Genomic DNA, 142,085 nt, shown 5'->3' on the forward strand with positions numbered 1-142,085 from the left:
ATATCTTAAAATGTGAGAACTCTCTTAAAGCAATGCAATTTTGTGTTAATACGTATGAATTTATTCTGGTCCAATTTCTAACATCTTAAATGGTTCATAACACCTCAAGATTATGGAAAGAAAGGCTGTTAAATGAGAGGTTTCCCACCTTTACAGAGTTCATTGAATTTTTTAATTCTAGACAACAACTTTTAGAAAATATTAATACATCCACCTCAAACACGCAAGTGAATACAGATACCAAGGAACAACATCATAAAATACAACCAGATCTTTAATCGAATGTTTTAATTTAAATTCTAATAAACAATACAAAAGACATAATGTCAGTTATTATGCAAAATCCAATTTGTATCAATGTTCATTTTGTAAATCAAATCAAATTATTACTTATATTAATGTAAGGAATTTTAAAATTTGCCCCTAGGTAATTGTAAAACCTTTTTGGTAAATAATTGTTGTTTATTGTTTTTGTAAAGGCCATTGTATTATTGATTGTTGTTCAAAGAGTCTATGTAAGATTTGCAGTAAGAAACACAATACACTTGTTTATATGGACAAAATTAATCATTCTAAGGTAGATGGCAAGAAAGTATAACCTATTGTTTGTTTAAAAAATCGGTCAAATGAAAATATAATTCTGCAACAGCTATATGTAATATTACTGATATACATGGTAATATGTATTCATCTTAAATTACTGTTAGATTCTGGTTCACAAGCAAATTTTTGTACATCTAGTTTTGCCTGCAAATTAGGCCTTAAACTCAATAAAAATAATCTACCCTTTTCAGGCATAAATAACTCATTATTTCAATCCAAATACAGTGTAACACTGTATGTTGTTTTACCAGATATTACTAACAGCCTCCCTTCATCTGCATTTGACATTTCTCACATCAAATTGCCTCATAATATTTTTCTGGCCGATCCCAATTTCAAAATAGCAAATAACATTGACGTACTAATTGGAGCTCAATTCTATGGCTTAAGTAAACTGCTGCCCTTGGCCGAAAGATATTAATATTACCTTTAATAACTGTAGTATAAGTGCTGAATGTCTAATAGAAAAACGTAAACATATTGTATCATCATTTGTATCTACTGTTGTCTTAATAATAAGTCCCAGAATAATATTGTTTTTTAATAGATTTTTAAAAAACGAGTCAAAAATGTCGGCAGTTTAAGATTGTTTTCTACTTCTCTTAAGCAACGAGAGAATGCGTGAAATACAAACGTGATTGTATACTGTCGGCGGCTTTCCTTCTGATCGTACTGTTAACTGCTATTATTCAATTTAACGATGTAGATTAATTTGTTAGTTCATATAATCCTACCTGAATGCTTGTAAGAGTAATAATTTGATAAGTGTACTGACTGGTTTTTGCGAATAATGAAATACTATTTTGCGCAGTGGTCCTTTACTACAAATAAGTAATGACGTATTATTTTCTTAATTGTACAAATGTGAATGTGAGTTTTTGAACCCCATTACTTATTTACAGCTGTAATTCATACTAATTGTGTTATCTAAATAATATAAAACTGTAAGTAAGTTTTAAGACGTTATGTTTTTTTGTTAATTTAGATCTTATCTTTTTGGTGTATATTTTATCTCAAAATTTTTTACTGTTTTAATTTTTTTTATGTTCGTAAACAAAGAGTTACGTTTCGTTATTCGTGTTTGTTCTAATTTTCATGTCAATAATTATTTTTAATATTAAGGCATACAGGTTATTGCCGCTAAATAAGTATCAAATGATTATCCAACCTAGCTACATGTTTAGTGGTTAATATTGTGCTTAAAGAAATGAGTGATATATATAAAGAAAGATATTAATATTACCTTCAATAACTGTAATATAAGTGCTGAATGTCTAATAGAAAAACGCAAACATATTGTATCATCATTTGTATCTACTGTTGTCTTCGATTACACAGAACGATTTTCATTGCTACATACTTTCATTCACACTTTTAGTTTTTGTTTCAGATTTATTTATAATGCCAAATCAAGACAATCCGAAATAATTTGTGATCCTTTAACTACTCAGGAACTAAACCGCACTCTTACCTTTTTTATTCGACAATCACAACACATACATTTTTGTGATGAATTAAATAACCTTAAAATCAGTCAAACTAAAACAACGCAAACTTTTTTCACGTGATCCATTTCTGGATAATTCAGGCTTACTACGTGTAGGTGGCAGACTGCAACACTCTCTGTTACATTACCAAGCGGAACATCCTATTGCTTTACATCCTAATATTGACATCACAAAAGTAATCATTAATGCTGAACACTTGCAACTCTAGCATGTGTTCAACTTATTCATCATTCTTTATGACAGAAATATTGTACAATAAATGGCAAGAAAAGCTGTTTCCTCCATCATTCGTAAATGTATGATATGCTTTCAATATAATGCAAAAACCTACGTACAACAGCTTGATCAGCTGTCATATTCCACAGTTATTTCTTCCCAACCATTTTCTACTTGTGCAGTTGACTATGGTGGTCCAATTATGATTCGTCTTGGCGAGCAGAGGTCTAAAACATTCAGCAATTCTTATACAGCACTTTTTATATGTCTCACCAGTAAGGCTATTCATTTAGAGTTAGTTTCTGATCTAAATTCACAGTCATTCATTTACAGAAACGCCATTTATTACACAAGCATTTTCCACCACGTAATCTTTGTGTTGGAGACTTAGTATTAGTTACTAATGAAAATTCTCTACCTCTCTATTGGAAAAATGGAATTATCACCCAGGTTAATCCTAGCTCTGACAATCTTGTAAGAGTTGTTGATTTGAAAACAGGTAACGGCCCGTTAAGAAGATATATTCATAAATTATGCTTGTGACCAAGCACAGATGATTAATTCTTATAATATATATATATATATATTGTTACATTTTTGATCAATTTAACTATTTCATACACTTGTTTTCTTTAATTTCATTTGGTGGAATTTTTATAAAATTTCTGTGAACATTCTTATAAATATTGTTTTTAATTACATATTTGCATTAGTTGAATTATGATTATGTAAAAAGCAAATTACTAATTGTATTATTATTTTAATAATATGTTAATGTTGTTATTGTCCATATATACAACTAAACGTTTTGTTATTCGTTCAAATAATCAGGATTGTCATTATTTTGTACTTGAGCTGTTGAATTAGTAAGGATTTATATTCTAGATTTTAGAAGTTCAGGTTTACCAGACAGATACCTCAGTCTGGTTTTGTTTGCAACAGTAAATAATTAATGTGTGGTTCAAAACCTCATTAATTATTTACTGTTGTATTGTATGATAATAACAACAACAATAATCTAAACTGTGATTGTGAATAAATAATGCAAGTATTGTATTTTAATTTAATCTATCTTCTTTATTAGGTTTTGATAAGTCCCAGAATAATATTGTTTTTTAATATATTTTTAAAAAGCGGGTCAAAAATGTCGGCAGTTTAAGATTGTTTTCTACTTCTCTTAAGCAACGAGACAATGCGTTAAATACACATGTGTTGTGGTTGTATACTGTCGACGGTGTCCCTTCTAATCGTACCGTTAACTGCTATTATTAAATTTAAACACAACACAATCTGACACAAAATCTTCTACCCTCAATCAGCAGAACCATTTGGTTCACATTAATCATATTCTGTACATAGTCATAGCCTGTTAGATTTGATCTTTCATAAGTTTCTTTGTGTTTTTTCCACATATTCCAATAGTACACTTTTGTAGAATTGAAAATAAAGACACAGTAGAAGGTTTTGAAACCCATAAACTCATATTTAGATTAAGAATATTTTTTACGAATGAAAAAAATATTTTAATGATTATCAAAACACTATAATTTTGTGAAAAATTATTGTACGGAGCGATTAAAAACAAACATTTTTAAGCTTGAAGTTTCTAGTAGAGATTCCGTTCAGAAGCTTAAATTCTTAGTTGCTTTCAACCCTTTAACTGTTTCTTTCTTTTTTTTTAATTTTGAAGCAAAACAGTAAACCTATTCTAAAAAACTTTACAATGCAGTGCATTCACAGCATCAACATGCTTATTCTGACTGGTTAGCAGCAATCCCAAAATAGTGTAAGCACAACTTTACAGGCTGAAGATAGTTTATAAAATATATTTATATATATAAAACATATTACCATCACAATGAATTCTTTGAACTTTGATTATTTAATGATGCTTGTATGATTCATACTCAAAAGCAGTGTCGAGAGAGATATTATATAAGCATAGTCCTATACAATTCAATTCATCCTGTGTGCTGTGAACATTCACACACAAAATATCTCTGAAAGGAATCATTTTCTTATGTATGCTCTTCTCTGAAAATTTTTAGTTATAAATACAAACAATATAAAATAACTTATACACAAAATCTTATTATATTTTCACCATTCTACTCCTACTAAAATTTTTATTAAATTAAACTTCCGCTCAGCAACCGCAAAGAAAAGATGATCAGTAGAAGGGAACTATGAAAAGAGTAGAGAGATTAGATCTTTTATTACAATTGGTACATAATAAATTTGTCTAGCGCTCAGCCCAATGTTATTTTTTTCATTTACATGTGTTGATAAAAATGATGCTGTAAATTAGCTTTTCAAAGATATAATGCAGCTCCTTCATCAGAGAATAATACTTTTTTTAGTTTACATTTTTTTTGTTTCACATTTCATCATGCTGATTAAGTTGGCTCTCACTTAGTTCATCAAATCTATTATCCATTATTCACTCGTTACAAATATTTGATTTACTTTTTTTCAAGAAGGCCCCATATCCCTGGACAAATATACATTGAGGACTTACTATGAAATATTTTTATAGCTTTCTACTTAAGAATTATTTATCCATTGCGTTTCTGTATGCACCATCTTGCTGAACACAAAGAAATATGCATTTCCACCCTCCTTGAAATAATGTGAATCATCTCTGGAGTAAAGGTTCAAAAGGCTTCCTACACAATCGCAATTTTTCATTTCATGTATAATTATGTTGATATAGATTAGTATTTCCCACAATGAGTAATCAGATATGGTAAGGTCAATTCTTGGTGGTAGTAATTGCAATTAGGCTGAATTTGCTTCTGAACCACAGCGGGTTTACTAGCATAAAAATTATTCATTTAGGAAATTATGCACTCAAGCAAAATGAGGTGAAGCTTCATCTTCCTGAATCCAGAGATGTTCCACGATTCCCTTGTTTAAAAGTTGATACATTAACCGCCTTTCCATAATTTTCAGATAAGAATCACCATTCATGTATTCTTTAAAATAATATTACCCAAACAAATACTATGATGTCATCCCAGCTCCTACCATGAGAAGTGGTACATTTCTTTCCAGCTCTGGATGCATAATGCGAATTCTGCATAGTCCAGAAAATTACATTCCTGCCTCATGAACTGCAATAAATTGCACATTCAGAAAAGAACAATCTTGTTCAGGACTCCACATTTAAAATCATGCTAATATGTCTTCTTTAATCCATTATACAGCCTGTATTTAATAGTATCAGAAGCAAATGCAAGTTTCATTTGTTTCAAATTTAATATTAAACTTAATTAATGTTGCTATGTTGATAAATGTATGTCATAGAAACATTTGTAATTCATAATGGTATGGCTTTCTCAAACTTCTGCAATACCTTTACCATGAACTCTTTATTTTGCTTGTAAAATTAAGCATTATAACATAAACAAAGATGGGTAAATACAGTACTAATGTTGATTATAAAGCTTTTATTATAGATGTTATTATAAAGCAAAATTTTCAAAATCAGTTACAATTATATTCCTGTAGAGGTAAACTGATCATGCACCACTCTGTACATAAATCGACATATCTGTACACGTGTTCAAAAACTAGTCATTCAACCTTATGTATTTTTTTATTAAATCAACATTTTTACAATATTTTACTGTAAACTGGCAGTTTCCAAAATGAGTCATAGAGAATAATTTGTGCTTTGTGAAAATTTAAATAAACTGTTATAAGATTTTTAAAAAAAATTAAATTACTAATAGTTCTAGAAATATCAACTGTTTAATACACTCAACGCCATTTACAATAACTGACCTCCAATAAGTCAAATTTATGAACTATCGTAAAATGTGTAAGAATATATTGTAGAATTTAGTAAGCAATAAAAAATGTTCCACAGAGTGTAGAAAGAAGATTATTGGGGTTTTAAAGCTATTTAATATCTCAACATTGACTTACTGTAATAAATCACAAAATGAAACAGTAACTCTTACTGTCTTTCCTTATTAATATTTGATGTAAGCATCTTTTATCACACCATACACAACCGACAGGAGAATTCATCCCATCCTTTAATGAGCGTGCAGGAGTAATGAAGATGGTAATTTCTTCAATCCTATGCCTCAAATTGGATAGATAAGTAGGTAGCAGAGGTGCATACTCAATGTCCTTTATAAAACCTCAAAGTAGAAAATCACATGGACTCAGATCAAGTGGCCGAGTAGATCACGATAATCAAGATCTTTCATTGCAACATTTTTAATGTTGAAGTAAGCACGCACAGCATATCTGGTAGGCTTCATAATCTGTAACAGTTTTTAACAGTATGGACACGTATGTAAAGTTTCCTTAAAACATTCCACACTGATATTGCACACGGATATTTTAGGTACTACAGTAAAGACTCCCTGGCACATTCAAAATTTTCTTCAGTCACCCTCGGTCGTCTCATACATTTTCCTTTACTCAGACATCCAGTTGTCTAGATAATATGGAAAAGCATGATTAACAGCATGATTAGTTTCTCTGTACAGGAATATATTGTACTTGATTTTGAAATTTTGGATTTTGGGAACTGCTGGTATAAATATGTATTTCAATCTCTCCTTTGAATGGTTAATCTCTCTCTATACAAACTTAGATTAACAGCATTTCTTTGTTCAGAATGTATTAAATGAAATGGGCAAAATTAATATCCATAAAGTTTTGTCAAAAATATTTTGAGACTTTACCTCGCAATGTGAGTACTTTGCAATACACTCAATGTGAAGCAATGACTTTTTTTTATTATAAAAACTGATAAAAATTGGAACAATTTTTTTGATGGTCATAAATGACTGTGTCATTTATGACCATCAACTTAATGAACTTAATAAACGCAGCCATAATTGCAGAATTGCAGCTGTACATCATTCAATTTGTTTACATTTATGCACCACACAGTTCTTTAACTACATTCATTTTTTAGTCAAAAGGTTTTTCTCAGGGTCTCCATGGTTAGCAAAATTTTTCCTTTAAAAATCTATCAATATCTTTATCTGGAACAGTACACGTCTTAAAACTTTCATTGTATAAAAAAACCTTTTCCAAACATTAAAATTCATGACTTTCTTTTTAAATAACATGGATATAAATCTTTTAGAAGAAAAACGAAAAGTGTTTGGCATAATTTTCTTGCTCAGATGAATTTTAATGAATTATAATCAATACTTTTTGTTCAAAACAATATTTTAAAAGTTTAACTGGAAACACAGCTATTTATAATTTTCTGTTTCTTTATAAATGTTTTTAAAAGGTTGATAAACAGAATACATATTTTTAGCAACAAAAATAATAAAATTGTACAACATACAACAGACTGTGCGACTAATTAGAAGTCATTTTTCGATGTTTAACATTTCCTGTACAATACAAATCAGATTTTAAAATATAAAATTTATTGTAACATGTGTTAAGTAAACATAATTTTAAAATTTTCGATAACAATAACATTTTTTCATAATTGAAAAGAATTATGCACAAACAATTTCGGTCTGCTAACTAATTAGCAGCTAACTATTTTGTACATATATTCTTCATTCGTTATAAAATCTATCTATACAAAAAATAAATGATTAAGCTCACAGATTCTTCAAATCATTTTTTTTATATACCAAAAAAAAGGATAAGAAATGCCACAAGTAGAATTCTATATTATAATCAAAATAGCAAATTTTTTCTTACTGATGGCAGGATGTTATAATGGTAATATAAATGTGAATATAAGAAAAGTAAACAATTTAGTATAATTTTATTACACTATATATGTAAAATGAGACAGAAAGTACATTTTAAATAAATTAAAAATGATGGTACACAATAACCCAATATATTAAGAAACTTAATCTAATAAGCATAAGATTATAAGAAATCTGATGTGGACACCACATCACTTACTTGTATGTCTATTAATGTACATATTAGATTTTTCCTGCACTTCATTTAAACTTATTTCATTTGTAAGTGAGATACAATCCTCCAATTCTTTAATAAAAGTGGATAGTTACACAATTGCTAAAATATTAGTTTTTATTTGGTGTTGTCCATGAGGTCCTTTTGGGAGACAGCGGCACTGATAGTGTGTCGAGCTTCGATATGGAGTTGAGCGATAATTATTATAGTGAAAGTTACATTGAGGCCGCCTCCACCGCTGGCTTCTTTTGTTGGGAGAATTGGAGACCCATCCACAGGAATATTATCTAAACGCAGGTTGTGGCCCTTCCCCCCGACGGTGGAGGAGTATAAGAAGCCTCGTGCTGGGAAGTCTGTTCAGGATGTTGATGGGCCGGCTGTGACGGGGGAGCCGGGTACGTTGGGAGGAGGAGGAATGTTTTTTTTACAATCTTTGTGGTCTTTTTCAAGACCACGAAGAAGAATAGACACTTTTGGGGTCTGTGATCTGAGTGTGTTAGTGCGTAATCAAACTAACACCAAGAAGAAAATCAAAGACTGTTCTTTTGAAATGGACGGTCTTGTGTTAATGGGTAAACGGTTTTGGAATGTCCTGGAAGAAGTACCCTCGGCGGGTACGAGAATGCCAATGGAAGCTGTGACGGTGGCCACCCAAACGCCAGTGGCGATGGAATCGATGGCCGTCCAGATGGAAGAGAGTGGCTCAATACTTTGAGCCACTCATGAGGGATCATGACTTCGAATGGACGTACGGCAAGCACTGGACAAGGGGATGGATGATGGAGATCTTCTTCGGTTGATTCTTCATCGATGGCCCAAGGAGGCATTTTTAGCTACTGAAGTTCTTGAGAATGTTGCTGGTGCTGGCCTTCAAGTATGTTGGAGGAGATGCCATGTGTGGGGCCGATACTCCGGTCGGACCCCTTGCGGGCGAGCCAGGTAGTCACTGGTAGTACTTGGGCTGAGGATCTGCCTGGTGGGGTGGTACCAGTGGGTAGAATGAATACCGTGATAGCAGTAGATTCTTCCGACGGTGAGGAGCGGTTGGTCTCACGTGTCGTGGAGTCCGCCAGGTTTGTGTTGGCCACAAATCCTGGAGTTTGTTTTTGTGGACCTCAGAGGAACCTGTGGCAATACATTCATAAGGTGGCTGAATACTTGCCCAGGAGGAGGAGATACATGCAGGCTTAAGGGAGTCGACTCCAGACGAAGAAGTCAGTGAGGCAAGAAGGTCAGTGTGGTGGTGATGGCGGCGGGACGATCATACGCGGACCTTTTCGGAACGGTTCGAGACACTGTGTCGACGTATGAGTGAACATCTTGTAGGCGCGCAGAGATCACATCTCTTGTCCACAAATTGTCCAAGAAACAAGAGATGTGGCTACCATGTCAAGGCAACAAATATTGGATAAGTACTGTTGGTGATTCGGTTATTATTATGATATAACTGACATGGAAACACCTAAAATTTACAGCTCGATAACTTCAGCTGCAAGATCTGCAGTAGTAAGAGTGAGTTCTTTAAACAGTATTGTCTGTACCTGTTATTGAAACATAAACTTATATACAATAAAATTTGATCATGTTTATTTCAAGAGAAAACATAATTTGAACCACTAGTGCTGCTAAAATTGTAAGTTTTTCTATACAATTCAAGTGAAAAATTTTTTAAACAACATGTCTACATAGGCGATTTAAAATTCGTTCACTGTTTTTCTTCATCACTACTTAAGCATATATTATGACACATAGCCTATGCTATTCCAATATTCAAACGACTTTACACAAAAATTAAAGAAACTGTAAAAGAAAACGTAATATAATTTGTCTGCATTCCTTTTTAATTTATTCTTATCAAGACAGTAAAAAATAATTCATATTCTTACATTCCAGTCTTAAGTTGTGCATGAAAATGTGTCCCTTCAGATCATTTTTTTACATTACTTTTCTTATTTTTATCAAAATATAGGTTTATTCCCTTTGTTTATTGCCAGCAGAATTTTTTCACTGACAATGTTTTTTCTATAACTACCAAATTCTAAAAACCAATAAAATTGATGTATAAAATTTACTTTAAAAGTTAAAAAAAAATATAGTTTCTCAATTCTTTAAATCTGTACTTCTTTATGTTGATGTAAAATTAAGGAATAATTAATTGTTGGTCGTTTATTTTTAATTTGTCACTAACTTTTAAAAAGTTAATATTTAAAGAATTGTAAAATATACCTTAGTAGTCTAACGTAAGGTATAGTTTAACATATTTTTAAAAAGCTTATTTTATTTAGTTTTCATATAAGGTAAACATAAATTTGAATTCAAACTGCAAGACCCTTTTTATCTGTGATATTTTTCATTCTGATGGGTAGTGACTTGCCCTAAGGATTGCATTAAATAGTTTCCGTGTGTAAGAAATAGCTCTAGATGGTAGTGCAGATATCATTCTATGCGTAATGCAGTGAAACACTGGAGCTTTTTATATGTTCTCAACCCTCTTCCTTTCCTGAGTAATCTTCACCTATGAGGAGTGTCTCAAAGGGAGACATAAAGCAATCTGCCTATTTAAGAAATCGCTAATCTTCTTCTTGATACCTCCTTATACCACCTTCTAGCTACATCCACATCATCAGTGCACTTCAGCAATATATTGAAAGGCAGCTTCTCCTCAATCCAACTATAATATGACTCCCAGTCTGTTCTATTGTTGTAAAGAATCAGGCATCCTTTTATCTCTTTCTCAATGTACTAACTGACAGAAGTATATGTGAGTGATCCAATATGAAATTGCAGTTGTTTTGCAAATTAGTATAAAAAGACAATACTCCCAAACTGACATAAAAATCCTGCAAGTCAAAAATCTTTGTTAAATTTGAAGGCGAATAGATTGGTTGAAGCCCAGAGATAACATGATGGGAAATCACCATGGGCTAGATTGTAGGATTTGTCTCTCAGACCCTGGGATCTCATAAGAGTGTTCATCAAAACATAACTCATCCTAATTTTTTCCTACAATGTCTTTGTAAATCGTGCCACCTTTATAGTTTGAAGATTACTTCACACAGCAGCATGGTCTTATTCAGTTATTTCTAGTGTAACTGCACTGTTGACACCTCATATATTGTACCGATCATGAACCTCTTTTTAGAGTTTCAAATCTAACACAACAGTTAGCTATATACTTTATTCCAAATACAACTCTATTATTATCCTTAAGTTCCAAGTTCACGGAAAAAGTAGCCATTGGCTCTTTTATTAATTGGTGGCGAGCATTTACAATACTCCATACTTTGTGCCACAGACTTTCAATCTCCTGCTGTATTAGGAGGAGTTCCTTTTAAGTAGGATGAAATGGTGAAGATTCTTTAAAACCATCTGAAATGCCCTCAACATGTCTTGTAAAGGTATGCCCAATTAGGTGGTTTTCTTGAACCACACAAATTATTTTCTTGTAGTTCTCAATATCCTTTGACAGCAATCGAAGTTGTTTATTATTTATTATTTGTACATTGTATTCTGTCTTGTCTGCCACCGATTCCAACAACCAATATAGCTTTGTAATATCCGAAATAACATATAATATTATTACTGGAGGAGGTTTAACTACTTCATTTTGTGGAACAGTTTGGTTAGTCTCCTCCATCGGTAAATGATTAATTATTAAAACAATTTGAAAGAGATATGTCATTTTCAGGAATACTGTTAATCAAATTTGGTGTGCATAATACTGATACCATTTGCCACGGCGAATTGACCATAATGGAGTGTAATATCAGAATCACTCCTACTCCCCAAGGAACCACTCATATTTTCTATGTTCTAGTCTCTTACCAGCTACCTTCACAGTGGCTTAGCGTAGGTCTAACACTCTAAACAACTAAAAAAATAAAATAAAATTCAAAAAACATAAATCTTACACTTTAAATGATACAATCTCCGAGTTAAAAATCACAATCTGTACAATAAATCACAAAATTTCAAGAATCACACAACCACTTATATTTCAACTTGCTCTTACAATAACAACTGAGACACTAGAATGAAATTTTGGCCTATCTGAAGTGGAATTCTGAAAAGTAGCAAATTATACTGAGTAAGCAGATGGATATGAAAAATTATTTTCACTTTATAACAGCATAGTTAATTTTTTAAAAATTGGCGAATATATTATATTTAATTTCTTGACAAAATAAACTTAGAATAAACTTTCAATGCCTAAGTATCACCTTTTCAATGGCTTTCCATATTCTACAAGTTAAGTTAAATTTTCGTCCATATAAAATTCAGGTTTTTCACGGATTAAGATAGGTAAAGAGATAAAAAAACAAGTTATATATTACGAAGAATTTTTGGAATCGATGAATAAAAATCCCAACATGCTTAATTTCATTACAATGTCTGATGAAGCTCATTTTCATCTGAACAGTTTTGAAAACAAGCAGAACTGCCACTATCATGCAGAATAATCCCCTCGAGACTTACACCAAAAGCCCCTATACAGCAGCTGTTGCTGTATAGGGGCTTTTGGTGTAACAACTGCCGCTGTGTTACACTGTGGTGTAACGCTGTGTTAGTCACAACTGCCACAGCGGCAGTTGTGACTACTTATTGGGTTATGGGATCTTTCTTTTTTAAACAGACGAGAGTGTTCCTATAACTTTGAACGCTACTGTATAATTTTATTGAATCAGTTTCTCGATTAAATTTTGTTTCGTGAAAGGCATAGACTATGATTGCCACAAGATGGAGCTGCCACTTCCATACCGTTTAAAGCATGTTCACATTAACAAAAATGTTTCGTAGAAGCCTTATTTCTTAGTAACATGACATGAACAGGCACCCACACAGTCATCAGTCTTTCAGCAGCACATTTCTTCTTCCTCTCCACCTCAGAGGTAGACTAAGCATCTTTTTCTGACACCTACTTCATCAGAGGTTTATCTCTTCTTTCATCTGTTCTATATTTCATAATTTTAGCTGGCAGGCGCCTTTCTGACATTCTGTCAATGTTGAACACAGTTGGATTTATACCGTTTAACGGTTACTAATAGAGGAAGTACCCTCCCTCATTTTTTTCATTTGTTCCTGTCTAACATAGCGTATCCAGCTATTAATTGTACACATTTGTTTAAGAGCCTCAAGAAAATCTGCTGACTATTAAAGAAGTCCTCTTCCTTATGACCCAGATGATCTAACTACCATATAATACAGATGTAGCAAGTCTTTTCTAGAATTTCATCCTAGTTTAAAGTTCGATGAACAGTTCCAGATAATTTTTAAAACTTGAGCTCGTTTAAAAAATGGCATCTTTGAAAAACAACATGTCACATCCATTCAAGGTAATTAAAAAGTGAAACTTGTAGTAATACTGTGTTGTTTACAACAATATTTGTCTTAATCGGATACTTCACTATAAAGGTCATTTGTCTGATTTTAAAGTCACTCATTTCCTTCAGGACTATTTTAAAGCCAAGACCTGTGAGATATAGCCGGCCTGCCAATATCTTTGGCTTGAAGGAGCACATTCAAGCGACTATAGGTGACTCCCACAGGACCTTTTACAAAGTTATGTATTCCCTTCAAAATGAATTAAAACAATGTTTAATGGATAATTTAATTTAAATTGCATCGACTTAATCGCTATTAAATTCTGTATATTTCGTAGTAATAAATTTTAAGTTTCTGCAAACACAGTATTATAGTAATATTTCTAAAACCATCAGCTACTTACGCCCCACTCTGTTCATTGAATATCGCCAAAAATCATAAGCACAAAAATACTACATACCAACTTCTGTATAATACGGTAATACTGCACATTTTGTATTTATTTCTTCAAAAATTATTTTTTACATTTTTCTATAAAATACGCTATACATTATTTGCTTACAAAACAGCTAAAACTTTCATCTAAGTTTCTCTATTTACTTTACTGTGTTGTGAAGCGAATAGATAAATTTTATCATTTAAAGCATAAATTTATTAAATTTCTAATAGGAATAAACAGAAAACATAGAAAAAGTTTTACATCCAGAATAGGTTGACTAACCCATCGCAGCAGATATCCATATCAGTGTATACTGTATTACCAGTGCTGTTTTACACGGTTAATATCGTGTATATAAACAAGTTTTTTCATTTCTCTCTTAAAGTAGTTTTGATTTATCGATACACTAATACGTCAAATTGTCTAAGAATTTGGAATTAAAAATATAGAGTAGTAAGTAATTAAGTAAAACAGGGACAGTTAAAAATTACAAGATACTGTGTAATAGAAAGCAAGACAAATCCATTAAAGATTTGACCGAAAAATTCCACGCAGTAAAATATTCAAAAGCAAAAAGATTCTGATAGGTTTTAATAACTTTTGATAGTTATAAGTATAATGTGTTTAAGGCGAATGACTGGATTAGTCACTTTTTAAGTTACTGGGAAAGATAAAAAAAATCGACGTTCTTGCTTACAACACTCCTTTTGTAATTACCAAGAAATTTCCATAAATGAGTTGGAGATAGTTGTTACTAGGACTCAAAGTAATAAAGCTCCAGGATTTTATAGAATTCTATAAGAAACCATCGATGAATATTTACATATTCTAGTAAATTGTTTAATACTGGATACTGCCCTTGAGTTGTACATCAAAGCCATCACCATTTAATCTACAAGAAAGGTTTCTCTTAATTACAGAGGAATTTATTTTTTGTACCGTATCAAATCTCTTCTCTGGAATCCTGCCTCCAATGTTAGCGGATTGAGTTTCAAGGAATATCATTTCAAATGAGTACCAAACTGGTTTTCACAGACTATATTCTTTGGTGGATAACAACTGCAATTTGTGTATTATAGCTCACTTTAAAGTAGGCGAGGGAGGCAAAAGATTAAACTCCTTTGTAGTTACCGACTTCAAGTATTTGTGAATCCAACTCTTGTGCTGCTTATCATTCATAGGCAGTTTTACAAAAAAAAATCAGCTGCAATGAAAATCACCGTAAATATCCTACGAAATAACCTCTCTCTTAGAAAAAGTCCCATATCCGCGAACAATCTGTCCCGGTATCAGAAACTGATGATAATTTTATACTGAGCCCTACTTTGGGGATATAAAAATTTGCAAATTTCAACTTATATACATGCAAAAATTGGAAATTAGAATTTAAGTATGTATTTAATATTTGTCCCTTCAAAATAACAGGTTACTCAAAAGATTAACAGAAATTGAAAAAGATAAGAGATGTGCGATAGCACAAAGAGTGGACTGTTATTGTTAGGAATTTAGGGTTTAATATAGTGTACGGTACAAATAACAGAGAGAGATGGAAAGATCAGTTTAATTTTATTCTAAAGAAAATTAACGAGAAATGTAAAGTGCGGTTTTAGAGGACAAGTTAGAAGCAATACCACGATAAATCATAAATTATATTTAAATTTGGGTGAAGGGACTATGTAAATGATTTAAATAACAGAAACTTTATTAATATTGAACTGTAATTGGAACTGTACGGAAAAGGACTAACGCCTGGATAGGGTTTTTGTGGGTAGGTCGGTTTAGCCAGCCCTCTGCTGGTACGTAAAGCAATTCCCCTCTTAAAAAAAGATTATACTCCAATGTTCACCTTAATAAAAAGTTTAAATTATTATAGAACGGTATTTAAATTGCATTATTTCTATCGATTTTATTTCACGACAACGTTCCAGGAAATATTTCTATCTCTTTTCGAGTAATAACTTTTAATAATAAAAAATCTCATCAAATCTTTCATTTACGTATCGACAGACGAATTATCTTTTAATGAGGGCACAATGAATTTTTATTTGTGTAATTTGAGTTTGGAATAATACATTCTAAAGAAAGAGAGTTAAATTATATTTTATGTTTTTTTCTATTCAGCTTTAGAAGGGAAAGTATTGCAATCGATTTAATTTAGCATATGAGGTTTTCACTGGATCTTGACGTTTTGACCCCTAAGGAAACCAAAGAACTAAAAAACCGGATGGAAATTTTCCGGATGTTAATGTTCGTATGTACGTGTGTGTGGACGGTATCACATTCTAAACCACCTTATATCTCTAGAACTATCGGATCGATATTGACGAAATCTGGTCAGATTATTTCTGCATTTGGGGCAGTGATTCCATTAATTTTCAACTTAAAAGGCCAAGAGGGTGAGGCTGTAGAACAAGGTCCCTCTGTATTTTGAGATTTTGCCTAATTAAGATAGTATTTTTCTTAGGCATATTTGTAAAATAATTAAAAAATAACAATATCTGCAATAAAAACTTTTGCAACTCAGAATTTTGCAATGCTATGCTGTGACGTCACAGGTGAGCGATAAAATTAAATAAATGAGTAATATTTAAAATGTAAATAAGTAGCTGTGTGTACATATATTATATATATATATATATACAGTTACTTATTTACATATATATATTTATATATAGTAAGAAATACATAGATGAAAAAGGTTGATATGGACACCACATGACTTAGTTGTACGCCTATTAAATTACACGTACACAATTTTTTGAAATGAAAAGTACATAAAAATTTATTTCATTAATAACTTCTGATATTTTTTTAATGTTTATTATTGAATAATTATTTACATAATATTTTTTTTTTTACAGTCACAGGTTAATAGTTAATAATACATCAATAGTTAAAAAAAAGGATATTAAGTCTGATTCGAACCGATTAGCCTTCCTGTTAAGTCTAAATATTTCATTGATTAAAATTTCATTTGGCTACAACACTGGAACCAATGAAAATAAGTACCACTTATGATGCGTCGTTGAAAAGCTCTGAATGAGGACTTATTACTGCAATTAAGAAAAAGTTCATAATCCAAATTTTGTGATTTTTTGGCTTTTCTGGATACTTTTGGTTCAGTCGATTACAGCCAAAAGGGATAGTGCACAAGTAGATCTTACAACAGTTCTAAATCCAAAATTTCAACATCCTACGGCTAATAGTTTTTGAGTTATGCGAAATAAATACGTATACAGACGTACTTCCGTTACTTCGTATGAGGAAGTAAAAACAGGCATTAAGAAAACACAAATGGATGTAACTACTGTACTTACGCATCAGCCCGTCGACCAACAAACTGCAAAATTTATGTTATTCTTAATATCTAAATAAATAAATGATATATAAATAGGTAAATAAGCTAATAAATAAATGTAATCTAAAAAGAAACATTTTGTTTCCTTTAATTTTTTCAGGTCATTTTAGAAAGGGTTCATTTGCTCATTACTTTCATTTTTAAAATATACAAATGTGGGATTCATCGAAGCGAAAAGTTTAAGATATAAAAGGAAAACAAAATAAGACTTAAATTTTACGTGTTATATGTAATTTACTTATTTTTATGAAACAAATTCAGTTATTGCAGGATGAATGTAACTGGGGTACAACAGACTGAGACTACAATTTTTTATTCGAGTTATTTAGAAGGGTAAACCATTAGAATGAGAAAATGTTTACAAAAATATTTTATTTTGTATTTAGTTAAATTCAACATTTAGTTACTGAAACTATTATATACCTTATCCTAATTCTTACATTTTCTTCTGACGGTAGGACGTCCGACAACCCCATCCGTGGCATCATCGCCTGTCACTGCCTAAATGGGACGTCTAGACAACACAAGATTTCAGCGGCTCGCATCGGACTTTTCCGCTACCAAATTTTCAAATAAGAAGGGAACTCTCAGTATTCATTCACAACCTACAAGGTAGAACAAAATAAAAAATAAAAATTAAGAAAATCATAATAGAAATAGATATTTTGTTAACAGATTACCCGGATGGTAAGTAAATGTTGAATAAGAAAACAATATAGTAAAATAAAAATCATGAACTGCATTTCAGTTCACCCTAGTCGGAATCGGTAAAGAAAACGGCTCGGCACACGTGATGATTCATGAAACCACACATGTATTCAAACCTTTGAAACAATAACAACTCGGCTATTTATTAACCGTTTTTTAAAAATAAAAGGCTTTATGTTTTAGTAATAACATACATTTTGGTAAAACTAATATTTATGGAGATATAATGGATTGAAAATGAAAAATGGCCGACATTTTGTAACTTTCAAAGGTATTTAAGTCTTGATTTTTGCCAATTTTAAAACTTTATTACCAACACGCTTACCAAATATTAATGTGATTCGACCATCTGAACCACAAATATACATTTTTATATAAAATTAACAAAATGGCGGACGGTGGGAGAACGAAGGAAAAATTGCCATTTTTCGTAAGGATATTTTTTGTTTAATTTTACAAGTAGAATCCGAAAAGTATAGCCAGCCCACCCTTTTAGAAATGCTCTGTAGACTTTTTTTTTTGCTTTTTTCTTTACTGAGTAGACGCGAATTATACAATACACTTGGTAGGAATTCTTTTTTTTTTTGCTGCTTTTTACTACCGATCGCAGTTTTTCTCATGGCTGTGACGCATGTAAACAATCTGAGTTATTAGAAACACTATTAGAGTTATTCAATTAAGAATAATACTTCACACGCAACCAGCCTCTGTGAAGAAAAGAATGCAGTTGATGATTAGAGGACTACATCTGCATTTTGGTAGGCTAAGCATGGCATACCGAAGTACAGCATTAAGTTTATCTGAATGAAGAAGACGACGGGAAAAGTGACTTTTTTTGTCACTTTTCATAGGACGATTTTAGAAACGATTTTTATTTGATGTCAGGTATCTAACATGTTTTGCACGTCGGTTCAAAATACACGAGATTCAATTAGCAGGGTCTAAGTACAAAGATTACGTAATTACTCTGTATGTAATGAAGAACTTTTTTGGGGTTCCGATCGATAAAATTTTTTTATGTGTGTTACATCCTCAAATTGTTCACAATCTAGATAAAAGTTATATAAATTGGCAGATTAGATTAATCAAATGTCTTTGTCAATTTCGTAAGCATTTTATTATATTTAAAAAGAGTCATAATATGTTGTTTTTAAAACTTTTCATAATTAATTAAAATCTTGCGGTTTTTATTCTAAAACATGCTCCGAAAGGTACAGAAATTAATATTTTTCTTTCATGCCGTTTGTGATAAATAAGATGCTGCATGGAATATAATACTGTTACGGACTCGCATAGAATTGAAATCTCTTCATTATTAATATTACTTGTTCGTTATTGTTTTCCTTAATTTTTTTTCTTTGTAATTTAGTTGAATATTTATTCCAAATTTTTTTTTTAGTACGTAATATTAAATATAATTTTTGGTTAACTATAGTGACCAAGATATTTCAATGTTTTTCTTCCCGTCATGCAGTTTTCGGCAATTAAATTTAGCCAGTAAATTACAAGTCTTAAAACGTAATTCTTCTATTACCAGAAAGAAATTACAAATTTATTTAATATATAAAATTAAATACTTGCGATACTTAGAATTCTGAGGGAAAACTTAACGGGATCACAGGAAATGTATTTCTAAGGAGGATATATTACATCAGAATCTTTAAGAACTGACAATTTTTTCTGATATACGCAAATTATTTTCTGGTTTATTGAAGCCAAGTAATTTGTCCTAGACATTGAAAGAGCTGATATAATATTTAAAGAAGCCCGCACTTTGTTAACGTTTAACGATTGTGTTATCTGTTCTGATTAAATATATAATGTGGAAAAGTTATCCTGGAAGTTCTCGACAGGTGCGGACACTGGCCTTTCTGTCTGCAAAGCTTGACGGCTAGAGCCGTTTCGCTGGTCGATATAGAATTTTCTCGATGAAATTGCCTTGTTCAAATAAAATAAAGTTCAGCTCTTGCAGAACCGTTAGTAAATTTTTATTCAAATTACTTCTAACGGTATTAATGCTGTAAACGTTCGTCATCTGAAAGATGGATCGGAAATTGCAAATCGGCCGAGCCATCTAACGAAGCGAGTTCGTCCCCGTGTAATTTTAATTTTATAACTTTATACTTTTGTTACTATACCCCCAACTTTTTAGTTCAGATAAGAATGAAAGTAGGGATGTACTCTTGATTAGGACCGAGAAAGACATATACAGTCTCTAATTTTATTTTCTAATCTGTTTAATATAAATTAAATAATCCATAATTAATTTTCATTTTGTAAGGGTTCCTAACAGACTCTGGGTCAGAGCTCTAAAGTGACCCGGAGGGTGGTTGGCGGGGAGAAATTTCAATTATTCGGTTATCGATTACTAAACCGATTGGCTAAGCCTTTCTAAAAGTAATTTTTGATAATGGAGCAAAAAAAAATTGTTTGGATTTACGCAATAAGTTATTATATATTTTTTATAATTTAATAAAGTTATAATTTAATAAATAAGTCGTATGTAAAAAAATATAAAAATCCATGTTCATAAAACAGTATCACCCCAGTAAAAAATTACCGATGTAAATTTTTATTTCATATTTATGAGATAATCTCTGTGAATTTATATGTATACCAATAATAATGTTTTTATAAAATCAAATAGGTTTTTATAAAAATTCATGTTACTTTTTTTGTTGAGTTAATATCGTTACTTTTTAACTAGAGAATTTGTTTAAACGTTTTGAGAAATTTGACGCTAAAAAAATTTGTTATAAGTTTTCACTTGTCTTGCTTCTATTTAATAACTACAACGGTTATAATAGCTATTTGAAAGCCATAGAACTAGGCATAAATAAAGGTTATTTTATGTTTATCTGAAAAAAAAAATATATATATATATATATATTTATAATAAATCAATATTTCTAACTGTATATAATATTTTATAATTACAAATAAAAAATTGAAGAAGAGAATTATTCTTATAAATTTGTAAATATAAAATATATTTTATTTTATTTTTATATAGGATCAGTTTATCTGGTGGTCCCGTTATGCGATTAATTTTTTAAAGAAATTGTCTCTCCCGCCAATATGAAATTTTCTTTCAATTTTCGTCACCTTCGACGACTTATACTTTTCAGTATAGCGTAATGTTATAATATATAATATATACCTTGTTCTCGTTTGGGTATTTCAATACTATTTTCGAAAACTAAAGAAAGTTGAAGTAAACTTAAGGTAAAATATTGTGAATATTTCAAAGAAACTTTACTCATGTTATTTTTACACGTTGGTTTTCATATTTACATAGAGATACAAATGTATCGTATTTGCTTTGATGTTATTAGTTTTCCCGCGTAAATTTAGCTCTATTCATAAAAATAAAAACTTTTTTTTTTTTTTTGTCTTCAGTCATTTGACTGGTTTGATGCAGCTCTCCAAGATTCCCTATCTAGTGCTAGTCGTTTCATTTCAGTATACCCTCTACATCCTACATCCCCAACAATTTGTTTTACATACTCCAAACGTGGCCTGCCTACACAATTTTTCCCTTCTACCTGTCCTTCCAATATTAAAGCGACTATTCCAGGATGCCTTAGTATGTGGCCTATAAGTCTGTCTCTTCTTTTAACTATATTTTTCCAAATGCTTTTTTCTTCATCTATTTGCCGTAATACCTCTTCATTTGTCACTTTATCCAACCATCTGATTTTTAACATTCTCCTATAGCACCGCATTTCAAAAGCTTCTAATCTTTTCTTCTCAGATACTCCGATCGTCCAAGTTTCACTTCCATATAAAGCGACACTCCAAACATACACTTTCAAAAATCTTTTCCTGACATTTAAATTAATTTTTGATGTAAACAAATTATATTTCTTACTGAAGGCTCGTTTAGCTTGTGCTATTCGGCATTTTATATCGCTCCTGCTTCGTCCATCTTTAGTAATTTTACTTCCCAAATAACAAAATTCTTCTACCTCCATAATCTTTTCTCCTCCTATTTTCACATTCAGCGGTCCATCTTTGTTATTTCTACTAAATTTCATTACTTTTGTTTTGTTCTTGTTTATTTTCATGCGATAGTTCTTGCGTAGGACTTCATCTATGCCGTTCATTGTTTCTTCTAAATCCTTTTTACTCTCGGCTAGAATTACTATATCATCAGCAAATCGTAGCATCTTTATCTTTTCACCTTGTACTGTTACTCCGAATCGAAATTGTTCTTTAACATCATTAACTGCTAGTTCCATGTAAAGATTAAAAAGTAACGGAGATAGAGAACATCCTTGTCGGACTCCCTTTCTTATTATGGCTTCTTTCTTATGTTCTTCAATTGTTATTGTTGCTGTTTGGTTCCTGTACATGTTAGCAATTGTTCTTCTATCTCTGTATTTGAACCCTAATTTTTTTAAAATGCTGAACATTTTATTCCAGTCTACGTTATCGAAAGCCTTTTCTAGGTCTATAAACGCCAAGTATGTTGGTTTGTTTTTCTTTAATCTTCCTTCTACTATTAATCTGAGGCCTAAAATTGCTTCCCTTGTCCCTATACTTTTCCTGAAACCAAATTGGTCTTCTCCTAACACTTCTTCCACTCTCCTCTCAATTCTTCTGTATAAAATTCTAGTTAAGATTTTTGATGCGTGACTAGTTAAACTAATTGTTCTGTATTCTTCACATTTATCTGCCCCTGCTTTCTTTGGTATCATAACTATAACACTTTTTTTGAAGTCTGATGGAAATTCCCCATTTTCATAAATATTACACACCAGTTTGTATAATCTATCAATCGCTTCCTCACCTGCACTGCGCAGTAATTCTACAGGTATTCCGTCTATTCCAGGTATTCCGTCTATTCCGTCTATAAAAATAAAAACATTAATAAAATATTTCAAATACAGAAAAAAACATGTATTTATTCTTATTTACATATTCTAATTTATATTATTCTTAAACAGTTTTTTTATTTATTTATTTTTTTGTGAATTATTTTAAATTATTTAAATTCGTTTTTTTTAGAAGTCTGTCTTTTTTTTTGTTTTTCTGTTTACACTTCGAGAATCACGGTCAGGTATTACTTCAGAGGTTGAATGAGGATGATATGTATGAGTGTAAATAAAGTGTAGTCTTGTACGGCCTCAGGTCGACCATGTCGGAGATGTGTAGTTAATTGAAACCCGACCACCAAAGAACACCGGTATTCACGATCTAGTGTTCAAATCCGTATAAAATAACTGCCTTTACTAGGATTTGAACGTTGGAACTCTCGACTTCGAAATCAACTGATTTGCGAAGACACCTTCACAACTAGACCAACCCGATGGATTTGTAGAAACCTATCTAGTTTAGAAAAATGTTTATTTATTGTTTAATTTAAAGATCGGGGACGTGGAAGATAGAAAAATATGAGAGTAAAGAATATATTTGTCTCCACCTTACATTTTTTTTTTTAATTTTCCATTTATTTAAAACGCGTATTGAAAAATAAAATTAATATACGTTGCATAAAGTAGGGTGGGGGTATCCTGTTTTGTGTACTTGCCAAGTGTATCTCTTCTATTCGTCAGCGATATATTCAATCGAATGACGTCAAAGTATGAGAATATATATATAAGAGCATTAACAACGTATGTATTGAGTATTGTAGTTAGGAGTATCGATCTATCTTGTATTCTGAATAGATAAGGTTATAAAATTTATACAATTATTCATATTCTACGAAAAAGTTAAGAGTTTTGAACATGCGAATCATAATCTACGTTATGAGCTTTTTTATGATCAGTGCGGCGAAAGTTCGTAATGAAAAAGAGTAAGTACTTTAAAGATCTGTGTATTTGTGTCTGTGTGTTTAGAATTATTGAACTGAATATATTCTTATAATATAAGAAGTATTTAAAAATTACGTTAAAAAAATTTAATTCTAAATACCTGGCCTGTGTATTTTAGTTAATCAGAAAGAGAAAACAGAATACTCAAGATTTATCAAAAGATTATTTTGATCTGAATGTAGTTTAAATAGGATAGTCTTAATAGATTTAATATATATGAAAAAAGTTTTTAATAAAATAAATTAAAAGAAAAAAAAAACTTTTTGAATTCTAATTTAAATTTTGACTATTATTTAAGTTTTCACCAGTAATTAATTTTTTGGTAGTTATTATTTATTCGGCGCACTCTTTAAGAAAAAACAAAAAAAATAAAGAAGAATTAAAAAAGTATTTTTAATAAAAAAAGGCATTTGCAAAAAAAAATACTTTTTTTAATAATTGCTTATTTGAAACCTGTCTAATTTAATTTAAAGATGTTATTCTAATTACTTATTTTACTTACTTTCTACTTAAAATTCGAGTAGGTCTGTAAAAGTTTAACAAAAGTCCTTCGCATGAATCTGATAAGAAATAATTTTTACATTTCCGGCTGTTGTGAATAACAGACGGAAAATATTTTTTTCTGTAAAAAACCTCTATTCGCTTCTTTTTTTACTTTTATGCGAATCCAAAATTTCTGGAACGATAGTTAAAAAAATTTATGAGCATATATATTTGTGTGTTGGCGCTATTTCAATTAATGTTTCATGTACTGTTTAATGTACGATAATTATATTACCATAATCTGTAACTATGATGCTAAGATTAACAGAATTTAAATCGGTGTGTGAAAAATACCTTGCTTCAGCTGGATTTTACTTCAGCTTTAACATTAATTTATACAATTGTATTAATACTAACGGTGGCAAATGCTTAGTTAAACAACCTAAAATAGTCGCCGTTCCAAACATGGATTTTTTAATCGCGTAATCAATATTCTTATGAATCATTCCTGATGATAAAAAAAGTACTTTTAAGTATGTTTATTTATCAAGTCTTTCAATTTCTCCATTTTTATAGGCTTCATTTGTTTAGATTTCCCTCCCTGTCAAAAGATAATTGCCTTCGTCTTCACAGTATTCACTTACAATTATTATTAATATAAAAGCACTGTGCTAACATTGCCACTTAAATGTGTTTCAATTTTTATGAGTTAGAAAGGATGACAAGATAATCTGCAAATAACAAAATATTAATTTAATTTGCCTGATTTATTCTTACTTCTCTAACACCATTCTGTTCAAACAATTACGCTAATCTTATGGAAATAACAAGGGCGGAATATAGCCGTCCTGAAAAATACCTTTTTTAGCTGAATTTAATCGCTATTTAAGGTTTTTTTGAGTTAGAATAAGTAGTCTTTTTTTAAATATTTACCATTTTGTAATTTGCACCGATGCTGGATAATTTTTAAAATAACTTATTCTTATTTCCGGTATTAAATGCGATTTTAAAATGAAACAAATACAGCGATTAACATTTTTGTCATTTATTTAAGTTTAGTATTAATCAGGAGACTAAAAAGCAAAATATTATCTATGTATTTTTTATCATACCTAAATCCACTCTGCTTCTACGGCAAAATTTTCCTGTTTTCCACCACCGCGTCTGTCTCCTGATTAGAACAAATGTAAAGTACTTGACAATAGTTTTTATTAAGAGCGATCCCTCTCTAGTTAATAGGATCGGTTTTATCTCTTTCCTTGATCAGCTCATCCAGAAAAATCTGATTTTGACACCGCATGACTTCCATGTACGCTTATTAAATTACATATACACACTTTTTACTGCACTTGGTTTAAACTTATTTAATTTGAAAGTGTGATACGATCCTGCAATTCTTTAATAAAGTGAATAGTAACATAATCGCTGAAATATTAATTGTTATTATCAACAAATATTTATACAATTATTAATTCAACAATCTTACATGAAATATTAGAATAGAGTAAAAGTCCCTTTATTACTGATATTACTAGATCAGTATTATTCGTATCTTCGTGAGTTACCGATTAACAAACGTTTCAGATTTCTGGTGTGTCGTATAAATAATAGTTAATAATAATTAAACTATTCCGATTAGTGAACTCCTGTATACTGGTTGCAAATGTTAATTTCGATCTTATTGTGTAAAATATTCCGTCTGTATTATTGGATTGTTTGATGAATAATGAAAAATGAAAATGAAAGATAACATGAAGAAATATATCTCAAAAAAACTACAAGATGACTATGAAGAAGAAAACGTTAAGAACCAAGGAAGAATAAAAGATTAAGGGAGGATGATGAATATAAAGTGAGAAAAAATTTGAAAACAATGAGAAAGTGAACACAAATTAAGATCGGAAATATTATATCAAACCAAACAGCGATTAAATGATTTGCAACAAAAACAAATAAACGAAATGATGATCAACTCCGACCTAGGGAGAATATTGTCTGACAATATCAGAGGAGTAATGAACTAAAAGATGAGAATCTTTTCCAGTTTATTAAAGATCGGGCATGTGTGCCTCAGTGTGTGTGTGTGTGTGTTGTTCTTATGAAGATCTATTTTTCATTCACTCTGTAGTTAACTTTATGTAGATAAAATTAAACTAGAAAATCCAAAAATAATACGATTCTAAATTATAATTTTCAATTAATATTAAATAATCAAATGTTTCACCAAATCTATTACATATAAACATATGTAATACCTATTAAGTTACATATACACATTTTTAAAAGTACAAAAAATTTTATTTTACTAATAACTTTTAAATTTTCATTTTTTTTTTAATTGTTATTATTGAATAATTATTTATTGTTTTTTTTTTTACAAACACGGGTTAATAATTATTAATATATTTAAATTAAAAAAATAATTAAAGAAATAAATTTAAAAAAAATACTTATAAAAAGGAGATGAAGTCTGATTCAATTCAATGTGCCTTCCCCATATAAGATCCAAATATGTCATTAATTAAAAATTTATTTGGCTATAAATATATATATATATATATATATATATAATTGAAAAGATCTCAATGGGCCTCAAATTCTTTTTGGATTTTGGGATTTTTTGGACACTTTTGGTTCAGTCGATTGCAATAACTAGATGTTACAACAGTCCTAAATCCATAATTTCAGCATCCTGCGGCTAATCGTTTTTGAGTTATGCGAGATATATACGTGCAGACGTCACGCCGAAACTACACAAAATGGATTCCGGAACGGTCAAAATGGTAATTTCCGTTGAAATCTGAAAACCGAAATTTTTCGCGATCAAAATACTACCTTTACTTCGTACAAGGAGTAAAAACACGCAGCCGATTACAGTATTAAACAAATTTAAGACATATCGTCCTAAACCGGCATAATATTATAAATTTCACAGGGTATTTGTTTTGTAGGTAGGGCCTACCTCGTTTGCACCATACAAGCACACTTTGGAATTCCTCTACCTTAATTAATTTTTAAAACATTAAGTAGTTAATATAATCCGAAGCCAAGATGCTAACAGGTATATAGACTATTCAGCCGGTATTTTTTTCTGTATTTTTCGGGGGAAAATATTATAATTTTTGTACAATATTAAAATTAGTTGCAAAATTACTTTATCGCACATTGTAAACGTGAAAGGTAAATAATTTTTTTTACAGATTTAACTTTTAAAATATGTTTTATTTACACCTTTTTTTGTTTACAATATTCTTTATTGTTTTCTCCATCCAGTGATTTTTATGGTTTTTATATATATATATATATATATAGAAGTAGTTGAAGATAGTTTCGTTAGCTTTCCTCCATCCATTCTGTATAAGTGTAAGAAGTAGTTTTGCCTCCTTTTTCTCATTACATCTTCCATTTTGTACATTCCTTCACTTTGGGTCCAAGAACTCGTCTTAATATTCTCCCCCCCACAATCTTAATCCATTTCATATGTCCAATACCGTTCAGACAATGGAATTCAATTGCACGCAGTACTTCTGGTCTCACTCCTGTGCAATAATTACTTTTTTATTTCTTTTTTAAAATTTATTTTTTGTTTTCTGTTATATGCTAGTCATAGTTACAGTTATATGTTAGTCTTCTTCCTAATTTCTTATTCTGCAGTGACCCTTTATTTTAGTTACTTAGCAAGGCACATTTTCCCAAGTACTGTACTTGAGTCCTTTCTTCGCTGTATTTATCAGGGACAAATTCTCCGAGTATTTAAATTTTGGAAATGTTTTTGTTAATGTATCCTTAATTTTCTTCGGTAGTTTACTACCTATTCCAACTTCTAATAATTTAAATAGCGATTCACGATTGCTTATCTCCGAAAAGATATATTGGCTTAATCGATAAGCAAACTTTGCAGTGGAGCGGCATGAATAAGTATTGACTTAGTAAGAAGTACGTATTTATGGTAAAATGTTTATTTTAATTATTGTAATTAGACAAACATTGTTTATCACAGAATCAAAAACTTTTGGAGAGTTTATTTTAGCGCTCTGATTCTGAAGGCCTTACATCTATTAAATGTCTAAACTTATTCTCCGATGAATAACATTCAGAGGGTAAGATAGATTAAGTTTGGCTATATTTCCTTTTCTTGATTTTTCGTTATTTCCACACTTCTTTCATCCTTTGAGAGTGTTGTTCGTTCTTTTCATATGTTCAGTTACTTCCATGGGTTGATTGACAAAAATCAAAAAGCTCCATCATTATACGTTTTTTTTTCAATTAAAAAATAAAATTAACATATAAAAATTTGTACAGCTTTAGAAAGATTTGTTCGGGTTTTTCTTTGTTAGCTAATTATTATTATTTAACATACGCAGAAATAACGAAAAAAATTATTAATGCAAATAAAAAAATTAACATTAATATTGCTATAAAAGCTAAAGTAGAAGTTCTACGATTCTCTTAATAAATCTCATAACATGAAAACAATTACAATTAAACCATGGAAAATATTTCCTTGATTATGGGATAGTTTCCGATATATTTATCTTGACATCGTTAATTTAAGTTAATAAATAATATGTAGTAAATATCGATTTAAGGAATAATACATTATTTACCTGTTTAAATTTCAGCATATTTACATCTATAGCGTATATTCACCATGAAAAGTACCCAAATCTTCAAGCGAGGTATTTATAATATATATGTGATATATATAAATCCATCTGTTCATTGTTATCTATATTTTTATAAATTATTGTTTATATTATAGCATCGCCAGTAGACCATGAAATCGAATAGTACTTTTTTAATTTCAAGGTATGCCCGCTGCTATTTAAATGTAAAAAAAAATTTTGTTAGTACGTGTGTTTACTTCCAGTCTGTTTAATTTAATTATGATTTTGAATTACATAGTATAAATGAATTATACGAGGGAGATCTCTAAAGTAAAGACCGCTGGTAATTTATTTCCCTAAGGGTGGTTACATCGTGCATGGCCACGCTAATAATGTACACACTGCATTGTTATTTGTAAGTTGTTGCGTTGTAGATCTTTGATTAAGTGTGAGTTATTACGTTATAAAATGAAAATCGATGTTGCCGCCGACTGTAAAATAGGTGGTCATACGTTTTTTAAGCCATCAAAAGGTTAAGCCGGTTGAAATTCATAGACACTTGGTTGCTGTGTTCTTTGATAATGTAATAAATGAAAGAAATGCCCGAAGATGGTTTAAAAATAACAGAATTAATGTGCATGATGATTAACGTTCGGGAAGCCCCTCATTAATAACCGAAGACTTGTTGAAACGGGTCGATGATGAAATCGCAAAACATCATCGCTCAACGATTTCCGACCTCGCCCTTCTTTTTCCTGATGTTTCAAGAGCTGTTACCGGTCGAGATCGTTTAGGCTTCAAAAAGAATTTTACTCGTCGGTTGCCGCACGACTTAACGGAACGTCACAAAAAAATCCGAATGGGATCTGCTTTGGAATTTTTGATACGCTATATAGATAAAAGGGATGAGTCCCATAATTCAATTGTTACCGGCGATGAAACGTGGATTTCGTATTACACGCCAGAGAGAAAACGGCAGTCAAGTGAATGGCGTCATCCTCAATCACCATCCAGACAGACAAAGGTCAAGCCACAGCCGCTTAGACGAAAACTGATGTCTTTTGGGATCGGTTTGGCATACTGCTGATCGATTTCGTGCCGCGTGGTACGACTATAAATGCAGAAGCCTACTGCAAAATTCTACGTAAGTTACGGCGCGCTATGAAAAATCGGCGTCGTGGACGGCTGACAGACGACGTCATCCTGCTGCATGATAATGCACGTCCCCATATTGCACATGTCCACATCCAGAATAATTGGATGGGAAAAAAATACTATTAATCAATGGCTAAATAGGCTGGCGGCAGAAGAATACGATGCGGATGTACTGAAGCTGGTGTATTGCTACGATAAATGTCTTAATTAATATGGCGATTATATAGAGAAGTAGTATAAGGTATGTAGTTTAAGATAAATAAATAAAAAATTGTTTTCAGAATAGAATTAGTTTTTAGAATATTTTTTTTTACAATGAAACGGTTTTTACTTTAGAGATAACCTCTTGTTTAATTAAAATATTACAATAATATAAAATACATGCGTAAAACTTTTAATGTATATTTTGCTTACTTAAATATCATGTTTTGATGTTTTAAATAACTTTCAATTTTTAAAAAATGGATAAGTGACAGAAAAATTAAGTTCAGAGATTACATTACTTAAGACGCCTTCATGATCCTAAATTTTCTTGCAAAACGTGTTTAAAAGTAAATTTTTGCAAGAAAAGCAAAAGTGAAAATTACGTGTCTTCATTAAAATAATAAAGGAAAGCAAAGAAACGCTGTAAAGAGACCTTTACTGCACAGGTGATCCTGATTCCTTTACCAAGAGCTAATCATCTCTGACTTAAAGAATTTGCTTCAGTTTAATTCTTAAGTTTTCTTAATTACTATTTTTCTTGAATTTTCATTAAAAAAAAGTGTTTAAATATTTTTATATCATTATATCATACTAATATATATAAGCAGAGCCATACTTAACCTTGTATACGTAGAGTATATCATACTATGCTTCTGGAGGTGCATCATTATTATGTAAAATTTCATAAATAAAAAATTAAAATGAGGAAAATAAAAGAAAAGAAATCATTTTTTTACAATATTATGAAAAAAGTAATAGATAAATTATATTAAAAAAATTATGCACCCATGAATGGATATGACCTGTCAGATTATACAAGTTTGTTCATCCTGTATTCGATTTTTCCCCGTTTATGGAAGAAATATTCGGTAATTATTTAGCAAATAAAATTGCATTTATTAATGATTTATGTTAACGATATTTAGCTATGAGAATTTCTATATTCCCAAATAATATTTGATATGCCGTTTTTATATTTATTAAATAAAAATTACAAATCTTTTAAACGACATATACTCTTTGTGTAAATTATCAGTTTCCACAGATCCAGTCAAGTATACAATTTGAACGAAATATATTTAGCTTTGATTCACATTCCCTCCGGTATCAGTTTGTTTGTGTTGTTTTATGATTTGCTGTACACAACATATCAGAAATTTGTAGGCATTTCATTTTAGTTATAGTAAGATACTGAGTGAGCAACATAAAACCGAACCTGTAACGTAACCGCTGCAGAATCGGTAGGTTATGTTAGAATGAAATTTTATGCATGATACGAACAAATTAAATAAGAAAAACATAAAATGTAATTTAAATGTTGCATTTATTTACCTTATTGCAACAAAAGATGTGCACAATGAACATCCTGGGCATCGATGCACTTTTGTGCTCGACTGATCATATCGAGAGTCGTCTGACGCAAATGTTGTTAGTTGCGTTGATTTCTCGTTGAATTTTCAACTTCACTTCATTAATATTATGGGAATTATATGAATAAACTCTCTCCTTTAAGTAGCCCGAAGGTAAAAAAAATCGCAAGTAGAGACCTCTGTCCACCAACAATGTTTTCGAGAAGCCTGTTGCTATAATCAAGTCGTTTCGGTTTGTCTGTCTCCTTCGGTTGTTGCACAGTTGTAAAGCGGTACTGTTTCAATTTTAATTCGTGAAGAATTTATCGACAAAATGTGTATTTAACACCAGATTATTTGGATAACTTGCGTAGCGATTTTTTGGACCGGCAGTAATTCTCCTTTCAGCATCGGCAATGGCCTGTGGAGTCCTAACGGCAAGTTGCCTATTTGTTTTTTCATTTGAAAGTGAACTTTCAATGTACGCCATTTTTTAACTAAATGGTGTTTGCTATTCTTCGCTGGGATTCGGAAATTATTCTACAAATACTTGTGATTCTTCAAACGATCCAGAACGATTATTGGCCTCAACTATAGCTACCCTCTCCTGGATTGACTAAGGCATTTTACACAAACACAAATTAAATTTTCTCTAGTTTTTTTTACTGTTCAGCCTCCGTTAATTACTTTACAGATAATACTTCAGAGGATGAATGAGGATGATATGTATGAGTGTAAATGAAGTGTAGTCTTGTACAGTCTCAGTTCGACCATTCCTGAGATGTGCGGTAAATTGAAACCCAACCATCAAACAACACCGCTATCCATTATCTAGTAACCAAATCCGTGTAAAAATAACTGACTTTACACACAAACACAACTGCAATAAACAATACCGCACTGCACAAAAATACTGTACTGACACGTAACATTCTGAGAAACGGCAGCAACAATCAGTAGTAACATATACATCCACTAGCCGCGCGAGTTGTGTGAGAGTCTTTCATAAGTAGTGCTCGGTAGCGGTTTCATTATGGGTTCGGTTTTATGTTGCTCATTTTGTATATTATTTTGAAAAATTATGAAAATGTGAAAATTAGCGATTATGTTTTAAACAATAGAGGAAAATTTAGTAAAATCTTATAATATAATGATAAAAAAGTTATTGTAAGAAATTCGGAAGCTTTTAAATAACGAAAATAAACGCAAATTGTAAACTACAAATAATGCCGATTTCAATGAATTTATAGTTGTTAGTGTACAAATATTACATCACAAAAGTAACACCACATTACAGCGTAGATAGATTTGATTTCCTTTTGACAGAAAATCTATGATCTCAGCGGGAATAGATGTAAAACAAATTTTATTATTCTGCCCCGGGACGATCTAGTGATAGCAAAATTGTAGACAGTGTTATTAAAATATTTATGTTGCCAGTTGTACATTTCCAGTAGTACTTGTAATGCTTTACAGTGATTGACACTTTCGAGGTCCCCTTATAGAGAAACCTATAAATTTCTTCAGTTAAATTGTTATAGACAAATGTTCTACTTGATTATTAACGGACTCTGACCTCGAGCTCACTGAAAATAGTTAGTGCTTCTTTCGGCAGATAGAGTATGAATTTTGTTTACGTAATATAATTTTTTATTGGCCTGCGCATTATTTTATATTATGTATTTTATCACTTTTTTTATTTAAGTAAACTGACTTCAATTTTAAAATATGAAGAATCTCAATTTATTACAAAATAAGCTAATAAAATATACTTATTATGTAGTCGGAGCAACGTAGTGGGAGTTTTATTTTAATAATAAAAATTCTTTCTTCTTTTCAAAGAGATGTTAAAAAATAGCAAAAATATGTTTATTATTATGATTATTTTGTAATTAATCATTTTATATATATATATAGTATATTTAAGATAACCTTTTTTAGATTACTTTCTATCTTTAATTAATTAAATATTCAATTTCTATCACAGTTGTCAAACATTTGAAAAGAAATCACGACTTGAAAAGTAAGTATTCAATGAGAAGTAGTTAATTTTATTTAATTTTTAAAGATGCATGTACAAATAAGTATTTAAATCTATTATTTACTTAATAAAATGTTAACGGTTAGATACACATTTAAACCATGAAATCCATCTCTGTATAGAAACGGTGATATGTGGTATTTTATCGTGACTAACATTCAGCTCAAAATCAATTACATAAATGAGAGAGCGATTTAAAGCACCTGTTCTTAAATTTCAATCACCAACCCTCATTTATTTATTCATTACTTTTCCGCAAACTAAAATTAAATATTGCTTATTGTCAAACTATTTAAATTTGATAAAACTGCCGTAAATTTGTCTTCATAATTTATAATATTTTGAAGTAAATTTAATAAATTTCTCCTTCGAAAATTTTTCTCATTAAAATATTAATATCTTCCGGAAAATATTTTAAAACGTCAGTATAGATAACGGTTATTAGCTGTCTCAAGGATCATTAATCGGGTTTCCTTGCCGCTGAATAGATTAATGTATTCTGATTGATTCCCCAACCTATAGCTCGATTTAGAGAAACGATCCAGAAATAACACTCGTTTGAAAATATCGATTTTAGTTTGTCCAATGCTCTACGTAATTATACCCGACAAGAAAACATTATAGTAGGTATGGCAATAGCCCCAAGCAGGCGATTCCTACTAACCCAGATTAGCTTTAACCTTTTCCCGTTACACGTAATATTTCACCGATTACAACTTTTGTTTTACCGATAAGTAAAACATATTTCAATAATGCGGTTTGGCGTATTAAACTGTAAACGGAGAAATGGATAATTCTTGCAAAAAACAATATTTTTATGTTATAATAAAATGTTTTTAATCGTTTAGATCGGTTCTTATGGGACAATCTTTTTTTCGCATTCATTTCGCATTTTTTCAATTTTTTTCATAAATTTTTTCTTATTGATTCCACAGAAAACTTTATCTCCAATCGTTGTACTCGTGGATGAAGTTGGTTGATTCTTTACCTTTCACTAGTTTTTGAACTACCATTGATTCAAAGTCCCGCAAACAATGGTAGTCCAAAAAATCTCAACATCTGATATATATAGGTTTAACATGATTTTAAACAGATCTCAACATCTGATATATATAGGTTTAACATGATTTTAAACAGTCTCGTTCGAAATCACCCCAGATTATTTTTACTGTTTCGGTTTCACTACCCTCAATTTTTATTAAAAGTTTGGCCTGATGGTATAACTAACGATAACGTTTGTCATATTAAGCTCACGCCTAATTAAATAATTTTTCCTGTAATTTTTTATGAGCTATCGAATCGAAAGTGAGTTTAAATACAACAAAGAGGCTAATTAATTGTTGTTTTTAACTCTCATACGTGAACTTACGTGCACTTTTGTACACTTACGAACAACTTTTATCGATATTGCATCTTCGATTTTTTCTGACATCCGCCTGCAACTCCGGTTTTATGTTACACTTCTCGTCTGGCATAAGTAATCTATTAGACGAATGGTTGTAAAAAGATTTTTATTTGATTTATCGAGGCAAAACCTGACAATAATTCAGATTTATTTTACGGTATTTATTATTTAATAGAATCATTTCTATTTTTACCTATTCATAAATAATTTAATTAAATAATATATTAATATTTAGTAAATAAATGAATACTGAGATCTGAATTTAAGAGAGCGTTAAAAGATTTGAATGGCAGGAAGGCTCCTGGAATAGAAGGAATACCTGTAGAATTACTGCGCAGTGCAGGTGAGAAAGCGATTGATAGATTACACAAACTGGTGTGTAATATTTACGAAAATGGGGGAGTTCTGTCAAACTTAAAAAAGAGTGTTGTAGTCGTTATACCAAAGGAAGCAGGAGCAGATAAATGTGAAGAATACAAAAAAATTAGCTTAACTACTCATGCATAAAAAATCTTAACTAGAATTCTGTACAGGTGAATTGGGAGGAGAGTGGAAGAAGTGTTAGCACAAGACCAATTTGGTTTCAGGAAAAGTATAGTGACAAGGGTAGCAAATTTAGGCCTCAGATTAATAGTAGAAGGAAGATTACAGAAAAACAAACCATCATACTTGGGATTTATAGACATAGAAAAGGCATTCGATAATGTACAATGGAATAAAATTTTCAACATTTAAAAAAAATTAGGGTTCAAATTCAGAGATAGAAGAACAATTGCCAACATTTACAAGAATCAAACAGCAACAGTAATAATTGAAGAACATAAGAAAGAAGCCGTACTAAGAAAGGGAGTCCGACAAGGATCTTCCCTATCCCCGTTACTTTTTAATCTTTACATGGCCTAGCAGTTAATGATGTTAAAGAACAATTTAGATTCGGAGTAACAGTACAAGGTGAAAAGATAAAGATGCTACAATTTGCTGATGATATAGTAATTATAGTCGACAGTGAAAAGGATTTAGAAGAAACAATAAATGGCATAGATGAAGTCCTACACAAGAACTATCGCATGAAAATAAATAAGCACAAAACAAAAGTAATGAAATGTATTACAAATTACAAAGATGGACCACTGAATGTGAAAATAGCAGGAGAAAAGATTATGGAGGTAAACGAATTTTGTTATTTGGGAAGTAGAATTACTAAAGATGGACTAAGCAGGAGCGATATAAAATGCCGAATAGCAAAGGCGAAACGAGCCTTCAGTCAGAAATATAATTTGTTTACATCAAAAATTAATTTAAATATCAGGAAAAGATTTTAGAAAGTATATGTTTGGATCGTCGTTTTATATGGAAGTGAAACTTAGATGATCGGAGTACCTGAGGAGAAAAGGTTAGAAGCTTTTGAAATGTGGTGCTATAGGAAAATGTTAAAAATCAAAAGGGTGGATAAAGTGATAAATTAAGAGGTGTTGCGGCAAATAAATGAAAAAAAAGCATTTTGCAAAATATAGCTAAAAAAGAGACACACATATTAAGCATCCACATATAGCCACATATTAAGGCATCCTGGAATAGTCGTTTTAATATTGGAGGGACAGGTAGAAGGAAAAAATTGTTCAAGCAGGCAACGTTTGGAATATGTAAAACGGTTAGGGATGTAGGATTTGCGAGGTATACCAAAATGAAACGACTACCACTAGGTAGAGAATCTTGAAGGGCAGCATTAAACAAGTCAAATGACTGAAGACAAAAAAAAATTAATTAATAAAATAACGTCGTTGAAAATGCATTAAAAAATTCAATCCTTTCGACAATGTAACACAACATATGTACGGACTAGTTTAATGACGAGCTGATGAGCAACCCCAATTGAGAAAAATAATTAAAATGCGTTGTCTTTGTAGAAAAATTATTTTAAGTAATTTAAAATAAACAAATAAAAAAAATTAAATCAATAAGTAAATTGTAATTTAAAATAAAAGCATTCTTACGAAATTTTATATAATGGATAGAATTGTAATGAGTCAAATAACAACTGTTTTTAAAAAGTCATTACACCTTTTAGCAACTGCCATCTAAATTCAATATTAGGATTTTTATTTACGTTTGTCTACTTACTGCAATGTAATAATGATTTTACCTGATTCTTACATATATTTTTACAAACATGAACTAGTAAGTTTTTAAAGATTTCTTGCTGAAATAGCAGCTAATTTTTCAAAGCCGACAGTTAAAAACCTAATAGCGTCATACAGTTAGCCTCTCTTGCACCTGAAATTAAGCAGATTAATAAATTTACCCTTCTTAAATTGATAATCATAAATTTCAATAACCGAAAATTTATTTTTCAAAATACATTGTGGCTTGCTTCAGACATTTCCCGGATATAAGAAAGGGCTCTCAGAGCATTGTTCGGTGCCCATGAATGCGAATGTTGTAGACTGATATTTAGTATTGTAACAAGACCGGTATAACGGAACTAAACAACGGATTCCTATCAATTATGAAGAAAGTAGTAGAAAATATAATAATGGGAGAATCCAAAAAGGAGGTAAAAGAAATCCTTTCACTAAAGGTAACATTTTGTTTAACAACCGTCTTTTGTAATACTGCCCATCGATACACCTAAATAGATGTTCCATTAGAAGAGTTACCGGACTCAGGTTATGAATTCATGGGAACGAAAGGGCTCGGGTGATCATTCTCACGCTTCGATGTGGGTCCGGTCCGGTAGGTAAAGAGGGTAGGAGTATAAATACTCCGGGGAAGGCGTTGAAGTCAGTCTAAGCGAGATGCTATGATATCAGTCTGCGAGATGAAGTTCTGCGAAATCAATCTAAGCGAAACTACAATGTCCGTCTGCGAGATGCGAGTCGCGAGGAGAGTGCTACGATAGAGGAGTTATTATCCGTGTTCGACGCGATTAAGGTGACGTCACAAGTAACTCCAGCACAGGAAAACTAGAGATGGTTCGATGAGATACTGAAAGACTATAAGTGAAAGAGATAATATATTAAATTTCATTCACAAATTGTTAGGGTAGTTTTATAGGTGAGCAGCAAAGGTATTTGCAGTGAAAAAACTTATCTATTGTTCCATTGTTGTTAATACAAAACTAATGGTTAAAAAAGTTAAGACTAGCGGTCATGCTAATGTTAATTTGTCAACGGGACTAAATTCTGCTTTTAATTATTTATGTACCTGTAAATAAATCCTGACAATTACTTGTGATTACATATAAAATTCTATTTTATATGTAATCACTGCCTATTAATATAATAATAATAAATTATTATTATTATTATTGTTGTTGTTGTGGTTTGTGATTACTACAATTATAATTTGTTTATTATTTATATTTATTATTATTGTTTACCTATGCCATTGTTGTCATAATAAATAAATTGTCACAATAAATTGTAATTATATAAATATTTTCAACTGTCAATCTCTCAGTATCCTGATCAAGGGCGAACTAGCCCTTTAATATACCAGTATATTAAAAATGTTAACTTATTTGTATGTTCACATGTATATAAATAAGTCTTTATTCAGCCACTTCTATTAAACCGGGCAACAAACATGTTTTCATATAACTCAACACTATATATAAGATTACGATAAAATGCCTCATTATCCTTCTATGGCAATTTGTAAAAAACACTACACAACCGTTTAAAACATCTTCTCACCGATTTATCTAAAACATAATTAAAAGATTTTTTTTACAGGAACAACATTACTCTTTCGAAAATACGCTAAATTTTCTCATCTCAGTATAACATGTACATAAATATGTGTTCAAATAAATTTAGTTGTAATTTTATTAATATTTTATATATTTAGTATCCCACCTATTTAATTTAAAATTATTTCATTAGTTTATATTTAACAATACTAATGTTTACTGTAAGTACATACATTTTTATTTTGAAATTAATTTGCATTTTATGACGCGGTTCTGATCAAGATTTTATCACGTTATACTTTGAGCGACCCAGGCAGATGCTGATTCAGTTCCTTTTGTATTTATTGAGTAGCACATGAATCTGTTCCTTACATACATAGGTGTACGTAATAGCGTTATATTATAAAACTGTCAGAATAAAAGATTTATTTATTTCATTTAGAAATGAACAAGGCGACCGGAAGCGTCACAAGGCGGTTGTCTTCCCCGACGTGGTTGGTATGTTCCCCCATTACTGGAGCTGAGTCTGAGTAGAAGGTCTGTCCGCTTCTGCCTGGTAGACCAGACCAAAGTCCATAATGAAACAAAGTCAAGAGTTTGAACTGAAGGAAACTAGGAAACTAGTTCACTAAGGAAACTAGAAATAAATTTCGTTGATGCAAACAACATATTTGGTGGTATGTTATTATTCATTTGCCTCGAAATTAATGGAACTTTTACTCTCGAATTGGCTCTATAAGATGTAGATCTAGGTGCGGGGTTCGTGCTTCTGCGAACTCGGTTAACTGCGTCACAGGGCAACGATGTAGGACATTCAAGATGTCCGGATGAGGCAAAACCTGAGTTTATAAAACGCTGATGTAAATGTATACCGAGGCATTTACATCGGTGGGATCCCAACGAGGCCTGGCTTATTACTATGATATATAAAAGACGGGCAAAAGACGACTCCCGTTAAAGCCCATCAGAGCTATAAATGTGGGGGGGGGTGGCGACTGGAAGCGTCATAAGCCGGGTGTCTTCCCCTGTGGAGTTTGGATGTTCCCTGACTCCAGAAGACGGGACTCAGTCTTTATGCCTTCGCCTCTAGAGCAGACACCCCAGGAGGGGGTTTCCTCACCGGGACTGCGGTCTTTTAGTGCTGGGGGGCTCTGGAGTACCCGTGCCTAATAGCCGCTGCCCATTTAGTCTATTTTTTTATTGATGATTGATGGCTTTATTTTCATTACTGTTTAAAATTTATCAACACTAAAATTTTAGAGCGTAATATTTTAATAAATTTAAATAATAATAATTTAAATTTAAATAATATTTTAATAATTTAAAGCTCTCTAAGCTTAAATGAATTCTACTGCATGCTCTATTACTTCCTTAATGAATGTCAAAGTGTACTCAAAACCATATTAAATTTAAATTATTGATAATTAGGTTATTGGATTAAAGTTTTATTAATAATGATTGTCAATTAATTACAGTTATATAAAGCGCATCTATAAAGACATTATGGCATCTTATTTACCAGAGTGAGTATATATACTTAAACTAGTATTTACACTGTTTTAAAGTAATTGTTGTTTACCTTTTATTATTTAATTGTTATTCTAAAAGATAGTTAATTAGGAATTTTATTGATTTGTCTTTTCTTAAAATTTTAAATGGCCAAGGTAGTCAGTTTTTGAACAAGTAAGATTCAAATATCAATAAAAACTTTCATGTTCTGATACTAAAATAAGTTTAATATATATATATATTTGACTATATCACTTGAATCAACAATACAAATAGGAATAATATATTTTTTTGCATAAAAGTAGTCCCATTTGATATTTATACAAGACTAGAAAATCAAATCGAAGATGATCAATCATGTATTTCCGTCCAGAAAATATTATTAACAATGCAAGTCATTCAGCGACAACAGAATGAAGTAGAAGAGCTTCTTCAGAAATGTCAGCAAATGATTATTAGAAATTTCTGACAATTTTAAATAATGGGAGAGTAGAAAAAGAAATCAGTTCTCTGGTTTTTGAAGCCTCAACGTAAAAAAAAAGAAGAAATCTATTACTATTCTTACTATAACAGAATAATTTCTGCAGAAGTAAAGCATACATTTAGGTCATTAAGTTTGTATAGTAACTTGCAATGAAAAACAATAGTGACATTCAAGCTTTATCCATCCATCGTAGATGTGGATGAAGCACATTTTCATTTTGAAAAATAATGGTAATCATTCTACATTCATGGATAATATGATATCTTGCCTTTCGAACTAAAAACAGTCACTCCTCAATAGTATGCCATAATTTTAAAAAATACACTAGATGTTTGCAAGAACAGAATCACCCAATTCACAGTTAACTTCCTGTCACAACAATGTTTACATTTACATACTGAAACAGTACAAAAACTCGAGAAGCTATACTACCTGCACTCCATAATAATCAACATTTAATACCATATAATTATAATCTCTTTGGCCAAATTAAAAAATTGTTGAACAAGCAACTCATTGATGCTATGTGAGGGCAAGTCAACATTCACCAGACAGACCTCCCCTTATGGAATCAATAACCTTCTTAAGTACTCAATCATGTGCATTGCAGTCTCAGGAGTTTGCACTGATTGGTAGATTTTAGAGCGAGGTTGGACTGCATTTTCATAGGTGATGAATGAAGAAAACGCCTTGTTGCAAATTGAACAATGGTTTAATGAATTGTCGTCTTGACAGTTAATGAAATGAATTGTAACGTAACGTATAACTTCACATATAAAAATAAAAAATATAAAATTAATTACAACATTAAATCTAACGTTCATCCGAACAAAGAATAGAGTCCATCCGGACTAAGAGTATGACGTGACAGCCTTGGATCTGATTCGAGCGCCGAATACTAGTAACTATGACAATGGTTGTCCATTCGGACGAAATGAAAAATGCGACCGCACAGCGCGAGATTCTAACGTAGAATGCTAGTACGGCTTAACTTTCCGGCTAGCGCTAGCATCCACTAGGTCGCAGGACCGGACGGCTCGACGTGGAACGGAACACTGATAAAATAGTAGTTCACCTCATTTTACTCAAATTTTAGCCATGTAATTATTCGTTTAAATTATAAATATCACCCTATTATTAATTTCGATATGAAGTACTATACTTTCCTCATGAGCAAGTCAGCCTTGAGTTGGGTTTTGTGCCGATACCAGATACAATAAATTTTTTGGATGACATGTTGCTGATTTTTTTTTTGTTTTCTTTTGAATGCTATTGATATTATGCAATCACACGATTCAAACGTTTTAAATACGTTAAACAAAACCGCTTAAATTTTAAATGCAGGTTCATTTTATATTCTGGTATGTGAGAGGATATAAAAATATTTATACAGTAGTCAGGGATATAGTTTTTGTAACGTTCTCTAAGATCTCTTAGTTTTAATGAAAATAGTTCAAATTTTTCATACAATTAAAATAATTAAAACAGGTAACAGAAAAAGATTATGGAAAGTTTAAAAAATAAAGAAGGAACGTTGAATTAAAAATAGGTTTTATAAATTATTATTATTTAAGGGAAGAAGAATAATAACAATGAACACAGAGCCTAAATATTAACTTAATTTTAATGAAATTTCTGCATTTTATTGTTGTTTTTATTTTTAAATTTCTTTTATTAACTTATTAAAATGGCCATTTGTTTATAATTTACAGAAATTTTAGAAAAACTGAAGTTTATGAATTAATAGAACAGTAAGTCTTTATAAACAATTTTATTTAAAGTTGGCTAGTTTATAATATGATGCATATTTCTCCTTCAACAGAATTATCTTTTAATAGGAGGAAACTGGTTCTTTGCATTTCTCATCTTCCCCTTCTCGGTCATCTCATAAATACAGTTGAGTTCCATTTCAAGCTGTTATTACTTTTCTGTTTCCTTTTATATTATTCTTAAAAAAATTCCTTCTTGAATACAGATACATCCAAAAAACACTCAATACATAATTTTCATCTTTTAATTTTATGATTAAAACGAAGATTTACTTTCCTTTTCTCTCAAGACTTCCATCATAGTATATTTTAACACTTTTCTATTTCCTCCTTATTTCTGTGTTACTTGATTTAAACAACTTGTCTCGTTTTACTTTCTTTTCTTTTTTTTTTGGTTTGTTTTTTATAAATTTTATAGCTTATTCGTTTATGTTTTTTGTATTTTAGTTGTATTTTTATATATATTCGTTTATAAATGAATTTTTATGTTATATACTGCAACTTATTTTCGTTGTATTAGTCAAAAAAAGGACAACCAAAAATATACCTTCATAATATTGCTAAGATTATAGCTCAATTTTATAACTATACTGAATGTACTTTTACAATTATTTCCGTGCATATCAAGGGCTTAACCAATGAATTGTGCAGTTGTCGGTTGGGTAAATAATGAAGTGAACAAAATATTTATTGTTTAGATTAAATTATTTAAATTAGTTTATAATGTTTTATAATTTTTTTTAGTTTTATTTTAATATTTTAGAGTCTGTGCACCATATAAATTCATACTAGTAAAGATTTGATACATCATTGAAAACTTTAGATAGGTTGACTTTTAAGATCCTAAAAAGACGAGACGTGTGAATAGTTTGATAAACCGTTCTAGACTGAAGAAACAAAGAACAAACGATTAAGAATAATAAGAAATTATATGAACACAGGACTCTTAACAAGACAAAAAAGAACTTGATTTCATATCTGAACGGAGTGCCCGCCTAAAAATCGGAATTTTTTTATGAATGTTTATCGGTACTTGTATAATGAAATAAGAAATAATAACTCTCATATAGATAATCTTGAATAGAATAAGCACTTTAAACGCGTAAATTATTAAGCAAATAGAAACTTGTGTTGAATAAGTTCTTTGAATTAATAAACCTTGAATTAATTAAGTGCGTAGAATAAGTTGATACCTTGAAGAAGCAAATCACTTGAATAAGTAGAATCGTCGAATAAGTGATTAAATAAATAATTTCTGTGTTTGAAAATACACCTTGGATATAAGCACTTGTTGAATTCTTTAAGACTGGTAACAAATATAGTTTGTGTATTGGTCTACGAAGTATTCCAAAAGACTTTATCACCATCGCAACACGTACTAAATTGTCTGATCCTGTAAATATTTCTGCTATTAAGCCATGTTTCCACTGCAAAGAGAAGTATTTTCATTTGATATTAATATATCTTTGACAGATGTTCCTCTTAGGAGTTTTCAATTTGTTACGTTGTTGCAATTGATTTAAATAATCTTTCGATCATTAATTCCCAATGGACTGCGTAAATTTTTGCGTTAGTTGCCAACGGTCTAAACGATTAATAGAAATCTCAGTGAAATCGGGGATAGGAATCGAGGTGAGAGGTGATTCAGTAAGAACGTGTCCAAGTGGTAACGGTTGTGGATTCCTCGAATCTGAAGATACGGCATATAATGGAGGTAAATTTAAATAATTTTAAATTGGGTAAATTGCGGTGTATAACTTTTGAAAATTAATAATAGGATGTCCTGTGACAATCTAAGTGTTAAGATGAAAGTTAAACCGTTTTATGCCGAATTCTCACACTCATCGAAATGCGGAGATAAAAGAAGGGATGAACGGCCAATTTATATCTTGTGATGTGGAAAGGAATGAATATTACAGTGGTTTGATTGGAAGTTCTTTGATTTAAATATTGTAAACAATACCCATGGAAAATATTGTTTCCAGCCTTGAAAGTTTGTTCGTTATCGGAAAATATTTGATTTGGTATACTCTACGAGAAATAAAGCGCTTTAATTCGGCAATGAATGCTTCCGATATTAATTCTAAATGTAGAGCCTTAGTTGAAAGACATATGAACAGCCATGAATAGGTTTTCGGTACAGCTGTTGATCTCTGTCCACCGAATCATTAATTCACCACTATAATCGACAGCGCAAAAAAGAACGGTTTAGATAAATTAATAGGATAATTGGGAATTGACCAAGTTGCTGATCTAATTTTTTAGCAGCGGAACGAAAGCATTTTATACATTTTTGAATAATAGATCTTGCAACGATCTTACCAGTGACAATTCAGAATTTTAAATTAATTGAATGAAGCTATGCAAAAGTCACAAATATCCACTTTGGATTCTTATATTTGTTAAATGTTCATTAGGAGGTAAGATAAATTTATGTTTATTAATTGATGATAGTTTGAATTTTGAAGGCGACCCCATACACGAAACATGCCTGATAAAACGACGAATGGATCGAGGGAGAATAATCTACTTTGTTTTGAAATCTGTCTCCACATTGAATGTCATTGAGTTCTGAAGGACAATATTTTAACTGTGATATTCGTACAGAGATAGAATTAATCTAAATAATGATGAAAAATCTTCAGTAATATTTCTGAGTAAAGTAGAAGCAAACGAAAATTGAATCCCTTTACGTTCCTCATCTAATCACTCAGGTGAAAGAGTAAAATTATTACAGAAAAAGTTATTGTTGGCCCAGTGTATTAACTCTTGTAAAAACTAAATAGGACCGTGCCACCATAAATTATATTTTTGAAGCTTTTCAGAAAACGATCTCGAGATACTATATCAGGTGAATTGATGCGATGCCATTTGGGATTTTGAGTTGAATTGTTGGATTTTAAAAATTCTATTATTTTATATTCAACGAATATATTCAAACTTAATGATTCACTGTTAATTCAGTAAAGTGCAATCATGAAGTCAGAACACAAGTGAATTTCATCGATGTGAGTATTAAAGATGCAACCAACTGATTAGTTAAACGAGTTAATACTAAAAAAGCAAGTAATTTAAATCTGGTACAGAGATCTGTGAGTGGTGCAACCCCAGACAACCCTTGAACTGATTGGATGAAATATTTCAATGAGAATAAATGGTTCTTACATATCGACATCTCGCATTACCTTATACGTTACTTTATGCGTTGGTAAATCCAATAATTTAAAATGATTTAGTAGAATTATTATTAATTAATCTCTTAATGATAACATTGACAACTAACCTAAACTTATTGTATAGATATTTCCACTGGGACAATAAATTATCACTTAAGCTGTCAATCGCAATGACATTTAATTTGCCGCAGTTGTTGAGTGGAATGTGCATAAGAATACCATCAGCCCAATCAAGCCCAATGGATCGTAAATTCCAGCAATCATAGATAATTTTTACATTTAGAACGTTATTTTTCTCTTTAGTAAATTAAAAACATCCATTTATCTGAATCACTGTTCCATAATGTACCTAATTATCGTTTAATTGAATTATGCTTGAATTAATTGTTAACAATTTACGTATTGGAGATCCTCGTTTAACAAATATCTTATATCTGCCTTGTACTTCTTTAATACATGTAGGTTACTTTTTCCGTAACTTAATGTTTAATGAGTAGCTGCCATTAATTTAAGGGTAAATTTTTCTGGATTTCTGATGGATCAATCACCATCAGATGCGTTTTTTTTTTTTTTCAATTAAAAATATAACAAAATAGTTTCTAGTCAATTAAATTAAAATTATTTTCAACTAATAATCATAAGTTTGACTGAAACATTTGATTCATAAAATATAATGTAACTTAAAATTCTGATTTATGAATCACATCTGTAGATATAAATACAATGAAAATGCATTAATGTAATATTTTAGCAACTTTATACAAATTTTTGAATTTTATTTTAAGTTTATAGATGAATTTGTAACAATTTGAAAATGTAACATTATATGATGAATTTAAGAGAAGCTATTTTTATATTTGCTGTACATTAGGAGTATTTTAAGTTCAGAATATGTTTTTTTTTAAATCTCCATAATTTAATACGATTATTGTAAGTTATCCATTTGAGCAATTGAAGAATGTAGATTACAACTACATGATACCACTTTCATTCCTATGACTTTGTGACGGTGCTGATGTAGAAGATTCGAAAACATTGTATTCCCGTATTAGTGTGAATATAAGTACATCAGTTTTTTATTAAAAAAAGAGTGGAATTAACCAAGAGGATTTTCAGAAAATATTAATTATAGATATACTCTGAGTATATCTATAATTAATATTTTCTATGTTATTGATTTTTTATGTTATTGAGGCTTAGATCATTTTTTATGTATTTATTTTTGTCAGGTATTTGTTTTTATATATTTTATTTGTTTTACAGTAAATATTTTAAGAATAATCTGTAAGTACCGACACAATTTATTTTTCTAAAATATAGACCTTAAGAACTCCTTAGGTTTACAAATATTATACCATTTGTTATTTAATAAATTTGTCCAATCTGTAATTTAACAAAGATTAGTATTTAGGTAGATTCATAAAAAAGCTAACTATTATAATGGGTACCATGATTCGACTTCCGGAAAATTTCAACTTATATTCGCGTTTCCCATTCCCCAGACCCCTAAACCATCGTCAGTTCAAAAGTTTATATATAAATATAAATTTCACTTTCTTGTGGACACGATATTTGCAGTAATTTTAGCCAATCACTTTCAAATTGTTACATAAAATATAACGATCAAAATCTCGAACAAGTTCATTAATGGGTAAGATCGGATCTTGGAAATGGGGGAGCTTTTTCTAAAAAACAAAATATCTCTACAACTTTCTTATTAAGTAAAATATTAATTCGTTTAAAGTACCTACTATAAGGATTCTATTCTTTGGATGAAGGCCTAAAACTTATATAAGTAAAGTTTTTTGATAGTACCAACCATTGGCCCAGGATGTAAAAAAAAATGGGGTTTCGAAGACAAAAAAATCATACCTAACTTAATAGGTACAGTATCGAATCGGTTTAAAGTGGTCGTTAGTCTTCTAAACAATACCTAAAACTTAAGTCTGAAACAATTTTTGATATGACCAACCCTCACGACAAGGGATGACCAAAATATTGCTGGGATTGAAAGAAGACGGGGCTTGTATTCTAAATATGTGAAACTTTTTCACTTGCAACAATTGTCGTCTTGAGTAATTTTTTTAGTTTTTCTTAACTAAGGTGGAAATATTTTTTGTCACTTACTTAGCACCGGTGAAATATACCTCCGCCTTCCGGCGTTCCGAATGGTATTTTTTTACTTATCTCTTTTATTTCATTAAAAAAAAACAAAACAGGTTTAAAGTTGTAAGTAAACTCAGTAATTCGTACGGAAACAGTCATAAGTCGATCAGACATTGTGTGTTACAGGACAACAAAACATTATGTGCAAGGATACACGTCAAATCAAAATATAAAGCAGTTTGATACGTATTTAGTGCATATGAATGTGCAGTGCATATGTGGAACAGCTCACGTTAACATTTCATTATTCTGAAAAGCTATCGATATTATGTAATGAGGCTACAGTTCTCGTTTTATTCCAGTTTCACTAAAACTACTGACTGTCCACTGAAGTTCAGATAGCTGAGTCCGTGGTTATGGATTATCAGTTAACTTGTATTTCTCTCGCTACACATTCTCTGGGTCCCTAATGACAACCTGGTTTCTGTTTCTCGGGACTTAACTCATTATAATATTAGTTAGTTTTAATTTTATTTTGATAAACTTAGAATCTCTACTATGTTAAAATATAAAATATGCTGGAATATGGACAGTCTGGTAAGAATTATTTGACCAATACGCACCGTGTTGCTATTCTAACACCTACAATTATAGGCGATAGATTGACATCTTATTTACTGCTCCCAAGAGCAGTGCAGTCACATTAGATGTTTATTTGAATGGACAATTCCTTGACAGGCACAAGATCCTTCAGTCGCTGGGCCAAACCTAATAAATGAGCAAAATTTCGACGGTTGGTCATACCATTGTGTAGACTTGTTTCATACAATCCTTCCCAGTCTGGTGTGAAATAATTCACAAAAATTCCCTTATTAAAGCACGTTATCAAATCATATTGATCCTTTTACAAATTAAATATATAAGGAATCAAATGAATTATGTAAGACTATTCTAAAATTTGGCCTTTAAAAAGATGTTTATAACGGCCTATCTCTGATTGTTTCCTTTTTCAAAAAGTTATTTTTGTACAAAATAAAAGCTAATATCAAGATTGGCCTATTTTTTCACAAAAATAAAAACACATGCATAACTTAAGAAAGGGCATATCCTGATTTATATCAGAGACAACAAGATTACGACTTGTTACCCCCTTAAAAATATAGCTAAAAACAAGCGCAATAAGACAGTAAAACAAAAAATGGTGTAAAAAGTCCTTTTAGCATGAAGGTGAAATTATTTTAAAAAAATTAGTTATTAATAATTATATATATATATATATGATTTTCTTAACGAATCACGATTTTATTTTTTTGCATTTAATATGTTTTAATTATAATTACTAATTAATTATTACTATTTAATATTCCTTTAGTTTAAATCATTTAGCGTAACCTGATTATTATTTAATAAACGTAAATGTTATCTTGGTGAGTTCTACAAAGAGTCTAACAAGAAATATTACACAAAGACCAAGGTTCTAGTACAATAATAATTCTTAGAAACAAATGATTACTAGGAACACATTCCATTATTAACGCTTATATCTAGTAAACATCATAATCTAACTCCATATGTTTAAATATGACGTCCTTAAAGTTTTTCCATGATTACAAAAATGTGTTACTGTTGTAGCTGTGTGGGTTGCGGAAAAAACGCAAAAATTATCGATTTTTTTAATATTGGTTTGTTTTAGATAGTGGAAGGGTAGAGGGCACTGTGATCAATTTTTTTATATGATGGCGTCAATCCAGGAGGAAACGCAGTGTATTTCACGAGTAGAAATCACCGATAACTATGCAGCGAAATTTTAAAAGGGAATAGGTACGACTATCACGTGATAGTAAGAGTATCGTTGCGTGGTATGCAAAGTTTAAGGAAAATGGAAGTGTAGTTGATCTTCCCGTACAGGGCGGCTATCTGTTATGTTTTTCAGACGAGGCTACTTTCCGCACCTCAGGGAAAGTAACCAGGCATTATGTAAGAATAAGGGTTCAGAAAATTCCATACTTTACCACGGAAATCATGAGAGATTCTCCTACAGTGAATGTGTGGTGCGGTTTGAACAGAATCATTAGTCCCTACTTTTTCATCGAGCGATCAATAACAAACTAACATTTTCCTGGATAGCCGCAACATATAACCCTTCTGGGGTTATGTTAAGGACAGAGTCTATGCGATACCTACACCTGATCTGGACACATTAAGGAGAGTACTGAAGCTGTTGCTAGGGTTACCGAAGAAATGTTGACCAAGTCATTGCGTGAAATTGATTATCGGTTGGGCATTCTACGAGCGACAAAAGGCGCGTATGTTGTACTTTCTTTACTGACATGGTAAAAAAACCTCGATAATTTTTTATTTTTTCCGCTAACCGCACAGCTGTAACTCTAATAGTTTTTTTTTGTAATAAATTTTTCTAATCATGGAAGGACTTCATGAACACCCTGCTTTAATTTTTATTTGCTTTTGTTTTTATAATTTCATTAATTGAGTTTTAATTTCTACTGAGTTTACAAAAAAATAAATAAATAAAAAAAAAATAGAAAATAGAAATTAAAAGAAATATTTAACTCTTATTTTGCCTTAAATTCTGGAAGTAGGAAATTGAACTGCTGGGTTGCTGGAAAGAAAATGAAAGAGGAAGTGCATATCAAATTAAAAAATAGAATAGAAAGTGTATTATTATAAAGGTTAACTTTTCTAAAACTGCTACAGTTGGACGATCTATTTGCAACCAGTGATGACACAAATTTTGGGAAAATCTCAAAATTTCTATCGTCGGTTAAAATTCATTCTTTCAATTTTAATTAAATCTTTCATCAAATTTTAATTATTATTAATAATAAGAGTACAAATGCATAATAAAATATTTAATTTGTCTTATTAACATTTTTTTTAAAAAAACATTTCTTATCATTTTGATTTATTATATTACGAAACCTAAGAAAACATATCGCTAGAATTTTATAAAATATCAGCAAATTTGCTTATTGCATTATTTGTATAGATTAGAAAGAAATGTTAATAACAACTTTTTTTGTAATTTTACTATCTAATGAAAAACAAATTGAACATAATTTTTTTTTTTTTTAATGATTTTCTTTGTTTTCATTTTCATTTTAGAATTCTATTAACGATGTTTGAGAATTATCAGGTTGAAAACAAATTACAATTTTTACCGACACTTCTTCACCTTCTTGACGCAATCCCGGATGCAATTATGTAAGAAAATATTATTTTTGCAATAAATATCATAAATATACTGGTGGGATAAAAGTGAGTATCCCCATCTGAACGGTCATAACTTAAACGTCTAAGTGGACTGTATAGGATGCGTGAATCAACTTATATTTAATTTACAACAACAATATGCTATTAAACATAAAAACATTTCAATGATAACAAAACTAATTAATTATAAGAATGAATTAATGACGATTTTGATATGACCCGTTAGAAGGAAAGGCGCTGAGCCGACGTCCTTGTAAGTTTACACCACAAACACTATATGATATGTACACTTCGACATCATCTTACCGAGTGTTTAACTTGCCAGCCGCTCGCAGTAGAGCGCGCTGAACCCAAAGACAGGCAGAACAACAACCACCAACACTAGAAAGAAAAAAATTAATATATAAAATTTAAACAAAACAAATACCGATACCTTATATCCAAAATAATTACAATGAAATTGTAAACCGTACGGTAAGAGTCCCGCAGATATCATTTCTTCCTCTCAAAAAAACAAAAATTTCTGTAATACAAATAAAAGTGTTTTTAACTGTTTTAACGATACTGATATCAAAAAAAGGTAAGACACTACATTTTATTACCATATCTGTTATTAATTTAGAATTTAAAAAAATACATGTCGTATATTTTCTTTTAATTTTTTTAATTTCCAGTACATTATTAAGCTTTTGTACCGTTCCTTGTTATCCTTGCTATCTAAGGTGCGATTCGTAAAGGTAGATTAAAAAAATGAATAAAATGACATATTCGAGTGCCGCGTTTCATCAAATGGAAAAAACTTTGTCTAAAAAATTGGAGGTATTTTTAATTAGTAATTTAATTGAACTGAAATATAATGTTTTCCCGCTTATTTTTTCCCCGTTTTCGTTTCACTGCTAGGTTAGGTCATGTGGATAGAACTGTAAACGTAGTTCGTTGCCGTCGTCGCCTCTTACCGACGAAGTTCTAACGAACTCCGTGATAATTAATATTATTGTTTTATTCATTGGGTTGTAATTCTGCTTTTATTAATTCGTGGCAACATTTAATCGCTGAGTTATAGATTTTCTAATATAAAGTTTTGTCCAGTTTTATAAAATCGACTGTTTGAGGTTGTTCCGATCAATTACATTTGAAGAAACCATGTGGTTAACAATTTCGCAAGTTGAATATTTGCAAGGTTGATGTTAAATAACATCAACACGTTGTTCCTTAGCGCCCTGTCTGTTCAGGAAATGTTTTATCGAGATAAAATTTTACTAACAACATAATGAGGAGGATCCCCATCTTGCTGCAAACAAGATAATAACCTTGTAGCTAGTTTTATGCCAATATTTTCAAATTTTATTTAAGCTTTTGTAGATGTTAACGGGTCGATAGTAGGGGATTAGGAAATCTCGCACGGGATTCGCCATCGATTTCTGTAATATCCTATTATTTTTCACGGACACCAAAGAAAAACAGATTCTTGTTTCTGTACATAAACACCAATATAATCAATTAAGTTTTATATAAATGAATTGAATAACAGTTGAATTTATCAAATGCAAAAATAGTCGCGCCTATTACAAAAGATACTGATTTTTTTAGCACGCCACATACATACATACATAGATTTAATATAAAATATAATTTAAAGTGAAAAAAAAATTTGCGATCAAACTGGGTCACAAGTTTAATATTTTGCAGCAATTCGTTTTCACTTGCACTTCAGATCAATTTTTATTAACACTTTATAGACAAACGACAATGCGAATAATGAATTAAGAGACAAAACTAATAGCGATTGAAATAACAAAAGCCAATAGCTGAGTGAGCTTCTTCAGAATTTACAAATTAATTTTCATCTTGGCTGCATATTTAAAAACATAAATCCAAGTTATTCCAGCAAAGTTTGTGCTTACAGTAATATTATGTATGTATTATTTAAACATGAAATTATTTAAAAATATAGTTTGTAATCTGTTAGAATCTCTCATCTATATGGAAATATATGGATAGCAGAACAATATTGCTTCGGTAAATGAAAATTAACAATAATTATTTTATTAATATTGTTTATAGAAAAGGTTATGGATGCAATGGATACAGAAGAGAAAAATCCTTACCAATTGCATTGGACATGATAGCTTTTAAACCAGAATTAGAATTTGAGTTAATAAATTTCTTTTACATCATAATTTATCGGTATCAAAAGATTCATAAACCTACGGCTAAAAGTAAATACATCACTGGTGTTTTGTCTTTGGAATACTACAATATTTCATTGAATTGTATACAGTACACTGTTTAAATATACAAGACGTAACGAACAAAAGAATTGATACAAATACCATTATTTGTGTGTCGAGTCCTGTCTACTTTCACGTAAATGAGATGTCTCACTCTTTATTGTCGTTTTTTGTCTGTGATACCACATACAGTAAGTAAGAGGTCGAAGACAGAATAAGAAGTTATCATCCCCACATTGTAAAATTTAAGTCTTAGTACTGCGGAATTCAACATTAAATTCGGCTTATTTTATATTAAAGTAACGAATGACAAAAAGAATTAAGTAATACTAGGCTCGGCTGATAAATTTTGCACATGCATGCTTACCATTGGAACCAAAAGATATATTGGAATGAAAAAAAAATAAATAAAAGTACAATACCGTAGCTACAAAATGCAGTATTTATTTTTCAATGCAATCCCCGTTTACAATGATACACTTTTCCCAACGTGAGACAAGTTTTTGCATTCCTTTACAGAAAAATTCTGGCGGTCTTTCTAGGATCCAAGTGGCCACAGATTCCTTCACTTCATCGTCGGTGATGTAATGATTACTTTTGAAATCTCTCTTGAGCTGATGGAAGAAGTTAAAGTCGCACGGAGCCAAATCCGGCGAGTACAGCGGATGCGAAATAGACTCAAACTTCAGCTGTGGAGAGCCATAAGAGAGTTTGCGCGGTACCCTTGTGCGCAGAATTTACGGTAACCTAATTATTCAGTATTATGTCCTATTCGTTCTTTAGATATCCTTGCTGAGTGATTTGCCGGTCACTTTGAAGCAAATCATCCAGCTCCTTTCGACGTTTCTCGTCAGTCACAGAAACCGGTCGTCCGGTGCAAGATGCGTCCTCAATTGTCGCATTAACAGCTTTACATTTACTAAATTTCAACACTCACCTATTCACATTACGTCAGTTAATAGTTTCACAACTGTATACCGCTTTAAACGATGAAAAATATTCGTAGGATTCAACTTTTCTGCTGTTAAAAATTCTATCACTGTTTTAACTGTGTTGACATATTGACCGTACTCTACTCCATTTTAACTACTACTGAAAGCAAACCGGTAAACGGATTTCAACGCATTATCGTAGGTTTGTAGAGGGGAATTTTAGCTATCATGTGCTGCCACACTCTACTCGATAGTACCTTTTGTCTCCGTGCAGCACGCTAGTGTACAAAATTTATCAGCCGAGCCTTGTAATTTATAAAAGAGATGCAATATGGATGCGATCCACCAGGTCAAGTTGATGTGATCCATCGACAGAGTGTTATTGAAATAATCCTCTTTGTATTATTTTTTCCAACCTATATTTAATACCGAGTCATCAAATATTAGTTAATAAAAAAAGATTGCAAATTCCAAATATAATATACTAAATTAAAACTAATATTTTTTTTTTCAGAATCAAAGGAGGAATAATAAATACGTAAGTAATGAAAAAGTAGCATTTAATTCACGAATTCTATTTATTGGAATTATGGATTGGAAAATGCCTTACAAAATTCATAAAATCTCTTATAAATTTCTACAAAATTTATCTAAAAATGTCTTATTTTTATATAATTTTCTTGTTCTATACCAATGTACAAGTATTTAACCCTAAAATTAGCACAAGCATACAATAGACTTATATTCACATCTCCAGCTGCAAATTCAGAAAGTCATTATCACAATAGGGCCTTTGTTTACGTAATTACACTAATGAATATTATATATTTTTTGATCAGAAAATTTTGATTACAAATATTCAGAATTTTAACAAAATTTATTTGAATATAAAATGTCGTAGTACAGTCTTCTACGATCGACTTTTATACATTTCAATATTCTGCCAGTTTTTTACTTGTTTTTGTTTTTTAATGTAGCCTGCATTTTAGTAGAGTAAATAGAGAAAAAGCACTTCGCATGTCTAATATATTACAAAAACAGATATTTGTTAATGACTTTACAAATTTTAATCCGTAAAAATTAAACCGTTTATACGAATACAAATCTTTTTGTCTGAGAGAAAATATATTCTTCAAACTAGATTTTCTCTTACAGAGTGTAGTAGATTATTTTTTGAGTAAGTCGGTTCATATTACTCTAAACTTAACAAAATATTTGAGTACAAAAAAAGATTATAAAAACAACCTTAACATAGACCATTTTTAGGAGCATTTTAAATGCAAATCAAATTTTCGGCTCTTCAATATAATCCCCCCACGTGTAAATGCATGCTAGCCACCGTTTAGCATCTTTTGGGTTTCTCTCAGGAGACGAACCTTTGTTGAAGTATCGAATTTCCTGGATCGCGAACCTGAGTTCAGTTCAAGTTCAAAGTAACTTCCGTGTTTCATCAGTAGTAGTTATTCGATTGAAGAATTGCTTCCCTTCTCTTTCATCAAGAGAAAGTAATTTTGTAATTTTTTGATGCTCCTTCAGTCGGTATGGAGCTCATCGCCCTGCGTCCTTTTTTTCAAATGTTCCTTTAAGATGCGGTATACTGTAGTTTTTTTTTTCATTCCGGTTACATTTTCGATTTCTCTCACTGTCACGTAAAGATCTTCGTCGATCACCGTGGCAACAACTGTGATGCAGTTCTTATTATGATGTAGTACATAGTGAAGTCCTTATTACTACATTTATTAGTTTCAAAATTTCATTTTCTTTAACGATTAATATTCTTTTAATATTTATAATCTTTTTTTTTTAAATATTACTGAAAAGTCCCTTTTTAGTTTACTAAATATTCTGTTCCCGGCAATATTTTAGTTAATGAAACCTTATGCAATTCAGGATTCTAAGGGTAATTTTTAAGGGATAGCCAAAGCGGCCGTCTCAAAAGTTCAATGTAATTTGATATAAGAATACAAAAATATTCAATAAATCATCCACCGATTCATCTTTACGACTACGCAAATTATCACAATTTTCTTGAATCGAAAAATGTTGTAATAGTCTTATAATATTTTTTTTTTTACCGGTAAGTCTTTTAACATTATATTCTGTATTTTGATTGCTGCCATAACCAATGGGGAAATCGATTGTAAAAGCGATCAGTTATAGTAATTTTAAAAATGTTTCGTAATTAAATTATTTTTCTAAATGTTTACTAATACTTTTCTATACACTAGTATAATATTTTTCATTAAAATTTGTATTATCATAATATATGATTGTAGCACAATTTGCTCATAACTTTTATATATTCATAAATTAAAGAGTCGTTAACTTACTACGAATGTTGATATCGCCAACCATATTAACCTCGTATTCCTCGTTAAGTCGCTGGTGTAATTATCTAAACCGTCCGGAAATGAGTTTACGTCACTTTCGAAAGGCGATATGTAAATCACAATCGGTTGTAACCAATCACAATTATCAAATTCTATTTTAATGCTTAATTCGTTACATTCCAATAACAATTAACATTAAAGGATATGAAATTTAGATTATTTTTGACAAAGATGCACGACCCATCACATTTATTAAGTTTACAGCATTTGTTTATGACTTTGTAAGCCGTCTGAACTAAAATAAAAACGCATATCACGAGTTACGTTAGTTACTGTTAAAAATATATTTTTAAAATATGTTTATAATTACATAACCGTTAAATAAATTCATTTATGTTATTACTATTAGTAAGAACATTTTTGTGTAAATTATCGACTATTTTAATAGCGTGCTTCCCTAAAATATGATTCGTAGCCAAAATAACTGTTTCTTTGCGAATTTAATCATTCACAGCACTACCCAGATAATTAAATCCAGACATCATAAAATTTTATAGAATAACACACTAAACATTACAAAGTTCAAAATCACATTAAATTATAGCTACCGAACCTCTTGTAGTCGGATTTGTCGGTACATTTCCGAGTGATTCTAAATTCCTTACTTTGATATCCGCCAACTTCTTGGATCGTTCTCCTTCCTATTGAAAACTTTTTTCCAATTTGGTATCTTCACAACTGTTCCTTTTAATAATCAGTCTGACTTCGTTGAGAAAGTTTCGGCAGTATTGCGAGAGGATCTCATTAATATACACCGTTCTGTCAGGTAAATTTCCTTTAATATGCGAAGTTTGTAAATATTTTTTTTTTTTTTTTTTAATTTTTGTCTGAATCTTCACTGTCCGCCATTTTATATCTTCACCATTTCTCATCAATAATGAACAAAATAGGAAGTGTCAATGATAGGGGAGGTTTTGATTTCTCTTAACACACAGACCTTGCGATGTATTAACTTTAGGTTTATATATTTCAGTTTGTAGTGTTTTTGCCATTTCTTTGATTACTTAAGGGACTTCGTAAATTCTCAAATCGTTAAGTCCTACTATACTGCTGTAGTTTTACTAATCGTTTTTCTACTTTGTAAACCGCGGTCCCTAATAATTCATTTTCCCCTTAAATATTTTATCTTCAGCTTCGTAAGATTCTGTATGTATTGAAAACTCGTTGATTTTTTTTCTAATAAATAAACAACAGCTTTTCGAAGTTTAAAAAATGTTTTCTTTAAATTTTCAGATTTCAGCCTTTATTTCCTTAACTTCTTTCTCATTTATACTTTATATATATATATATATATATACTAGCGTTTCCAACGCGGCTTCGCCCGTGTGGTATATTTACTTGCACTTCCCCTCGCCGGTTATATTTAGCCGGTTATGGTCCGCTTCGCTCGAAAAATACAATGTATTGTAAATTTTTCAGCAAAAGTTCTATAGCCGAAACATTGTGTAATCTAAGAATGTGTGCGTCCAAACATTCGGCCTCCATCTAAAAAATATTAGTTATAATTAGTTACACGTAGTTCGTACGTGTAAAAGTGTATTTTTCTCGGGTCTTAGCGTTACCAGATTAAAACTACTTGGTGGTGACCGTGCTTCGTTTCTCTTTTTTTTACTTTTATTTTGTTTTTAATTTAGTAACGGAGGCAGGTGCAGCCAGTCGCGTCACACATACAGTAATCTTGAGGCCCCGCGCGTACATCGTCGCACCACTTAAAAAATCGAAATTCAAAAAATTCAAAATGGTGTTTAGATATTTATCTGAAAAGGCAGTTACTTTTATACAGATTTGAGCACAAGATCGTGGATACCGGTGTTTTTCGTTGTTGGTTGGGTTTCAATTACCCATACATCTCCTGATCTGTCGACCTGAAACTGTATAATCCGACACTTCATTTACATTCATACATATCATCCTCTAAAGTAATACCTTAAGGTGATTCCAGAGGCTAAACAGAAAAAGAAAAAAAAAGAAGATATTTATTCGTAGAATCCAGCCCTAATGTAGTTGATATCCGTTTAGCGTAATCGGAAATGGAGAATAATTGCAATGATTGTTCAAATTTTTTTTACATTTCGTCACCGCTTGCATAGTCGAATTTCGAAAAACCTAGAAATTAGTTTTTAGATATTTACAAGAAATTTACACACACTAGAAACTAAGTCGATATCTTCACTTGTTATCAAAAAATAAAAAAAACAGTAAATATAATTGTTATTACATTTTAACCCTCGGAATTTCATAAAATCCCTTTTTGTGTGCACTTACACCGTAAGAGGAAGATGTACACAAATTTCCATCAATTTACCTTCAGTACTTTTTGCTTGGTGTTGATGGATCAGTCAGTCAGGGCAAGTTGCTTTACAGGTACAGATTGATATATATATATTGACAATACTAAAATGGTTTCCGTTCTTATATTTTACTTTCATTGATTAATTAATTTCAAAATGAAAAAATGCAACTATACTTGTGACCGTGAATATAAGGTTAAAAAATAAAGGAAATGTAAGAATTTTTCATATTTTAATTGCTTATAAAACTGAAACTTTAAAATAATATGAATGTAAAAAATGAGAAAAAATTACTATGACAACTTTCGTTATTTTAAAATCTATATTTTATGTTGCACAGAAAAGCAGCGGATACAAAACTTGTATCACGACATCATTTAAAGAAAATATAATTTAATATTTCATAAAATAACTACCGATTTTTCTATTATGTATTTAAAATTATTTATAAATGACTTTGAAATTATATTTTAATAAATTTACACTTTCTTTCAGTGGGCTAAATTCGATAGTATCAGGAATCGATATTACTGAAACGTGAGTAAGTTTTATTATATTTTTTAATATCATGACGAACAAAGAGGTTGAAATACGAACAAGAATTTCATTTACGGAATTCAGTCAAGTAACTTGCTTATTGTTCTGTGGGATCTCCCACTACTGCGATTCATACATTCCAATTCTGAGGAAGTGAAACTTTCTTTTATTTTCTCAGAAGTGACAAATTCGACTTGCCCTTATACATTTCGACAGCGTCTATTAGAATCGAATTTCTTCAATTTTCACAATTTCTTAAGTCGACCAAACAGATGATAAATTGATGGAATTATTTCTACGCCGCGTTGTGGGTGGGTAGCACATAATAATTCAGCTCTTTCAGTGCTTCCAAGTTAAAGCAGAAATGTAATATGAACATTATCCTCTTGGAAGAAGATCTTCCAGGCTTCCCTTCATCTTGTAAGACAATGGCGTAATACGTAGTGATAATTGTTCTTTGTTCTGTAGGGAAGATGTGTAGAGTACCCTTCGCCAAAAAGAATTCCAAAGTACATTCACATTATTTTACCAGGTAAAGATCTGGTTTTTGCTTCGTGTGATTGAGATCTGCTAGGAGGTTGCCACTGGATATTCACGTTTTGATACTGCGGCAAAATAGTACTTCGGAATTTCATTATAGTTACTTTATACGGAGTCTATGAATTTGTCTCTTCCTTTTCATATCACTAAGAAGTTGTGAGAAACATATTTTCCCATATAACAAAAATTATTTAGAAGGATGGCATTCATCAATTAAAAATTCGTTTTAATTTATTCATTTTAAATTTATCTAAACAAAGCAATATATTTTCAGTACAATCATTAGAAATATCTTTTGAAATCTGAAATGGTACTCCAGCACCCTACATTTATCAAAGCATTTATTTTCATAATAAATCACTGTACCATCGATTTTGCAAAATTACATGTGAAATAAATAAATCGTTTAACGTTGTTGAAAAATTGGAGCTGATTCTTTTACTAATTTAAATCTTGTTTTCTTGTTTTTATAAATATTTTATTATAATTGAAATATTGTTCGTATGTATATAAATATTATTAATTGTTTGTATATGATTTAAATATAATTTTAATTATAACTGTTTCATTGTAATTGTAATATTTCTCTAAGTAAAATGACTGGAAGAAATTTACTGGAAGTAAATGACTGGTAAGTACTGGAACTGAACTGGCGTATAACTAGCGTAGGTCTGAACTAATGGAATGGAATGGAATGCAAAGTTAGCGGGAGTTTGCAAATTCTCCCTACAGATCGCAGAACCTGGACAGTGTCCCTTGCTGCTGTATGATTCTATCGGGCGTGTTTTCTAAGGTTTATTTTATATGACGGGTCTAATTTTTTCAATTTTTGTGTTATTTTATATTTTGTTTTTAAGGACGGATTTAATTGCATTCCAATCCGTTGTTAAACCAGCGTTATCGAACCCATTTCATGGGCCGACCGCAGAAGGCTAGGCTTTTGAAACCGGTCCTCCCGACGTAATTTCCCTTCAGACCGTCCACTGAAGTCCTTTCGGTGCTAACGCTTCATAGGCTATCAGGAATACGCCACAACGGGGCGCTAACTGTATGGAGGGATCAATGCGCCCCCTTCTCCGGAGGGGTCGCAATTGCTGATTTAATTTAATTTAATTGTAAGCTATAAAGGAAAGGTTAAGTAGAAGCTCTTCATCCACTTCTGTGTTGGCTGCCTTTCAGGACGCATCTCAGCTGGGCTCTTTTCCGGACTCCTGTCCGTGATGTTGGGTCGCGTAGACTGTCTTCTTTCTTCTTCATCTTCTTCCTCTTCTCCTTCCGATGACCTCTTCTTTCTTCTTTGGCCTGCACTTTCCGAGAATTGGCAGTAACCGAAGTTACATACCGTTAACTTTGGTATTCCCGTGGCCCCGAAGGGCTGAACGAGGGAAAGTGCAGGTTTCTTCTTTCTTCTACTGTCGGTGGCTGCCGGGCAGGTGACTGCTGGGCTGATGGCTGCTGGGCTCGTTCCCTCTTTCTTCTTTCTTGAAAGAGAATAGGAAACTTACAAATATGGTGATATCTATTCGCGATCGCGGTTTTGGGGCGGCGATCGCCTTTTGAGAAGAAGCAAACAGCAGGTTCTTTACGCAACATAATATTAATCTCCAGACACACGTGTGTCCGGAAAGGGTTTGGGGGGACCGCGTGGCCGCAGTGAAGAAACCATTTTTGTTTGATGTGGTGGCTGTTGTGAGTATCTGTAACAAAAGAAACAGAACACACACGGGGAAAAAAACGTTTGCTCTTACCGTCAATATTGCGGCAAGGTTCCACGTTTGCAGAGTTGTCATGGCGCTGAACTAATGCAGTGAAGAGCTTGGTTATATAATGTTGGTGGGGCCGCTGATTCGTCAGGAGCCGAGTGCATCCGAAAGATGCCGAGTGAAGTGTAAATCCGACTGAAGCCGAAGATCTTTAAATTTCAAAGTCCTGTATTAAATAAAAATTAAATTTCCAAATTTTAAACAGGAACAACAAAAAACTGAACATTAATAAGAATATATAAAAATTAAATAAGTCATTTAAATAATCTTGAGTCTTAACAAACGTAACAGTATTTTTTAATTTTGTCCGAATGACCATCCTTTTTATGTTAAAATTAGATAAAAGATGTTATTTTTATTTACTTCACCTTATATTTTGTTATATAAATATTTATCGCTTCTAAGAATTTGTGGTGGCAAGATAGTGCCCTCTTCCTAAGGTCAAACCAAGTAGTTTAGGGAGATATATTTCTAGACTTTGTTAACTTATCAGACTAGCTTTAAGATAAGAAATTTGCCCCATAACTTGATTCCTACATCGTAACATTTTTTTTTTATGATTCAATTGAATTCCATTTCGCTTTTACATAAATAATGACTACATTATACAGATTTATGACAGAATAAGAGATGATATATGATGACTTGGAAAGATTTTACGACAATCATTTTATTGCATTGAAAGTTTTTCAGATATATAGTTGAATTTAATAGAATGGAGAGGGTAAATGTGGTGATGTTATTGGGCATTTAGCTCGGTATATGAAATACCCATGGAGGCGTATTCCATTGTCCATAATAGGAATATTGTCCATAACGGTTGACAATAAAGATTATTTAAAAACATAAACATTTGAAATAACAAACCGAGCCAGAGTACTTTTTTATAATTTATTTCCAAATATTGTCAGTCATCCCTGTGGCTATGTCCAGTAAGTTACTGGAAATTCAAAAATCTGTTCTTGTTAATGCTTCAGAAGTTCATAGTTTAAATGTTGAATTGCTATATGATAGTGATATATGATAATCGATTTCTTATAATGATAATAATTACGCATTTAAAAAAATAATTTATCCTTTTTTTATTAATAAAAATGATTTTCTTGTTTATCCTACTTCACAAATTTGTTCAATAAAAACTAATTGGTTGTGTTACTTAGAGAAACTAAAATTAAAGTATTTTATATTGCATTTTTAAACAAATATATATTAGAGATATATACATTCCATGATTAAACAGATTGTAAGAGTTGTTTTCATTTGTAGGATTTTTATGTGTACAGATAAATTTTGTACGTATATAATAAAATTATAGTTTGTACATCAGTTTTAATAATTATTTATATATTTACAATTAAACAGATCACAAATTTTCATTGTATTAAAAAAAATAAATTGGATGCTGTTAAAAACCTTTTCTAATTTCAGAATTTCAAATAAATCTACGGATAACTACACACACCCGTAAGTAAAATTTATAATTTAGTGAAGTGTTTTCATATTGGATAAGCACATACGTATGTCTGTGTGCGTGTGTGGTGTTGTGTAAATATAATCCTATTAAATAGGATAATAGTGTAACAACACTAATGTTGAAATACATACTAAAAAACTACATTTTATATATATATGTATGTGTGTGTGTGTGTGTGTGTGTGTGTGTGTGTGTGTGTGTTTGTGTGTGTGTGTGTGTGTGTGTGTGTGTGTGTGTGTGTGTGTGTGTGTGTGTGTGTGTGTGTGTGTGTGTGTGTGTGTGTGTGTGTGTGTGTGTGTGAATCATCAACACACGTGCGCACACTTCTACAGATGTATGATATCCATTGTAATGTTCGATGTAAGCCAGATTCATACGTAGTAAACTGCAAGTTGAATACTTTTATAAATCAGTAGCAAGTAATTCTACTATTTTGATATACTCGTATATTGTTTTAAATTTTAAAAAAAGAAGATTAATATTGTTCATTAAAGTACATAGTAGTCCTTAGAAATAACAAACAGTAAATTAAATATGTGAACCTTCCAAATTAAAAATAAAGTGTAAAGATGATTAAACTTTATGGAACAGATTAATGAAAAAAATTCGAAAATATATTATCTTTACAAAGTAAACAAAGACGCAACAAATACAGGCGTTTTTCATTTTAAAAAGCGTTTCTTAAAAGCTTACTGACAGAGGAATTTAAAGTATTTAATTTTAAATATTAATAAGGTAATAACCTTAAACAAATCGCATAAGAATTGGCCTCAATAAAAACCTATATAAAGTATCAATGATGGAACAGCGAATGCTACGAAACAGTGGAAAAGAGATATCAAGCAAGACTGTTACGTCAATCCCAAAAATCAGAAACATCCTTCCAAAACCTAGTAAAACAAAGAAAAGTAGCCAAACCAACCCTAAGGAAAATAAGAAGACAAAACGCAGGAGAAATAGGGGAAATAATAACAAACAAGGTAAACGAAAACAATGCAAACAACAACAAACATAGCTGATGCACAAAAATTAACCTGATACACCTATAGTAATCTATCCATAAAGGCAAAAGTAAGACACTACAACTGAATTATTGAAGAGAAAATCACATATGTAGCAGAATCACTAATACCTAACGAACAATCAAAGACCGACAGACTCCAGAAAATCGAAAAAAGAATTGGAAGAACATACATCAACAGAAAGTACCAGAAAGATGGGCATCGGTTGATCGTGCCCAGCAACATCGTGTTGCAGAGTCAGAGCCTACCACTGATATCATGCACAAGAGGAGACTAGGATGTCTCAACTGAAGATTCAAGATTTCTGAAACAACTGGTAAAGTCAAATCTCGACTCGAAAAACACCAAGACAGGATGCAGATGGATCAGATAAATAAGAAAGGATCTAAAGGAAATGGGCCTTACACCAAAAGACACCACAGTCAAGAAAAAATTACACAAAAAAATCAAGCACCAAAACAATCGCTTTACACTCCTAGAAACATATTCACAACACAAACCTTTTCACCACCAGAAAGGACACGAAGATTGGAACGTATGAAAAGTACTGGGAGGACTGCAAGGTCCGAACAGTCCTTCGAAGAAACTTGGATAATGGACTGACTAAAGTGATCGTATGCGGTCATAAAAGATGAAAAAAAATTATTGCAGATTGATGTTCAATAACTATTACATTCAATTTCTAGCAGAATATGTTGCTTTTCCTAGAATAATGATTTCTACACCACAAAATATCACTGGTATTAGTTTATTAGAAACGATTTGCATAATTATTTTATTTTAGCACTCCATATATTTTTTTATTACGGTCACAATTAAGTGAGTGGATTGTTGATTATCAATATATTTCTTTCACAACCACATTGTGTTTCTATACAGTTATAAATTAATTTTGTCAATAAAAAAAAAAGTCACATTTTATTTATTATAATTAATTTTAATATTTATTTATCTCATTTTTCAGTTATAAAGATATCTCTACAAGTCTACCGTGCAATCCCAAGTATGTACCTACCATAAGTTAATAATATAGCTTTAATAATTAGTAGTTTTAAGCAACCTTTTATTTCCGATCTCTATGGTGTTAATTTTTATAAATTAATTTTACTTTTCTGTAGAAACTGCTTGACTTAACAATAATCAATTGAAATATTAATCATTCATTTTCTAAAACTATCTGCTGAATATTTTAGCAGTGAGGAGAATTATAAGTATAGTGTATGGAATGCAGATTTGGGGACTATTCTTCTTTAAAATGTACTCAACTTCAAAAGAATTAAAAAAACAAGTGAACAAAGATTTAAGATTTCTTTTTATCTCTAAAGGCCTCTTTTACTGGCCCTCCCATCTCTAATTAGAAAAATATGGATCTACTACAAAAGAAATGTAAAATATATTATCTGGGTGTTTCCAGCTCTCTTGCAGTTGAAGGGCATCTAACTCCCAAGCCTTCTCGATCAAATGAAAAATATTGCATATTTGAATTATTTTTTTCAACATGACCCTTCAGTTATGATGAGTTTTGTGATCAGCATAAAAAATGTTTACTCGACTAATAATTTGTATTTTTTATTTTCTTTTGGTGAAGTAAAACTTCATCTCGACTAAATCACTACGTCAAACCCCATCTGAAAAAAAACACCAGTTACCATTTTGAAATGGAAAATTTTGTGCAAAGTCATAACGAACAAATTCACCTAATAGCAAATCGTCTTACTGAAAAATTTTATTAAAATTGAAAAATCCGTTTCATCACAAACTCAAAAAGTCATGTTAAAACAGGATCTCAGTTCATTCAGTCAATAATTCTTAGTTAATTTTTATCTTTTGCAAGTACTGCATATTTCAGTATGCAAATGTTACGATCAGCCATATCCATAAATTGCAAATATTGCAGTCAACCATTAACTGTGTATATTTAATACCGCTTCCTAATTCATGATTTATGTTATATGACGTTAATCTGAAGTTATGCCTTCACAAAAATATTTTTTATTTAATTTAATATTTTAATTGTTCCCATATAACTTCAATTTATTTACTTAAAATTTCTTATCTGTTTTAATTTGCGTTTGAATGTCTTTTTTAAGCCTGCTTCAGTGTTAAGTGTTTGTTGATGGTGAGTAATTCACAAAAAAAGTATGTGTTTCAATATTTTTTTACTTTCCCATCTAGAGCGATATATGCTGCTACGGCAGCTTTTCCTAGTACGGAAAAGTAGATAGATCGATAAAAAAAAATGTAAATAAAATTGATCTATTTTAGTTACGTACCATAACATTCTTCTTTTTTTTTAATTTTGTCCTCCATAAGACCACATACTAATCTTCACTTTCTTTGCACTTTTCTCTCATACCTGTTATTCTCTTCTTTTTTCGCCCATTCTTGAGCACCGTTATCTTTTTTCCGTTTTTTCATGGAAACCCAGTATTGATTAAATTTTCTGTTTATAAACTTTTCAGTCTGATATTTCATTTTCTGAGATGTTTTGGTTTTTTTATCAATTTTACGCTGTTTCTCCCAATTAATTTCAGTTTTTTTTTTTTTATAAAAATAATTAAATATTTATTTTGATAAGACGATTATTATTGGGCATTCTAAAACAATTTCCAAAGAAAAATAATCTTTCTTTTTTCTATTTTGTTTACAAATTTTTTGTAAATTTCGTAGTTATGTCTCTGTCTATAATTACCGTTTTCATAAACTGTGCGTAGAATTTTCTGAATTCTCCTTTTTCATTTTTAAATTTTCCATTTTTAATTTAAATTTAAGCGTTCGCAGACGTAAAGACATTGCAGTTTTATAACCATATTGTACTGCCTGATTTTTGTGAAGGTATTTTGTAATGTAAATATTTTTTTTGTAACTTCGTTGCACTTCCGGGATTAGAGATCCTGTTTCTAATGAAAGGAAACATTTTTAAATTTATTTTAAATTAAAATCCATCTCGGAAGTTACCCATAGCATTTAAAATGTAAAAATCTTACCTTTGTTACACCCCTTACTCTATATTTTTTTCTTGAAAAATAAAGACCTGTCAAAATTTTAATCTCCTTTCTAGAAAATTAAAACTTTGTTTATTCAGAATTATGGCAGTATCTTTGTACTTTTTAAACAATTAATTTTTGTCCCCTTTATTACCATCACTTACAAATTATTTTTTTTTAAATTCATTTTACCCGAACACTTACCCTTGAGTATGGGGATCCCCAAAATACGAAAAACATGTTTATACAATTTCACATTATTAATGCTCATAACGTATTTTGTTAAATACTAGTCACAATACCTCTCCTCTGATGGGGAACTCCCAAATTTTTAACAAATTATAATTTATTTAAAATCAATTTTAAGGAATATTTTAATCAAAAAAGGCTCTTCATGCATGAGCCTCAAATTTTCAAAGATCAAAAACATTTTTTTTTTTAATTTTGATGCTAATATACTAATATTAAAAATTTTAGTTATCGCTTTATAACTGCTATAATTCAAAAACGAATTGAGTAACTTAACCGTCTTAGCCGAGAAATTTATGCAATTTATTGTTGTTTCTTTTTTCAGTAGACAGCCCTTAAATGTGAAAGTTAATTGTATTATTCATGTTGATTGCTATTATTTATTCACTTAACTTATACCCTTCATTTTGAAAGATTCCAGATGTTTCAGGAGCTGCGGAATCATCAGGAAATAAAGCGATACAAATGAATATTATTATCATTTTTACCTTGGAATATTTCTGTTTCAGGGCTCCACAGACAAGTATATATGGTGATGTTGAATACGTAATGTAAGTATTTATATTCAATAACCAAGTTATCAAGTAATACGGTACCTAATTGTCATCATTTTCATTCAACATCACATTTCAAAAGCTTCTTTTCTTGTTTTCATTTTTACCTGACATTGGTGTTTCACTACAATCCACAAATTTATTTTTAAGAATATCTCTAATTCAGAGATCTTTTTTGATTTCATACTGGCTTTTTTCCTAAAAGCCTCCTTCTTCTGGGATTCTAGTCTGCTTTCAATGAATACAACAGTACTTCAAACTTCCTGCTATATAAATTCCTGCAATAAAAACTTATAATATGTTTCCTTGCACTAGTATTTAATTCCTTATTATTACTACCCTTTTTATTACACTTCCTTATCATTGTTCACTCTTATTTTTATCAAATTGAATTTCTCTGCTAGCAGTGAATATGTACACTTTGCTATTTCTTTCAATCACTGTTTTTGGTTTCTGTTCAAATAATAGTGTCGTTAGTGAATCTCAATGTATTTAGCTTTTTTCCTTGGACAGTTGTCCAAGGAAATTATTTTGTTAGTAAATTGATTTCACTTAGTACAATAACCGATACCACTCAGGCGGTAACTTTGGCAAAAACATACAGCCGGTCATTTTTTTACCCAAACAGTAACATAATTCTTTTTATGAGTACAATTTAATTAATTTATTTACTGTCAAGCCATAATTTTATGAACGTCGACTTTTTTTTGTTAAGTTATTACAAGTCTTATTTGAAAAACATACGGTTGTGTCATAAGAAAGAGATCTAAATATGCAAATTATTTTCGCAAATCATTAATAAAAATGTAGAGCACTCATTATTTGATCGTTTTCGCCGAAATCCTCCTTGGTATCTGGTATCTGATTTAGACGTGCTTCATAGAAGGCCTTGTAAAGCGATCGAGTTTTTGTTCTACAATTCACATAAGGAAAATATGGTAACGACTGCTTTGTGGCCTGTAACAAGGAAGGGTTCGTCCAGGTAGAGTACGCCTTAGTCCTGCTTGAGCTCTTTTTAGAGCGCGAACCGTTATCTATGTTTTCGTTATTGCTTTCACTTGCGTAAACAACAGCACCGACTAAGAGATGCGTAGAGTGACAGAAGGACAATCAGGTCTTTGGCTGCCCGTATATCTCTGCAGGCAGTTGCCGCATTTCTGGGCTAGCCTGACGAAGTGGTAGATATCAGCGAGAATGTGGATAGATTAATTTATTTTATTTTATTTACTTAGAAAAGCATTAGCGAAGATGTCGGTTATAGAAACTAGGGAGTCTAAGGGAATACCCACGCGCGTTAGAAATGAAGACGTTGTCGGGTGGTATGTTTCCGTCTTATCCTGCTTCAAAGAATGCCAAGCTTCCCGACTGATCCCGGGGCTTCATGAGTTTAGGGCAATGTTCACTGCTTTGGCGAATGGATATGAGGTACTTTTATCAATGCCGAATGAAGTCAGACAGGTTATAATTAAAGATTCAATTTCTGTCCCAGTACCAGCGTCTGTGTCTATTATGGCGCAGCGGAAACGCTCCGTCGTGGTGCTTAAAGGCAAGCGGGAGGCAAGCAGCCGGAAGCCATCTTCCTAAACAGAAATGAGGGCTCCAAAAAACAATTAAAGAAATTAGAGAGTAATTTCACGCTACCTTTTAGGGCAAGAGGTCAAATTTGAAAATTAGGAACATAAAGGACAGCAGGAAAGGTCTGGTTACGTAGCGGATGGCAATAAACAGTTAGAGTTATTTCAGAATCTGTAGTTAGTAAAAGATTTGAGGTCAAGGTAGATCTGCAGTACATTGATGTCAGAGATGGTTTAAGTTTTGTAGATTTGATCGTAGTGCTAAATTCGGTTAGTATGCTTCACTTTGTGCGCATTATGGTGACAACGGACATAACGGTGAAGCGTGTCGTAAAAAAATTTGAAGCTCTACTTGCGTAAGTTGCGGAAGATTTCGCAAGGATTGCAAGCACTCGGTCGATAGTAAAAACAGTAGTTGTCGCTTGAGAACTTGAGATGTATTTTAATTCATTGCACGGTTAAAGTCGGACTGAAAAATTCTCAATAGACACTGCTCAGATCGAGTTAGATGAAATTGTTAAAAGGAGGTCTCTCGATAAAATTTTTCTGCAACATCGATACTGGAAGTAACAGTATATCCGCAGTTCTGTGTAGGAGGACATTGGACTGTGTCTTTTTGAGGAATATTTCTGATACTCTTCATGTCGCTGTTAAACTTGCTATGGATGATCTTGATTTCTGTGTTGTTAGTTCGTATTTTCAATATAGAGATCCCACAGAGGAATATTTAGAAATGCGGGACAGAATACTTGATCTACTTGGTAACATATTCTGGAACGGTAGACGGTAGACGGTACCCTGGCCTCCAGATCGCCACCTCTAAAGGTGGTAAGAATCCATTTCCTTAATCGATTAAATTTTCGTATCTACAGGTGGCCGCAAAATCCAGTCTTTGAATACGGCCTATAGGTGCAGTTAGGCTGACAAATTTTATCTCCGAGGAAAACACTCGGAGCCCAGTTAGCCAGCATTAAGAATGTACTATTAAGGTCCCATTCATAACGGTAATTTAACTTCGCCTTTAATAAAAGAAAAACAATTGTAACGGGTTATAAACTGATAAAACACTATAATAAAGGCTCATTTTCATAAGGGTCACTTAAAATTATTAAAAAAAAACCAGTAAAATAGTGTAAAGCAAATGAGGCACAACTAAAAATAAATCAATATTGCATACGATAATAACCACTTCTTTGAAAATTACCAACAATAATAATACTGAAACAACTCGAAAAAACCCACCATTACATTTGATAATTTCACTTGTTTATGTAAATTTTAAGACTCGCACGACTTGAAGAACAACCTTTCACCCAATAAAAGTTAAAATTACCTTTAGAATACATATTTAAGTAGTTTTGATGCTACTAAATTAATGATACGAATCTACGGCTGAACATCATTAGATTGAAAAAATATCTTTTTTTTTTAATTAAAAGGTTTATTAAATACAGTTTAATCCCACCTGAATTTTCGTTTTTGTGACATCACTAACAAAACGTACGATCTTACAACTTATGTTAATAAACATTTTAGAAGATCACCTAGTATACTCGATCGGCAAAAAGGTTTAAAAATTATTTTTCTGTGGTAAATATTCATTTGGAGCGTTCTGCCATTAGGGCAGATCCTGTCACGGCTATAGCTCTTCATCTTGTTCTGTCCTCTGCTAACCTCTTTGCTTCCTCATATTTTCTCTTTCCCAGAATTCCATCCGTCGTTTGAGCTCGTCCTTTCCTTCTATTCACCCGCATCTCAACAGCCACATGTCGTTTTCTGTCTGCCTTTCTCATCGTCCATGTTTCAACTCCATAGAGCGTCACACTGCATATAAAACATTTCATTAATCTCTTCCTTAACACTCAGTTTAACTTTCCACACAGCACTCTACTCTTCTTATTAAACACCTGCTTACTTCTTGATATTCTCATTTCAATTTCTACTGTGCAAGACAGTTCATCAATTATAAAGCTTCCTAAGTACTGAAATTTTTTTACCTCTGTAAAACTTCATTTCCTGTTTTAATATCAGTTCTTTCCTCTTTTCTATCTAATACTACGAGAGGTTATCTGTAAAGTAAAGACCGTTTATTGTAACAAAATTTATTTTAAAAACTTCGAATTGCTTATTTCTGTTAAACTACAACCCTTATACTACTTCTCTTAATCGCCACATTAATTAAGACATTTACGGTAGCGATACATCAGCTTCAATATACTCTCGTCGTATTCTTCTGCCGCCAGTCCATTTAGCCACTGTTTAACAACATTTTTGAGTTTATCGTCTCACAAGGTGAACTGAATTATCAAAAATTCAAGAGTAGATCCCATTCGGATTTTTTTGTGACGTTCCGTTAAGACGTACGGCACCCAACGTGCACAAACCTTTCTGAAGCCTAAGTGGCCATAAACAATGCGACCGATAACAGCTCTTGAAACATCAGGAAAAAGATGGGCTAGATCGGAATCTTTGAGCGACAATCTTTTCTGATTTCATCATCGACGCGTTTCAACAAGTTCTCGGTGATTATCGAGAGCCTCCCAAAACGTTCTTCATCGTGCACATTAATTCCGTTTTTTATAAACTTTCACACCATTTTTGGACGTTTCTTTCTTTCTTTACATTATCACCGTTATCGTCTCTAACTGCCTTTAAGTTTCAGCCGGCTTAACGTTTTGATGGTTTAAAAAACGTATGACTCCACGTATTTCAGAGTCGGCGGCAAATCGATTTTCTTATTCATTTTATAACGAAATAACTCACACGTACGTAATCAAAGATACTACAAAACGACGACTTACAGACAGTAATGCAGTGAGTAGATTATTTGCGTGACCATGAACGATAAAGATCGCCGACATTAAGGAAAGAGATTTCCCAGCGGTCTTTAATTTAGTGATATTCCTTGTATATATTTTGTCTTCTTATTATTTATTCTCATACCCTGAAATTTGCAAGCTTAATTTATGTCACTGGTATACAAGTTTTTGTTAGCACTATTACGTCTTCTCACTTTATGATTTCATATATATGATCCGAATTTAAAATGACAAGACTTTACATGAATATGGAAACTGAACCTTTTTTTCTGTATGCAGATAAAATAAATATTGATTTTTCATCATAGGGTGTACAAAAATTGAAGAAAATTTGTTTACCTATTATAACGAGCGAGTGCAGCACGTAGTAATAAAAAACAGACGAAATAATTGTGAGGGTAATAAACAAATAGAATCATTAAACAAAAGATTAATTTGGAAAGTTAATTCAAATTTATTTTTCTTTTAATATTATTTTTAACTATTAAACAGCGTTGCAGAAAACTCAAATGATTTTTAACGTTTGTTATCTAAATACATATCAAAGTAATATTGCTAGTGTAGCGGGATGTTTTTATCAGTATAATTTTTAATAAATTAGTCAAAAGAAATTTAGTACGGGTTGGTAAATTTATGTTAAATAACTACAGAAGTTCTATAATCCGTTTTTTTTGTAAGGCAAGATATTAATAAGCAGATTCGTTATGTGAATTGACAGACGTGTTTTTTTTTCTTTCTCTAATATTTCTCCACTAATTTAACAAGATATAATATCATTGAAATTATATATAATATATAATAAAATAATATATATTATATTATAATATTTAATTATTCTTTGTTCCAGAATGGACGATACTTATATTTATGCATACTATAAATGGTAAGTTGATAAATAAGCTTATTTTATCGTAATGAAAAACAATAAAATTTATTAACAAAGTGATATTTTATGACAACATTATTATTAATTGTCTTTTGTCAAAGAATTAGGCAAATTCTATTAGTAAAATTTAACATTCACATCCATACTTGAACGTTAAATTTTAAAAAAGATAAATATTGTAAAAAATGATTTTACTCTTTTTATGGTCGTAATACATAGTTAATCATGAACAGAACAAACTGAAACAAATTTTGCTCATAAAGAATGATAATATTATGTAACAAATAATCGGTGGGAATGTTTTTTATCTCCAATAATGCGCAATTGTTGGTGTATGAACCGGCATGACATCCCTACATATCATCAAAACTTCATCTTCCGATTAAAATGACCACAGCTATGAAATAATTTAATAAATAATATGTGATTTTAATCTATTTCTCTGTAATTCTTCTGTGTCTACAAATTTTTGAGTACCTCTTTAGTTCGAGTAATATAAATCCAATAAATAATGATGCTGTACTCAAACCAGATTTACTGTGAAATTTGTAAAATCACTTAGAGTATCGTTGAAAAATTTTAAAACTGACATAATATTTCGTTCATTAAAATAATTTAATGAGTCGTGAGTTACTTTCCAGACAATAAAAAAATGTATTATTGAATTTTTACATCGTTTCACTTAGACATTATAAAACTGTGGGGACTGAAATTTTTTATTCATGTTTCATAATCTCATTATGTCTTTCCTGCATAACAGGTAGATTTAATAAGAAGGCTACTTATTGTAATAGGTACCATGATTCGACTTCCGGAAAATTTCGACATATCTTCGCGTTTCGTATCCCCCAGCTCCCCAAAACCACCGTCAGTTCAAAAGTTTATATATACATTTTTATGCATATATTTCACTCCCTTATGAGGACGATAATTGCCGTAGTTTTGAGACAATCACTTTTGATACGTAAAATATAAAGACCAAAATCTCGGTCGAGTTCGTTAATGGGAAAAATCGGACCACGGGGTGTATATATCTTTCACATTAAATAAAATATCGAATTCGTTTAAAGTTTCTACTATTTTTTTGGGTAAGGGCCTAAAACCTATCTAAGTAATTTTTTTTATATCACCAACCATTGGCCCACGCGATGGAAAAAATGGGACTTCGAAGACAAAAAAAATCATACCTCCCTTAATAGGCACGGTATCGAATCGATTTAAAGTGGTCGTTAGTCCTCTAAACATTACCTAAAACGTTTGTCTGAAACAATTTTTGATATGACCAGCCCTTATGGTAAAGGATGACCAAAATATTGCTGGAATTGTAAGAAAATGGGGCTTGTCGAATGCTAAACATGTGAAACTTTTTTCACATGCAACCATTGTCGTATTGAGTAAATTAGAAGTTTTTCTTAACTTTAAGGTGGAAATATTTTTTATAACTTACTTAACACGGTGAAATCTACCTCCGGCTTCCGGCTTGCCGAAAGGGATTTTTTTTTAAGTTTTAATCTGTCTTAATTATTTTTATTATCATCTCAATTTATTTAATTAAACATGAGAATCTCAAAACATAATAAAAAATAGGATTCAAATATACTTAAACAGTGATTTGTATGCAAGTAAGCGATAACCCACTCGCCTATTTATTTTACATAAAATATAGTTAATATTATAAAAATAAGTACTTTCGGTAGTTATCTGTTTATTGAATGGTTTACAGTTATGTTACAAATTTTAGTCTCACAGCCCTCTACATCTGCTCCCAAATTCCTTTACTACCGAGCTTTATGATATTATATAATACGATATCAACGCATGTTCCGTATCGACTTAATGTATTTACTAACTGGAGAATTAGAAGGATAGATATTGTAATGTAGTACAACAGTGCTTCACCTTAAGTTGTAATGATTTTTTTTTTTTTTTGTGGTTTTTAGGGGCATCGACTACTATGGTCATTAGCCCCATCCCACTTCAAAAAACAGATAAAAAAAAGGTTCAATGATTCACATTCTTATGAATCAAAAATGTTCAAAAATTTACATTCTTCTAACTTCGAATCCAGAATATTACTTTCTAGGCTTTCCTTTCGGCCATCCTTTCTTGCGTTTCTCCATTCTTCTGACGGCCTCAACCTGTGATGACAGCGTATCTGAGGCCTCAGACATGGCATCGTCTTCCTCTATTTCGGATGCCAGTGACGTTCTGCGGCTGACGTCAGTTGATGAAGGTTTCGTCGGTGCTGTTAGCATCTTTGCTAGGGAATCTAAACTACTAAGCGATGATGTCTCCGCGGCGGATGAGCCGGACTCTATCTCTACTGCAGTACTGGGTCCAGCTGAAATAGATACTCTCACCGAAGCTGATATTTGCGCTTTTGGAGGCTCTATTGGTACAGGTTTTATATTCTCTACGTCTGGTGGTTTCTCAATAATAACTTGTACCTCCATTTCCGTATATTCAGATTTTCTTGTCACAATTTCTTTAAGCTTGTGACTAGACGACGGAGTGATCGGTTTCTCTTTGCTAGATAAGTCAAGATTTTTTATTCTTACTTCAGTCGATGGCTTAGTAATCGCAGGTTTAGCTGGTGATTTAAACTGTGCTGGTGCGTCTCTCATGTCAACGGCGTCAGACGGAGAGTGAGCCTTCTCATGTTTAGTTTGTTCCATCCGATGAGTCGACTCGATCTTTGAATCGATGATTCTTTCAATCATCGTCGCAAGACTTGGAGCCATCGTGTTAAGCAACTGTTCCACGTTAATTTTAGATGTGGAAGGGGCAGCCGCTGCTTCTGCATAAGAAGTCGATGGTCGTGGTGTACGTTGATTAACAATCTTCTTCGCTTCAGGATAACTGACCTTATGAAGCGTTTTGACTTCCTGTTTCTAATTTATATGTAGGGCAGTTTCTTGAACGACAATTGTGATGCCCTTTACAGTTAACGCAGGTTGGAGGGTCTTTACATGGGTCCCCCTTATGTGTTTTCTCTGCACATATGCATATTTCCTGCGTTTCACATCTAGCTGCTGTGTGTCCGAATCGTTGACACTTAAAACATCTCATCGGCTGCGGAATAAATGCTCGTACATCAAGCCGATGGATGCCAGCTCGTACCTTTTCAGGAAGATTCGGCCTATTAAATGTTAAAACATGCGAGGCCGAAGGAACAAATTCACCATTTCTTCGCACGGTTAGTCTGCGACACTGAGTCACTCCCTGATTCGACATTTCTTGTACAATTTCTTCTTCTGTACAATTAAGAAGATCGCGACAAACAACAACTCCTCTGGATGAGTTCAGTGTGCTATGCGTTGGACAGAAACCGCAAATTCACCGATCTTCTTCAACGCCTGGACTTTCTGGCTTTGCACGTCATTGATAGTTGAATTGTTACTGTGAATTAATTAAGAGGACTTTTCATTTAAAGGGATTTCTTACAATCGATTCAATGCAGTCAGTAATATGATAACTCTTTTACGGGCATTAAATCGGGTCTACTAGGTATTTTCATGTGATGTTTTATTGAATGATTTTGGATTTACTGTCGTTAGAGAGGAAGAATTGTTCTTTCAGTTCATAAATACAAAAAAAAAACATATGATCAGGTTTATGATTAGTGAATTATATTACCACATTTGAAACGGGTGGCGGTTCCAACAATTCAAAGTTATTTATTGGTATTATCTTAAAAGCCGGTCATACAAATAACTCATAAAACTAAAGTCATAGGAAATGAAACGAACAAAGAAACAAGTGCAAATTATTGTCTGGATTCATATTTTCTATGATTTAGTGGAGTTCCAATTGCAGCATCATATCACGGATGACTCTTTTTAATACTGCGAAGCCTCTCATGACATTGAGGAATTTTTGTTTGCCGTAAATCGACCGGAAATAAGTAAACGTAACTTATTTATAACGTATTGAATCGATAACACAACTTAACAATGAAATAAAGAAAATGGGTGGCTCTTGTAATGCGCTTAAGTAAAATCTTCGTTAGATTAATATTTTCTTTCGCCCGCTCTTGACTAAACAGAATCGACTACAGAAAAAAAATATTGTGCAACGACTTTTAACGATAAAGATTAAGAACCGTTTAGCATCAGATAAAAGAGTTTTCACTTAATTAAGTGTATAAAATCATTTAAAAATGGCTATGATAATGATTGTTTGATAATTTGTGACAGAAACTTGTGAAACTGAATTAAACAAAGTTTATTTTATCATCTTTAAAAGATTAGGCTATATTTTAGTATCGTCAATATTCCTGCTCTGACAGCCATCATAATTTCGGTCTACCTTTATGTCTCCTTCCAACAGCATTATATTAACAAACCACCGATGCAAGCCTTACTTATGAAATTTTTATAATGATTATATTAGCATAAATCAGTACAATTGAAAAAAAAAGTTTCGTTTCAAGATTTTGGCTATATATGTATATATATATATATATACACATGAAAAAAAAATTAAGTTTGTAATGTTTTGAAGATGATAAATTTAAAAAAGAACATTTTCTTTTTTGTTAACTTTTCGTCGCAAATCAGTTATTTTACAGTCAATTTTCGAATTCAAGATTTCTGAGGTTAAAATCCTACTAAACGTTAGTTACTTTTATATAGATCTGAATACTAGAAGGTGAATACCGGTGTTCTTTGGCAATAGGGTTCTCAGGTCGGCCTGACTCTGTAGAAGACTACACCTCATTTATATACCATACATATCATCCTCATATCATTTGGGCAGTCATTGGGCGAAGGGTTCCTTCCTGTTAACTTGTTTAACAGACTCCAACGTTTATTAGGAAAGAAGAACCAAATTTAATTCGATGTAAAATTATTTATGACTATCCATAAAAATTACTGATATTGTTTTACCTTTTCGTACGAAGTGAAGGAAGTATTGCGATCGCGAAAATTTCGGTGTTCTGATTTCAACGGAAATATCCATTTTGACCATCACTGAATCCATTTTGACTAGTTTCAGCATGACGTCTGTACGTATGGATGAGCGTATATATCTCGCATAACTCAAAAACGATTAACCTTAGAATGTTGAAATTTTGGATTTAGGACTGTTGTAACATGTAGTTGGAACGAAAAGTTCCAAAAAAGCCCAAAATCCAAAAAAGTTGGATTTTGGACTTCTTCTTAATTGCAGTAATAAGCCTTCATTGAGAGCTTTAAAACGATATATCATAAGTGGTACTTATTTTCATTGGCTTCAGAATTATAGCCAAATAACATTTTATCTAATGAAATATTATATTACAAGAGCAAATCGGTTTAAATTCGACTTCATTTACTTTTTTTTTAATTTTTTAATTTAATAATAATTATTCACCTGTGATTGTAAAAAAAAAATACATTAAATAATAATTCAATAATGACAATAAAAAAAAATATGAAAAAATATCATAAGTTATTAATGAAATAAAATTTTATGTACTTCTCATTTTAAAAAATTTGTACATTTAAATTACATCATATTGTACAGTGTTTACATCTTTTTTTTTTTTATTTTTAAGTTTGAGCCACCATTAATCAGAGCAAAGAAATTTATTTTTAATTACTAAGTAAATCATATGTTAATGATGCAATAAGTATTTCACCTCCGTAACCGGTTGCCATTTAATAATTTTTCAGTGGGAAGTTGATGCAGAAAATGAAATTTCAGTTAAGGTAAGCATTATTTTAACAAAATTATCGGTGCATAATAATATTTATTTTATATATTATAAAATATGTTTATCAGGAGTCCGCTGAAAAGATTTAAACTTCATAAACGATGTACATTTTACAAGTTAAAATAAAGCAAATATTTTTTATAAACTTGTGTCTAATTACGTCCGGTTTTTTAATTGTTTCGAAAAAAGTTTGGCTAAACTTACGCTCCAAATTCAAGGCGAGGCAGTACCTCATTTTCTGAGAACATTAATAACTAATCAACGTACGATTTTTCTAAATTTAATTTGACTGAACAAATTTAGAAAAGTGATCCTGCAGTTGTATTGCAATTAATATTGACAAATTCTTTTTATGGAACTCAGTAAATAAATAGTAAAAACCAATTTTCGATCTGTTAAAAACAAACTTTATTAATACAAAAAAAAAATAATAATAATAATGATTAAAAAAAATTTCACGTTAATTGTATATATATTTTATTTTTTTTAATTTATCTCGATGACAATAAGAAACAAATATAATAAATAATTTAAAAAATAATTACTCTTAACCGTGATTGTCAGTTGATCCGTCCATTTCCGAGCAGTCAAATGGACGATTAAAAAATAAATTTGTTAAGTGATAATTGAGAAATGACACTGTGGGAACTCTTTTTAAATTCTTCAGTCAAATTTAACGTCAAATTGTAAAGTTTTCTGTTATTACTAACGACTACAAAAATAAAATATTGTGGAACGCCTTTTATTGTAGGACCATACTGCGACAGATAAAAGAGTTTACTCCTTATTAAGTGTATAAATAATTTTAAAAGCTGTTGAAGATTATTCTTATAATTTGTGTCAGCAAATCTTGAAACTGAATTTAAAAAATTTTATTTTTTATTTGTAAGATATTAGGCTATATTTTAGTATTATCAATATTTGTACTCTGACAGCCATCATAATTTTGGTCTACCTGTATATCTCCTTCGAACAAGGTGATATTAAAAACCACCGATGCAAGCCTTTCTTATGACATTTTTATAAAGATTTTATTAGCATAAATTAGTACAACTGAAATAAAAAAAAAAAAATAGATTTAACTAGCAGTTACATATTTAAAGTACCTTCTTATAAACATTTTATTTCATAAATTTCGACTATTGTTACTAAAAAAGGACTTAACCAACACTTATATTTTTAAAGCAAAAGTTAATGTAATATGACAATCGATTTAAAAGTGAAGATAATCTGAATAAAAAAGGAGTGGAATCGGATCGGGTAAGAAAAATGTTGAATGAATAATCTATTAGTTGCGTAATAGATTACGTTGGTTGCACTGCGAGTTCGTTGAGCATTTTCACTAATAAACCAAGACGTCAGTTGTTGAATTGCGATTGAACATTCTTAGTTTCGTTTTGTATTATTTTGTTTATCGCAATCAATAGTTGCGAGAAATACAATAGTTTTTTTTCAGTAGAGTAATGCATTTTTCTCTCGCAACACATCTTTCTTGAAGATGACAAGTATACAGATTTAGCAAAGTTTTCGGAAAACTGATTTATAAATCGGTTTTATAAAACTGATTTAACAGCATGTGGTTTAGCAAAGTTTTCAGAAAAGTTTTTAAACTCTTCTTTCTCACCTCAATGCAGTTCGAAATCTTCTGGAAAAAAAATCGGGCAACAGTCTCTGTTGAAGACGCTGATCAAATTTGAAGACCACCTAAACTAAACGAACAGAAGCTGCTTGATATTTCGGATGATATCAATAAAAGTCCATCAAAGCCAATGCGTAAGTTAGCACAGCAGCAAGATATCAAATCGGCTACCGCACATAAAGCAATAAGAAAACAACTAAAACCTTTTCCCTGCAAAGTAAGATGTGTTCAAGAACTGAAAATTACAGATCATGCCAAAAGACTAAATTATTTTCAACGGTTTAAACATTTTATTAACCAAAATTGCGTAGGTCTTCTCGACGTAATGTTTTTAACAGATGAAGAATGGTTTCATAAGGGAGGATACATCAATTTACAGAAGTAAGGAAAAAGATTACTTTATATTGGGGTATCGAAAAGAGCTGTGTATGGCAAAACAGACTACGATTTACATATGAACGAGACATTGCAGTACATCAGTCGGTTAAAGTGTTTGAAAACAAACTGAAACGTGTGCAATGTTGTATTAATGTTTGGAGAGGTCATTTTCAACACCTTTTATAAACTATTCCAGTTATTGTAATATCCATTACTTTAAAATAATGAAATAAACATGCAAAGTAATAATTAAGAAGGTTTTGTCATTACACGTCAATAATTCCAGTGCACAGCAGCTTTCTGAAAGCACTGTACTAAAGAATACTAAAAGAAATTTTTAATTTATACCGCATTCATCACAAATGCGATTGGAAATCGCATTTGTCCTCTGTAATCGTTCTCCACTGATAACTCAGATAATAACAAATCATTCTTGATTATTATGCTTACTTCCCACCTCACTGCTTTATTAAAATGATTTAGTCGGGGTTCAATTAACCACACATTTAATCATCGTCGGCCTGAATCTGTACAAGACTACACCTAATTTACACGTCATCCATACCATTCTTCTCACAATGGGCCATACGGTGGTTGCTTATTTTCACTAGTTGACCAGATTACAACAAATATATTGGGAATATCATAAATAAAAGTTCCTAATGTACGTATAAAGCAAGTCATTAAGCTTCAAACTCATCAACAAAGATGTTGTACGACTAGAGCACGGATAATAAGTATATTGTTAAGAGTTTTAACTCATTAATTTTTGTTTGTATTTCAGTGATGAAGAAACAGAAAAGGAAATAATTAAGAAAATTGATATCCAGTAAGTGATTTTTTTTCAGTGAAATAGTATAAAAATATAAAAATCTGTTAAGTTATATATTGTCATATATTAATTTCATTATTGAAGTTCAGCGTGAAATAGGGTTTATTTCTAATTCGATTAAACAAAGTTGGTAGCGGTTTTTTCTTCTACTGCTTTTATAAGAGAAGTTACATTCTCGAGTTGGTATAACGAACACTATACTGAAATTAATATAGGAGTAATTTAAAGAATAATTTCGAAACTGTGGTCGTAGAATTTTGATTGTATCGTGTGCCAAAATTGAATATTTCACGACTCAATATTTCCCATCGATCGGTACCCATCACTCTGAGTATAAGTGACTGTTAAGTCACTTATATGTTAAAAACCAGTCTTTTACTAAATGAACTAAAAAGAAGAAAATAAAAAATATTTTAAAAAACCACTCCTAAATTAAACGCTAAAAGGTAAAAAATAATTTTAGGACGGTATCTCAGAATGGATTTGACAACAAGTTTTGCGTGAAAGTCATGGCTTCAAATTAAAAAATTGTTGTTTTTGTCAATTTTTTATACGGGTGATAGATGCCCTAAAGAGTAGGGTGCTCATGACAAGGCATCTCTTTAAATCATACATCACGTATATAAAATATTGGCAAAAACAACAAATTTTTAATTTGAAGTTATGACTTTCACGTAAAGCTTGTTGTCAAATCCGTTCTGAGATACCGTCCTAAAATTATTTTTTACCTTTCAGTGCGTTTAGTTAAAAAGTGGCGTTTTAAAAATATTTTTAAAAATATTTTACATATTGGGATCTGTAACGAGTTCTGATCGCACGTTTGTAGCCTTGAGGGCTGCAAACCACGATAAACGTAGAGCAGATACATAATTATACGGATCTGAATTGTTTATTTCAATCATTTTATTACAAAAAGTCTCAAACACATCGGCCAATAACATGACATCCAATTTTATATAGAAATCGTGGTATTCACCGAGCGTTTCAATTTTAAATCGATTCCAAAAGTTTTGCGCTTGCATATAATCCGATTCGGAGATGTTTTGTTTCTTTAAATTATCATAAAACGCTTCGATGGGCGGCAGTTGTGTTTCATCGAAAACAGTTGCCGATTTAATACATGTATATGGATAAAAATACCTTTCGTTGAATTAACAACTTTAATATATCTTTATTATCGCTATAATTTTTTTATATCGCTTTGAAACTGTAGATAAGTTTTTGCATATATATGCTACGTGACCGTCTGACAATTTACTACAAATATGAAATAAACTTTGCATTAGTTCATTAAGGCTATAAGGCTATAAGATAGAAATTAGTATGAGTCTATAAATCGATACGATATTTTATTCTAGTCTTATAGATTATGAGCCACCGGGTTGGTCTAGTGGTGAACGCGTCTTCCCAAATCAGCTGATTTGGAAGTCGAGGGTTCCAGCGTTCAAGTCCTAGTAAAGCCAGTTATTTTTACACGGACTTGAATACTAGACCGTGGATACCGGTGTTCTTTGGTGGTTGGGTTTCAATTAACCACACATCTCAGAAATGGTCGAACTGAGACTGTACAAGACTACACTTCATTTACACTCATACATATCATCCTCATTCATCCTCTGAAGTATTATCTGAACGGTAGTTACCGGAGGCTAAACAGGAAAAGAAAAGAGTCTTATAGATTATAAGCTTTTCACACTATATTAGGGTCAGACGGTAGAATCAAAGATCAACAATATAAAGAATTATTGACAGCTGACGTCATGTTATAAGAAACGGGATTCCCCATGACGTCATCAGCGGTCTATATAATAAAATACAATAGGTAAAACCTCATGGAGCATCTCAAGCATATGTTTTACGACGAATTTTTCACTAAATCAAAAGTTTCAACATGTAAATTTAACGTGAACACACATTCATTATTGAAAGCAACCGTTCTTTAATGTATTCGAATAAACCCGTGAAAAAACACGTCCAAATTCAATCGTCAATTTCTTAGTTGGTTCTTTGCTGTAATTTTGGACGCATCTCAAACCCGTGTTTTGCTATATATTTTGCACTAAATCCACTATTTCAGCGGGTAAATTTAACTACAAACAGGGGATAATCTTGGAAAACATACGTTTAGGTTCTGCCTCAACTTAGACTCAAGGGGTCAAAGGTCAACATGACGATTGAACCCGGACATATTATACTACTAATTAGCCGATTAATTAAGTTTTTAGCTGTTTTGGACTAAGCACTCTTCTAGTTTAACTCAATTAAAAGTAACGATCGATTACTTTTCCTAGGCACTCTTTTAATTAATCATTTAATTTAATTGTTTCTGCTATTTGCATATTTACTTAATGAAATTCTTAGAAAGTTAATTTAAACAATTAATTTTTTAAAAAAACAATTTCTGAATCTTGGTTACCGCTGATATAATTAATAAATTATAAAAGTGAAAATCCACCTTACCAGCAAATTAAATGTGTCTTTATAGATTTTCCAGTCCTAAGACCATCGTCAGCAAAATAAAATAATGTTATAAAATAAGTCAAAAAATTAAAATGATTAAGCAGTCATGACCGTTCAACTACTATAAGTGTTAACCGTCATGACTGCTTAATCATTTTGATTTTATTTTATTCTCCTGACGATGGTCTAGGCACTGAAAGATCAAGAGAGACACAATCAATTTGCTGGTAAGGTAGATTTTCATATTTTAATAATTTAGAAAACATACAAAAATATAATTATCACTTTTGCCTATAATACATAATGAGCCGAAACTTGTGTGTTTAATGGTAAATAAAAATTATATAATTTCCTAAGTTTTGTTTATTCTCGCGTTTGTTTTCAGATGTACTTTACGTTTAAGAAGCAAAGAAATGATGAAGGATTTTTTTAAACAATTAACTCCAATTTTTAATATAGATGAAGAAAGACTGAAAGAAAACAAGTTACAGTTTGAATTAAAGTTTTCATATATATGTAAATTTATTAGCCCTGTAAGTATACACTTACTGTAAGTATACACTTAGCAATTAAAAACGGAAAAGCTATAAATGTAAGTATTTAGGAAAAGAAAAATATAAAATATGATCTATTTGTTTCAATCGCGCACTCGCACACACGAATATGTATAAATATTTATATGCGCGTGATTGAAATATATATAGATATACCACGGGAAAGTTATATAACGTTCTCACTACAGAGATCTTGGCTCTCCACAAAATGCTACGTAGGAGGAAATTGAAGTAGAACATTGAAATATGTGAGGATGCATGTAAAGAATATTTATGTATAAAAATCATTCTACTCTTGAGTAAAATTCAGAGAAACGGAACTTAAGGTGATCGTATCTCTCCACACCCGAGTTACTTGCCAAAATGAATTTGCATCAATGTTCCATATCTAAAAACCATTCTCACAAATTTCATCCAAATCCCTCCCTCCGATTTAAGATGCAACAAAAAAAAAAAGTAAAAAAATATCACATGCATAGTATAATGTAACACTAAATGCTGTTATTATTAGTTGTATTAATGTTACGACTCTTATGCTATTACAGCTAAACAGTTCAAGCATATAGCCAGGAAATGAAAAATGAACTGGAGCGAGCAGAATACCCTACATTTTAACAATCGTTACCACCAATATATTGCTATTTCAGCAATCAAACAGGTTAAAAACGTGTCTGACAGTGATATTATTTTATTAACCATTTCAGTATAATCAAAGCATTTTATATAACTATATTAATGTGATGTTAACTGTTTGAATAGAAAATAACACTTTGCTGAATGTATCAGTAATGACTGTTGAATTTGTTTACCGTGATTTTATTATGACAGTGGGTCACTCGGGAACAACATATGAAATATATTTTTTTTAACTATGATACGTAGTTAGTAAGGAAGACAGTTTTGGAATGAAATTCGTTAATTTACTTGACTTGACATGGAAAAGTCAGTATTCTGACCAATCTTATTTTGTTACTAAAGATTTCGTTTGTGAACTGTACAACCAATGGAAAGGAAAAAATGTGCCAAATGCCGAACTGAAGGAGGTAGTATTAGTTGCAGTAGTTAAAGAAACTCAATTGTTCTACCCATCCATAAAATGGACGCTACTTATCTCACTTGCACAAGGTTTACTATCGAAAGATCCTTCAGCACCTTACGCAGGATAAAAACTTGGTTACAGTCAACAATGACAAAAAAATCGGCTTGTCGGTCTTTGCATGATAAGTGTGCATAAAAAGAGTGTTCTGGAAGCTAAAAATAAATTTAAGAAATTTGTCAGGATTAACACAGAACTCTCATAGGGTAGTGCTGAGTTATGATTTAGATAGTTTCGAATAGCATTCCAATTATTACTTTTGGCGTTTTAAAATGTTCAAAACTAATTTTTAACAAACATTTTCATATTTTGCCCCCTTGAGAAAATCCTGGCTACTGCTTATGTTATTATGCAACTGCACTTGCCATCCTGTTCCCAGAGGTTTATTTTTTATAAATAAAGTAATAGTATCAGATGTTTTGTAAACAGTGAATAAGGATGTCTTGAAAAGATTCGTGTATTAATGAGATAGAAAATAATATAACAAGTAACTACATAAATCTAATTTCATGGTAGTGTTAGAGTAATATTTTAATCCCTAATTTATTAAGAACAAATTTTATTTTGTTTTAATCTTTCAAATATCAAAGTACTGACTAATGTTTAATAGTACTAATTCTAGTTTTTTATAACTATCTCGCAATTGTATTTATTAAACATACTGCTGCATTTAGTGTTTGGTTAAGTAGTTTATATTCAGTTTATGTAGTTCTAAAATTCTTCATGAAGCCCAAACCAGTCCTCAGCTGATTCCTTAGTATCTAAAAACAAAGCATATATTTGATGTGGTCAAAACATTAAGTAAATAATGCATAATTAACTTAATAAATGCAAAAATATATATCGCTAATGGGCTGTTTCTATCCTGATAAATATACCTCAATTTCCTGAAGAAATTATCGATTAAATATATGAATACTGATTGAGGAGTGCCTTAAAGATTTTTGGATGAGCTTGTATTGTGGTCAACGTGAGGATTTTGTCCCTTATCTACTACCCACTGTTTCCTTATCTGTAATCATTTCTCAATCTAGTGTTCAGCCAGATGCCTGTTGGATCCAAACCAAGGAGACATTACTTATTTATTTATATATATATATAATAATATAATATATATATATATTATATACATTATATATATATATATATACATTATATACATTATATACATTATATATATATATATATATATATATATACACACATTGTGTGTGCAGTCATAAATTATTACATCAAATGCACCTATTGTTTATTGTTTAAAAAATGTATTTATTTATTTTATTAATTCCCATGACCATTAATTTTTTTTAGGTGCCTTATTTAATATCTTAATTTATGTTTATGTAAATATCCTTTAAGTATTTATTTCTAATATATAAAACTATTCAGTTGCAGGTATTTTTAAACAAAAATATTTTTCAATACAAAATATTAAACTTCACAGTAAGTGGTTATCAGTTTATAAAACCTACATCTTCAAAGCCTGAATGTCTTGGTCTTACATACTGTTTGCAACATCAAAATATTCGCACATATGTAAGTTTTGAAATAGCTGATTAGCCTTCTCTTTATGGTTAATAGCATTACAAAAAAAGTTTTGCTTGTATTTACAGTGTATATTTTGTGTAAAGAGTTTACCATCTATTAAACTATTTTATTTATATAGTCACCTATATATGAAAATGGTCATAATTAAAAAAAAAAAAACACAAAACCTTTTTATTTTCCCCATAATTTTTACATTTGTCTATCCTGATAGACAGAAAAGTTAAAAAGCTGCTGTAATATTTTAGCTAAAGCCTGCAGCTGTTTTAATTCTTTATTTTATAAAAATTATTTACTTTGGAAAAAATTATTAATTTTTAAGATTATTAAATTCGAAGCTATAATCATATTTCAAATGGACCAGACTATTTAACCACTTATTAATTAATGATGAACGGTTATACTCGTGGCAGTAGCAGGGTCCAAATTGCTGGAATATAAGTTGTAAATATTGTAGATTAGGAAAGGAAAACTTTTCAATATATCGAGGTAAATGTTCATAAACGAAAAATGAAGTGATCTCACCAATGTCACTTGTGACACAATTTTCAAACTGTCCGGATGTGCTCAGCATTGAAATGGGAGTTTTCTGAACCCCAGAATCTTGTTTTATTTACCTTTAAAAGTAAATGAAAAGTAGCCTCATAAGATCGAGCTATTTGATTAAGATAATTATCATCAAACAATCAAGCAGAATTCTTACAATTAATCCTATCTTCTTGTGTGATTGGTGGCACTATTTGACAAGAACAAATTTTAAAAGGTTCCTTAACACATTATGAGTAATTGAACGAGGAATGTTTAAGTCAAGGTGCTGCTTGTCGTGTTGACTTGTGCCGACTGTATAAGTCCTTAAATAATAATAAAATAATAAGTACTTCTTATGCTAATTCAACATTTTCCCCTTCTAACCTTTCATATTTTCGACAATTTCCAATGCTATTCACAGGCTGTAATTGTGGTGATCTTTAAATCACGTTTTGTAGTTACATTGAACCACAGTGTCCTATTGTTTCAAAAAACCAGTCAATACATTTTCAAATTTTCTTTAATCCATTGTCACTCGATAAACATTGATGTAGATATAGTAGCGTATTAATTAGAATTTGGTCGGTAAAGTTTAGTACTTTTTCATTCCTCCATTTATATGTTATTACAATAAAATTATTGATTTTATTTGTGACTATTAAGAATTGTAATAAAATATATGCAATTTACCCACAACATTGGTACCAATTTATCTATGCGGTATGAATTATAAATAAATGCTGGGAAAAGAGACAACTTCCGCAGTCCTTATGGAACTGTTATGAGAAACAAAGAATAACAAAACCAATTGTATTAGTAAATATGCTGGAACAGGATAATAACAGAATAGCGTAGTGCATTGGTGAATTCAATTCAAAGATCTCATTAATGAATTCAAAAATAAAAGTACACGTAAGCAACTTAATATTTAAAAGGCTTACTATAACATGAACGATGCTACTTACACATCTATTGTGCACAATTCCTGTCAAAAAATTTAAGAGGCTCTTTATATCCATGTGCATGGTTTGGGAGCTGCTAAAGTAACAGATTTAGTATATCTCTCATATGCAATTCAGATGATGGTTTGAATTATTCAGATAACAATTAAATAATGACTTTTATCCAGATACATGGCAAGAAGGTCTTTCTTGTAGAACATGTAGGAAGAGATTAAGAAATTATAGCTCCAAAAGAAAGTATTGATAACGGATCGTTTTTGTCAGTGATTGTTTATCAGTGAATAGAACAGTGTTTGCCTGATCAATAAATTAAAACTGCAGTTAAGTGGCAAGGACAGTGCTGATAAGTCATAACGAATGCTAGGGTATAAAGTAAGGGAGGTTTTAAAGAGGATACTGAAGAGAACTGAAAGTGGTCGTGGAAAAGGAATTAACTATTTAATAAAGGTCAACTGGTGGATGAAGAGGAAGGAAGTATAAATATTCATACGATGTACTTTTTGTATTACTTGCCTGAAAGTTAAAGATCATATTCCCTTTTTAAATGTTGAAGATTTTTATACTCACTGATACATGTGAAACAGAAAGATGTAGAGTGGTTTATGCAATGTTTTCAAGAAAATAACACTGAGAGCCAGCATATTAGAAACCACATCTACTAAAGGGTGCAAAAAGCAATTTTTAACAACTTATAAATAGGGATATGTTTTTCCTGATTTTTTTTGTCTTTTAAATGCGATAGCAAATTAAAATTAATAACTATAAATACTATGTTTATCAACCTGGTTTACGTAATCAGCAATTGGAAGTCAGAAAAAGATGGAAAGGAAATACGTACAGGTACATTAAATGTAGAAACATTTTTGCAAAAAAAAAGAAGTTAGAACATTTTAAAAGAGTGATGAACGTAAACATAGAAGTAATGGAACTGGAGTAAATAAAGTGAAATGAGAAAGGATGAAGTTATTAGAAGATGTTACAATTCAGGAAGTAAAAAAGCAGAAGTGATGTAGGAATAATTCTAAAAAAAAGAAATAGCAGTTTACTAGGATAGTTTTTACTTGATAGATGGGAAAAGTGCTATCAGAATGAAAATAAACCCAGGAACCTGCTTTCAATAAAAGTTTATATGGCAACTAATCAATATGAAGATGGTACCAATTGAAGTACTGTATTAAGAGAAAGAGAAAATTATGGAAGAGTAATATAAACATTGTTGTAGAATAATAATATGGAAACTGGTGCTGTAAGGCACCCAAACGTACTTTGGAGGGATGAACAAGCGAAAGGAAACAACTGAGAACATGTAATGAAAGTGGAGGAAGGATAATAAATAATACAAAATATACTAATAATAATGGTAGTAATATAAGGCTAGTAAAAAAAAACTACAAAAGAAGGCTGGAGATTTCAAAATCTCCAACTTCTTTGGTAGTTTTTTAGAAATTTGCTGGAAATGAAAAGATAAAAAACTACTATTTATTTTCAGAAGAGAAATTGAAAAATGCAATGAATCAGATATGTAGACTGCCAGGTGCTTTTATTGATAGTGATCATAACAGTGCGTTCAAAAAGTCACTCTACAGTATATTTTAGAATCATGTGGTGCATTCTGGTCTTCTTATGTTAGGTTGGTTGCCCGTGGTTCTTTGGGTATTGCTCAGTGATAAACTAAGACATTAGATGTGATTTATTGAATATTCTTTTTTCATTTTGTGTTGTTCGTTTATCAGAATCAACAGTTGTGAGAAAAGAAATGATTCTTTTAATAGAGGAATACACTTTTCAAGAAAGACACTGAACATGCCTTTCAAGAAGGTGACAAATATACTGAATTAGGGAAGCGCAATTTTTCTGAAAAGTTTTCGGATACTTGCTGTTCCTTAATACAATGCATTTCAAACTCTTATCGAAAAATTTCGAACAGACTCTGCTGAAGATGCTGATCAAAGTGGAAGACCGACCACCTAAATTAACAAACAGATATTTCAGATGCTATGGCAGAAAGTCCATCAAAGCTAATGCGTAAGTTACGAAGCAGCAAGATATCAGACTTGCTAATGCACATCTTTTCTTTTCATTCCAGTTCACAGCAACTTTCCAAATGCACTGTAATTATGGTAGTAGAAATAAAAGTAATATTAAAGGGAGTTAGTTAAAAGAGCTGAGAAATTAACTAAATGGAGGGTGAAACAAATTGCATCAATTGGATAAGACAGAATTTAGTTTGCTTAGCATTTCTCCCACCACCACCACATTTGGTCGCCTTAAAGCTTAAGACTGAATGTCTGTGCCACAAACAACTACTGAGCCTCAAAACATTTAGCAGCCAGTGTCCCAACTAACTTCTAGAGCTAAAAATGTAAGAAAATAGGCAATTAAAAAAAAACAGCAAGCTTGAAGAAGTTGAGATGCTCTACAGGAAATTGAATAATGAATCAATAAGATTCAAAAAGCAAATGATAAAGATTCATGCAGATGAATTATCACATAGAACATTTAGAAAGAAATGGATAATATGAACTACATGTAAAAAAAAAGGAAAAAGGAAACGGATATACTTAAATGGTGGAAGATCAGAAAATAAAAAAGTAATGAGGAGAGTGAACAAATTTAGAATCTTGATTAGATTGTGGACAAGCTTAATTCAGAATAGGAAACCTAATTGTCCAAGAGATATCATGAGGAGAAGGATTGACTAAAACATTGCTAGAAGGATCAGCAGAAGGTGAAAAGAAGAGAGGCCTAAAAAATCAAGAATGATAAAAATTAAAAGAAGTTGGATCTACAAAGAACTAAAATTTTTTGTTGAAAATATAAAGCAATAAGAATCATGCATGGTGCAAGGGCCATGCATCAGACAAGTATGAAAATCATGATGAGTTGTGAAAATAATAATCTGTTTAGCTTTCAAACTTAGCATCCTGTTGAAGAACAGGTTAAAACAACCACTAAATTAATCCCTTTTATGTTTAAGAATTCACTTTATTCTGCTATATTTTGTTCATTTGTCATAATTGGCAAACTTCCAACATCCTTGACATAATCATTTAACTTTGTGAAAAGTTAGTCATTTTTCAAATCAAAGAATCATTTGTGTTTTTTACATACTAGATTTATACCTTACAGGTAGATGATTACAACTTATATCACAGATTCAATTAACTCTCTTTCTCTTCTGTTTAGCCTCTGGTGTAAGGTGGTTCCACCTTATTACAGTGGAACCACCTATGTATATCATGAGTCAGGATATATCATCCTGATATATATGAATGTAAACGAAGTGTAGTTTGCAGTCATAGGTCGACCCTTCCTGAGATGTGGTTAATTGAAACCCACCAAAGAACACTTGTATCCACAATATAGTATTCAAATCCATACAAAAGTAACTGAGTTTACTAGGATTTAAATTTAACACTCGACTTTGAAATCAGCTGATTTGCGACAAGTTAACCACTAGACCAGCCTCTCTTTTTTCCTGTTTAGCCTCCAGTAACTACCATTTAGATAATACTTCAGAGGATGAATGAGGATGATATGTATGAGTGTGAATGAAGTGTAGTCTTGTACATTCTCAGTTCGACCATTCCTGAGATGTGCGGTTAATTGAAACCCAACCACCAAAGAATACCGGTATCCATGATCTAATATTCAAATCCGTGTAAAAATAACTGGCTTTACTAGGACTTGAATGCTGGAACTCTTGGCTTCCAAATCAGCTGATTTGGGAAGACGCGTTCAAAACTAGACCAACCCGGTGGGTTACTAGACCAGCCTGGTGGGCTACATTCAATTAACTACTCTTCATCATATAAACTCACATGTATATCTGATCTGTCTTAATACTTTCTTCATTGATTCATTGAATTTATTAAAATAAAAGAAAATAATGTATGTCTTTTATTATTATAATATAACTTTACATATAATCATTCAGCAATAGTATAAAGAATCATGAACGCTATGCTCTTTTATGTTGTACAATTCTATCATTTGAAAAGCTGAAAAAGAAATAGTGCCAATCCAACATTTATCAAATTCACTGTGCACTTCTATGCATACAAACGTAAATATAACAGTTGTGTTTACAAAGATGAATCAGTACAAATAAATCGTATTTCTAACGGAATTTATTAAAAAATAAACAATTGGGCACTTTTAGATTAAGCAGCAGTTTTAACAACAGATAAATAATTTAATGGCTTTTTTTGCACAAAGTATTTTCAGATATATTACAATAACGGTTTTAAAATGCTACATTAAAATGAATGAAAGTAAATAAGTTCTATAACATCCACTTTGGGCAAGGAATTTGTCCTGTAGTAGCCCCTTTAAATAACACTTGTATAACAGTTCTTTAGCTAACCTTTTTCCTTTTGTATACTGACATTGTACTTGCAGATTTAAATTTCTGACTTCTAATATCAGACAAAATTTTCAGTTACTTAAATGATGAAATTTTCAAAATTTACAACATATAAAAATTTTTATTTTATCTGTAGTTTTGTGAAAAATATAATTTAACTTTTGTGAGGGAGCTGTTTATAATTGTAGCCCAAGTAAATGTTATTCTTAAAAGACCAAAAAAAGAAAATTAGGAAAAAAATTATAATTAAATGGATATAAAAATAAAGACTGGAAAATATTTATTTCAAACTGAATAGTTTTGGATTTCACAAACTTTAGTCCAGGAGAGTAATATTCCACACCTTATAAATAGTAAACTTTATTGCTATTTTAACAGCTATGAATGATATAAGAAAAAGATTGAAGCAAAAAGGTAAGGAGGAAATACCATCTTGAACATTACTTGCTACTGGCTTCATAATATGACCACTGTGAAAATCAAGGGGTACTGGACATCTGGAATATAGAAATTAGTACAAAGATATTCAAGGTAATAGTGTATACAAATTGGTGGAATGTAAAAGGAATGCATATATTTGGATACAGTCATTACAGAAAGTAGAAGGTTTAAGGGGCAAGAATACAAAAGATGAGCCATTTCAAACATTCTTTATAAGAGTTGTTGAGGCACAGATACGTGCCCTTAGATTTTAACTGCCTGTAAATCATACTAGTCACTGATCTTGACAAAAATTAGGAACATAGGTTCAAATAAGTAGTAAAGATAGAAGTAAACTACAAATGTCAAAATAAAGTTTTTGAGTCTTGTAACAGGGAAAACTTGCTACCAAATGACTGCTACTGGTTACATAAACACAGTAAGAATAATTTGATAAATATTTCATGGAAACTGATTTAGCATTCATAGAGAGTGGCAGCGATAAACAAAAATACAATACGATTACATTTAACTCCCCAAGGTGTAATCGATTTAAAAGTTATTACATTTTTTTTTTTTTTTTAAGGTTTTTAGGGGCATCGACTACTTTGGTCATTAGCGACACTGAATCACTCCTTGACTCGACATTTCCTGTACTATTTCTTCTTCTGTACAGTTGCTATGCGGTTGCACAGATACAGCAAATTCACCGATCTTCTTCAATGCCTGGACTTTCTGGCTTTGACTGTCGTTAATAGTTTCGATGTGCAATCCATTAAAAGTCTTCCGGATTTCTTTAACGGGACCATCAGCACAATTAGCAATCTCTCTAGCGATTAAGAATGGACTGACCTTTTGGAAGTTTCCATTCTCCTTCGTAATAATTAAAAATGTTTCCAAACAACTTTCTCAATTGTCTACTGATTCTGTCAGCATCTTTCTTGATTTTATCTGACTCTTTACTCTTTAATCTTTGCTTGTGGCGAATCTGAGAGTTTCTAAACGAAGGTATTTACGTGCACCCTCTGCCACGATTAGTGTTCAAGTGTATTCATTTGAAATTATCCCTTCTGTAGCGAGGCTAACCGCTGGGGTACACACCCACTCCAGGGCTACTAACCTTGGAGGTCCGTCCGGTACTCCGGTGGAACCGTCATATGTCCTGGCAGAGAGCGAATACGCAATCTCTGCACTGACTCCAGGCTCCTACTCAACGAAGCTTTCAGAGCTCCTATACACCGACATACATGGCCACCATTGCTACATGCTTGCCATCGCAGGGGCATGTGGACAACAGAAGGGTCTCCGTTAAACCTGCAATAACACTGACCCGAGCCGCCACATCACCAGCTCTAAATATGGTGTGAGTCCATTTCCAAATCGTTTATTTGTCCATGTCCTACAGGTGGCCGAAAAATCCAGTCCGTCTGGTGACCTGAAGTTAGAAACAGGTCAAAAGTAAAAAAGCAAAACCGAGGAATTTACTCGGAACCCAGTTAACCAGCTATACGTATTGTACATAAGTACAGCTATTGCCGCCCTGGACGTGGAACGTAGACGTTGTGTTCCGGATGTGGGGATTACCTAACTCAGGAGTTATTATTATTATTATTATTCTGCCAAAAAAAGGGATGTTATCCTCGCTGCCGCTGGTGAGTTGGTGGTAGCTGGGAACTTCAACTCCAGGGCGGTAGACTGGGGTATGGCGCATACCAATTCCAGAGGGAAATACATTCTGGACATGGTGGCAAGTACTGGACTCGTGATTCTCAGTACAGGGAACACTACGACGTCCCGCTGTCCAGGATATTTGGAAACCATTCCTGATATTTCCCTCGCCTCCGAAGAGCTGGTAACGCTCGTTCAGGACTGGAGAGTTCTCGTGGATCATAGCGGTAGCGACCACCAATATATCACATTTAGAGTCCTAGATGGTACACGAGAGCGCCCGGGGCCCCCATTGCTGGTGAAAAGATATAACGTCAACAAAATCGACGAGAATAAATTCAACAGAAAGATCTCCTCAGGGGTGGTAGCCCCTGAAACCTTTACCAACAGGGGGGACGCTGGCGCTGATCCCGTAGTTGCTACGACCATGCGGCTGATCGCTTCTGCATGCGACGCTTCCATGCCCCACGGAGGGCCGAGGCACCAGAAGCAAGCCGTGTACTGGTGGACATCGGAGATTGCGAGGTTCCGCCGAGAGTGTCTTCGACCAAGACAAGTGGCGCAACGTGCGAGGAATTGCATAGACGCGAACGCCAGGTCAGCCGAGTATAAGACGGCAAAGAAGCGGCTCCATCGAGCCATCAACGTGAGCAAGGCACGCTGCTGGAAAGAACTGGCGGAGATCGTGGATACAGACCCTTGGGGGGCTAGGTTACAAGATAGTATAACTCGGCGATTGGGGATCTCGCGATCACCAGCTCCACTAGACGAGGCTAAATCGGAATACGTCGTTAAGATGTTCTCGGCCCACTCGGTCCGTGCCGAGCGGGACTTCAGCGACATGGGCGACTTCCCGCTCTTCTCGATGGAGGAACTGGAAGGAGTCCTACGGTCGCTGAAAGGCATGTCTGAAGGCTGGGTCTTTTAGCGCCAGATGGAAGACCGCGCGTCTTGTGCTAATTCCCAAGGGAAAAGAAACCCCATAGTCGCCGTCCTCCTACCACCCATTGTGTATGCTTGACACAGCTGGGAAGGTATTGGAGAAGCTGTTAAAGAAAAGACTGTTTACGGCGATGAATCAGGCAGGTGGCCTGTCACCTAACCAGTACGGTTTTCGGCAGGGTCGGTCGACCCTAGACGCAATTCAGGAGGTTGTTGAGGCAGTGCGGCGAGCAGTGCAACAATCATTTTTTGCGACGTGTGGTCCTTCTCGTTACGTTGGACGTAAAAAACGCGTTCAAATCCGCACGGTGGAGCGTAATTCGAGCCGTGGAGCATTCATTCCATCTGCCTCAATACCTTCTCAGAGTGGAAGACGCATACCTGAGGAACCGTGGTCTCATTTACGAGACCGCAGCAGGCTGGCGTAAGACTACGATCACGTCAGGGGCGCCGCAGGGGTAGATTCTCGGCCCCGTCCTTTGGAACGCCGTCTACGATGGCTTGCTGAGGCTGGAGATGCCTGAAGAATCTGCCTTGGTTGGGAACGCTGACGATGTTGCGCTACTTGCCGCAGACCGCGACGTGGAGTGCGCCCAACTGAGGCTCAGTCGAGCCATGCACAGAGTCGGTGCCTGGTTAGACGATCATGGATTGTCTCTAGCCCTCAGCAAAACGGAATCGTGGTTCTCACAAAGAAGCGTATCGACACCCTTCTCTCTCTGCGGGTAGGGGTAGAGGTTGTCGAGACTAAGCCGGCCACAAAGTACCTCGGTATGATGATTGACTAGAAACTCAGCTTTGCTGAGCAGCTTCGTACAGCCGCCAACAAAGCTGCGAGAGCCGTAACTGCTCTCAGCCGGCTTATAGCGAATGTAGGCTGACCGAAGGCCAGCAGACGGCGGTTGCTGATGTCCACGGTGCATTCCATCCTGTTATACGGGTGGGAAGTTTGGGCCAAGGCATTAAGAGTTGCGAGAAACCGGAAGCGGCTCGCGCAGGTGCAACGCACCGCAGCCTTGCGAGTCGCTTCCGCGTTTCGGACGGTCTCCGAGCCTGCAGTACTCTTGCTCGCCGGCGTCATACCCATTGCTATTTTAGCAAGAGAGCGCCAGGTGATCTACAGGAGGCGACGGGCAGGCGAAGACCGGGTGACCATTGCCAACGAGGAACGCACTCGCACGTTCCTCGCATGGCAAGAGACCTGGGACCACGAAACCCGAGGACGATGGACCGCAAAGCTTATCCCTCTGCTCAGACCATGCAAGGAGCGACGGCATGGAGAAGTGGAGTACTCTACATGACCCAATTTTTAACGGGTCACGGGTATTTCCGCGCTTACCTCCATGCCAAGTGCTGTCCCCGACTGTATTGCCCCGGTGTACGGGACGACGCTGAGCACACCTTTTTCAAATGTGCTCGGTGGGCGGCAGATCGAGGGACACTAGAGGCGGATCACGGAGCACTGAGTCCCCACAACGTGGTTACGATGATGCTCCGTGACCTGAGTAGCTGGGAAAGTGTAGCCCGATTCGTCGGCAACATTCTCGGGGCCAAAAAGGTTGACCTGGATAGTCCTGAAAATTAGGTAGCACCTAATCAGGCTAGTATAGGAGGACTCAACCAGACGTAATGTGTTAAATGGTCCCGGGTCGAGTCCTGGTAGAAAGGGGGTGGTTTTAGTCTGTAGTCTGCTGATAGTGATTGGATAATACCATCAGCGGGAGCCCGAAACTCAGTGTGTAAATGCATTTCCACCTCACTCCTCAAAAAAAAATTATTATTATTATTATTATTACTGGTCGACCTGAGACTATACAAGATTATACACTTCATTTACATTTAATCATATTATCTCCATCCATTCTCTGAAATAATACTTTATAGTGGTTCCAGAGGCTAAACAGAAATAAATATTAACAAATAAATATTCTCCAAGGAAATTTCCAACTCCAACCAATCAGAAAACAACCACCCCATTGAAAATTCCTAAAAAGCTATAACATAAAAGGCAATGCAAATGGACTATAAATGATACTACTTCACATAAGGTGCACTAATTGTTACCTTACCATTATCAATTATGAAAATTATACAAAATACTCAATTTTCCGCTACTTGTATTTGATGCTTCTTCATTTAAATTTCTTATAAGTATTGGTTCTGTCAGTATCAAAAAGGTTAATTACTGAATTGTTCCTTCGCAAATGACTATTTTACCTATTTTCCCCATCAAATTCTCCCACTATATAATTCATTAAATTGTATATATTACTTCATTTTAAATGTGTTTTAGGAAACAAATTTAGAAGAATACTTTTTATATAAGTTTTGATCAAATCAGAAGTGACTAACGGTGAGAAGGATTGAATATGCTCTTGAGTGATTCTGTTTAATAGTAGAAGCATCCTACAGCTGTTGGAAAATTAAACCCTGCATCCTATAAAACTTTTTAAAAAATAAATTAAAAGTGTAATTATATAGCGAATTAAAATTTTATTGTTACAATAAAAACAAAAGTAACAGAAAGTGCTTTATTAACTATCCTTTAACTGTTCCTTTTTTTAATTTTTATTTTAATTCTGAAGCAAAACAGCAAAGCATCTAGAGAACTTTACAATGCACTGCGTTCGCAGCATCAACATGATTATGCTGACTGGCTAGCAGCAATCCCAAAATAGTGTAAACATAACTTTACATGCTGAGGATAATTTATAAAATAAATGAATTTATTTACCATCACAATGAATTCTTTGAACTTTGATTATTTAATGATGCGTGTATGATTCATACTCAAAAACAAAGTGTCAAGAGAGATATTATATAAGCATAGTCCTGTACAATTCAATTCATCCTATGTGCTGTAAACATTCACACACAAAATGTCTGAAAGGAATCATTTTCTTACGTACTCTCTTCCCTGGAAGTTTTTAGTTATAAATACAGACAACATAACTTAACATATACACAAACTCTTATTTCACCATTCTAGTCCTACTAAAATTTTTATTAAATTAATCCTGCGCTCAGCAACCACAAAGAAAAGATGATCAGTAGAAGGGAACTATGAAAAGAGTAGAGAGATTAGATCTTTCATTCCAATTGGTACATAATAAATTTGTCTAGCGCTCACTGTGTTGTACACATATTATACACAGGGAAATACACAATATACACATAGGAAAATTTTCACAGGAAAGAAGGGAAATTCCAAAATGGCGGGCACCTCAATATTGGATTACAAGGTAACAGTGGTCCGCCATCTTGGATTTAGCGCCCGTACCTCTATATCCCTTTTACTTGCTTCCAAACTTTGGAATATTATTTCAATAATTTAATACATATAAATAACCAGGTTGACAACACTGACAAAAAAAAACAACTTGGTACCACTGACAGGGTACGGCGTCACTGACGTCACAATACAAGATGGCCGACCACCACCATCTTGAAATCGTGACGTCATTCTTGACGCTGTATCCCCATTTCCGTACAACTCCCCGGAAACTGAAACAAAGTATACGCTGAGAGGTATAGAGGAATAGCTGACAATTCAGTGATTCGTGTCTGAGGTTACACGAGCAAAGGAAGTGGATTACATGAAGTGAAAGATGTTACTTTAAGAAGAATAAACATAACGACCGAGATCTGGCTGCTGGGGCAGAGCACGGGAACAGCATACCCGGGCCGGTGTCCCTGGCCTTAGCGGTTAGAGGCAGAAAATAAGGAAAAGATCCAGAACCGGTAACCCGACCTATCTTGCTGATAGGTGGTGAAACTCATTAGAGTCGCAAGGACACTTTCCTGGGTTGAGTAATATGCCGCCCCTTCACCGTTGGAATCCTTACATTACAAGGAGTATCATAGGCTATAAAAATATGTATATATGTGTGTATACTTATAAAAATATATTATAGTGAAGATTTGCCAGTTGAAGTACAAACTTTAATGACCTGTGAGCCTCTATCACTGTGTTAGCTGGGTTTGAATTGAATGAATCAAATCAATCGAATGAATAAAGTTACAAAAATAATAGAACTAAACTTGGATAAAATAAATTAACAATAAAAAATAAATTAAAAAAATTTGTGTTTATAATAATGGGATTCCTGTGGTAACTTGGTGTCATGCAAGCATTTCTTGCGAGGTTAGGCCAGTTATCAACATCAAATTGTAAAAAATGTAGTGTCCCTGGAACGCTATTTTGGGAGGTGCTCCTGAATCGCTGCAAACAGTCGTCTTTTTTTCAAAATTCAAAAGGGGGTATTTGTTAGTGGACTGATGGCTAACTTTTGCATGCATCAGGTATACTCTCGATAACAGATATTTTTCAGAAATGTTATATTTTCACAATCAGTCTTCCAATTTTCAAAATTGAAACGGCGTATTTACTAACACAATACAACCAAACTAGACAAAAGGTGTGTAATGTATTTAGAGTGTGCGTATGTTTGTTCCATCATATTAGCTCAATAACTCAACCGACTTAGATGTACAACCCCGCATTAGAATCCTTATGTTACTGAAAGTGTCACAGACTATATAAATAAATATAAATATATTATGTATATTTAAATAAATTATATAATAATTTACATACATTCTAATTACATTACAATCCTTTTTGGCCATTCGTGTAAGAATAAGTGATTCTTTTATAAAATATTTTAAGTTATCTGTACATGTATGTTGATTGTTATAATTCAAAAGCTTACACTGGGGGAAAAAAAAGAATTCTTTTTTTGTCCCAGGGGAAAAAATATGTGATTCTGAAAGTATTTTAGTCCTCTGAATTCAAATATGATCACGCAAGGTTTCCGAGAGACAGGCATGTATAATTCAATCTTTTTAATACTTTCTGCATTCTTCACTACAAAATATTCAAACATTTGGCTCACCTGGAAAAAAGAAATGACGATTTTCTGTTACACTTCGCCTGTGGAGCATCCCTCTTGATGGTCCAACAATAATCGATCAGCATATTAGGATTCCATTTGCCTTAATACCTCTTTTTGTTGACAAGATTAAACGAGAGGCGCAAGTATCGACCCTTGTAGAAGGCCGTTCTTGAGTTTCCTAGGTGAGCTTATATCGGATCCCATGATAACTTGGAACATGATTTAGTTCAACATATTATTAAGGAGGGGAGCTGTTAGTTTGCATGTGATTACACGGGGATCTTACAAAACATGCCTTCCCCCCACATTTAAATATGTATTTTAATGTGTAATTGTATACACGCATTTCTGAAGACGGATATTTAAAACAGTGAATATTGTTGTTCATATTCATAAAACTTTATTTATATCGCAGAGAATATTTATTTTTTGAAAATTGTGTATCAAAGTTTGATGTATATTTATGCATTATATTTTATGAGAAAAATTATATTACATAGAAAATAGTATCAGATAAATTCTTGATTTTGCATAAATAATTTGAAAATCACCAAAAACAAAATTTTTGATAAATTGGACAATCATAAAATAAATCTGTTTGAATCATATTTTTCTTATCACAAGCTGCTGGTAACACTCGTGTCCTAGTGGATCGTCGTTCGAATAATTAATAGAACTAAACTAATCGAAATATATTCGACGAACTTGTTTTACATGACAACGAATACTTCAAACCATTTTAAACAGTATAAAATAAATATTATTTAATTTGAGGATTAGTTATTCAAACTTTTATTCGTGGTATTTAATGTCGTTAGTCGATCGTTTAACTAAAATTGTTTGAATGTATAAACACAGGAAATTTTTATTAACTTTTTTGTACACAAATTTTTCTGTACTTCGCAAAATGATACGTCTATTTAATTAAAGACACGCGTATTCAAATTATAGAAAAATATTTACTAATTAAAACATAAATAACAAAGACAAAAAGAAAATTGAAAAGTATACTGAAAACAGATTTTTTTGATCAACTCCAAAAGTTACTTCGATAAATCGAACAATAAGATACAACAAAAAACCAAAAAACAATGTAAATATTATTTCGTACTGAAGATTTAGTCATATTAGAAAAACCAGAAGGTAACTCAAGTTTACTTATTTTTTGTGAAATAATGGGACCGAGTGATAACCGCCCTGTTGGAATATAGGAAATTAGTCATGATGAACAACAAACAGATATTCACAATGATACAGAAGGCAAGAGAAACTCATTGGTTCCACACACGTTTGTTCAGTAGAAGCCTTGATTCCATGGTGGTTGCTAACTCGCGACCTTATTTCATTGTTTTTACATATATTACGGACTGTGATGTGTGATTACGAACACCCCAATAGCACGGTAGTATAATTGATATGCATTCCTTTCATGTGACATCCTCGGTAACATATATATGAAATCTGTTCTGTCACATGGTGGTTAGTAGTCATTAAAGTTATTTTTATTTAGTGAAAGAAGTGTGTTTTATATACGTGTCATAGGTATATTAATATAACTAAATATAATATAGAAAATTCTGTAATAACACATTTAATAATTAATCACATCTGCATAGCTAGAAGGTTAATATTATTAGGTTATTACATATTTTTTGGTAAATTATAGAAGCTCTCCCTTGATGCAGTCAGATTTCCGAATTAGCAAACGGGAAATTAGTCGTGAACAAAAAGAGACAGATATTCAGTCTTATTCTGGTTTTCAGTGTAAGTTTTCATGTCAAATGTTACTGTGCCAGTTAATTAAAAGGGAAAGACGCTTGACAATTACAGTAGCCGAATAGTATGCTTGTGTTAAAAATACAGTATAACATTGAAATGTCATATTTTGCTAATCGATAAGTATAAAGTCTGGCATTTGTCAGTCGGATGCTTGTGTGACAAGAGTTACAACTAGGGTCAGGTTAGGACACTACTTTTGGACTCGCGTTCTTCTAATAGTAGTTAGGATACAGAACAAGTCTTAAATTATCTCTAACAACATAGTTAGTTCCAAGCTCTTGACTTCATCAGATGTTACGTTTCAGTAATATTTCATTTAACATGCTTATTTTAAGTCACACTTTTGTAATAGAATATTAATATTACTTAATTTTTTTTTGCAGAGTATGGATGCACAAACTGGTGGTTCAGTTTTGCAAGAAAATCCATTATCCTTGCCCATTAAAAAAGAAAACACGCATGAAATAGGGCAACAAGAATATTTGTTTGTACAACTTGCCAAGACAGATGATGGTCTGGCAATATTTAAACAAGTAAGTTTTTTCTTCTTTGTCTTGGTTTAAGTTAAAAACATAAAACCTATTATTATAAGAATTCTTAATTTTTCTATTCATTATAATATTTTTATTTACTGTTTATAGCCCACATATCATCATTTTGCATTTATGTCTGTCTAGCTTGATATATTTTGATTTAAAGTGTAAAAAACATTTATTAGTGGATTATAGGAGGTAAAATACAGTGAGCTGATGCCTCATGCCTTAAATAAAGGTGACTAACATATTCATTTATTACCCACATTTAACATAGTTTATGAAAATATTTTAAAAGAGTTCAAAGCTATCCTTGCCTTTATCAAGCATGTTCAGTTACGAGAAACTTTGTTATAGGTTTCCATAATCCTTATTCTGTGTCACTGCATTTTTGTTTCCAAACAAGATTGATGTGTTTCTTTATATTTGTACCAGCAACCTGTTTCTTTTACCATACAATTTAGATTGTGCTTAAGCGCAAATCTTTTTCTATTGATCTATTAATTTACTGCCGATGCCTCTAATATTTCCCTTTTCTGGCACTATCATGTGTGTTTATTTACTGAAAGGTTCCAGATGAATGTTACTATATATGTACTCACTAGGATGATTTATTTCTATGAAAATCAATTTATTTTTACATTGTAAGAAAAATAGATATATTTTTAATAGATGTTAATTATATAAAGATAATAAATTATTATTATTATAACTTTATGTTTTGCTGCAGAGTATGGATGCACAAACTGATAGTTCATTATTTGATGAAGATCCATTATCTTTCAGTATTAAAAAAGAAATCAAGCATGAAACAGAGCGAACAGAAAATTTGATTGCTCCTGTTGCTATGGCAGATGATAAACCAACAACATCTAGACAAGTAAGATATTTTCATTTACTTTTTGATGGTTTACCTAATATTTAGCATTCTAGTTTAACACTAGATATTTTGATTAAAAGCTTAAAAAAGTGATACCAAACTGTATGTGAAATGATAAAACAGTCTGTGTAGAATTGTACGATTGACAAGTCACTCCTGAAAACTCGTGGCTTTTGATAAAGAATAAACATTCCGAGCGAGGTTTTATATAAGGTCTCTTTTTCTTTCTTCATAGTGCTAAAATATGCTGTTCCTCATCCCACAACAAACCTACTGAAATGCAGCTGATATATTCTTGCAAGTAAATATATAATCTATTCACAGAAACCAGTTTTATGAAGAACATTGTTGTCCTCGGAGAAACTACTTCCTTGTGTCTCTTATGGTACTGTAAATGTGGCACAGCCAGAACAAATTGTTTGTTTACCTCCCAACAGACAGCATGTTGCATTATTGCTGTTGAAACACCCATAAAATATAGAAATGAATAAACGTAAGAAATATTGTACTTCTTAATACCATTCCTATTGGTCTTTGGGGCCAGCCAAAACAGCCATGAGGCTACTCTTCCAGGACTTCATGTGTAGTTTTTGTGGTATTTATGGGTTTTCTGAGGGTTCCTTGGGATTTTTAATGTGGTTTTATGCCATTCCTCTAGGGTTTTTCAGTATTCTTTTACTAGAATCTTTTTTTCATGTGCATTAAATTATAAACGGTAATTATAATAAAATGATTATACAATAGTAATAAGAGTATTGCATGATATAAATCTGAAAATTAGTAGAATGTATTTAAATGCCACTATTTTTTAGCAAAAAAAACTTGCCATTTTGAAGCCATGGAGGGTATCAGCTTTCTCAAAACAAGGTTAATTTCTTAGAGTTTCTTTTCACAGATAATTGAATTCATATTTAATTGGTAGTATAAATTAAATTTGTGCTTAAATAGTTCACAGCTCACAAACATCCACTAGAAACTGTTGAAACCATTCCCAGTGTTGGGAATGGTTTCCCCAACAAAACCAAAAAAACAATGTAATTATTATTTTGTATTGAATATTGATTCATATTAGAAAAGCCAGGAGGTACGTAAAGTTTACTTATTTTTTGTGAAATACTGGGACCGAGTAATAACCGCCCCGTTGGAATATAGGAAATTAGTCATGTTCAACAACAGGCAGATATTCAGAATGATACAGAAGGCATGGGAAACTCATTGGTTCCACACATGTTTGTTCAGTAGAAGCCGTGAGAATCCATGGTGGTTGCTAACTTGCCACCCTATTTCATTGTTTTTACATATATTACGGACTGTAATGTGTGATTACGAACACCCCCAATAGCACGGTAGTATAATTGATATGCATTCCTTTCATGTGATATCCTCTGTAACATATATATGAAATCTGTACTGTCACATGGTTGTTAATAGTCATATATACGTGTCGTAAGTATATTAATATAACTAAATATACTAATATAGAAAACTCTATAATAACACATTTAATAATTAATCACATTTGCATAGCTAGAAGGTAAGGAATCCTTACATATTTTTTGGTAAATTATAGAAGCTCCCCCGTGATGGAGTAAGACTTCCTAATTAGCAAACGGGAAATTAGTCGTGAACAACAAGATACAGATTTTCAGTATTATTCTTGAGGCTATATACTTTGAAGTATTGTCAAACAAGTATAATAAAAACATTAAACATATTTACAGAAATAGGCAAATTTTGATGAGCTTGTGACTTTCAATTGAAAATCATATCTTACACATAAAACGTTTTTTGATTAAATTTGATGTACTAGGGTCATGATTGTTCAATTCTCTGAAAGATAGTTGTGGAAGGTTCTTGTAAGCTTTCTATAAAAAAGATAATCTCCTATTTTTCTGTTAAATTTTTAACTTTTCCACAATTGCTTCTCTGTACCACAGAAAATGAATGCAGTCAGGCATTACAAGAAACAGTGCAATAAATTTAGATTTTTAGTTAAATGTATGCTTCTCTTGAAATTTTCATCCAAAACATCAGTGATGTGTTTATTAATAGTGCATAAGGGCTTATTAGAAAATGCAGATTTAAAAGTTATAATGTCAAATGTTACTGACAGTTAGTTAAAAGGGAAAGAAGCTTGTCAGTTTCAGTAGCCGAATACTATGCTTGTGTTAAAAACACAATATAATATTGAAATGTCATATTATGCTAATCGATAAGTATCAATCCTGGCATTTATCAGTTCAAGATGCTTGTGTGAGAGAGTTATAACTATGGTCAGGTTAGAGCACTCCCTTTTGACTTGTGTTCTTCTAATAGTTCATGGAAGACAGCCTTATTTTATGTTACTGGCATCTTAACTCTAATTGTCTTTTTTTATCTGAAAATTTTTGTATCTGTAAAAATTAAATTTTCTTCTTTTATACAACTGAATTGGCTTCCACTAATACTTTAAAAACGTGCAATAATACTTTCTTAATTTAACATCAAAGTCTATATACCCAGTGAATACTTTTCTTATGCAAAATATTGTATCATTTTAGGTAATAAAAAACGATGACCTCTACTGTTATTGTCTACTCATGTATATTTTTTGGAGATTTAGATATTCATTTATTCCATAAACTGTGGTTTTCATGTTGTGTTAGTTATAAATATAGATTATTTGTATAACAAGTCATTTCCATACATAACCGACACAGGTTCGTGCTTTAATACCCGCTTTGATACAGAACAAGTCTTAAATTATCTCTAACAATATAGTTAGTTCCAAGCTCTTGACTTCATCAGATGTTACATTTCAATAATATTTCATTTAACATGCTTATTTTAAGTCACACTTTTGTAATAGAATATTTAGATTACTTAATTTTTTTTTTTTTTTTTTTGCAGTCTATGGATGCACAAACTGGTGGTTCAGTTTTGCAAGAAAATCCATTATCCTTGCCCATTAAAAAAGAAAACATGCATGAAACAGGCCAACAAGAATATTTGTTTGTACAACTTGCCAAGACAGATGATGGTCTGGCAATATTTAAACAAGTAAGCTTTTTTCTTCTTCTGTAAAATAATAAAAATGTAAAAATCTAATAAATGTAAAAAACATTTATTAGTGGATTATAGGAGGTAAAATACAGGGAGCTGATGCCTCATGCCTTAAATAAAGGTGACTAACATATTAATTTTTTACCCACATTTAACATTGTTTATGAAAGTATTTTAAAAGAATTCAAAGCTAATCTTGCCTTTATCAAGCATGTTCAGTTACAAGAAACTTTGTTATAGGTTTCGATAATCCTTATTCTATGTCACTGCAACTTTGTTTCCAAACAAGGTTGATGTGTTTCTTTATATTTGCACCAGCAACCTGTTTCTTTTACCAAACAATTTTGATTGTGCTTAAGCGCAAACATTTTTCTATTGATCTATTAATTTACTGCCAATGCCTCCAATAATTCCCGTTTCTGGCACTATCATGTGTGATTATTTACTGAAAGGTTCCAGATGAATATTATTATAGAAGTAACCACACAGACGAGTTATTTATATGAAAATCAATTTATTTTATCATTGTATGAAAAATAGATATATTTTTAATAGATGTTAATTATATAACGGTAATAAATTATTATTATTACTTTTTGTTTTACTGCAGAGTATGGATGCACAAACCGATAGTTCATTATTTGATGAAGATCCATTATCTTTCAGTATTAAAAAAGAAATCAAGCATGAAACAGAGCGAACAGAAAATTTGATTGCTCCTGTTGCTATGGCAGATGATAAACAGACAACATCTAGACAAGTAAGATATTTTCATTTACTTTTTGATGGTTTACCTAATATTTAGCATTCTAGTTTAACACTAGATATTTTGATTAAAAGCTTAAAAAAGTGATACCAAACTGTATGTTAAATGATAGATCAGTATGTGTAGGATTGTACAATTGAGAAGTAACAAGTCACTCCTGAAAACTCGTGGCTTTTCATATAGAATATCATTCCGTGCAAGGTTTTATACAGGGTGTCCCATATAAATCGCAACCCATCAATCACTCATCCATGAAATTTCAAAAGTCCAGCTTACTCTCCTACTCGTTGGGGGAGTAAGCTGGACTTATTCCCCTAACGAGGGGAGAAATAGACTCGTCCAACATCTGAACATCGCGGCGACGCAGTAGAAGACTACCGATAGTAACAACAATCCAATCATAACGTTCAGTGTATTGCTGGAGACACGATGGTGTTTTCGCTAGATGAACGTTTTTTTCATTGTTGAGAATCGGTCCTATTTTTTTTCGAGTACACCATTAATGCAGAACGATATCAGGATATTTTATTTCAGCTCATTGCACTCTTGGAAGAGAGACAGACACTGCTGGCTACAACATGACGGTGTGACATTGCACTATGCAGGTTCAAGTTCTGATTTCGTCGAGGAATTCTTTGGTAATCGTGTTATGGGTCGACGCTTGTGGCCACCAAGATCTCCAGATTTGACTGCGGCGGATTTTTTCTATTGGGTTACCTCAAGGAAAAAGCCTACAGCGACAAACCACGAACACTTGAACGATTGAAATTCGATATTGAACAAGCTGTATTAAATATCCAGCCACAAACTTTGAAAAATGTTGCAAGAAACGCTGTAAAAAGAATTGAAGCTTGTATTCAAGAAGATGGCGGCCACTTCCAACATTTACTCTAAATGTAAGGTAATGGATGGTAATAATAAAAATTACGTTTACATTTACACATGCCTTTTTATTATTTCAATACCTACCAATATAAGGTTGGGTTGCGTTTTATTTGGGACACTCTGTATAAGGTTTCTTGTTTCTTTCTTCATATTGCCAAAATATACTGTTCATCACACAACAAACCTACTGAAATGCAGCTGATATATTCTTGCAAGTAAATTTATAATCTATTCACAGAAACCAGTTTTATAAAGTACGTTGTTGTACACAGAGAAAACTACTTCATTGTGTCTCTTATGGTACTGCAAATGTGGCACAGCCATTACAAATTTTGTAACATAACAAACTGTTTACCTCTCAACAAACAGCATGTAACATAAATAAAACATAGAAATGAATAAACGTAAGAAATATTCTACTTCTTAATACCATTACTATTGGTCTTTGATAACAGCCATGAGGCTTCTCTTCCAGGATCTGTACTTCATGTATAGTTTTTAGTATGGTATTTATGAGTTTTCTGAGGGTTCCTTGGGATTTTCAATGTGGTTTTATGCCATTTCTCTAGCGTTTTTCAGTACTCATTGATTAGAATCTTTTTTCATGTGTATTAAATTATAATCTGTAATTATGATAAAATGATTATTCAATGTAATATGACTATTGTATGATATAAATCTGAAAATTAGTAGAATATATTGATACATCACTATTTTTTTGCAAAAAAACTTGCCTTTTTGAAGCTATGGATGGCGTCTGCTTTCTCAAAACAAGGTTAATTTCTTAGAGTTTCTTTTCACAGAGAATTGAATTCATATTTTAACGGTAGTATAAATGAAATTTGTGCTTAAATTGTTGGCAGCTCACAAACATCGTCTAGAAACCATTCCCAGTATTGAATTCTCTTTGCACAGTCTCTGGCCAATAACTTTTGAATCGCTTTATATGGGACAAGACTGAGCGTATTACAAATTGCCTTGTTGCAGTTGTTTTTCTGTTAAACTAACTTTTGTACGAATTTAAGATTACATCACATAGTAGTCGATACGTCTTCATAAGTGCTGATGGCCTACCACGTCACTCATGTTTCTTTACTGATCCAATCTTATTTTTCATTTCATTCAATTCTTCCATAGGATGAAAATCTAATAAAAATTATAAACCGATCGTATTACTCTTCTCTGTGTTTGATTTTTTAAAAACAAATGTAATGACCTATCACTTAATCTGGGGATGAGTTTGGAAAATATCCGCACTTATTGCCAGGGTTCTATTTTCAGTTAATATTAACAGAATTAAACTACAGTAAATTTAAAAAAAATTGTTTTTTTTATTTGGCATTATGAAATTACCTGTTGACTGACAAGTTTTAGTTTCTGTGCTATGTAGCGTATAGTTTGATTGTGTTAGATTTTGTTTTCTATATTTTAACTGCTAATACTAATGAAATTTTTATTTTTGCTACTCTGAAACAAACATATTGTGCTTGCTTAAATATGAACATAAGATATTTGATATTTAATATTAAAGTATAACTTGTCAATTTGTAGTTGGAATTATTAAAAACAAAAAAAGTTTTACGATAGATTTTTAACTTAACAGTTACATTTTTTTTTTTAGGATCTTATTGAAGAAGTTATCAATGATGGGGAGGAAAGAATTACTGAAAGTAGTTTACAGAGATCAAAATGTGTGGTTTGCAATACATTAAAATATAAGTGCATTTGTGACAATGTCATCGATGAAGAATATGAAGATTTCAACACTTTTTTTTTAAAAGAAAAGTGCTTGCAAATTACAGAAAAACCTGTTAAAGAAAGGAATGTCATATCTTCTCATCTTCCTATTCACACGTGTGTTTTTTGCAAGGAGTCTTTCACTCAGAGATCTACATTAGAGTCACACTTATCTATTCATGTTGTCAAAAAAAACTTAAAATGTAATTTTTCTAAAAAAATGTTTATTCGACACAGTAAGTTAAAAACACATATCTCTACTAATAGAGATGAGAAAAAATACACTTGTAATTTTTGTAAGAAAATATTTAGTCTAAAGGGTAATTTAAAAGCACATGCCTCTATTCATACTGGTGAAAAGAAATTTACTTGTAACTTTTGTAAGAAATCATTTAGTCTGAAGGGTAATTTAAAAACTCATCTCTCTATTCATACTGCTGAGAAGAAATTCACTTGTAATTTTTGTAAGAAAACATTTCGACACAGCAGTAGTTTAAAAACACATCTCTATATTCATACTGGTGAGAAGAAATTCACTTGTAATTTTTGTAAAAACATTTTTAGGCAAAGCAGTCATTTAAAAAGACATCTCTTTATTCATACTGGTGAGAAGAAATTTACTTGTAATTTTTGTAACAAAACATTTCGACAGAGCAGTAGTTTAAAAACACATCTCTATATTCATACTGGTGAGAAGAAATTTACTTGTAATTTTTGTAAAAAAACTTTTAGAAACAGCAGTAATTTAAAAAGACATCTCTCTATTCATACTGTTGAGAAGAAATTCACTTGTAATTTTTGTAAGAAAACATTTCGACACAGCGGTAGTTTAAAAACACATCTTTATATTCATACTGGTGAGAAGAAATTCACTTGTAATTTTTGTAACAAAACATTTCGACACAGCAGTAGTTTAAAAACACATCTTTATTTTCATACTGGTGAGAAGAAATTCACTTGTAATTTTTGTAAAAAAATCTTTAGACAAAGCAGTCATTTAAAAAGACATCTCTTTATTCATACTGGTGAGAAGAAATTCACTTGTAATTTTTGTAACAAAACATTTCGACACAGCAGTAGTTTAAAAAGACATCTCTATATTCATACTGGTGAGAAGAAATTCACTTGTAATTTTTGTAAGAAATCATTTAGACACAGCAGTAGTTTAAAAACACATCTCTCTATTCATACTGGTGAGAAGAAATTCACTTGTAATTTTTGTAAGAAATCATTTAGTCAAAAGAGTAATTTAAAAGCACATCTCTCTATTCATACTGGTGAAAACAAATTCACTTGTAATTTTTGTAAGAAAACATTTAATCGAAAGGGTAATTTATTAAGACATCTCTCTATTCATATTGGTGAGTAGAAATTCAGTTGTAATTTTTGTAAGAAAACAAATCGAAAGGATAATTTAAAAATACATCTTTCTATTCATATTGGTTAGAAAAATGTTACATGTAATTTTTATTTAAAAACTTAAAAGTTAAATAAAGTTGACAGAGTGGTATAAATTATCTCTATTTAGTGTAGGGTCTTTGCAGTTTGTAGCTAGTTTTTTTTTGTTTACGCCATTGCGTAAAGTTTGTTATTTCCAATGAATTCAAAGCTAGGGTTGGGTCATGTTGTTAGTTACAGGCATGGTAAATTTATTACTATGATTCGTATTTGGGCTTATCATATTTGTACCTGTTTGATTATTTGTTCTCGTGTTCGACACTTCTGGCGCCGGCCAGACTGTCTGCTTCTGTCATCCTTAGTGACCGTGTGTATTCATTTCTCGAATTATTTATGGCTACCCTTTTCACAAACCCGTTTTTCTTTCGTTCTCATACTAACACTAAGACACTACTCTTTTTGCCAACACACACTCTCTTAGGTCTGCCTAGGTTTGGTTTCCCCTCCTTTTGCTCGCCCCATTTTTTCGGCAGTGTAGATCCAACATTCATCCTCTACAGTCGCCTATGGCCATTCTGTCTCAAACTTTGTGATAATATTTTCATCGCATTCATACTCCCATAAACAATATAGTATTTCTCCGTCGAAATATTCTCTGGCTCTACTCGGCAGTGTCTCGTTGTTTCACCGATCTCTATGTTTTGTTTTGCCTCGTTTCTTTGTCATGTTAATCTTCGAATTCTGTATATTAACATCCGGTGTGGCTTTTCAGTCATCCTGTGCCTGGTGCCAATCGAATTAACACTCCCGGTTAAATGAAACCGTGTTTCGACCGACATGAAATTGAGCATCATCGGGTCTATTTCTTCATCGATAATGGTTTTTAAACGCCGGACAGAACAATTAAAACTTTTCAGTTTCTATTCTCTTAAATTTTTGCAAAATCGTTACAAGACACGATTTCAAATTAAAATCGTGAAGATTCTTACGGCAAGATCTGCATTTTTTACCGCTTTGTTGTGATAACTTAAGTATAAATGTTTTCCGACCGGCAGAAATTCTTCGAATATCAGCTTTTGCCTCCGGAATCGTTCATTTCGTTTTGCCTTTGAAACCGATCCCGTTGAACGCTACTTTTTAAACAAATCGTGTACGCTATTCTGCTGGGCTACTGGCATTCGGAAATCTTTCCCCGAGTATTTGACGCGTTTCCTGAAAGGATCCAGAACGCACTTACCGTTTCCCTTTAAAAACCCTTCCCTCGACCTAATAAGGCGTTTTAGAAAAATACAACGGTAAAGAACGAAACTATACAGCGCTAAAGCACGAACGGTTTGCAACCGACAGATAACATACGTAGTAGTAGAAAGAAGCAGCGTTAAAAGTGACTCAAATAATTGTATTTGGAACCGATTCGGTTCTGTTTTAAGTCTCTCATCTTGTGCATAAGAATGTAATTTCGCTCCGTAATACATCATTTCGAACTAATATAAACTGTAAAATAATCAAATACAGAATTAGTAAACTGAGTAAAATATGTGAGAACTTATTAAATGAATTTCATTATGCTAAAACAAGTTTGAAAAATTATTTTACGAATTGTTTATTAAATTAAAATCTGCTAGTAATTCAATAAATATAACATTTTTAATTACTCGTCAACGGATATATTTAGTGACGTGCGGCTGGCAGAATTTGTTTCGCATACCCTCCTCTGAAACCACATGTTCTTGGATTGTTATTTGAGTGCAACTTGTTTAAGTGTTACAACGTAAAATTATGCGTGGAACCGAAAAACACTTTTACAGAAACGTTTCAATTTTTGAAACAAGCTTACGGAGAGAGTATGCTGTGAGTCGTCAGTAGATCGAAGATGACCCTCCAGCAGGAGGGCCTTCGACTTCGACTGATGACACCCGCGTTCAGAAAATCAATCGCCAATCGTTTGTCACAGAACTTGCAAAAGAGGTTAGCGCTCCGATCGGATCATTCCGTAACATCTGGATTGAAAAATTGAACGCGCATCTATTCGCAGCAAAGTTTGTTTCTCGTTTGACGACCGAACAGTAGAAAGAACATCGAGTGGTTGTTTTTGTGAACAGACCGATCACGTCAATTTCGAAGCAATGTTCACTTTTTTCGATTTTAGTGAATTCATGCGTTTTGAATTCTTGCCTGTATGTGAAACAATGAACCGTGCGTACTATAAAGGCGTTTAACAACGGTTACGCGAAAAGAGACCGGAGTTGTGGCAAGACAGCTCACGGTTCCGTGAAAAAATGTATTTTTTTACCCTATTTTTGGCGTTTTACATGGGATTTATTAGAAACTAAGAGAGATACAGTTCTGGGACCTATTTTTTTCGATTTACCAACTCAAAAACCGTAAGAAACAATTGAATTTGCCCCTTAATTGACCTTCCCAGAATTTCAGAAAGCCTTAATTTACCCGGAGGAACTGAAACTCGGTCGAAATCTTTCACCCTGTATAACTCGCCAAAGAAGCGTTTTCGGATCTATGTTTATATGAATTTTTTCTTATTTTTAGCCTCTAGAATGAGATGTAGAAGTCTTTCCCTATCCTCCTGAATCACTCTGTATAACGGAATTTCGAAATAAAATACAATACTCTTTTTCTTCCCAATTTGTCACTTAGTTTATTTCTACTTTCCGGCTACAGTGATATATACTGCTACAACAGTTACAGCTGCAACGGGAAATTACTAGTAAATCGGTCAAAAAAACTCTAACAAATTAGTATTTTTTTTAAAAAGTTTAGTGCCTTAAGGTGACGTTAACCCCCCTCCCTCCAAATAAATTTTAAATAATCTGTTTAAATAAATTTTTAATCTGAAAAAAAAATTTTTATTCCAATGCTACAAATTCAAAAAAAATATTTTTATCTGTCGGACGTTTGTGCGTGTGTATGTTGGCTTGTGTTTTGTCTTATAATTTTGGAAGCCGTGGACCGATTTTCTTTAAACTTGACAACAGGCACTATCTTGGAGGGGAATGTATTAAACGTTTGCGAAAACTGGAAAAAGGGATCTGGGTGTTTGGCCGAAATAAAATTTCAAATTTTTAACCGAGGCACTTTAACAATCAAAAGTTGAAAACGTTTTTAATCGATAAGAGAAATTACAAAAAAAAAAAATTTATTTAATATTTTTCCCCGAATAATTTTTTTTAATTTACTTTACTTTAATTAGGGGTACGGCCGGACCGTGAATAAAATTTAATAGAATTACACTTATGCAGAGAAATATTTTTCCCGTTTTATGAATTTTTAGTTACTTGTTTCGGAAATATATTATAGAAACTCTATAACAGTTAAGCTACAGACTATCGACTGACAGACTTCAATACTGCAAACAACTGGTATATACAGCACTGTACCTAATTTTTAAATCCTATAATGCCTCTACAAAAATTAAAAATTTTTAAACGGCGATAAATACCCCGCTATTTTAAATAAGTTAAAAATTTTATGTTTTCAATGCCTTATATTTATATGTAGATATACCGCAATATTTGAGCTAAATTTCAATTTTTAATGGGTAACGGGGTCACATTAAGTCATCATTATGGACGCCTCCCTAACGTTTCTCCAGCACTACCACAATGAAGGAGAACATTTTTTGAACAAAATTGTCACAGGGGGCGAGACACGGGTCCATTTCGAAACTGAAGAAACAAAAGAACAATCCAAACAGTGGATGCATTCTCCTTCTCCCAGTAAACCAAAGAAGTTCAAGCGAACCTTCCTTCTCCAACAGAAAATGTATGGCTACTGTGTTCTGGGACCAGAATGGAGTTCTCTTGGTGGAATTCATGGAATGTGGCATGACCATCACTGCGTGACTCTTCAACGTCTACGAAGGGCAATTCAGAATAAGGGGAGAGGAATGTTGTCATTCTCCATGACAATGGTCGGCCGCACACTGCAGCTGTAACAAAGAAGATCCTGCAGCGTTTTCGTCGGGAAGTGTTTGATCACCCACCATACAGTCCGGACTTGGCTCCATCCGATTTTCACCTCTTTACTCACATGAAACGCCGGCTAGGAGGACAACATTTTGGCACTGACATCGAGCTGCAGACCACCGTAGAAACATGGCTGAAAACAGTTGGTACCTCGCTACGACAAATGTCTAAATCGGAGTGGCGACTATGTAGAGAAATAGCGTAAATATGTAAGTACTTGTTACAAATATAAATGTTTTTATTTTCACTGTGGTTTTAATTTCGTGACCGATCAGACCTTGAAAAAAAAATAACCCTCGTAAATAATATTTATTTTTTTTATTTTAAATGCGATTAAGGATACCAAAGATTAAATTACACGGAAAACTAAATGAACTGTTCCGGCATTTGCCCTATTGTATCAAGGGAAACCGTGGGAAAACCTTTATAAGAACAGCTTGAAAATATTTTTGTCTGATACATTATCAGATTACAGGCATATAACATAAGTAAAAAAAAAACTTATATGTTATGATAATACTAAAATTTTAATTATAAAAATCTTTATGATTTATAAATTTCTTCCACATCTGATATCCAATCTTTTTCCCTGTTAAAAAAAAAAAAACAAAAATTTTTATAATAACGATCTACAATCTCTTATCAATAAAATATTGTTACCTGTTATCCCCATCTTCAGGAGAATGTACAAAGAATTGAGTGAAAAAACACATCCATAATGATGGTTCAACGAAAGTAAAAAAAAAAAAATCAGTTATTTTCCCATTATATATAAATAAAAAAATTATTGTGCTTTAATTAGCAAAGATTGTTTACTATGCTCAATTTACAATGTATGAACAGAAATGTGCCTTTTGTATGAACGACGTAAACAAGCAAATCGATTTCAACTTTAGATGACGAAGATAACATTTAACGAATCAATCTTTTCTTTAACTAATATTTCTTCTGCTACCTCTTTAGGCTACGTATTGATGGCATATAGACCCACAGTCTGCTCTTTGGAACTCTTGCTAATTGTAATCTTACGTAACAATTAATTTACTGTTAAAGCTAAATATTTAAAACTTATATAGGCATACTAGGAACAGACTTTCCTTTTATAACTAGACTGATTTACCGTTAACAACTCTTCTTTTAGCTGCGCGATTACCGATGTGGTCGATGTCTGTACACCGTTATGGTCACAAGCATGAATTTAGCCGATGGCAGGATCTACCTTCGCAAAAACAGACTTTGTTGGCTATAGTTGAATAAATCGACTGATTCCTGTACATTCAGTTCAGCAGTAAAGCTTATACCATCAGCGTCGCCCTTAATGACAGACCGTTTTTCCTCTTGGCCACGTTATTGTAAAGCATCCAAGAGTGTTTATTTAAATGAGTTAATTAAATCTTGTATTTTGATCGGTAAATAATAATATATTATATACATCCTTATGCTACTCCGTAGATTATAAAAAAGGAACTACTTCAGAATTTGCCTGTATAGACCAAGGAGAACTGTGGTAAAACTTTGATCACAGCAGCATTAAAAAAAAAAATTGATGTGAGTAAACATATATATATAAAATATATTTTTTTTTAATTCAAATATTTCATCAACATATTGACCACTGTGCTAATTAAATTTAAAAAAAATAAACACAGTAACAAAAAAACCTACAAAAGTGGAGTTATGTTATTACAAATTTTGTGGTTGACCGACACGAGTGGTAGCGTCTCTGCCTTTCATCCGGAAGTCCCAGGCTCGAATCTCAGTTACGCATGTAATTTTCACACATGCTACAAATCATTCATCTTATCCTCAGAAGCATGCCTAACAGTGGACTAGGAGGTTAAAAAAAAAATTGTGATAGAGTGATATATATATATATATATATAATTTATTTTTTATGACTGCATAAGAACATTTTAGTCATTCCATTATCCAAGTCTCTTCAATGGAAGTATTTGGGCCTTGCAGTCCTCCCAGTACTTTTTTAATATGTTCCATTCTTTGTGCCCTTTCTAGTGTTAGAAATATTTGTGTGTGTTTTTCTTATGAGTGTGAAGAAAGTGTTTTTTTTCTTGTTTAATGTTATCTTACCTGTGGTGTCAGATACTCTCTTATTTCTCTGATCCATCTGCATCCTGTCTTGATGTTTTTCAATTCGAGATTGTAATGTACTGGAACTTTCTTGAAGTCTTGAATCTTCTGATTCAAGAAGATTTCTGCAATTAAATATTGGAATAATAAATTGTAAATTGTAAAAAATTGACAAATATTTCAAATAACTTTTCATTTGTTAAAAAGAAATATTTTGTTGATTATGATTCTGACCATCTAAACAAATTGTGCTGTTGCCTACTGTAAGGTATTTCTATGTAATTTATTGAAATTATTAATTTATATTGTTCAAGCTGTATCTTTCTTCAACTTGCAATAAAGATATATAAATGACTTGAGTATTTATTGCTTTTCCGTAATTAATTTTAGTGTTCCTTGATAATTTTATCTTATAATAACATAGTGTATATTCAAAACTTTGATCGTATTGAGAATTCATGTTAACTGTGTCTCTCGATTTGTTTTGAATTTTTAATGTTTACTGTATATATTTTTTGTTTTTATTTAAACGTGAATGTCTTTTTTCTTTTTCCTTTTTTTGAAAGCGTTTTGTATTATTTTTAAATTTATCCGTTAGGTTGAATCGATTACATTTATTACCAAATTACAGTAGAATTCATTATAGTTGGCTTCTATAAAAATAAATATTATAAATAAAATTATTGAATATAATGAATGCTACAATAAAAAATATGTTAATTCCTGAATTTAAAAATCATAAAATTTGTTTACAAACATAACAAGTGCGTAATTATTCAGAACTAATCCATTAGTGAAAAAAAAAACTCTAGAATTTTTAGTTCTAGTTTATAAAACTGGAAATGAAACTGTAATGTTGCAAAGAAAGAAAATGAGGGATAATATGTAATATGGAACAAAAGAACTAAAATTTTAAAGGGTTCAGAAAAAATTCAAACTTATTTTCCAAGTGATTATTACACTGAGCAATAAATATACTAAGCGCAATTGAGTTTACTTGTTTCTTACAACTAATAATGACTTCTAATTAAAAATATAAATACTGTATTTATTTGATTTTTTTTTGTTGTCAGAATTATGAAAAATCATTTTAATATATGAATTTTTATACCGTTAAAGTAGTACTGCAAAAGAAACTTCAACCCTTGCATTACCAAGCTGGGTATTCTGACTAATCCAGGTTTATTTTTTCCCTATAATAATTTTATCCGAAGAGATACATAGTTGTGTTTCATGATTTTGATCTAAAATGATTGAAATTGTATTCACACTTGTGAGTGACCCATGTTTTTGGTTTTTGTAGTTATTATTGACAGGATACATTGGAGGGATTGTGAGACTACCCTGCTGGGTATGGAATCTCTTATCATAAAACCGATGAAAAAATTATCAGTTGTCATTTTTGACAAATGTTTTCCCTTGGCTGCTGAACTACTAAAATGAAACACAATACTGGTTGGCATCATGCGTTCCAGTAAGAAAAAGATTCTGAAGGAATTTTTGCCTGACCAAAAGAAATAAGTTCATTCTTTAATGTTTGTCTCACAAATGACTCGACTGTAGTTTCCTATGTTCCAAAAAGGAGAATATCGGTAATCGTACTCTACCCAGCATCATGAGAGGTAAGTGAATGGTGAAGAAAGTGAATACAAATCTGAACCACAAATTGCTTTCTACAGCATTATGTAGTGTTAAAAAATATAATATAATACGAATAAAAGCAGGGTCTGATTTATGCCCATAAAAATGAAAACAGGAAGTTGATGTTGATGAAGTTAAATGTTAGTCATTAGTGCTGTATATTTGTACTACTGAATGTTACAACGACGTTATTCAATTAGACCATAGAGGCAATGACCTCTTCCCAGATGCATCAGTAAGCCATCTACAGTTTTGTACTGGCTATTTCTGGATTCTGGGAAATTCCATTCCTCCACTATCTTACTGGTAGTAAGGCGATAATAAGTATAAGTAATTTTACAGTATCTATGCCGCCCCCTCACCGTTGGAATCCTTACATTACAAGAAGTATCATAGGCTATAAAAATATGTATATATGTGTGTATACTTATAAAAATATATTATTAGTGAAGATTTGCCAGTTGAAGTACAAACTTTAATGACCTGTGAGCCTCTATCACTGTGTTAGCTGGGTTTTAATTGAATGAATCAAATCAATCGAATGAATAAAGTTACAAAAATAATAGAACTAAACTTGCATAAAATAAATTAACAATAAAAAATAAATTAAAAAAATTTGTGTTTATAATAATGGGATTCCTGTGGTAACTTGGGGTCATGCAAGCAGTTCTTGCGAGGTTAGGCCAGTTATCAACATCAAATTGTAAAAAATGGAGTGTCCCTGGAACGCTATTTTGGAAAGTGCTCCTGAATCGCTGCAAACAGTCGTCTTTTTTCAAAATTCAAAAGGGGGTATTTGTTAGTCTTCCGATTTTCAAAATTGAAACTGCGTATTTACTAACACAATACAACCAAACTAGACAAAGGGTGTGTAATGTATTTAGAGTGTGCGTATGTTTGTTCCATCATATTAGCTCAATGACTCAACCGAGTTAGATGTACAACCCTGCATTAGAATCCTTATGTTACTGAAAGTGTCACAGACTATATAAATATATTATGTATATTTAATAAATTATATAATAATTTACATACATTCTAATTACATTACAATCCTTTTTGGCAATTCATGTAAGAATAAGTGATTCTTTTATAAAATATTTTAAGTTATCTGTACATGTATGTTGATTGTTATAATTCAAAAGCTTACACTGGGGGAAAAAAAAGAATTCTTTTTTTGTCTCAGGGGGAAAAATATGTGATTCTGAAAGTATTTTATTCCTCTGAATTCAAATATGATCACGCAAGGTTTCCGAGAGACAGGCATTTATAATTCAATCATTTTAATACTTTCTGCATTCTTCACTACAAAATATTCAAACATTTGGCTCACCTAGAAAAAAGAAATGACGATTTTCTGTTACACTTCGCCTGTGGAGCATCCCTCTTGATGGTCCAACAATAATCGATCAGCATATTAGGATTGCATTTGCCTTAATACCTCTCTTTGTTGACAAGATTAAACGAGAGGCGCAAGTATCGACCCTTGTAGAAGGCCGTTCTTGAGTTTCCTAGGTGAGCTTATATCGGATCCCATGATAACTTGGAACATGATTTAGTTCAACATATTATTAAGGAGGGGAGCTGTTAGTTTGCATGTGATTACACGGGGAACTTACAAATCATGCCTTCCCACCACATTTAAATATGTATTTTAATGTACAATTGTATACACGCATTTCTGAAGACGGATATTTAAAACAGTGAATATTGTTGTTCATATTCATAAAACTTTATTTATACCGCAGAGAATATTTATTTTTTGAAAATTGTGTATCAATTTTTGATGTATATTTATGTATTATATTTTATGAGAAAAATTATATTACATAGAAAATAGTATCAGATAAATTCTTGATTTTGCATAAATAATTTGAAATTCACCAAAAACAAATTTTTTGATAAATTGGACAATCATAAAATAAATCTGTTTGAATCATATTTTTCTTATCACAAGCTGCTGGTAACACTCGTGTCCTAGTGGATCGTCGTTCGAATAATTAATAGAACTAAACTAATCGAAATATATTCCACGAACTTGTTTTACATGACAACGAATACTTCAAACCATTTTAAACAGTATAAAATAAATATTATTTAATTTGAGGATTAGTTATTCAAACTTTTATTCGTGGTATTTAATGTCGTTAGTCGATCGTTTAACTAAAATTGTTTGAATGTATAAACAGAGGAAGTATTTTATTAACTTTTTTGTACACAAATTTTTCTGTACTTCGCAAAATGATACGTCTATTTAATTAAAGTCACGCGTATTCAAATTATAGAAAAATATTTACTAATTAAAACATAAATAACAAAGACAAAAAGAAAATTGAAAAGTATACTGAAAACATATTTTTTTGGCGACTCCAAAAGTTACTTCGATAAATCGAACAATAAGATACAACAAAAAACCAAAAAACAATGTAAATATTATTTTGTATTGAATATTGATTCATATTAGAAAAGCCAGGAGGTACGTAAAGTTTACTTATTTTTTTGTGAAATACTGGGACCGAGTAATAACCGCCCCGTTGGAATATAGGAAATTAGTCATGTTCAACAACAGGCAGATATTCAGAATGATACAGAAGGCATGGGAAACTCATTGGTTCCACACATGTTTGTTCAGTAGAAGCCGTGAGAATCCATGGTGGTTGCTAACTTGCCACCCTATTTCATTGTTTTTACATATATTACGGACTGTAATGTGTGATTACGAACACCCCAATAGCACGGTAGTATAATTGATATGCATTCCTTTCATGTGACATCTTCGGTAACATATATATGAAATCTGTACTGTCACATGGTGGTTGGTAGTCATTAAAGTTATTATGATTCAGTGAAAGAAGTTTGTTTTATATACGTGTCGTAAGTATATTAATATAACTAAATATAATATAGAAAACTCTATAATAACACATTTAATAATTAATCACATTTGCATAAAATTAGTCGTGAACAACAAGAGACAGATATTCAGTCTTATTCTGAAGGCGATATACTTTGAAGTATTCTTAAACAAGTATAAGAAATACAGTAAACATATTTATAGAAATAGGTAGATTTCGTTGTGCTTGGCTGTTTTCAATTGAAATCATATCCTACATATATATTAAATTTGATGTACTGGGCGTGATTGTTCAATTCTCTGAAAGATAGTTGTAGAAGGTTCTCGTAAATTTTCTATAAGTAGAGATAGTCTCATTATTTTTTGTTAAATTTTTCACTTTTCCACATGGCTTCTTTGTAATACAGAAAATTAATGCAGTCTGGCTTTACCAGAAACAGTGTAATAAATTTACATGTTTAGTTAATCATATGCTTCTCCTGAAATTTTCATGAAAAAAATCTGTGATGTGTTTATTAATGGTATGCACCATTAATAGAGGCTGCAGTTTTACAAGTTTTCATGTCAAATGTTACTGTGCCAGTTAATTGAAAGGGATAAACGCTTGACAATTACAGTAACCGAATAGTATGCTTGTGTTAAAAATACAGTATAACATTGAAATGTCATATGTCATATTATGCTAATCGATAAGTATCAACCCTGGCGTTTGTCAGTCGGATGCTTGTGTGACAAGAGTTTAACTAGGGTCAGGTTAGGACACTCCTTTTTGACTCGCATTCTTGTAATAGTTCATGGAAGACAGCCTTATTTTATGTTACTGGCATCTTAACTCTTGAATTATGTTTTTACCTCTAAAAATATTTTGATTCTGTAAAAATTAAATGTTCATCTTTTATACAAGTGAATTCGCTTCCATTAATACTTAAAAAACATGCAATAATCTTTGTTTAAATTAGCATCAAAGTCTATATACCCAGTGAATACTTTTCTTATGCAAAATATTGTATCATTTTGGGTAATAAAAACGATGACCTCTACTGTTATTGTCTACTCATGTATATTATTTGGAGATTTAGATATTCATTTATACCATAAACTGTGGTTTTCATGTGGTGTTAGTTATAAATATAGATTATTTGTATAACAAGTCATTTCCATACATAACCGACACAGGTTCGTGCTTTAATACCCGCTTTGATACAGAACAAGTCTTAAATTATCTCTAACAATATAGTTAGTTCCAAGCTCTTGACTTCATCAGATGTTACGTTTCAATAATATTTCATTTAACATGCTTATTTTAAGTCACACTTTTGTAATAGAATATTAATATTACTTAATTTTTTTTTGCAGAGTATGGATGCACAAACTGGTGGTTCAGTTTTGCAAGAAAATCCATTATCCTTGCCCATTAAAAAAGAAAACATGCATGAAACAGGGCAACAAGAATATTTGTTTGTACAACTTGCCAAGACAGATGATGGTCTGGCAATATTTAAACAAGTAAGTTTTTTCTTCTTTGTTTTGGTTTAAGTTAAAAACATAAAACCTATTATTATAAGAATTCTTAATTTTCCTATTCATTATAATATTTTTATTTACTGTTTATAGCCCACATATCATCATTTTGCATTTATGTCTGTCTAGCTTGATATATTTTGATTTAAAGTGTAAAAAACATTTATAGTGGATTATAGGAGGTAAAATACAGTGAGCTTATGCCTCATGCCTTAAATAAAGGTGACTAACATATTCATTTTTTACCCACATTTAACATAGTTTACGAAAATATTTTAAAAGAGTTCAAAGCTAACCTTGCCTTTATCAAGCATGTTCAGTTACGAGAAACTTTGTTATAGGTTTCTATAATCCTTATTCTGCGTCACTGCATTTTTGTTTCCAAACAAGATTGATATGTTTCTTTATATTTGTACCAGCAACCTGTTTCTTTTACCATACAATTTAGATTGTGCGTAAGCGCAAACATTTTTCTATTGATCTATTATTTTACTGCCAATGCCTCCAATAATTCCCGTTTCTGGCACTATCATGTGTGATTATTTACTGAAAGGTTCCAGATGAATGTTACTATATATGTACTCACTAGGATGATTTATTTCTATGAAAATCAATTTATTTTTACATTGTAAGAAAAATAGATATATTTTTAATAGATGTTAATTATATAAAGATAATAAATTATTATTATTACTTTATGTTTTGCTGCAGAGTATGGATGCACAAACTGATAGTTCATTATTTGATGAAGATCCATTATCTTTCAGTATTAAAAAAGAAATCAAGCATGAAACAGAGCGAACAGAAAATTTGATTGCTCCTGTTGCTATGGCAGATGATAAACCGACAACATCTAGACAAGTAAGATATTTTCATTTACTTTTTGATGGTTTACCTAATATTTAGCATTCTAGTTTAACACTAGATATTTTGATTAAAAGCTTAAATAGTGATACCAAACTGTATGTGAAATGATAAAACAGTCTGTGTAGAATTGTACGATTGACAAGTCACTCCTGAAAACTCGTGGCTTTTGATAAAGAATAAACATTCCGAGCGAGGTTTTATATAAGGTCTCTTTTTCTTTCTTCATAGTGCTAAAATATGCTGTTCCTCATCCCACAACAAACCTACTGAAATGCAGCTGATATATTCTTGCAATTAAATTTATAATCTATTCACAGAAACCAGTTTTATGAAGAACATTGTTGTCCTCGGAGAAACTACTTCATTGTGTGTCTCTTATGGTACTTTAAATGTGACACAGCCAGAACAAATTGTTTGTTTACCTCAAAACAGACAGCATGTTGCATTATTGCTGTTGAAACATCCATAAAACATAGAAATGAATAAATGTAAGAAATATTGTACTTCTTAATACCATTCCTATTGGTCTTTGGGGCCAGCCAAAACAGCCATGAGCCATCCAGGACTTCATGTGTAGTTTTTGTGGTATTTATGGGTTTTCTGAGGGTTCCTTGGGATTTTTAATGTGGTTTTATGCCATTCCTCTAGGGTTTTTCAGTACTCTTTGACTAGAATCTTTTTATCATGTGCATTAAATTATAAACGGTAATTATAATAAAATGATTATACAATAGTAATAAGAGTATTGCATGATATAAATCTGAAAATTAGTAGAATGTATTTAAATGCCACTATTTTTTAGCAAAAAAAACTTGCCATTTTGAAGCCATGGAGGGTATCAGCTTTCTCAAAACAAGGCTAATTTCTTAGAGTTTCTTTTCACAGATAATTGAATTCATATTTAAATGGTAGTATAAATTAAGTTTGTGCTTAAATAGTTCGCAGCTCACAAACATCCACTAGAAACTGTTGAAACCATTCCCAGTGTTGGGAATGGTTTCCCCAACAAAACCAAAAAAACAATGTAATTATTATTTTGTATTGAATATTGATTCATATTAGAAAAGCCAGGAGGTACGTAAAGTTTACTTATTTTTTGTGAAATACTGGGACCGAGTAATAACCGCCCCGTTGGAATATAGGAAATTAGTCATGTTCAACAACAGGCAGATATTCAGAATGATACAGAAGGCATGGGAAACTCATTGGTTCCACACATGTTTGTTCAGTAGAAGCCGTGAGAATCCATGGTGGTTGCTAACTTGCCACCCTATTTCATTGTTTTTACATATATTACGGACTGTAATGTGTGATTACGAACACCCCAATAGCACGGTAGTATAATTGATATGCATTCCTTTCATGTGACATCTTCGGTAACATATATATGAAATCTGTACTGTCACATGGTGGTTGGTAGTCATTAAAGTTATTATGATTCAGTGAAAGAAGTTTGTTTTATATACGTGTCGTAAGTATATTAATATAACTAAATATAATATAGAAAACTCTATAATAACACATTTAATAATTAATCACATTTGCATAAAATTAGTCGTGAACAACAAGAGACAGATATTCAGTCTTATTCTGAAGGCGATATACTTTGAAGTATTCTTAAACAAGTATAAGAAATACAGTAAACATATTTATAGAAATAGGTAGATTTCGTTGTGCTTGGCTGTTTTCAATTGAAATCATATCCTACATATATATTAAATTTGATGTACTGGGCGTGATTGTTCAATTCTCTGAAAGATAGTTGTAGAAGGTTCTCGTAAATTTTCTATAAGTAGAGATAGTCTCATTATTTTTTGTTAAATTTTTCACTTTTCCACATGGCTTCTTTGTAATACAGAAAATTAATGCAGTCTGGCTTTACCAGAAACAGTGTAATAAATTTACATGTTTAGTTAATCATATGCTTCTCCTGAAATTTTCATGAAAAAAATCTGTGATGTGTTTATTAATGGTATGCACCATTAATAGAGGCTGCAGTTTTACAAGTTTTCATGTCAAATGTTACTGTGCCAGTTAATTAAAAGGGATAAACGCTTGACAATTACAGTAGCCGAATAGTATGCTTGTGTTAAAAATACAGTATAACATTGAAATGTCATATGTCATATTATGCTAATCGATAAGTATCAACTCTGGCGTTTGTCAGTCGGATGCTTGTGTGACAAGAGTTATAACTAGGGTCAGGTTAGGACACTCCTTTTTGACTCGCATTCTTGTAATAGTTCATGGAAGACAGCCTTATTTTATGTTACTGGCATCTTAACTCTTGAATTATGTTTTTACCTCTAAAAATATTTTAATTCTGTAAAAATTAAATTTTCATCTTTTATACAAGTGAATTGGCTTCCACTAATACTTTAAAAACATGCAATAATACTTTCTTAATTTAACATCAAAGTCTATATACCCAGTGAATACTTTTCTTATGCAAAATATTGTATCATTTTCGGTAATAAAAAACGATGACCTCTACTGTTATTGTCTACTCATGTATATTTTTCGAGATTTAGATATTCATTTATACCATAAACTGTGGTTTTCATGTGGTGTTAGTTATAAATATAGATTATTTGTATAACAAGTCATTTCCATACATAACCGACACAGGTTCGTGCTTTAATACCCGCTTTGATTCAGAACAAGTCTTAAATTATCTCTAACAATATAGTTAGTTTCAAGCTCTTGACTTCATCAGATGTTACGTTTCAATAATATTTCATTTAACATGCTTATTTTAAGTCACACTTTTGTAATAGAATATTAATATTACTTAATTTTTTTTTTTTGAGATTATGGATGCACAAACTGGTGATTCAGTTTTGCAAGAAAATCCATTATCCTTGCGCATTAAAAAAGAAAACATTCATGAAACAGGGCAACAACAATATTTGTTTGTACAACTTGCCAAGACAGATGGTGGTCTGGCAAAATTTAAACAAGTAAGCTTTTTTCTTCTTTGTCTTGGTTTAAGTTAAAAACATAAACCTATTATTTTAAGAATTCTTAATTTTTTTTATTCGTTATGATATTTTTATTTACTGTTTATAGCCCACATATCAACATTTTGCATTTATGTCTAGCTGATATATTTTGATTTAAAGTGTAAAAAACATTTATTAGTGGATTATAGGAGGTAAAATACAGTGAGCTGATGCCTCATGCCTTAAAGAAAGGTGACTAACATATTAATTTTTTACCCACATTTAACATTGTTTATGAAAGTATTTTAAAAGAATTCAAAGCTAATCTTGCCTTTATCAAGCATGTTCAGTTACAAGAAACTTTGTTATAGGTTTCGATAATCCTTATTCTATGTCACTGCAACTTTGTTTCCAAACAAGGTTGATGTGTTTCTTTATATTTGCACCAGCAACCTGTTTCTTTTACCAAACAATTTTGATTGTGCGTAAGCGCAAACATTTTTCTATTGATCTATTATTTTACTGCCAATGCCTCCAATAATTCCCGTTTCTGGCACTATCATGTGTGATTATTTACTGAAAGGTTCCAGATGAATATTATTATAGAAGTAACCATAGACGAGTTATTTATATGAAAATCAATTTATTTTATCATTGTATGAAAAATAGATATATTTTTAATAGATGTTAATTATATAACGATAATAAATTATTATTATTATTATTACTTTGTGTTTTACTGCAGAATATGGATGCAGAAACCGATAGTTCATTATTTGATGAAGATCCATTATCTTTCAGTATTAAAAAAGAAATCAAGCATGAAACAGAGCGAACAGAAAATTTGATTGCTCCTGTTGCTATGGCAGATGATAAACCGACAACATCTAGACAAGTAAGATATTTTCATTTACTTTTTGATGGTTTACCTAATATTTAGCATTCTTGTTTAACACTAGATATTTTGATTAAAAGCTTAAAAAAGTTATACCAAACTGTATGTGAAATGATAAATCAGTATGTGTAGGATTGTACAATTGAGAAGTAACAATTCACTCCTGAAAGCTCGTGGCTTTTCATATAGAATAAACATTCCGTGCAAGGTTTTATACAGAGTGTCCCATATAAATCGCAACCCATCAATCACTCATCCATGAAATTTCAAAAGTCCAGCTTACTCTCCTACTCGTTGGGGGAGTAAGCTGGACTTACTCCCCTAACGAGGGGAGAAATAGACTCGTCCAACATCTGAACATCGCGGCGACGCAGTAGAACACTACCGATAGTAACAACAATCCAATCATAACGTTCAGTGTATTGCTGGAGACACGATGGTGTTTTCGCTAGATGAACGTTTTTTCATTGTTGAGAATCGGTCCTATTTTTTTTCGAGTACACCATTAATGCAGAACGATATCAGGATATTTTATTTCAGCTCATTGCACTCTTGGAAGAGAGACAGACACTGCTGGCTACAACATGACGGTGTGACATTGCACTATGCAGGTTCAAGTTCTGATTTCGTCGAGGAATTCTTTGGTAATCGTGTTATGGGTCGACGCTTGTGGCCACCAAGATCTCCAGATTTGACTGCGGCGGATTTTTTCTATTGGGTTACCTCAAGGAAAAAGCCTACAGCGACAAACCACGAACACTTGAACGATTGAAATTCGATATTGAACAAGCTGTATTAAATATCCAGCCACAAACTTTGAAAAATGTTGCAAGAAACGCTGTAAAAAGAATTGAAGCTTGTATTCAAGAAGATGGCGGCCACTTCCAACATTTACTCTAAATGTAAGGTTTTTACATTTCAATACCTACCAATATAAGGTTGGGTTGCGTTTTATTAGGGACACCCTGTATAAGGTTTCTTGTTTCTTTCTTCATATTGCCAAAATATACTGTTCCTCATCACACAACAAACCTACTGAAATGCAGCTGATATATTCTTGCAAGTAAATTTATAATCTATTCACAGAAACCAGTTTTATAAAGTACGTTGTTGTACACAGAGAAAACTACTTCATTGTGTCTCTTATGGTACTGCAAATGTGGCACAGCCATTACAAATTTTGTAACATAACAAACTGTTTACCTCTCAACAAACAGCATATAACATAAATAAAACATAGAAATGAATAAACGTAAGAAATATTCTACTTCTTAATACCATTCCTATTGGTCTTTGATAACAGCCATGAGGCTTCTCTTCCAGGATCTGTACTTCATGTATAGTTTTTAGTATGGTATTTATGAGTTTTCTGAGGGTTCCTTGGGATTTTCAATGTGGTTTTATGCCATTTCTCTAGCGTTTTTCAGTACTCATTGATTAGAATCTTTTTTCATGTGTATTAAATTATAATCTGTAATTATGATAAAATGATTATTCAATGTAATATAACTATTGTATGATATAAATCTGAAAATTAGTAGAATATATTGATACATCACTATTTTTTTGCAAAAAAACTTGCCTTTTTGAAGCTATGGATGGCGTCGGCTTTCTCAAAACAAGGTTAATTTCTTAGAGTTTCTTTTCACAGAGAATTGAATTCATATTTAAACGGTAGTATAAATGAAATTTGTGCTTAAATTCTTGGCAGCTCACAAACATCGTCTAGAAACTGTTGAAACCATTCCCAGTATTGAATTCTCTTTGCACAGTCTCTGGCCAATAACTTTTGAATCGCTTTATATGAGACAAGACTGAGCGTATTACAAATTGCCTTGTTGCAGTTGTTTTTCTGTTAAACTAACTTTTGTAAGAATTTGTTAAGATTACATCACATAGTAGTCGATACGTCTTCATAAGTGCTGATGGCCTACCACTTCACTCGTATTTCTTTACTGATCCAATCTTATTTTTCATTTCATTCAATTCTTCCATAGGATGAAAATCTAATAAAAATTATAAATCGATCTTATTACTCTTCTCTGTGTTTGATTTTTTAAGAACAAATGTAATGACCAATCACTTAATCTGTGGATGAGTTTGGAAAATATCTACACTTATTGCCGAGGTTCTATTTTCAGTTAATATTAACAGAATTAAACTACAGTAAATTTAAAAAAAAATTTTTTTTTTATTTGGCATTATGAAATTACCTGTTGACTGACAAGTTTTAGTTTCTGTGCTATGTAGCGTATAGTTTGATTGTGTTAGATTTTGTTTTCTATATTTTAACTGCTAATACTAATGAAATTTTTATTTTTGCTACTCTGAAACAAACATATTGTGCTTGCTTAAATATGAACATAAGATATTTGATATTTAATATTAAAGTATAAGTTGTCAATTTGTAGTTGGAATTATTAAAAACAAAAAAAGTTTTACGATAGATTTTTAACTTAACAGTTAAGTTTTTTTTTTAGGATCTTATTGAAGAAGTTATCAATGATGCGGAGGAAAGAATTACTGAAAGTAGTTTACAGAGATCAAAATGTGTGGTTTGCAATAAATTAAAATATAAGTGCATTTGTGACAATGTCATCGATGAAGAATATGAAGATATCAACACTTTTTCTTTTAAAGAAAAGTGCTTGCAAATTACAGAAAAACCTGTTAAAGAAAGGAATGTCATATCTTCTCATCTTCCTATTCACACATGTGTTTTTTGTAAGGAGTCTTTCACTCAGAGATCTACATTAGAGTCACACTTATCTATTCATGTTGTCAAAAAAAACTTAAAATGTAATTTTTCTAAAAAAATGTTTATTCGACGCAGTAAGTTAAAAACACATATCTCTAATAATAGAGATGAGAAAAAATACACTTGTAATTTTTGTAAGAAAATATTTAGTCAAAAGAGTAATTTAAAAACTCATCTCCTTATTCATACTGGTGAAAAGAAATTTACTTGTAACTTTTGTAAGAAATCATTTAGTCTGAAGGGTAATTTAAAAACTCATCTCTCTATTCATACTGGTGAGAAGAAATTCACTTGTAACTTTTGTAAGAAATCATTTATACACAGCAGTAGTTTAAAAACACATCTCTCTATTCATACTGGTGAGAAGAAATTCACTTGTAATAATTGTAAAAAATCATTTCGACACAGCAGTAGTTTAAAAACACATCTCTCTATTCATACTGTTGAGAAGAAATTCACTTGTAATTTTTGTAAGAAAACAGTTCGACACAGCGGCAGTTTAAAAACACATCTCGATATTCATACTGGTGAGAAGAAATTCACTTGTAATTTTTGTAAAAACATTTTTAGGCAAAGCAGTCATTTAAAAAGACATCTCTTTATTCATACTGGTGAGAAGAAATTTACTTGTAATTTTTGTAACAAAACATTTCAACACAGCAGTAGTTTAAAAACACATCTCTATATTCATACTGGTGAGAAGAAATTCACTTGTAATATTTGTAAGAAAACATTTAATCAAAAGAGTAATTTAAAAGCACATCTCTATATTCATACTGGTGAGAAGAAATTTACTTGTAATTTTTGTAAAAAAACTTTTAGAAACAGCAGTAATTTAAAAACACATCTCTATATTCATACTGGTGAGAAGAAATTCACTTGTAATATTTGTAAGAAAACATTTCGACACAGCAGTAGTTTAAAAACACATCTTTATTTTCATACTGGTGAGAAGAAATTCACTTGTAATAATTGTAAAAAAACATTTAATCGAAAGGGTAATTTATTAAGACATCTCTCTATTCATACTGGTGAGAAGAAATTCACTTGTAATAATTGTAAAAAAACATTTAATCGAAAGGGTAATTTATTAAGACATCTCTCTATTCATATTGGTGAGTAGAAATTCAGTTGTAATTTTTGTAACAAAACATTTACAGAAAGCAGTAGTTTAAAAAGACATCTCTATATTCATACTGGTGAGAAGAAATTCACTTGTAATAATTGTAAAAAATCATTTAGTGTAAAGAGTAATTTATTAAGACATCTCTCTATTCATACTGGTGAGAAGAAATTCACTTGTAATAATTGTAAAAAAACATTTAATCGAAAGGGTAATTTATTAACACATCTCTCTATTCATATTGGTGAGTAGAAATTCACTTGTAATTTTTGTAACAAAACATTTACAGAAAGCAGTAGTTTAAAAAGACATCTCTATATTCATACTGGTGAGAAGAAATTCACTTGTAATAATTGTAAAAAATCATTTAGTGTAAAGAGTAATTTATTAAGACATCTCTCTATTCATACTGGTGAGAAGAAATTCACTTGTAATAATTGTAAAAAAACATTTAATCGAAAGGGTAATTTATTAAGACATCTTTCTATTCATATTGGTGAAAAGAAATTTACTTGTAACTTTTGTAAGAAATCATTTAGTCTGAAGGGTAATTTAAAATCTCATCTCTCTATTCATACTGCTGAGAAAAAATTCACTTGTAATTTTTGTAACAAAACATTTACAGAAAGCAGTAGTTTAAAAAGACATCTCTCTATTGATACTGGTGAGAAGAAATTCACTTGTAATAATTGTAAAAAAACATTTAGTGTAAAGAGTAATTTATTAAGACATCTCTCTATTCATACTGGTGAGAAGAAATTCACTTGTAATAATTGTAAAAAAACATTTAATCGAAAGGGTAATTTATTAAGACATCTCTCTATTCATACTGGTGAGAAGAATTCACTTGTAATAATTGTAAAAAAACATTTAATCGAAAGGGTAATTTATTAAGACATCTCTCTATTCATATTGTTGAGAAGAAATTCACTTGTAATTTTTGTATGAAAACATTTAGTCAAAAGGGTAATTTATTAAGACATCTCTCTATTCATACTGGTGAAAAGAAATTTACTTGTAACTTTTGTAAGAAATCATTTAGTCTGAAGGGTAATTTAAAATCTCATCTCTCTATTCATACTGCTGAGAAAAAATTCACTTGTAATTTTTGTAACAAAACATTTACAGAAAGCAGTAGTTTAAAAAGACATCTCTCTATTGATACTGGTGAGAAGAAATTCACTTGTAATAATTGTAAAAAAACATTTAGTGTAAAGAGTAATTTATTAAGACATCTCTCTATTCATACTGGTGAGAAGAAATTCACTTGTAATAATTGTAAAAAAACATTTAATCGAAAGGGTAATTTATTAAGACATCTCTCTATTCATACTGGTGAGAAGAAATTCACTTGTAATAATTGTAAAAAAACATTTAATCGAAAGGGTAATTTATTAAGACATCTCTCTATTCATATTGGTGAAAAGAAATTTACTTGTAACTTTTGTAAGAAATCATTTAGTCTGAAGGGTAATTTAAAATCTCATCTCTCTATTCATACTGCTGAGAAAAAATTCACTTGTAATTTTTGTAACAAAACATTTACAGAAAGCAGTAGTTTAAAAAGACATCTCTCTATTGATACTGGTGAGAAGAAATTCACTTGTAATAATTGTAAAAAAACATTTAGTGTAAAGAGTAATTTATTAAGACATCTCTCTATTCATACTGGTGAGAAGAAATTCACTTGTAATAATTGTAAAAAAACATTTAATCGAAAGGGTAATTTATTAAGACATCTCTCTATTCATACTGGTGAGAAGAAATTCACTTGTAATAATTGTAAAAAAACATTTAATCGAAAGGGTAATTTATTAAGACATCTCTCTATTCATATTGGTGAAAAGAAATTTACTTGTAACTTTTGTAAGAAATCATTTAGTCTGAAGGGTAATTTAAAATCTCATCTCTCTATTCATACTGCTGAGAAAAAATTCACTTGTAATTTTTGTAACAAAACATTTACAGAAAGCAGTAGTTTAAAAAGACATCTCTCTATTGATACTGGTGAGAAGAAATTCACTTGTAATAATTGTAAAAAAACATTTAGTGTAAAGAGTAATTTATTAAGACATCTCTCTATTCATACTGGTGAGAAGAAATTCACTTGTAATAATTGTAAAAAAACATTTAATCGAAAGGGTAATTTATTAAGACATCTCTCTATTCATACTGGTGAGAAGAAATTCACTTGTAATAATTGTAAAAAAACATTTAATCGAAAGGGTAATTTATTAAGACATCTCTCTATTCATATTGGTGAAAAGAAATTTACTTGTAACTTTTGTAAGAAATCATTTAGTCTGAAGGGTAATTTAAAATCTCATCTCTCTATTCATACTGCTGAGAAAAAATTCACTTGTAATTTTTGTAACAAAACATTTACAGAAAGCAGTAGTTTAAAAAGACTTCTCTATATTCATACTGGTGAGAAGAAATTCACTTGTAATTTTTGTAAGAAATCATTTATACACAGCAGTAGTTTAAAAACACATCTCTCTATTCATACTGGTGAGAAGAAATTCACTTGTAATAATTGTAAAAAATCATTTAGTGTAAAGAGTAATTTATTAAGACATCTCTCTATTCATACTGGTGAGAAGAAATTCACTTGTAATTTTTGTATGAAAACATTTAGATACAGCAGTAGTTTAAAACCACAACTCTCTATTCATACTGGTGAGAAAAATTTTACATGTAATTTTTATCTAAAAACTTTTACACAAAAGTTAAATAAGGTTGACAGAGTGGTATAAATTATCTATATTTAGTATAGGGTCTTTGCAGTTTGTAGCTATTTTTTTTTGTTTTGCATTGCATGTATACTATTATTAAAACTAATTATTTTATACATCAGATCATTTGGAATGATTTATGTAATGTGTGTACAATTCTTTTAATAAAAAAACTTTTTAATAACTTAAAAAGATTATTAAATGATTCATATTTCCTTTATTTCAGTTTGTCTAAGAAATTCGGAGACATTGTAGGCCAAAATTGTGAATACATTTATGGTTATTGAAAATTAACATTTTGAGATCGCATGCAACATTTTTTTCGATAAACTTCTACAATTTTTGCGTCCACACAATAAACCCTACTCTATAGAACTTCTACGGTTTCTGTTCACCGACCTTTTGGTGTATGGCTTATGGTTTTCACAGACCTTTTTTGAAACTAATTTAACACCATTCAGGGTGTTGTTGCAGAGACTGAAACAAATCGATTATTCTGATAAATTTCTAAAAATCTTTATAATTTATTTTTTTAAATTTTTAACGAGCTGATAAACTGCATTTGAAACACCGAAACACAAAATTTGAGTTTAATAATATTAATGTATTTATCTGAGTATTGAGAGTATGAAATTACCCCTCCCCATCGTTTACCCCATTTAATGGGATAAACCGTTTTAAATGTTTGTACCAATACAAAACTCTATTATTGATTTTACCTATAAAATAATTGTTTTTATTGTATAAAATTAGGGTATTTTTAAAAACTGTGAGAAAAATAGTAATAAAATTCTTTTTTCTTTGACGGAAGCATGCATCTTTGTGCTCAAAAGAGCTTATTGAGAGACGCCTGACGCAAAATGTTGTTGAAAATTCGTTTTCAGTTCATCGATAATACGGAGGATTTGGTCCGTAAACTCTTTCCTTGAAAAAGCCCCAAACGAAAAACTGAAGAGAAATCTGGCAAACGCTGAATCCATCACAATTCGTTCTTTTACACAAAAAAAAACCGCACAAACGCGTGCTAGTGAATTTTTTTATGTTTCTCCGTCGTATTTGAAGAAGCCGTCCCCTTTTCACCATTTGTCAACCGATAGTAGAAATCTACAAAAATTGTACGGTAATACTTCTGTATCGACAGTCCGGTCGCAAAATGGTGCTGTTCGATATCAGAATCGTATCGTACACCGAATTTCTCATCATGAAATGGACGAATAAACATCCGGTGTGGCTTTTCAGTCATCCTGTACCTGGTGCCAATCGAATTAACACTCCCGGTTAAATGAAACCGTGTTTCGACCGATATGAAATTGAGCATCATCGGGTCTATTTCTTCATCGATAATGGTTTTTAAACGCCGGACAGAACAATTAAAACCTTTCAGTTTCTATTCTCTTAAATTTTTGCAAAATCGTTACACGATACGATTTCAAATTAAAATCGTGAAGATTCTTACGGAAAGATCTGCATTTTTTACCGCTTTGTTGTGATAACTTTCTTTGAATATCAGCTTTTGCCTCCGGAATCGTTCATTTCGTTTTGCCTTTGAAACCGATCCCGTTGAACGCTACTTTTTAAACAAATCGCGTTCGCTATTCTGCTGGGCTACTGGCATTCGGAAATCTTTCCGCGAGTATTTGACGCGTTTCCTGAAAGGATCCAGAACGCACTTACCGTTTCCCTTTAAAAACCCTTCCCTCGACCTAATAAGGCGTTTTAGAAAAATACAACGGTAAAGAACGAAACTATACAGCTCTAAAGCACGAACGGTTTGCAACCGACAGATAACAGACGTAGTAGTAAAAAGAAGCAGCGTTAAAAGTGACTCAAATAATTGTATTTGGAACCGGTTCGGTTCTGTTTTGAGTCTCTCATCTTGTACATATGAATGTAATTTCGCTCCGTAATAGATCATTTGGAACTAATATAAACTGTAAAATAATCAAATACAGAATTAGTAAACGGAGTAAAATATGTGAGAACTTATTAAATGAATTTCATTATGCTAAAACAAGTTTGAAAAATTATTTTACGAATTGTTTATTAAATTAAAATCTGCTAGTAATTCAATAAATATAACATTTTTAATTACTCGTCAACGGATATATTTAGTGACGTGCGGCTGGCAGAATTTGTTTCGCATACCCTCCTCTGAAACCACATGTTCTTGGATTGTTATTTGAGTGCAACTTGTTTAAGTGTTACAACGTAAAATTATGCGTGGAACCGAAAAACACTTTTACAGAAACGTTTCAATTTTTGAAACAAGCTTACGGAGAGAGGATGCTGTGGGTCGTCAGTAGATCGAAGATGACCCTCGAGCAGGAGGGCCTTCGACTTCGACTGATGACACCCGCGTTCAGAAAATCAATCGCCGATCGACTTTCACAGAACTTGCAAAAGAGGTTAGCGCCGCGATCGGATCATTCCGTGACATTTGGATTGAAAAATTGAACGCGCATCTATTCGCAGCAAAGTTTGTTTCTCGTTTGACGACCGAACAGTAGAAAGAACATCGAGTGGTTGTTTTTGTGAACAGACCGATCACGTCAATTTCGAAGCAATGTTCACTTTTTTCGATTTTAGTGAATTCTTGCCTGTATGTGAAACAATGAACCGTGCGTACTATAAAGGCGTTTAACAACGGTTACGCGAAAAGAGACCGGAGTTGTGGCAAAACAGCTCACGGTTCCGTGAAAAAATGTATTTTTTGACCCTATTTTTGGCGTTTTACATGGGATTTATTAGAAACTAAGAGAGATACAGTTCTGGGACCTATTTTTTTCGATTTACCAACTCAAAAACCGTAAGAAACAATTGAATTTGCCCCTTAATTGACCTTCCCAGAATTTCAGAAAGCCTTAATTTACCCGGAGGAACTGAAACTCGGTCGAAATCTTTCACCCTGTATAACTCGCCAAAGAAGCGTTTTCGGATCTATGTTTATATGAATTTTTTCTTATTTTTAGCCTCTAGAATGAGATGTAGAAGTCTTTCCCTATCCTCCTGAATCACTCTGTATAACGGAATTTCGAAATAAAATACAATACTCTTTTTTTTCCCAATTTGTCACTTAGTTTATTTCTACTTTCCGGCTACAGTGATATATACTGCTACAACAGTTACAGCTGCAACGGGAAATTACTAGTAAATCGATCAAAAAAACTCTAACAAATTAGTATTTTTTTTAAAAAGTTTAGTGCCTTAAGGTGACGTTAACCCACCTCCCTCCAAATAAATTTTAAATAATCTGTTTAAATAAATTTTTAATCTGAAAAAAAAATTTTTATTCCAATGCTACAAATTCAAAAAAAAATATTTTTATCAGTCGGACGTTTGTGCGTGTGTATGTTGGCTTGTGTTTTGTCTTATAATTTTGGAAGCCGTGGACCGATTTTCTTTAAACTTGACAACAGGCACTATCTTGGAGGGGAATGTATTAAACGTTTGCGAAAACTGGAAAAAGGGATCTGGGTGTTTGGCCGAAATAAAATTTCAAATTTTTAACCGAGGCACTTTAACAATCAAAAGTTGAAAACGTTTTTAATCGATATGAGAAATTACAAAAAAAAAATTTATTTAATATTTTTCCCCGAATAATTTTTTTTAATTTACTTTACTTTAATTAGGGGTACGGCCGGACCGTGAATAAAATTTAATAGAATTACACTTATGCAGAGAAATATTTTTCCCGTTTTATGAATTTTTAGTTACTTGTTTCGGAAATATATTATAGAAACTCTATAACAGTTAAGCTACAGACTATCGACTGACAGACTTCAATACTGCAAACAACTGGTATATACAGCACTGTACCTAATTTTTAAATCCTATAATGCCTCTACAAAAATTAAAAATTTTTAAACGGCGATAAATACCCCGCTATTTTAAATAAGTTAAAAATTTTATGTTTTCAATGCCTTATATTTATATGTAGATATACCGCAATATTTGAGCTAAATTTCAATTTTTAATGGGTAACGGAGTCACATTAAGTCATCATTATGGGCGCCTCCCTAACGTTTCTCCAGCACTACCACAATGAAGGAGAACATTTTTTGAACAAAATTGTCACAGGGGGCGAGACACGGGTCCATTTCGAAACTGAAGAAACAAAAGAACAATCCAAACAGTGGATGCATTCTCCTTCTCCCAGTAAACCAAAGAAGTTCAAGCGAACCTTCCTTCTCCAACAGAAAATGTATGGCTACTGTGTTCTGGGACCAGAATGGAGTTCTCTTGGTGGAATTCATGGAATGTGGCATGACCATCACTGCGTGACTCTTCAACGTCTACGAAGGGCAATTCAGAATAAGGGGAGAGGAATGTTGTCATTCTCCATGACAATGGTCGGCCGCACACTGCAGCTGTAACAAAGAAGATCCTGCAGCGTTTTCGTCGGGAAGTGTTTGATCACCCACCATACAGTCCGGACTTGGCTCCATCCGATTTTCACCTCTTTACTCACATGAAACGCCGGCTAGGAGGACAACATTTTGGCACTGACATCGAGCTGCAGACCACCGTAGAAACATGGCTGAAAACAGTTGGTACCTCGCTACGACAAATGTCTAAATCGGAGTGGCGACTATGTAGAGAAATAGCGTAAATATGTAAGTACTTGTTACAAATATAAATGTTTTTATTTTCACTGTGGTTTTAATTTCGTGACCGATCAGACCTTGAAAAAAAAATAACCCTCGTAAATAATATTTATTTTTTTTATTTTAAATGCGATTAAGGATACCAAAGATTAAATTACACGGAAAACTAAATGAACTGTTCCGGCATTTGCCCTATTGTATCAAGGGAAACCGTGGGAAAACCTTTATAAGAACAGCTTGAAAATATTTTTGTCTGATACATTATCAGATTACAGGCATATAACATAAGTAAAAAAAAAACTTATATGTTATGATAATACTAAAATTTTAATTATAAAAATCTTTATGATTTATAAATTTCTTCCACATCTGATATCCAATCTTTTTCCCTGTTAAAAAAAAAAAAAACAAAAATTTTTATAATAACGATCTACAATCTCTTATCAATAAAATATTGTTACCTGTTATCCCCATCTTCAGGAGAATGTACAAAGAATTGAGTGAAAAAACACATCCATAATGATGGTTCAACGAAAGTAAAAAAAAAAAAATCAGTTATTTTCCCATTATATATAAATAAAAAAATTATTGTGCTTTAATTAGCAAAGATTGTTTACTATGCTCAATTTACAATGTATGAACAGAAATGTGCCTTTTGTATGAACGACGTAAACAAGCAAATCGATTTCAACTTTAGATGACGAAGATAACATTTAACGAATCAATCTTTTCTTTAACTAATATTTCTTCTGCTACCTCTTTAGGCTACGTATTGATGGCATATAGACCCACAGTCTGCTCTTTGGAACTCTTGCTAATTGTAATCTTACGTAACAATTAATTTACTGTTAAAGCTAAATATTTAAAACTTATATAGGCATACTAGGAACAGACTTTCCTTTTATAACTAGACTGATTTACCGTTAACAACTCTTCTTTTAGCTGCGCGATTACCGATGTGGTCGATGTCTGTACACCGTTATGGTCACAAGCATGAATTTAGCCGATGGCAGGATCTACCTTCGCAAAAACAGACTTTGTTGGCTATAGTTGAATAAATCGACTGATTCCTGTACATTCAGTTCAGCAGTAAAGCTTATACCATCAGCGTCGCCCTTAATGACAGACCGTTTTTCCTCTTGGCCACGTTATTGTAAAGCATCCAAGAGTGTTTATTTAAATGAGTTAATTAAATCTTGTATTTTGATCGGTAAATAATAATATATTATATACATCCTTATGCTACTCCGTAGATTATAAAAAAGGAACTACTTCAGAATTTGCCTGTATAGACCAAGGAGAACTGTGGTAAAACTTTGATCACAGCAGCATTAAAAAAAAAAATTGATGTGAGTAAACATATATATATAAAATATATATTTTTTTAATTCAAATATTTCATCAACATATTGACCACTGTGCTAATTAAATTTAAAAAAAATAAACACAGTAACAAAAAAACCTACAAAAGTGGAGTTATGTTATTACAAATTTTGTGGTTGACCGACACGAGTGGTAGCGTCTCTGCCTTTCATCCGGAAGTCCCAGGCTCGAATCTCAGTTACGCATGTAATTTTCACACATGCTACAAATCATTCATCTTATCCTCAGAAGCATGCCTAACAGTGGACTAGGAGGTTAAAAAAAAAATTGTGATAGAGTGATATATATATATATATAATTTATTTTTTATGACTGCATAAGAACATTTTAGTCA

General features: G+C 31.7%; 2 protein-coding genes and 1 pseudogene across 8 annotated transcripts; all 3 read left to right on the forward strand.

Annotated features, from left to right (window-relative positions):
• Positions 1-1,398: 1,398 nt before the first annotated feature.
• On the forward strand, positions 1,399-98,958 carry LOC142333100 (uncharacterized). Of its 7 annotated transcripts, XM_075380007.1 has the most exons (19): positions 1,399-1,547; positions 17,827-17,980; positions 29,001-29,057; positions 33,681-33,716; positions 40,306-40,353; positions 42,536-42,574; positions 47,032-47,052; positions 50,998-51,096; positions 54,783-54,806; positions 59,445-59,486; positions 63,218-63,253; positions 65,250-65,288; positions 68,031-68,072; positions 73,316-73,351; positions 79,012-79,047; positions 81,854-81,898; positions 84,747-84,894; positions 87,401-87,547; positions 98,736-98,958. In XM_075380007.1, exons 2-19 carry the CDS (start codon positions 17,874-17,876, stop codon positions 98,772-98,774), a joined length of 1,041 nt encoding a protein of 346 aa, XP_075236122.1. In that variant the 5' UTR covers positions 1,399-1,547; positions 17,827-17,873; the 3' UTR covers positions 98,775-98,958. The 7 variants fall into 7 exon arrangements, with proteins under 7 accessions (XP_075236122.1, XP_075236124.1, XP_075236126.1 ...); XM_075380009.1 differs by lacking the exon at positions 79,012-79,047; XM_075380011.1 differs by lacking the exon at positions 59,445-59,486.
• A 3,689-nt stretch (positions 98,959-102,647) lies between these two features.
• On the forward strand, positions 102,648-112,333 carry LOC142333368 (uncharacterized). Its single transcript, XM_075380389.1, has 6 exons — positions 102,648-102,816; positions 103,500-103,649; positions 104,380-104,529; positions 107,419-107,568; positions 108,182-108,331; positions 110,844-112,333. Exons 1-6 carry the CDS (start codon positions 102,811-102,813, stop codon positions 112,326-112,328), a joined length of 2,091 nt encoding a protein of 696 aa, XP_075236504.1. The 5' UTR covers positions 102,648-102,810; the 3' UTR covers positions 112,329-112,333.
• A 10,353-nt stretch (positions 112,334-122,686) lies between these two features.
• Positions 122,687-135,945, forward strand: LOC142333369 (uncharacterized; annotated as a pseudogene).
• Positions 135,946-142,085: the final 6,140 nt, after the last annotated feature.

The sequence above is a fragment of the Lycorma delicatula genome, chromosome 12, assembly GCF_047948215.1.
Source record: "Lycorma delicatula isolate Av1 chromosome 12, ASM4794821v1, whole genome shotgun sequence".
Lineage (NCBI taxonomy): Eukaryota > Metazoa > Arthropoda > Insecta > Hemiptera > Fulgoridae > Lycorma > Lycorma delicatula.

Coding starts and splice junctions, on each gene's coding strand:
- LOC142333368 (XM_075380389.1), top strand. Junction 107,569..108,181: donor GTCTGGCAATATTTAAACAA/GTAAGCTTTTTT, acceptor GTTTTACTGCAG/AGTATGGATGCACAAACCGA. Junction 108,332..110,843: donor AACAGACAACATCTAGACAA/GTAAGATATTTT, acceptor TTTTTTTTTTAG/GATCTTATTGAAGAAGTTAT.
- LOC142333100 (XM_075380007.1), top strand. CDS start 17,874: ATGGGACGTCTAGACAACACAAGATTTCAGCGGCTCGCATCGGACTTT. Junction 63,254..65,249: donor ACGGATAACTACACACACCC/GTAAGTAAAATT, acceptor CTCATTTTTCAG/TTATAAAGATATCTCTACAA. Junction 81,899..84,746: donor ATTAAGAAAATTGATATCCA/GTAAGTGATTTT, acceptor GTTTGTTTTCAG/ATGTACTTTACGTTTAAGAA.